Raw genomic sequence first — 143,234 nt, 5'->3', positions numbered from 1 at the left:
CCGTGATTCCTTCTGAGGATTAGCTCTGACTTCCCCACTATTGGCGGTCAAAGTGGCCCAAACTCTGGATGACAATTGATGGGGATCAGGGGATTGCCCATTCTGTGCCTGTAAGAACTGATTTGTGCCAGAGAAACTCATCAAGTATAGGCGAAGAATAAAAAGCATTTGGGGGTAAATGTATTCATTGAGAAGGGTTCTTCCAAATTGCTTCTAAGTTTTCTTAATGAAAAGTAACGCTTGCAGCAATCAACGGCTTTTTGACGGATTACAAACCTGGGTAGGACTATGGGGCTGCATTTAAAAGTGCCCTAGCCTTAGCATAAGGGCAACTTGCTCACAAAAGTGTAGGAACGAGGGTCAGGCCGCAAAATACAAAGCTGAGGTTTGATGCATGTAGGAGTAATGAAAGGTGCATTAATTTATTAACATGGTGCGCACAGGAAAAGTGAAAGAACGGCCCAGTGTAAGAAGAATCATTAACTCTCTACCCCAGGGACCCACCCAAGCCTCGTCATTTACATCAAAATGGTTATTGTATCTTTAGAGAGATAAAAAAATTCCCTCCGCGGCAACAGTCCATGGAAGAGGAAAGAGGAAAGAGGAAAGAGGAAAGAGGAAAGAGGAAAGAGGAAAGAGGAAAGAGGAAAGAGGAAAGAGGAAAGAGGAAAGAGGAAAGAGGAAAGAGGAAAGGAAAGGAAAGGAAAGGAAAGGAAAGGAAAGGAAAGGAAAGGAAAGGAAAGGAAAGGAAAGGAAAGGAAAGGAAAGGAAAGGAAAGGAAAGGAAAGGAAAGGAAAGGAAAGGAAAAGAAGAAGGAGGAGAAGGTGCAGGGGCGCAGCAGCCCAGCCCCGATCCCCCCGAGCCCCCGCTGTCTCGGGTGTCCCGGGGCGGGCGGGGCCGGTCCCGCTGGGGACTTTGGGCAGCAGCGGAGGCGCCCCGGGGCCCCGCACCCTCGGTGCCCCTCCCCCGAAGTGTGGCTTCGGGCGTTTAAACATCGATTTTGTTAATTAGTTTAACATTAGGGGTCGGGACAGCGCCTGGCGAGGGGACCGGCCTGGAGGCGGCATCTGCGAGGGGCGCTGGCTTTGTCCCGGGCCAGATGCCGCCTGTCCCGGGTCAGCGCTCACCCGGCCCGGCCCGGCCCGGGCTGCATTTCGCTTTTCGTGGGGCTTTTCTTTTTTCATTTTTTTTTCCTTTTTTTTTTTTTTTTCTGTCGTATTTTTCTTAAGCAGTGGAAGGACACAATGAGAACGGCACCGAAGTGAAAAGGGTAAGGCCGGGAAGGGGAGCCGGGAGGAGTCTTCAGTGCTTTCCCGCATTCCCTTCAAACCCGAAAGGCCGGAATATTAACTTTTTTCCCCCTGCATCTTGTCAATGCTATCATGGCTTTGATGGGAGGGTCTTCAAGGTGGCACATTTCTGAACTTAACCCCTTTTCAAACTAACTCTCTACCTCCCTTGTTAGTGCCCAGCTCTGAACTTCTGAAGAGTATTTTTGTGTGAGTCAGGGTTCATTCACTCGGGGGCTTTTGTAGGACTTTCTTCCTTTCAGCCCTCAGTGTGTTACACCAATTAAAGGACGACGTGCTGTAAATGTAATGGGCCGAGCAGTGATTGTTTTTGACAAGCAACAAAACACATAGATCCACCCCTTAGATTAGGCCGTTGAAGGGAGGTTCATGCCGGTCAGTTTACTGAATAGTTCATGAACTGTAATTCTGAGGGCTTGTGTGAAAGAAAATGTCTCTCTCCCTTTCTTTTCTTTTCTTTTTTTTTTTTTTTTTTTTTTTCTTTTCCCCTCTAAAAGAAGAAACACCAAGCATCTAGGGGGAAGGGGATGGCTTGGGAGGGTGAGGGGAGTTGGAGGAGAGCAGAGGTGGTTTGGTGGCTTTGTCTTGTCATTTAGCAAGGAAAAAAAAAGAAGCTAACAGTCAAGCCACTTTATGTCACTAAACATGTCAGCCTCCTTTGCAGAGATGGTCCTCTCCATAAATCTTTAAAGGCAACCTCAAGCTTATAACCTGCTACCTGCTACCATCCACTCAGCATTTTTATCTTGTTCAGAGCTCCCTCTAAGCTGAATCAGAGGCATTTCACAGGAGGAAGAAAATGTGGATTAGAGTTGAACCTTTGAGAAGCATAAAACACAAAAAAAAAATTTTATCACATAATGAGCTTGATCCTGTTCCTCTTCAACTCAGTGGATGGAGAGGTGGAAGAAAAGGGAAAATCCTCCATAACCTGTAGAGGACCTGAGTCAAAGTGGTTTGGAAAATGATCCTTTCTCAAATGGCTGAGGGAGTGCTTGACTTGTTTAAGTCAAAGCAACTTGGATGCTATCAGGGAAGGGGTAGACACAGTCACAGGCTGTGGAAAGAGTGGGAATAATGAGATGGATGCTTCTTCTTGAAAAGAAGAGTATTTCTTCTGCCTTTCCTCTGGAAGATTATCCTGGGTATGTCACATTCTCTTTAATCCCAGAGGCATCTGCAGTCCTGCAGCTGCACGGGTACCACGTGTGGGTTTGTGAAGGGAACCACAATCGTTCAGCTCTGGGAAGATGGGCTGGGAGCAGATAGAGCACAAAAATACCATCAGAGCCCTTTGAGAAGGAATATACCTCGGCATGTGACTCCAAAAGTCAGCCTGTGGGGCGATCCCTGAAAAGTAGTCTACCTTGGGAATTCTTGCTGAAGAAACACAACATGATCTGCTCTCCACTTTTGCCTCGACATTATTTCACCCCCAAACTGATAAATTCAATAAATAATCCTTCTTGCGTTCAGATATGTTTTTTCTCTAGGCATTTTTTAGTGACTCCCACGCTTGGCTAAATCCCTGTTAATTCCTGTGGGACCCCAGTAAACCCCAATGACATTTGTGGAAATTATGTGGGCAGCTCTTACTCCAAGGTCCAGAATTACAGCCATGCAATAACAAGATTGGAGCCATCTGAGCCTAGGTAGCAGTGCACAGCATTTTTTTCTAACCCTTCCTTCCTTCAGTTCAGTACAATGGGACCTAATTCCCGCAACACTTTTTTTGGATGCAGCAAGTTGTTTACACTGGTAATAAGCTCACTGTATGTGCTGTAAAATTTGTACTTGTTACTGCAGGAGATTAATGAATATGTGAATCACAGCTGAGGAGTTTAACTCTCATTGACTTCATTATGCAGAAGGTATCAGGAAACAAAAAGACACGTGTGCTAACTCATAAACAGAAGTACATCTCTAATTCCAGTCTGCAGGCCCCACTAGAGCAGACTTTGCATCTGCTCCCCCAAAAGAGCTGTGTGCTGCTCACACTGGCACACAGACCACAGTCATCTGAGGCCACAAATGCCACAGGAGATGGGGATGCTGTGTGGATGATGGGCACACATCAAAGGGGAGATGCCTGCTTTGGAGGTGTGAGAACTGCTCCTGAGGGAGGTGGATCAGAACAGGATGGAAGCCAGCGAGTGCCTTGGCAAAGGATGAGATCACCACCTGATCTGTGTGTTTGATTAATGACAGTGCAAAATGCTGCAAAATACATATGTGTGCTGTAGCATACACAAAAATAAGCAAAAAAAGGCTTTTCTTCTATTTCCCATCCTTCTCAACAGTAGTGGGAGAAAGCTCCACCTGATAAAATTAAGTGGAGGTATTTCTGCAGACAGAGGTTTTCCAGAGAATCTGTTCTCCTTGTTCCTTTTCAAGTAGGTTGTTTGAAAGACTTAGACTCAGAAAAGCTAAGGAAATTTTCTTTTTCAGGTTGGGACATAATATTCTATGTAGCCAAGCAAAACAAGTTATAAATTTGTAAACATTTCTGTCGTGCAAATGGCCTGTTCTGGTTGCAGTGGGGCAATTCTCATTTGGGAGAGAAAGCATAACCTGCACAGGGGTTGCCAGTTGCACGTAATGTAGCCATCCTAAGCCCGTGCCAAACAACCTTTCTGCTATGCCAAATCATCCCAGATTTTGTGTAAATTTATTACACCAAGCACACAGCAGCTGTTTAATTGCAGAGAATTTAGGACAGGAAGTGAAGAATAAATCTGCATCCAATTGAATCCACAGCATGTAATTATCTGGAGCACAAATGGGTAAATAACTAAAACTAATGTGTCTAGGAAAATAAAAGCACACATATAGACACATATTTGTGTGGGGAATGGAAGTGTGTTTCATTCAAGTAAAATGACTCACTAGCAGTGTTCCCTTGATCTGGCTCCAAGTGTTTACAGTGTGCCTCCGATTCTCTCCTGAAGAGTGCTACATGACTTCAAAGCGCGGTAACTTTTTTCCAGGTGTTACAGAGTATTCTACAGCAGCAGATCTCAGGACCTGATGGCTCAGAATAGCAAGCCGGAGGAAATCAGCCTGTAAATTCATCACGGAAATTAACGGAGATTTGTGCTGTACGAGGCTGGGAATACTCTCTTCCAAGGGAGGAAGATGAATGAGACAAAAACACCTACTTTCACCAGTGAAGAAATTATTGTGTTTGTGGCTTCCACTGAACCAGAGAAAAAGAGGACTGGGAGACATTAATTTTTATCTATCTCTTCTCAGACAGAAGTGCAATGTTTTTCAGTCCTTTTGCAATTCTGTACTTTTCCTAAGGAGAACAAAGAAGAAGGATTGTGGATGTGTTTTTTTCCTGAACAGGTTTTAATTTTTGCTGATTGTTGTGAAAATTCATAGTGGAAAATGAACCAGTAGAAAAGTACACATTCAATGAAGATGGACAGGCTGCAGTAAGCTGCCCCCTTCCCCCCCCCATCCCAAAATGTGGGGAAAGTTTTCTGTTTTGTGGAGAGATGATTGACAAGTAATGTAATCTCCTGGGGAGATGGTTTTCAGATCTCCTCCCCGAATAGATGTCGAAAGCACCATCCTGCTTATCCAAGTTAATACGTTGTGAATACAGCACTGGGTAGCTGCATGCAGCAGGACGGCTGCAGTCTGTAACCCACATTTACTCATAAATATGGTATCCAGAAAGAAAATGTGCCTACTAATCCGCTCCCTGCATTTTCCCTCTTCTCTTCTATGTAATTTTCTGTGGCTTGCATAGCCATTGGACACTCATGTTAATGCTGTATACCCATTCCTGAAGCTTTGAGCCACTTTTGCAATCTTCTTAGCTCTCAGGGCTTCTCAAACAACTCACTGAAGGGGGAAAAAATATCCACTGAACTAATCATACATATTCCTTTGGGTGGAAGAGTTTATTCAAGATTTTTAATTTTTTTTAATGGAGATATTTTTTGGAGATGAAGCAAACAGAGAGGATCAAAGCAATTTTTCATTACTGGGTGGCTGAATGATGGTTAGTGAGACTAGAGGAGATTGACTGTTTTGTAGAGAGATTAGCAGAATTCACATTGCCACTGAATGAAAGGTGGAGGAGGCAGAAACCCTAAACAAGTGAATTCAATTACATATGAAAGGAATAGGGTAAATGAGGATTCTCTCTTTGGGTTTGCTCCAGGAAATATTTCTGAAAAGTTTGTTGAAGAATACCAGTCATCCAAACCCTAATTTTGCTATTATGTAAAAACTCGCTGCTCCGTGGCAGCTTGTGATTTGGAAACGCTCCCCTTGTTTTGTGTACGCTGTTGGCACGTCACCTCTTCATTTAATTTCGTTCTCAAATTACACCACCCAGTGCAACTTGTTTGCACATGTGGCAAGGATTTCAAAAGGAATATGAACCTGACCCCAAGCCCACCAGAGTTAAAGAGCACATCCTGCTCAGCTTCCCTGGATAGCAGCCCCGGCGGAGGGAGCAGCGAGCCACCTCCAGGGGCTGTGGGTGTGGTCGCTGCTTGGGGAGGTTTGCTGTGCTTTGAGCCCTGCCGCGCCCTGGCACAGCCTGAGACAGCCCAGAGTTCATGACCTGGGAAGTTTAGAATTTCAGTTTATCTGCTATGTGGCAACACTGTAAGCAATATGGCACGGTAAGAAGTGGCGTTTGTTCCACGGGCTGTTCAAGCAAGGTCTGTTGGTCAAGAAGTAGCAAGTTCTCAGGGCAAGCCTCCATCTCTTTTGGGCCTCCCTGGAGCAGGACAGCCCTCCCAGGTATGCAACACTCTCCCCTATCCCCAGTACATTTGAGGGGTCTCACTCCCCTAGGACGTACAGGAACTCCAGATCAAGGACTAAGTGCTGAGGCAGTAAGTCCTGCAGGACTAGGTAAGGAGATTTCCCAATGGCACTACTTCCCCCATCCTGATGGACCAAAAGACATTGCTGAACAGACTCAGAGCAGAGAGACATTGATGTTCCTGAAGATGTTCCTTCCAAGCAGAGATTTCTCCTTTCCACACCAGCTGGGCCCCTGCCATCCCCAGAATTGTCTCTTACTGCTGCAAACGTGACACGACCTCATTGCCTTTCTACCTCCCACCCTGCCTCAGCCTGTACCTACCAACTTCTGTTCCCTTCCCTGTGGGTGCTCCTGCCCCTCCCAGATTTCCCCAGCTCAAGGGACACAGTTCCATATCTTTGGGCGTATCAAAACCCCCTCCATAGTTTTAGATGCCATAGAAAAGCCCCAGAGTCTCTCAGCAGACAGAGTTATTGGGCAAGGTGCTGTACAGGATGCAGGGTACAAACTGGTCTCTGCCTTTCTTTGTCTCCTATGTCATATTCTCAGTTTATCCTGTCCCCTCCCAATCTTTCCTCTCATTCATTTCCACTGCAGCAGGTGGGGTTACATTTTATTCACTCCATTCATGAGTGTAGTTTGTCTATGTGGTCTGGAAGTTTAGACAGGGACTTCGATTGATAAGAAATAGGTAACTTTTGAGGACCCATCTCTGCTTTTTTTTTCACTTGCTGGAAAAGCAAACAAAATTTTTCTCTTCCTGAGACTGATATGAAGGTCTTACACACACTGCAGAGATGGCAGGAGTCAGGAGGACAGATCCCTCTCTGAAGCAGAGTAAGAGAAAGTGAGAAAACTATCCCAACCAAATATGCTAGGTTCACCTCAGGTGCAGGAGAAGCTGGCAAAGAGTGGCTGTGTAAGGAGTTATTTTTCCAACTATTTCCAAGGTCCACCCTTGGAGGACCGCTTAGTCTTCTGCCAGTGCTCACAGCAAGAAGCAACCCTCAGAAAACAAAGTTACAGGGAAAAAACTTGCTGCCTTGATGGAGCAGAAGAGCACAGAGGAGGTGAATCTGCAGCTGGGGGAGCGGGTGCTGCTCCATGAAAGTAAATGAAGCTGAGCTTCTCTCTTCCAGCTGATGATGGGACCTACAGTCCTCAGCTGTACAATACATGCCATGTACAACATGTAATAGACTGTCTTCCTCATTGGGGATGTCCCTGTTTGCAGGAGGAGTTCAGGGGACTGAAACACTCACAGGCTCTCTTTTTGCATCCTTTCTCTAATAAATTGTTCAGCCAGCTTCTTCCTTACTCTGTATGTTTATTCCATCCCAGCATCCTAATTATTGCAAGGAGTTCATTTCTTGTGCAATTTCTTATGCCTTATACTGGTGTTTTACTGATCACAAATCCTCTAATAGTTTCCCCAAATTTTTTTTGCATTCTCCAAATGTCTGGCAGTTTAAAAATTCATGTATAACTCAGGACTGAGCTGTGAGGTATTTAGGATCATTGGCTTGTACCAGAACCATTTCTGGATAAGTTTTCCTGCCTTTTATATACTTTCCTCTTTAATGAGACAATGACAGTTTTGACGGTGACAATTCTCCAGTACCCAGGGATGACAGCATTTGCCAATAAATTTGCTAGTTCCTCAACATATTACATCCAAAGCAGAATCTTTGGGATGTATCTACATTTCTCCAGCATATCTGATCCTAGAGTAGTTTTCAGGGCACACACTGGAAAACTTTCAACCATGTTATGGAAGTCAAGAGGCTGTCTTCTCTTCTAGAGTGCCCCAATCTGGCTCAGGGAAACATTTGAAACTGACTTCCAACAGGCAGCTGGGACAAGTTGTTTGTAGAACCTTACTTATTCCAAAGACTGGGTGTGACTATATATGCTACTACTTCTCCCACTTGTTGGCAACCTGCCCCTCTGAACTCCTCTTTATTAAGGTTCTTGATTACTTAGACTATCCTTGATATTAGATCTTTAACTTTATAAATTAAATACTCCATTTTCACATTGATATAACCTATATATTCTTTTTTTCAGAGCAGCTTCCCATCTGCAGGGACCTGCTTCTGGGTCCAGATGGGCTACAAACCTCCTATGGCATTTTAAAATTGGATCTGCCAAGAAAGAGGAAACCTTAATTCTGAAGTGGTTAAATCTCTCATGCCACTGCAGTTGGTGCTTTCTTACCCAGTTTATAAAGTGAGTCTGCAATATTGGCAAACCCACAAATAAGGTCTTCATAGTAAATTCAGAGCCCCACAAAACTCTGCACATCTGTGACTGCCTGGGAAATTGCCCAGTCCTGTGTACAGCCATATTTTTCCTTTTGCTAGAGAAAACACTCTCTTGCCAGGTTGTGTGTCCATGAGAAGGAGCCCCTTTTCAGAGCAACTCTCATTTCAGGAAGCTCAAGTTCAGTGCTAGCCTTGATCTGATCCCAGGCTGGTTGTAAATGCAGCCTTTCTTACCATCAGCCTCTGAGTGTGCCCTGAGCCATCTCGGCAGAGCAGACAGGCTGAGAGGGACCCATTTTGCAGTGACTGCTTCCAAGATCCCTCGGTGTCAGCCAGAAGCCGGCACTTTCAAGTGCTGCTTACTGACGCAGTAGAAATGCTGTCTCCTGCCCTTCAGCCCTGCTCTTTGCTTCCACTGCCACTTGCCAACTCTTCTTAAAACTAAGTATGGAAAGCAGGCTGCAATATCCAAGGTGTTACTCTCTTATTCTCTCACGGCAGTGACTGCACCTACAGTGGTGTTACCTCTTTCAGCACATTCCACATTGTCCCAGGGCACACAGTGCCACCTCCCCTCACCAGAACTGTGGATGATGTCCAAGTCACTGCTGAAGGCACCTTTAGGTCTTCAGTGGTCTGTACAATGCCTTCTCCCCAGACAGTGTGGGGCAGTTTAATGGGTCATTGCCTCTAAAGATGAGCCTTGAGTCTTCATTATGAAGCAGAATGAGTGACTTCAAGACTCAGGGGAGCTATCCTTGATCCCTTACCAGAGGCAGAGCTTCACAGTTTTTTCATTAACTAGAGTCATTAAAAAGACATCTGACCCAGCACTCACACTCTCTCTGTTTGCTGCCCGTAAGTCACAACTGCACAATCACCATATGGTCTGGCTCTGTTGGTGTTAGCAAGAATTTTGGCTCTACAGAGGACTGCAACAATTATTGGGCTCCAAATCTGCACTGCCTGCAGCCTGGGGGAGTTTCCTTCATATAACACTTAGCCAGCTTCTCTCTGGCCCACTACACAAGTGTTGCTGCCCAAGTGGTGTTCTCTGACAGGAGATGATCTTGTGAGCACTTTGGAGGCTCTGTGGCAGAGCCAGCCTGCAGCGAGTGAGAATCATACAGCATTAGCCTCAAACCTGCACTTCTGCTCCTAAGCAGCCTGCCTATGCAGGCACCAGCCCTGATGCGCAGCAGCATCCACTGCCAGGGTTTCCCAGATCTCAAGGTGCATCTTGGATCCTCCTCAGCTTTCTTTTACCATCTCTGACCCTTCTGCTTCCTTGTACTTTCAGGTCAATAAGCTGCCCATTTTCCCCTTCAAAGCTGGGCAAGGGCTTTCACTGGGTACCATCAGTTCTCTGTTTTGGTCACACTCCAGTCTGTAGTTATTGTGCCATTTCTCTACCTGCTCCCTTAAAATGAGCAGTTAACCGGGCTTAGCAAACATTTTCCCCTTCGCACAAACCAACTTTATCCTTCCTTCTAATCACTCAGAAGTGCCACAAGGAGGATTCCCATCCTGTGTGCAGACTCTTGCCCATACTCCTGGTGTCTGCAGCACTGAGCTCCTCTCTCTCTGCTCCGCAGCAGTGTCCCCTTTCAGCACACAGCTGCAGCTGAGCCCCGTGACAAATTCCAGCACCTTTCAGAATGGCTCTGGCCTCCTTTTGCTGGTCTTTGCAGGCCAGGCCAAGTCCAGCTGAGTCCCTCTAAACTGGTCCATTGCCAAAGCATCTTGGCAGACTTTGCTGGAGGTGTGCCAGGAGGGAAGGTTCCCCAGGTTATTCCTAGCTTGGGTAGATTCTCCCCTTCTCTTCCCTGAGACCCCAGTGAGTCCCATTCTCCTGGGATGGTTTCTGGCTTTGGAATGTGTGCTCCAGTTTGGAAACAAAGCTTTTTTCTTTTTCTTTTTATTTTTCTTTTTCTTTTTCTTTTTCTTTTTCTTTTTCTTTTTCTTTTTCTTTTTCTTTTTCTTTTTCTTTTTCTTTTTCTTTTTCTTTTTTTTTTTCTTTTTTTTTTTTTTTTTTCTGCAGGTAATGTTTCAGACCTATTTGGTTCCTGGGAAACACTATTGCTGTCCATCTTCTCTGACACAAGGGTTCTGGGCATGCCTTCTCAGATCATTCACTGCAATTTTTAAACCAGTTTCTTATGTATTAGTACAGTTTGACTTCTTTCTTTCCTGTTTCTGCAGTAGTGACAGTGTTATAAAGCTAAGCAGCAGAAGTCCTCTGACAAACTTAATTCCACATCAGGTTTCTGACTTTTGCAACTTTTTGATTTCCTTGTGCTGTTGGTATTTTTAGCTTTTTTAATCCTCACTGCTGTCCTGCTCAGTTAGTAACCTCCAAGCTTGCCAAAGATTCCTTGGCCTCCTCTGTCCCCGGAAAAGCTGCTGGTCCTCAGCCATCTGGTTACTGGTTCCTTATTCATTTATTTTGAACTTGTTCCAGCTTCTGCTGCCCCTAAAAAATTTTACCTCCAGTCTCAGGCCATCTCCTAAGCCTTTCAGCAAAGCCTTCAGATGTTGCTTTAATCCCTTCTGCAAGGTCTCATGCTCTTTTCTTGGGTCTTTAGACCTTATTTTAGTCGCTTGTGATAGCCTCCATTTCTGCAGGTTTTGTTCATAGAATTCCACAGGAAGTCTCAGTGCATGGCAGAGCACAGCATTCCTGTTTTCCTTTCTCTACTGGAAACAGCTCATTTGATATAAACTGGAATTGCATTTGCCTACTTGGCAACCCTATAACTTTGGAGTCTCATGGTCAGAGTGTGGTGAGTTAGAGAAGGAGGTATTTTTATTCCCCTTTTTGCATTTCTATGTAATGAACTTCTGGCTTCAAGCAGAGATGCTTCCGATGCACCTTTAAAAGCATTTTGCACAATTACAAACCATCTCCATTTTATTTATAAAGGATTTATAAATATATAAAGAATTATAAATATATATAAAAGAGTTATTTATTAATCTGTTCCTGAATAGTCCTGTCCTACTCTTTATAGCTGATGCTGCTCTATTTTGCATCCACCCATTTATTAAAACTATAAACAATCTTGAAATATTCCAGGAATGAAATTCCTTCCAGCATAGCCCCAGCACAGCCAACTGTGTTCTCTTCTCTAGCCAGCTCCTTTTCCACTTCATAGCTCTGCAGTGGTCCTTCATGCCTCCCACAAGGTGTTATATTCAGGAGTTCCTTGACAAGAAAATGCTCCTGCTTTAGATGAAGCACTCAATTTCAAGAATGAGCCTAACTCAGATGAATTTTCCAGATCCTTTTTATACTCCAAGAACGGGAGTAGGCATGTTCAGGGCACAGTTTGTCTTATCCTGACATGGGAGGCTGAAATAGTCAGATTTACAAGTGGTCCCCCGCCCACTGTGAATAGAAAAAGACACTCAGGACACAAAAACAAGAGCAGATGACTATAGTTAAGTAGAATTATCTACTTTTTAGATACTCAGACATTCCCTGAAATACCTTCCATGATGCTTTTAAAGACGGCAGAGGGTGAAACTGCACAAGCAGCCAGAACCAGGCTCTAGAGAACTTCCATCAGTTTTGACTGGCCTTCTGTTGACTTGTCTCCTGTAACTGGTTCCTTCCTGTGCCATTTTAAGAAATTTGAGCAAAAAAATCCTCAAAGCCAGAGACTTCTCTGTCACTTTTAAGTGTTACTATATAGAATATAGTTTAAAAGCAATATTAGTGTGCATCTTTTACCAACCTTCTCAAAGCTGTATTAACTGAAATCACTGTAAAATTGTGTTTGCAATGATTTTTGTTTGCTTTGCTCCCAGTCACAGCTGCCAAGGGGGAAAAAAAATCACACAAAAATGCAGTTAAATTCCATACCAAGTATACAAATTTGGTTTGCAACTCCAGGACCATCAGCTGAGAAAAAAATTATCTCTAAGTCATTATAATCTCTTGGTTGGTATATTTCTTATGGCTGTAGGTACAATAAGTTTCTCTCACACCTGTGATTTGATCCTGCTCGTACACCTTCATTAGTAATGCACTGATTATCAGAGGTTTTGTACAAATGCTGTTCCATAGTGCCAGAAAATTCATTGCAGGAGTGCCCAAGTTATATGTTATATGCCCACTTATATGTGACCCACCTCAAGCCCTGCATGTTTCCCAGACATAAATATATGGCTCCAGTGCCCAGCAAAAGTTGCCGCTGATTTAAATCTTGTCTTGCAGAATAATATTCCCAAGGACGGGAACAGTTCAGGCAGATTTCTAAAGAGCAAACTCCTGTGCATCACCTTGTGAAGTGCAGGAGAAAAACTCGGATCAGTTGGTGGCATAGGAGTGTAAAGAAATTGTCCCTTTGCCTAGCACTGACATGACCTGTCCATATGGAATATGTAGTGGCATGAAAACATGTCTAAGCAACAGAGACCTATGTTGCCCTACCCTAGAATGACTTTCAAAGCCTCCCAGGGATGCCACCTTAAATTTAGGAACCTGCCTCTAGTCAGAGTCCAAAGCTCTCAAAGCCACAGGACTACTTCTAGAAGACAAAAGGAAGTAGGAAAACATAAAAATCCAATGTAACTCTTGTACAGCCTCTGCTGCTCCTTAATAAAAGAATAATGGTGTGTGGCCCTCTTACAGCACTTTATCTGGGGATCTCAGCGGTTACACAATGGGTGAGTCAGTTTGTCTCTTAGCCTAAACCAGAAAAATGTCCAAAACAGAACTCTGGGAGCACAGTGCCTCTCCAGTTCAAATCACAAGTCTCTGGGAGCCCTTCAATACATGGAGAAAGCCTTGCTCATGGAATATGTCTCATTCCATCTCCATGACATGGTTTAGCTCCAGATGGCAACCAGTACCAGGCAGCCACTCACTCACAGACACACTCACCCCAGTGGCGTGGGGAGGAGAATAGGAAAAAAAGATAAAAGCCGTCAGTTGAGATAAGAACAGTTTACTATTCTTACTGAAAATAAAATAATAATAGTAATAATTAAAACAGTAGTAGTAATGAAAAGAAAGACAACAAAAAGAGAGAGATAAACCCCAAGAGAGGCACATTATACTCAACACAATTGCTCACCATGCACTGACCAATGCCCAGCCTGTTCCCAAAGCACAATCAGCCCCTCCCAGACTACTCTCCCATCTTATACACATGGCATGGAATATCCCTTTGGCTAGTTTGGGTCAGCTGTCCTGGTTACACTCTCCCCTGGCTTCTTCTGTGCTCCTTGCTGGCAGAGCATGAGAAACTGCAGTCCTTGATTTTGGGTAAGCACTACTTAGCAACAACTAAAACATCAGGGTGATACCAACATTGCTCTCAGGCTGAAACCAAACCACAGCATTGTACAAGATACTAGGAAGAAAACTAACTAGGAAGAAAACTAACTCTGTCCCAGCTTAAACCAGGACACTCCCTCTAGGCACAGGAAGGATGCAGAAAATCTGAGGGTCACACGGAGCATACCAGAAGCAACTCAGCATTTCTTTGCTACTGTTTCTGTGCTGATACTTGTGCTGACATCTTCTGCATTCTAAAAACACAAACTTAAATTATTTTATAAAAGAGCTTGAATTATAATATACATACATTATATATATGTATAAATAATATACTGTATAGAAATTTATAGGCAATGAGGCAGATGTGTGCCCTGTATATATAAAAACTTGCTTTTTCTTGGCATTTTACATGCAAATTCTTCTTGGTAGAGAAATTCATGCTAACACGAAGAAGATTTTTACCAGAATTTGAAGTGCAAGAATAAGTGCAAGATATTTTTAATAGCACGTTGGTCTTTAATGGCCCAGAATTGTGCTTAATTTATCCTGAAAACCAATCAGTCAAAGCATTATTCTTTAACATAATTAATAATATTTAATATAATTGTTTTATTTTTAAAATCTTTCTGAGACATTATGTGCCACATGCTGCATAGGATGTAGACATGTAGATATCCAAACAGGTCTTGGTTCCTCATGTTTGAAACCCTCAAACCAATGGCTCCAGGCAATAGTTTCCAGCACATTAGAGCTAGGACAGCATTGTTTAAATGTAAACATCCCAGATTGCAGTAGCCCTTGTCTTTGCGTTCCTCCCCTGGCAAGTGATGGCTTCCCATGTCCGAACAAAACACTTCTTCAATGCTAGGTCACTTTCTTGGTCTCAGCACTCAACAGGCTGGACTTGCTGTAGCCACTGTCCTTGACACAGCTTCCTTCAATGTGTAGGAAAAGTTGTCACAACTAGACAAGTAAAAGCTCCAGCTAGCCAGTTCTCCCAGCAGGTTAAAAAATATACATGTTAAAATTCCAGGACTGTCCAACATTTCACTTGAAATTCTCCATAGCAACATCAATTTGGTACTGTAGTTGCAGAAGAGAGTATAAAAAAAAACCCCAAGATCTACAAAAAAGGCCCTTCAACTTTAAAGCGAACGTATTCTTGGAGAAGTGGAGGGTCTGTTGTGCAGATGGCTGTTTGCTCTCGTCGCTGGGAGCAGACACTCTCCAGTGGGGAGGAGAGGGGAGTCAGATAGCGTATTACCATGCAAAAGCAGCGAGCTCTGCCTATGATGACTGCAATATTAACTCCCAGGGCTTCCTGCGGCTGAGAGGCAGCGGCGGCAGCAGCAGCGAGTTTCACTTGCCCCCTGCCCCCCACCCCCAAGCTTCCAGGTTCAATAAAGATTACATCATGGAATAAGTATGCCATGTAAGCCTGAGAATCAAAGCCGTCACAATTGGCGGCTGTTTAACTGTAATGTCGCTGAAACACACACTCCCCCTATGTGCACACACTCTCCCCGCACCCCTCCCGGCCCATCCCGAGCCCTCCGCGGCTCCTACGGTTAAGGGCAGTGTTATTGGGGAGAGGAAAATCTGATCAAAACTGTCGACGGCAAACTGACAATTTTCTATGGATTCAATGAAGGCCACCTTAACGATTTCCCTAATTAATGGATGACATCTTTGGCTGGAGGAGAGGCGCGGTATTCTACTCTGCCTTAGTCTTTGTTAACCTTCTAATTAACTTTCGTAGGTCACCCAGGTCTCCCAAACCTAAAAGTGAAGAGAGCCATTGTGCTAGAAGCAGTAAACTTACTTTTTCTGCCTGGGTACTTAAAAGGGAGAACGATTATAGGCAGGGAAAAATAACTGCATTTAAACTCTTTGTGACTGAGCAGAATGCATAGGTCCCTGCCTTAGAAAATAATTGAAACACCTTTTATACCAATATTTGCATGCATAATGCACCAAATTAGCAAATATACATCTAAATTCAGCTGCAGTTCTAAATTGATTAGAGATTTGGAGGGGTTTTTTGGTTGTCTTTTTTTTTTTTTTTTTTTTTGAATGAGAACTTCAGTGGGTCAACAAAAGGAATTGGATTTCTTGAGCAAATTGCAACTGCAACAGCCACCAGCTTTTACACGGCATGATCTCCAGCAAAGAGCCTGGGCTAATAGTACACACACACACACATTCTAACACTATAATATTAGGCCAGAATAATCCCTGTGGTAAGACGATTGAAGTCAATGGAATTGTATCAGAGATGAATTTGGTTCACTGCCTTTTGTGGAATCTAATATGAATTGACCATTGAGCTGGAGGCATCAAAGATGATAAATGCAGCCCTCTTTCAAACAGTCTGATGCAACCCAAAAAAGGGCAGGCAGAAGGCATTTAGGATGGGTGGCCTTTTCTTCTGTCTACAGCTTTCTCAGGGAAATTCTGCCCTCATTCACGCCCATTGACTGAAGTCAATTAAATTATTTTAATAAATTGTAATTAAAATTCACAGTGTACAATGAAAGACTGAAACTTCATAGCATAACTTGACTAATAAACCTGAAGTTAATTGCTTCTTGAAAGTAAAGATTTGAGTGCTTCTTTGGCTTACAGAAGAGACATGAAATTAATTGTTCCTAGTTTTTTCTACTCAGCAGAGGACAACAGAGAGGAATAGAAGAGAGTAATAATTGTTCCCCAATATAAACATACATCCCTGCACAAATTTCTGACTCTACAGCCCATATTCTTGGACAGAATGAACTGAGCCTAAAATTGACATTGCAAAAAGTCTGAAACAGTATGGTTTAGAGAAATTTTTTTATTAACTGACAAAGAAGCATGTCATAGTAATTAAAACAGGCCTGAAAATCAGGCTTTCTCCTGACTTATCCTTCACTGCCATTGGTTCACAGTGGAATATGTCAACTTTGACCTTGATGCAGTTTCTCCCTCTTTAGAGAAGTTATATGTCAGTGAAGTAGCATTAAAAAACACCCAAAAGGCCTTGAACTAATCCGGTGTGAAAGCTGCAGTCATGCAAAATGCAACATGCCTGACCAAGAGTCAGAGTTCTTGAAATTCTTATTTTGATTATTTGATTCTGCCACCATGTACATATTTTCTAGTAGAAAAATTGGCAAGTACATTGACATCTACGGCTCTTTACTCTCCAGAGAGGTTGCACAAAGTATATTAATCACACTCCCAAGGGTCCCTTGATTGCCCTACAAATGTCTTGGCTGTGGATAAGCAAGACCCAAATCTCTGAAAATATTTGAATCATGGCACCTATCAAAAATATCCTCAGCTGGACATGCCTTGTATGTTTCTGCCTGCAGTGTCCTGAAGGATGTTTGGCATCATGTGTGACTGATTGATGGGGGAAAAGAATCAAGTTACAGGTATAGGATCAATATACAGAAAATAATCAATTCACTCTTCCTCCCTCCCTCTAGAAGTCTCATCTCTGGAGAGCTGGAGCACTACTGGAGGCCCAGGGCTCCACCTTGTCCCCATTGAACACCACAGCCAGGTGATGATTTTCCTGACCATTCAGAGGAGAGACAAGCGACCCCACATCAGTGGTTATGTAGTGCCCTTTATAGCTTCTGGAAACTTCCAGGGTCCCCAACATCAGGCTCTCCCTCAGAAGGAGTATTGGTACTAAAGCCAGGGGTCTTCAGAGAAGGGGATCACTGTTAAATTCTCAGGAAAACTGGGCTCATTCTCAGACACCAAGACAAACCTCCCATGAGGTGTGAACTCAGGGGGATTCATCTCACCTGACTTTTAATACCCATGTGATGTTTTCTGCACCTGAGCCTTGTGGGACTGAATGCCTTGAGAGTCAATGGAAGGTAAGACATCATAAAACTACTAACCAAGAAGTTCTTGTTTTGGATGTCTTGTACAGCAAGAATGAACTGTGCTCCAGGAGAGTTTTCCCAATATCAACTATGAAAAATCCACGTACAAAACTGGAACATTTGCAGCTAGCAATGCAATGGCTGTCTGAGGGCAGAAGAATCCCACCTTCAGTCCCTCTTTACTTTTGTTTCCCATCTGTAAGGAGATGATGATTTTCCCATTCTTCCATTTTCTGCCCTTTTTTCCCCTCTTAAACAGTAAGACCCTCAATGACCTATCTAGAATTCACCTGACAGGAAGTGGACAGTTACTTTTAGAGCATCTATTAAATTGCTATTTTTATGAAGCAAGTAATTTCATCCAAATTCAAAATCTAAAATAGATCTGAGAAGTGCATCACAGTACATTTTTTTTTTCTCAGCACAAAGGGGGTGAACATAACTAAGTCTGCAATTTGGATTTTTAAAGTCAAGTAAAATTAATCACGTCTGTTTGTTTATACAGTACCAATCACAACAGAGGGCTCTGATAAAAATAGTTTCAATTTCTTGTAATACTCATTGAACTGCTCTTTGCATCTTAAGTAATCCAATGACTAATTAATTGAGAAAATCTAGTTAATACTCAGTAGAAAAAAATGTAAAACATTTTTCTCAGTGTCACAGTTTAACCTCAGTTGACAACTGCACAGCTGCCTTCACACACACACACTTCCCACCAGTGGGGTTGGGAAGCAGAATCAGAAAGAAGTTAAACCCCATGGGTTAAGGTAAGAGCAGTTTGATGATTGAACTAAAATATAATAATAACACTGTGATAATAATTGTAAAGAAAAGGGAGACAATGAAAAGAGAGAAAAAGATAAAACCCAAGAAAAACAAGTGATGAACAATACAATTGTTTACTCCTATTAACCGAATCCAAATCCATCCTGGAACTACTACCAGCCCCTCCCAGACAATTCCTTCTGGTTTGTATACTGAGCATGACGTTCTATGACATGGAATATCCCCTTGGCTGGTTCAAGTCCCCTGTCCTGGCTGTGCTCCCTCCTGGCTTCTAGTGCATCTCCTCTTGGCAGAGCATGAGAAACTGAAAAGTCCTTGACTTTGGGTAAACACTACTTAGCAACAACTAAAACATCAGTGTGTTATCGACATTATTCTCAAACTGAATCCAAAACACAGCACTGTACCAGCTACTAGGAAGAAAATTAACTCTCCAACAGCCAAAACCAGGACATTCAGTAATGAACATAACAATTTAAAACTTGTTATTTCAAGTTAAATGAATGATCAGTGGAAATATTTCACAGCAGCTAGGACACTCATTATTTATCTTCTTGACACAACATACTGGGCTGTGTCTACCCAGAACTGGAATTACCTGCCTGACTCTGACATTAAAGTAATTATTCACAGTTTGTGAAAGATGCCTCCTTGCAGTTCATTTTCCAGAGGAAATCAATTATTTTTACCAGATAGTGTAGATCCTGGTATTATGCAGTTAAATTAAATTATGCTCAGATATCATCTAGAAATAACAATTAAAAGGATTTATGGACAGAGAATGTAAACCAGGCCACCTAAAATGCATTTAATTTTTCTTGTCACCACAGAAACATGGTCCTTTTTAGGTCAAACTTGAGTGAGTTCCATCCCAGCTCATTGAATGCACTGCCTTGGCAAGATTGGAGTTGGACCTGAGATACTGTAAATGTTCCAGCTCCAGTACTATTGCCTGAACTAGAAATTCCACCTTGCCCCCTTCTCAGCCCTGAGGGGTGTGATGAGATGGCTTCCCAGCCCAGGAGGTCTGAATGGGCTTTCTCTGTCCTCTGAACTTTTCTGTGGGTGAGAAGCCCATGGACCTAGCAGAAAGAGAGATGACAGACCTTGTCCTCTGCAACTTTAGGGTGAGCTCAACTCTCAAACGTGACCTTACACAAAGCACAGCAAGGCTGCACATTTGCTGCTTCTTGGTGGTTTTCATACCAAATATGTTTCATTTGCAGGAAAAATATAGTATTTCGTTCCCTGCTTGATACTCTGGCAGAAGCAGCCTGGGCTCTGAGAGGCAGAAGTCTTGAAAAAGGTATGAAAGATCAGCTCTACCTTGTTGCCTAACTGATACCAGCAAGCATAGTGCCCATGCACAGATCACCATTGTAAAGCTTCAATAGAGTAGGTCTGCTTCTCTTAGAAGCCCAAAACCACCTGTACAGCTCTATAGATGGAAGAAAGCACAACTCTCCTTTTTATTTCTCCACAGGCCCCTGTACAGTGTCAGAACTTTGGGCATGAGCTGCACTAGACTTACAGTCTGAGACACAAGAAGGGTGTCTGAGCTGCTCAGCATTGTCCCATAGTAGACAGAAAGAAAAGTAAATGCTTTATCCACAAAATAATGTTTTTAAGTGCCTCCCAGTTGATATAGGCACCTGTATGCTGATCTTGGGCACTGAAGAGAAAATGTGGAGTGAGAGGAAAGGACTTTGTTCAGTCCTAGTGCAAGAGCCATTGCTGAGCTCTAAACTCTCTAGATACAAAGCAAAAATGACAGGCTCAGAAGACAGATCCATCTGTCCAAGATCCAAATCCAAATACCTGACAAGTTCTGAGGGTTCCAAGGGATTTATATGGATGAAAAGGGAATCCATAGATTCTTCCCTGTATGGCATTGTTTCATTTTAAGAACATCCTTTATACTTCCCAAATATACCAACTGAATCAGGACCATGGGCTTTGGAAGCCTTTAGGGCCACACCTCAAACTGGATTAATATGTCAAAATCCCTTGTACATAATGGCACTGCTGTGTCCCCAGTTCTCCTTGCCTCACTGAGGCCTCCATTATGTCTGCCAGCTGTGGTGCCAGTCCCTTTCTCCTGTTCTTTTATCTGCTGCCTTACAGTGTGATACTGGTAACCATTCCTTTTCATCCTCGCTGTCACTGATTTAGTTTCTCCTGCTGATTTTTGCAGCTTAAGTCCCATATTTAGAACTCCAGTTTCAGCTGCTAGCCCAACAGAGAGTGACAGACCTCGCTGCATAGGTCTTTCTGCTTTTACACCTTGTGCATTGTCCAATTACTTTTTGGCTACTCTGATTGTCCTTTCTCCCCCTCCTTTTTGTCACTCCTGGCAATAGTTAGCCCCAGCTCTTCTCTTAGCTTCCATCGTTGCCCTTCCCCATGTACTAACTGCTAACTCCTCCAGCCTCTATCCTGCCTTATTTCATCCAGGCATGTGGTCTGGTGATTTTCTCTAGACCCTTGTGTTCGTCCTCTGCATCTTTGCATTTATGCTTGGAAAAAAATCCTTTCTTCACCCACTCCCTGCTAGGGTCCCTTCAGCCTCCCCCATTACTACTCATTCTTTCATTAGCACTTTCTTTCTCCAGACTCACCAGCAGACTCTTTCTATGGATCACCCTCTTCGTCTGTTTTCAAAAAAGCCTCTGAAGTCTCTGCAAAAACAACCCTTCTCTACATACCATTATGCCTTTCTCATCTCCTTCCCTCTTATCCTTTCAAATGACCAGTTTACTCCCATTCTCTTGAACTCACCTCTCTGACACTCAGCAGTCTGGTTTCCAGCCACTTCACTCTGCAGGAATTGCTCTCTCTAAAATCACTAATGATGTCCTTCTAGTCAATTCTAACCACCTCTTCTCCAGTTCCTTTCCCTTTGATTTTTCCAACACCTTTGACGTATCAGACCATTCCTTGCCTTGGAGTTCCCCACAACTCAGCTGCTGTGCTGAAAATTGCCTCCTTTCGTTCAAGAGCTTGGTAGCTGGCAGCCAGAATAGGGGCACAATGAAAACGATAATTCTTTCTATTGTCTTCTGCACACTAATGAAGCCCCTCTTAGGAAACCATGAAAATTTTAAGGGCATACCCAACAGTAGGGAAAACTCCAGCACAGGATCTCTTTGCTTCCTATAGACCTCTATGCCAGATTTAATGTATAATAAAGGAAATTTCACTTTCATATCTTTGTATTTTCCTTGATGTAGTTTTGTAAGGAGAAAGAAAAAGGAAAATGAATGAAACAAATCATTTCACCTTTCTACAGATCTGTTGATACCAATTTTTCTCTGTTCACTGATAAAATCAGAGATGAATTAATTCAGAACTATATACAGATATATAAAACAGAAAAAAAGAGGATCAGCCTGGGAAGATAGTTGAGTCTTTCCAGTGTCAGGTTAGCCAAAAGTCAAAGAACGTGCAGAGGGCAAAAGCAAATGCAGTGGCGTAGCGAAGGTCACAGTCAAAGGTTCGGGGGAGGGGGGTGTGTGGTGTGATGTTAAATCCTCCAGCTCAGTAGTGAAGCCAGAGGCTCTTTTCAAGTTAAGCTATACATGCAGAGCTATATGGATAATGTGAACAGATGTTCCTACTGTTTGGCTCTTGCTGTACCCATTTTTACAAAGATTGCTCTACTTAAAACATAAACGGAATGTAACCTGTAATCACCTTACATGGACCTTAAAACACGAAAAGTTCATGAGCAAAGTGCACAGAGATATAACACACAAGAATTATCATTGACTTCAGATAAAAATGCTGCACTCTTGTACTCTTCTGCTCTAACTTCAAGCTGTTTTCCTCTTTATAGTCTGCGGCAAAGCTGTGGATGATAAATCACACTGTGTTTTCCATTAGAGTAAGAATAAGTTGCAGAAAACAGTGTTTAAAAAATCAAGGGAATTAACTTTAACTGTTGGATGCCCTCCTCCCTCCCCTGTGTGTCAAAACAATTAGTGAGAGTTAGATCAAAGGATCCACTTTGCAGAAAAAGGAGAAATAGAATCCAGTGTGAAATATCCCCCTGCAAAGACAGAATGTATGCAAATAAATTGCAGGTAACCTGGAGATCTGATACTATACCACCTCCAGGAGGAGAGGGTCAGCAGTTACATCTGATAATAGCCTCTCTCTTTTACTGGTGATCACTATTTTCTAAAAGAAAAGCTAAATATTGATTAAGTGATACCTTAAATACCACAAGATTATCAAAGCAGTTACAGGGATTAACTCCCCAAAATGTTCCAGTATAACCTCAGCTGCAGAAACTGTGCCAACTTGGTAATGGTTATTAACATCTGTATGCACAAGAGTAATCCCCTAGTCTTCTTTCTTTTTTCCTCTGCCTTTCTCTGATTGCTCCTATATACATTGTAGTTTTTCTGAGTGCATGCAATATACCTCCTGGGAACCTCATTCTACATTTCCTTGTTTGACTTGCTTAGAGTCAGAGGAAGTCAAAGGCTATTCAAGAAGGACACAAGACTTCTATCTGTGTTGCCCACTCCCACGTGAGAAAACCTTCCCTGATGGAAAAAGGCAGGAGACACTGCTGGTCTTGAAGTACCACATGGATATGCTGACTTTGACCATGTTGTGTCCGTGTCATTCCCTGGCAGGACTATCTGCCTAAGGACTGAATGTCCCAGACACCTTTCAGAACAGCACCAGGTGGCTGAAGAAGTTTAAACTCCCAAAGAAGAGCCCTGCTTGGTTCCCAGCACAGTTGCATAGTTCAGGGTGGGTCCTTGGTAGTTTTCTATTCCCAGAGCCCACTCTCATGCTCACCTCTCCCCTTTGCTTCCATTTTCCCTCTTCACTCTTCTCTTAGTGGGAGAAGCAACTTTAAAGCATGGGAGAGACAGACAGAGAGAGCATGACGCCCTATAATCCAACAAGTCAACTTCCCGAGCTCAAACATGAACTGATTTTTTTTTCTTCCCTCGCCTTATAAAAAAGAAATTGACTTTTGTTTGGAGTTTGTGAAAAGTGGGACTCGGGGCCCAGTCAATGGGGCTCCCCGCGGCGCGGGCTGAGTGGAGCCATCTCGAACCAGTCAGCCGCGGCACCAATTAATCCGCTCTTTGTCACAGCCCCGGCCTCAGCAGCAGCGGCAGCAGTAGCAGCAACACATTTGGCCATTGTTCAGACCTTCATGCAACGGGATTTACCCTTTCAAAGAGGCAGTTTTGTCCCAAAGAGTTCGAGCGGAAGTTTCTCACTGACAATTTGCCCCAAATAGATAGATTTGTCAGCAGCAACCTTTAAAAGCAAAAAGCCATGGAGGAAAAAGGGGAGAAAAAGAAGTGTAGGGGGAAGAGCAAGTGCATCCTTGTCTGTCTGTCTGTCTGTCTGTCTGGAAGCCTGTCCTGAGCAGGTGGGGTGGGTGCCAGGCCTGAGGTACAGAAGGGTGAAATGGCATTGATGGGGGCTCTTGTTCATCTCAAGGCAGATGTAGCAAGGGAGCTAACAAGCTCCCAGGCTGTTGCATAGCAGCTCTGACTTCTGAAAGCCTTCAGGGAACTTCTTTTACATGGCATTGTCATGCCTGCTACACAGCAATGTGCTAGGCTGGCCAGGGTTTCTCAGCCTCAAATACTCCAACAGCAGCTCAACCCTGAGAGGAGCAGGCCTCATTCTCTATGGTCTTGCCACCAAAAACTGCATTTAAGCCAATGCAAGAATTCTTTTGCAAACAGGCTTGTGTACCTTTTCCTATGCACAGTGCAGTGGGGCTCATATTCCAGGCAGGAAAAGGGGGAACAAACATGTGTGTTTCCCACACTGATGCTGCTGCACTCCTCATGGGTACACCCTTTGCACTTCAAGATCTGTCTGCACAGAGTCAAACCTGCTCTGATGCAAACTGCAGCTATTCATAGGCACTGACTGCTCTTGCTCCCACCCTCAGAGCATGGCACTGCCCAATATTCCTGGCTTACACATGGAACATGCTCTTCCCCACTAATCTTCCTCCCATACTGCAAAATGAGAACAGGAAAACATGCAAAAAACTCTCTCCACACTGTGGATTCCAGCAGATCCACATCCATGTACAGACAGACTCTTGCAGCCTTGCTCTCACACTGGAGAGCAGCAACTGGGAAGTTCTCAATCTCTCTAATAGCCAAAATTTTGGAAAAAAATGGAAAAAATATGTCTACTCTCACCTGTGACTCCACCTTCTGTTACACATGCTGAGCAGATGAGGAGGTGAGGGGCTAGCACATGCCTGTGAGCTGAAATCTAGAGCCCTGCTTTTCCCTAGGAAGGGTTGGGAAAGGTTGTTCAGCCTGACACGAATTGCCTTTTGCATATGAGAAACCATCATCAAATCACCTACCCTGAAAGCATAGCCTGCTCTTCCCCAGAGGCCTTTGCATGGGAAAGGAGCCAAATTCATGGGAGATCAAGTGATTCTGCTGCAGTCTTAGTGCTTATCTGCTGCCACTCTGGCAGTTTGGCTGCCCAAACCAAGCTGAAGAAATCCAGTTTGCTCATGTAGATCTGCTGCAACCATCTGACCAAAAGGAAAGCATGAGAAGTGGATGCAAGGCAGCTACATAGCCCTAAAATTTTGAAGCAAACTCTGGAAACTCCATTGCTGGGTGACAGGCGGTCCAGCACTTCTGTTCAGAGTATTTTGTCTCACTGTATCTAAAATGGGGTTTATCTGTGTTACTCAAGGAACCTCATTGTCTGAGTATAGCCCAGCCCACTGTTGTTTATTTGATGGCCTTCCCAAGGCATTTCCTGAAAGTTAAAGATATGAAGACTGAGTTTAAAGTGACATCAAAAATGTCACCAGCCTGCTTTTTACCCACCAAGTTCCCCTAGGCCTGCTTACACCTGCTCTTGGAAAAGGAAAAAGGCACAAGTGGCTGCAACCTAGTTATAACTCAGCCTGAAGCAGGGTTTATTCACTATTAGGTTAGGTTTGTTCAAATTATTTGGTTTCCAAGAGATTTAGAATGCTTTGAGTTAAACCTGAAACTGACTTAAAAGTCTGAGTTAAAACTGAAACATTGGTCTCTACACTTCAAGATACATCTACACTAGTGGGAGTCATGTTCTAGGTTCTCACCCCAGGGAACAAAGAGCTGCAGAGCAGCAGCAGCATCCTCAGTCCCAGAAGGCACATGTAGGAGCTAAGACCTTCCCCATTTGCAGAGGAATTTTGAGACCATAAGGGCGGGTGAGTAAGGATGGACACAACTTGCCATGGCACAGTGCACTGAGATGAGCTGAAAGTCAAGCAGTGCAATGGCAAATACATGCAAACACAGCTTTCTCCATATGGCATCTCTCCAGTGGAGGCCTCACTCCTTCAACTGCGGTGGAAATGCACATGGAAACTACCATTTGCTCTTTCCTGGCATGGGAGGAACACCGATACTAGGGACAATGGTATTCCTGAGGAAGCTTAGCTGTCCTATCCTTTATTCCTTTAGCATGATTGGCCCTGGTTATCAATCAATTTGATGGGATTCCAAGACCAAAATTCTTCTTTTTTAGTAGTATTTTTGCTTATGATTTTCAATAAAATAAAAGAAAGACTACTAGATAAGACAGAAAATATTCTACTAGCTGCAGGGTGCTTACCATGTGCATAGTAAAAAGAACAGAAGAAGATCTCATTTCCACTGTTGGCCTGTCAGGTTCTGAATCACAGCAACCTCATTCCAGCAAAAGGACTGTCTGGATTTTAGCAACATCAGCCAACACTGACTGTAATGGCAGTATATAGAAAATTGAAATAAGAATCAAACAAATGCTCCTGACAGAAGAAAACTGGTTGACCAACCACACAGTAGGTTTGTAACAACTTACCATGTGTATTTGCAGCAAAACTACGGTATTTGGATCACTCTTGGGGTTTCCTAAACATCATGATCTACTATGGAGAATAATCTCTGCACTTGTAGTTGGAATAAAACAGTTGTTGAGCAATAATCTGTACATTGGATTTCTACTGATTTTGCTGAGTGATCTGCCACACAGCTTTGCTTACCAGGGTCAGCAGTGTCACAGAACAGAGTAATTATGAAAAGCAGTTAAGGCATTACTAGTTAAGATATTACTAACAGTTAAGCATTACTAGTTGTTATCAATCCACAAGCACCATTCCATGGTGGATTGGAATCCATGCCAATCCTCGGAGTTTTTGATTCAGTGCTTCAACACTTTGTGCTCTGTGTTGCAGCATGAAGAACAAAGTCACAAGGTAAAGCCCTGTCCTGGCATTCTCATAACACATTCCCCTGATTTATATTTGGTTAATAGAGCCATGATTCATAAAAAAGAAGGACACAGAGATAGTGGATCACACCTCACCACAGAAAATCATCTCCTATACACATGCACCTGCAATTCTCTGATATTTATAGTGATAAAATGTTTTTGTGACAAATGCAGCAGAACTGTATCTGGCAAAATCATGTGAGGGCATGAGTAAAAATATCTGAAGTCTCTTTTAAGACCACTTAAAGCTCAGAATCCCTGGGCTGGTAGCATCTGAGTGCCCCACACTGAAGAAAGCACTCCATGCACCGGGGTTTGAAAATCACCAAAATATATTGCAAGTTCAAGGATATGCGTTGAATTTTAATGGTGAAATCTTAGTTGAGGACTGACAGGACGCTTCCAGTCAGGCTGGAAAAACTCTGATAGGCTGCCTAAAACTTTGATTGTTCACGTCACATTTTCAGCTCTTGTGCACCCCAGCAATCCTGACAAAGTTGGTTAAAATACAACTTATTTCATATTTATGAGGGAAGACTGTAGGATCAGAATCTGCCTCAGCGGTGTGTTTTCACTGGACTTCATTTTCTGTTCAGGCAGGACAAGCGTAAATAGCTGCAGGGTTCATTCAATTTACAGAGGAACATGGCAGACCTCTGCTTTCCACTTTTCTTAGAGGTAAGAGTGCTAGATTTTGCTACACAAGCTCAGGCCACTGGTTTGCAAGCTCACCATCTTGCTCTCATCAATGTCTGAAATCTCAAAAGGCAGAAAACCCCAAACAACCTCATAATACATTTAGCTAATTGTAGAGTGATGCATATTGTGCTCTCCTCTGCTTGGACTTGCCACTAATTGCTCTACCTGCAAGGATACTTCTGTGACCTATATTTTATGAAGCAAGAGATAAACCAAGCCTGTCTATAAATTTCTTAGTCAGTCATTAAACTGTACATGTCTTCTTAAAAAATCTCTGTGCATCAACTGACTCAATAGTTTCAAGCAGCACTGAATATGATATGCTGATTCAATGCTGCATCTGGAAGTATTTATTGTTGTTGTTTTTAAATTCATTTCCCAAAATAGATACGACAGATCTGGTCTCCAGCCAAAATCAAGAGATATAGATAAATTGAAATCAATGGAGCTGAGCCATTACATTGGCAGCCAGAAATACAGCCCTTCCTAAGAGCATTCTTTGCTGCCACTAACAGTATTTTTTGCAATTGCCTCAAAGGTCCGCTTGTTAATAGGCTTCTACAGCAAACTTTGGGAGGCCAGTCTACCACAGAAATTATTACATTGAAAGGACAATGAATCAGGGTCATAGCTGCATAGAGGCAAGTCTTTCCTATGCAGATCCAAGTACTTAAGACGTAGTCAGAGCTATTTGTTTGCTATACTCATAAAATGGTTTTTAAATGTCACAGCATAGCTCCAAGATGTATTTATTCTTTGCAGTCAGAATTCTTTTGCTGAGAAATTAAAACTGTTAAAGACCAATCTTATTTTAAGTTTTCTTTTATTAGTTCTATAATATATTTATTTGCCCTCTTATTTGGACCTTTCACTTCTTTTATACAGCTGTGTCTCTGCCAGCTTCAGTATTGATACTGTCTTTTGTGTTCATGTCAGGGAAACTAAAATGAGGCCGTTTCTCTCTAAATTAGATTGCAGCTGTTGCTACATCATTGGCTTATTACGACACTTTGATTTATATCTAACTAGCAAACTAACAAATAAGTCAAGTTACTAACTAGAGCCGCTTTGTCAAGCGCTTGTCTGGCATTGTCTAGATGGGATCAGGTACCAATGTAGGCGTATAAGCCAAGCCTGACATATCCCTTTCAAAGGCATACGTGATTAATGGGGCATTTCATTGCTGCAAGTGAACTCAGGCTTGTTCCACCCCTGAATACAAGTATTGAGGAGAAGTGCCATGGCTTACAGCGATACTCTTTCCCCAGTTATCTTTCCTAGGTATAAATTTCCCTGCTATTCTGCACAATGCTGGTGTGCACTCCAGATGCACATGTGGAAATTGAGCTGTACAGTTACTGTTGCTCTCAGTCATTATCTTACTTAATCGAGCACGCACACACACAAGGGAGAAACTCACCACTTTTTCACTGGCATCTGTAGGGAACACGGGTCTTCCCCAGAGCTCTGCTGGATAAATTACCCCACTTGGAGGATGGGCTGGGATTTGTTCAAGCCCAAACCTTCCAGAGGTAACTGCTACATTCACTGTGGGACACCTCAGCATGCAGAGATGGAACATATGGTGCCACCGGCTCAGGGAAAGTCATCCCCAGCTGCAGCCAGAAGGTGGTTTTGCTTTACAGAGGGCACATGAGCACAGGGAAATCCATCTTGCACCAGGAGAGAGGGAGTGCTCACAGGACAGACTTCACCAGATCATCTTTCTGTGCCTTAGATTTTCACATTTTGGGAAAAAAGCCTTTTCTTGATTCACCTGCAGAAAACTCACAGCACCAAACTGTGATGTATTTTTATTTTGTTGTGGATTTTGTTAGTTAGCTGGGGCTCTCAGCATGCTCCTGCAGCCCTGGAAGGCACCTGGCCCCAAGGCACCCATGGTGGCTGCCAGGGCAGCTGCCACACAGCATCCTCAGCCACCAGGATCAGCTAATTTGGGTGTGTGGTGAGGCTTAGCCCCAGCTGGCATCTCAGCCCCACGCAGCCACTTGCCCACTCCCACACAGTGGAACATGAGAGGGAATGGGAAGAGTAAAACTGAGAAAATTCATGGGCTGAGATGAAGACAGTTTAATAGGTGAAGCAAAAGTCATACATGTGAGCAAAGCAAAACAAGGGATTCATTCACTGCTTCCCATGGGCAGGCAGGTGTTCAGCCATCCCCAGGAAAGCAGGGCTGCATCACACATAACAGATACTTGGGAAGGCAGATGCCATCACTCCAAACACCCTCCCCGTTCTCCTTCCTCCCCAGCTTTATATTATGCCATACGCTCTGGAATATCCCTTTAGTGTGTTGGGGTCTTGTATCCTCTCCCAGCTCCTCACATAACCTCACCCCTCTCTGGTGGGATGGGGGAGAGGCTGAAAAGGCCTTGACTTTGTGCAAACACTGCTTGGCAGTAATGAAAAGATCGCTGTGTTATCAACACTGTTTCCAGCACAAATCCAAAACATAGGTCTATGCCAGCTCCCGTGAAGAAAATCACCTACCTTGGCCAAAACCAGCACAGTGAGATAGCCCAGGAAGGACAAGAGGAGGGCCAATGCCACCACTGCTGGGTGTACAGTGCAGGGCCCTCCCAGGAACACATCTCTGGGGCAGGGGCTTTGCAAGGAAAACTCAATACCACAAAAGAGCTTGTTAAGTGCATTTTCATGCAGGGAGCAGCCCGAGCTGGGCACCTAGCAAAGCCATGTCACAGACCAGTAGTGTGGTGGGACAGCCAAGGAGCAGCATGGTCCCTTCAGCAGCTTTCACAGTGATGCTGCCCATCCATCTGCAGGCAGGGAGATACAGAGAAGGGATTTGTGGTGGTGACAGCAAACCACAGACTGTGACCTACAAAGAAGGGAAGGCACCTCAGATTTCTGCAGTAACTTGAAAGAACTAAGCCCTGAAGGTGTTTATGCTGCAAGGCTGCTGCTGTACTAAGCTCCCGCATAGGGCTGCCTAGGGCACCAAGGGGCATCTCTGCATATCACCCAGCACATGCACCAAAGGAGGGGACTGGAGATAGCTTCTCAAGTATCCCAAAGCAAGAGAAGCTCCTCCTCCCAGGAGAAAATACCTCTATCCTTTCCCTCCTTATCACCTGCCCAAGAAAACAGGTGTGTTAGATTTTCCTTATCTTACCCACCTGGTTCCTGTTGAGAGAAACAGATGAAAACTCCACTTCCATATATTCTGCTGCTATATCCACACACTTCTGGCATCTTAAATTTTTTTGCTCACCTGACCTTCTTCACTTTTTCCTTTTTTTCCTTTTATTCTCTGAAGACCTTTTGGCTCCCTATCCAAAGGCCAGAGGAGAAAAGCAAGATAAAGGCAGAAGGAGTGCTGTACTTGCAGATGGGTCACACATTGGATTATTTTGCTGCTAATACTCCAAGAAAAGAAAATATACCTGGCAAGAGACCATGGTACAGTGCTAAGAAATGTCACCATGTAACAGTAGAGTCCAGGGTCCTGGAGGAGATACACTTGGAAGGGAGCACATGCTGTTTCCTGTCACAGGATAGACAACTATTTGTATTTCCAAGGCCGTAGAAGGAGACAGTAAATTTCATTGCTGTGTTAGTATCTTCTGTATATGTAGGCTTGCTCATTAAACAAAATCTGTTTAACCCAAAAGACAGTTAAACACCATACAGCTGCTCATTTACTGCTAGCACAGTGGGGTGAGGAAGAAAATCAAAATAAAAGGTAAAACTTGTGGGCTGAGATAAAGGCAGCTTAAAGAAACAGAAAAGGAAGGGAAAGTAACATAATGATAAAAGGATATACAGTGAAAGTGATGTACAATAGCTCACCACCAACTGACTGCTGCCCAGCCAGTCCTCTTGCCATCTCCCCCCAGCTTTTTTGTTCAGCATGATGCTGTATGATATGGGATGTACCTATGGCCAGTTTGGGGCAGTTGTCCCAGCAGCATCCCCTCCCATCTTCTTGCACGCCCCAGCCTACTCTCTGGCAGGGCAGTATGAGAAGCTGAAAAATCCTTGACTTAGTATAAGCACTGCTCAGCAACAACTAAAACATCAGTGTGTTATTGACATTATTCTCACCCTAAATCCCAAACACAGCACTATGCCAGCTACTACTAAGAAAATTACTACTCCATCAAAAACCAGGACAATATGGTAAATGTTAAATGGCAATAATGGCAATAATCATTCCAAGTACAAAATGTTAACTATAATTTCTCATCTTTTGGAAGCTGAAATACTTTTTGTCCAAATGGCCCTGGAAATGGCTTTGATAGAACCAGCAGCAAAAAGCTCTTCCCTACACTCTTGGAAGTATTCTTGCCTTCATTTTTTCTGGGCTGAGATATCTCTGTCCATCACAAAAACCACTCTGAAGAGACAAAGGACAAACCTCAGCCAGTACAGGTTTACAAAAACAGTGTCAGGCACTGCCCAGGGAACAGGGAAGAGCTGATGGTTTGCTCTACAGCAACTACAGCCTCAGCCCACATGCAGAGCCAGCTTTGGGTGTCTGGGTTATGTTAGTGGAGTTTTGGGTGGAGAGGTGGGATGTTTGAGCTCTCTTTTTTCTCTTGGCAGAGCCTGTGCATGGGAGGGAAAGCCCTGTCTGCATTCAGAGCAGCCTCTCTTGGGTGCATCTGAAACCTGTGGACATGGTCTGCTCAGCCTTTGCAGTGTTTTTGAGGTGGCTTTGAGTTTACAACACAAACAACTGTGGCTGCTATAAGGCCAGAGATCTGCCTCTCCAGAGCAGGGGATGCCCGGGGCCAGATTTGGGCCCTGCTGCCATTTAATCCTCTTTCCTTTGGCCTTCAGACCTCGCTAATGCAGCATCTCATTCCCTGTTGCTTTTCACATTGCTCAAGAAGGTGAACTTTCCTACCTCCCTGGAAGCACATTTGGAGTGAATTTGTCTGCATTCCCTGATCCCTGAAAGTCTTTGCTTTCTGAGATCTCCCTGAGCAACTTCCCAGCCCTCTGGACCATGTCCCTCAGTGTCAGGCAGGACCAGGCTTGTCCTGGTTCAAGGTTTCCTTCTGTGTCGTGGAAGCACTGGTCTTGTAGGGGGAGCAAAGAGCAGAAGGTCGCTGTGATTCCAGCACTGCCCAGAGTCATGCAGCCCTGCGACACAGTTACAGTACAAGAGGAATCCCCATAACCTGAGATAGAATGACACAAGGACAAAATATGAAGTGCGGGAGGACCAAGACAGTGTGTTTGGGCTGAACACCTTATTCCCCCAGGATCACCACCAACAAGAGGGAAGTCAGTTGTGGTGCATCAACACCTCACACGAGTGGCAGGGATGGGAAAGAAGGGACCGAGGGACAGCACCTGCCGTCCCCGCTCTCTGGTGCCATTTTCCGGCCCAGCTTGCATCGGCAGCAGAGACAGCCTTCCCTTCCTCCCCAGATGCGTACCTCTCACCATCCTTCGGCTGCTCTAGCAGCGGTCACCTCTCAGTTCCCAGCAGGACTGGGAGAGCTCGGCAGCGTCTCGGTGAAACCGGAGCTGAGAAAGGGTCCCACCTCTGGCCCCTCGCCGCCCCCTGCACCGCGGCTCTGGCAGCGCTCCTGGGACGCTCGGCGGTGCCGCGCTGCTCAGGGCAGCGAGGGCGGCGGTGCCCGGGGCTCGGAGCAGCCCCACCGGGCACGGGCGGGCTCCTCGCACGGCCGCCGTGCAACAAGTCCCGGCGCCGGGCAGCGGGAGCACAGCCCGCCGTGAGCCTCAGGGAGCCGCCGGCCCTGCTCCCCCCGGACAGCCGCAGCCTCCCGGGGCACGACGGCGGTCCGGCTGCCCTGAGGGAAGGCTGGAGGCTCGGCCCGGCCCGGCCCGGCCCGGCTCACACCCCGGCCGACGCCGCCGGCTGCCAGCACAACCGCTGCCCGGTCCGGGGCAAGGGCAAGGGCAGGGGCGAACCGCAGGCGGGCTCCACCTCAGCACAGGAAAATGCGAAAGAAACGGGATCTTGATCCGTTCTTTCTGCTTTCCTTTTATCTTCTGTTGTGTTTTTTTTTTTTTTTTTTTCTGGGTTTTTGTTGGTTTTTTGGGGTTTTTTTGCGGGGGGGGGGAGGGGGGGAGTTGTCGCTTTTTATGACAGCGAGGGCACAAGGCGAGTGAGGAGGCGGAATCGTCTCGGCAGCCGCTGCATTTTGTGTGGAAGCCGCTCGGGGGTTCATTAATATCATTAGCATTTAACCCCCTCCCTGCCCCCTCCCCTTGGCAGCGCGGGGTGACGTCACGCGGCGGCAGGAGTTGGGGGGAAAGCGAGGGAAGCTCAGTGGGCAAGGGGCGTCCCTCTCCCCTCCCCGCCGCTGCCTGTCACTGCCTCTCTGCTGATATTATAGGGGCCGAAGCCTGGAGCTCAAAGCGCGAAGTCAGCCAGTGTAATGAACTTCTGGAAACCTTTCCCTTTTTATACCATTCAGTTTCTGAGAGGCAGAGACTGCCTCCTCTGACGCCTTTTCCCCCCTTCCATTATTTTTCCAGGCTCTGATCTCCCTGCTTGCTGCACCGAAGCGCTCGGCGCAGAGCCCCGCTCCCTATCCTACCTTCTCCTTCGCCTCATTGTTGTCCTGGCTGCTGTGGCTCTCGCTTGCCTTCCAGGAGCGCGGTGGCCAGCACAGCCGCACCCCCAGCACCCTCCCAGGGTCCCGAGGGCATCTACTCGGAGAGGGGCAGCCGGCGGCCGCCGACTTTGAGTCACTTCGTTGTTCTTTTTCTTTTTTCTTTTTTTTTTTTTTCATTTTGCTCCACTTTTTTTTTCCGCGCCCCCCACCCCCTTTCCGCGTCCCCGCAGCGTGTCCCCTTCCCTCGGGAGGACATCGCCGGGGGAGCGGGGCTGCGGCGAGGATGTGCCGGCCCCCGCGGCGGAGCCAGCAGTGAGCACCCGAGGGAGGCACCTGCCCCGCGGAGCCGGGGGGCCCCCGGGGGGGCCGCACCGCCTCGCCCCGGCGCCGACACTTCGCCCCGAGTTTAGCGACTCACGGGGGCTTCGAGCATGAGCAAGCCGGCGGGATCAACAAGTGGGTAATAACGCGGTGGAGGCTTCGAGCAGCCGTTCCGAGGCCGGCTGCAGCCTGGCCTGGGGGGCGGGAGGTGGAGGGGAGGGAGAGGAAGGGGAGGGGGGGTTGCGGCTTGGGTTTGCACCCCCCCACACCCCGCGCCCAATTGAAAAAGAAGTGTATATTTCCAACCGGAGTGGCAACGAATATATAGGCTCGGGGTCGCCCCGATGGAGTTTGGGCCTGGGGCTTACAAAAAGCCGTTTTCCAGCTGCGTGCCCCGGCTTTCCGGGCTGGGAACCGGGGCAGAAGCCCGTGGGCAGCGAGCACCCGGGAAGGCGACTCCGCCGACGGCGGGGAGGGGGCTGGACCCGCCGGGACGCGGCCGGCTCCGTGCGGGTCTCCGGCACAGGGGTGAAGGGGGAAGGTTTGCGTTTAAAAGGCATTTCGGCGTTTAAACGTGCTGGTTTTCTCACGGGTTTTATGCAACCTTCTGCGACATAATGATTTCTTTTTAAGAGTTTGAAACTCCGGTCACTCAATTACACGGAATCGCGTAAGCAACTCAGTCGAAGGAGGATTTAAATGCAATACTTTGCACACCATTCCTAGTTACAACAAATAATCCTGCAACGAGGAAAGCAGAAACAACTTAAAAGTCACATTTTCCTTAATCCTAAATCCATGCACCTCATAACTGGGGAATTTAAAGCATGACTAACCGCTCTTACAGAATGGCTCAATTCGTATAATCCCAATGGGACTTTCGGAGTTTGTAATATGGATGGAGTCAGTAACAAAGGGGGGAAAAATACCCAATCCAATTTAATGTCTGACAAGTGATGGATCGGACAGCTATTTCCTCTGCGCTCCGACAGGCTCCCGGGGTTGCGGAGTGGCGGCCAAGGGAGGCAAATCTCCCTCCCGCCGCGGTACCTGCCACCGGCCGCCCCCCGCCAGCCCCGCGGCCTTCTCCTCGCCTCTGCCTCCATTATTTTGACCCGAGCCCGCCCTTTGTCCGCGGGGGCCGGGGAGCCGGAGGAGGGCGGGGGGGCGGCGGCGGGGCCGGGGGCAGCGGGGCCGCGGCGCGGAGGGCGCGCGTGGAGGCGGCGGCGGCGCGGAGCCCCCGGCACTGCGGCCGAGCTGCCGCCGCTTCGGCGTCGCTGGCTTGTCCTCTTCCTCCGCGGGGCTGAGTGCGGCATCTCTTTGCCCCAGCCCCGCTAGGAAGGGAATAAAATTGTAGTCGAGGTGCTAAGGTACTGCTAACCGGGGAAGGGGACGGGGGCTAAAAAACCTGCGGCGGTCGGGGCTGCTTCGGCCGACTGCATTCCCTAGGTTGCCCGGCTCGAGCGAGGCTGCCGGAGCGGGATCGGGCCCGTGGGCAGCCGCGCCGGGACCTGCCGGGGCTCCTAGCAGGTTTCTGAGTGATGAGGAAGGGGCCGGCAGCCCCGGGGAGTCTTGTCCCCAAAGGGCGGCGGAGCTTCTGCCGGAGACATTTTGCGGAGATGAAAACCCGCCAGGCTGGATCGCTCCTCCGGCCCCACGGCGCTGAGCGACCCCCCGGCCACCGCCGCCGCTTTCACTGGTGACCCCCTGACCCCTGGGGACCTCCCGAAAGGGACCCCGAGGCCCGACTCAGTCCAACCCCACGGGCACGGGGACACGCTGGGTCTCCTCAGCGCCGGGGCCCGAGCCCTGCCGGCCTCGGCAGCGCATGCAAAAGCCCGACCGGCAGTCCCAGGGCCTGGGCGATCGTCCCGGGGGTCCTGAGGGGCTCCCGGGCGAGGGGGCTGCGTCCTGGCTTTTCTGCCCGCCGGTGGGCGCCCGGCGATGTCAACTGCGATGTCTGCCTGGGTGGTAACAAGACCCCATCCCGCCGTCGCCCGAGCCCAGACTAACTTCTTTCAACAGCCTCTGATGGTAATTACAGTAATCGGGGCTGCCATATATCCTTTAAGCAATTATGACACACAAAAAAAGCCCCCAAGGACCCCCTGTCGTGGGATGTTCAAAACGGTTTTCCTGCTGAACAGAAATCCCATTTTCTTAGCGGTAAAACTTCTGAGACGAAGCAGTACCTCGGGGAACCGGAGCGCTTTTAAACAGAGTTAATCAGTTATCGCATGACCCCGTGTCAAGCTTACATTTTTCCCTTCCCACCCCCCGCCCTGCCTCTTACCCGTCTATTTATTTCATATTTTGCCCAGCAAGAAAGTTTTCTCATAACAGCCCCCGCGGGGCAGGGCTGGGGGTTCGGAGGGGGTGGGCAGAGCGCGGCCGGGACGGGGCGGCCCCGCCAAGGCGGGATGCGGGGGGCTCCGGCCGCTCCCTCCGCCGTGGCCCCCATCCCGTCCCCGCCTCGCCGGGGCCACGGGGCTCAGCAGAGCGGCCACCGACTTGTGTGGGTTTGGTGAGGTGCTCCAGGTGCTTGTGTGGGTTTAGTGAGGTGCTCCAGGTGCTCGCCATCTACGGCAGGAATACGGGGACGTGTAAGGAGTACATGGGCCATGTGTTTATATGCATGCTGTGGATATGTACTACATTGTGCATAGGATTTTTTTTTTTTTCCCAAAGCGGCTCCCAAACTTAAAATCTGTGTGGGGAAAACTATCACAAGTTTTTCCGTCTCCACTTAAGCGCCGGCAGAGGAGCCGGCCGCCCCACTCCGCAGGCCGGCCGGGCAAGGGGGACCGTGTTGCTGCCCGGTGCCCCGGGGGGTGGCGGTCACACGGCGGGCCCGGGTGTGCGGGGCCGAGGCCGGGCCCGGAGCCGCGGGAAGGGGAGCGGCGCTGGGACGGGTGCGCGGGGGCAGCGCAGCAGTGCGGGCTCGGCACCGGGATGCACCACCGCTGCACGTACCGCTCCAGCGTGTCTGCCCCCACCCCCAGCCTGCCCCTCCTCCCTCCTCCTCCTTTGTGTGCGTGCGTGTGGATCCTCTCTCTCCCCGTGGATGCTAAGGACTGGAGAGGGAAGTCGGGCGCTTTCCCCCGTTTGCATTGTGCGATATCCGAATTCCCATGCTACACTTTTTGACGGGTCACTGGTGCCCCAATAGGCAGGTGGCAAGGAGGGCTTGTAATTACACACTCCCAGAAACCGTGCCTTGGCCTCAGCCCTCCTCACGGGCGCCTACCTGCAGCTCCAAAGCCGCGGTTTGCTCGCAGGCAATGGTGTGCGGGGGGGGCATCCTTCAGCTGCGCTCCTTATTAATTGCGCAAAAGTTTTCTATTCTTTAACCTCTCTCCCCCCGTCCCACCTTCCCTCCCTCCGCCACCCCTCCCTCTCGCAGTCCCTAACCTAATCCCCGTCCCTCTCGCCGTGTTGTGTATAGCAGCTGTCGGGTTTCATTTAGGGGAGAAGCTGGCAGCTTGTGCTCATTGGAGGCAGTCAAACGAGTTTCAATGGGGAAAATCATTAAGTTAACACTTTATCTAATGTCCCTATTGTCTGCCAGCAGGCATTGTCTTAGAACCTTAGCGCAGACATGTCTGAAAGTATCTCGGACTCCTAAATTCTCTAGGGAGCGAGAGGAGCCCCTGCGGCCTGTTTCCATTGCTCCCTCCCGCCCCCCAGCACTGCTCCGCACGCTGCCGCTTTTCCCCCTCCATCTTCACCCACTCGTAGCCCGGGCTGTCCCTGAACTACTTCCAAAAATATATAGCGGCCCGAGAGCTCTCCATTAGAGTTTGGAGACCAAGGCTTGGTGAGAGGGACTGAATTTATAATTTAAGGTCTGGTAAGAGGGAATAAGGCTGTTTGAGAGACAAGAGAAGACAAGAGAGAAGAGAAGGAGAAGGAAAAGAAAAATATTAAAGGAAAAAAGTAAACAAGGAAAAGAAAGAGAATAAGAAAAAGAAAACAAGGGAAAGGAAAATGAAATAAAAAGAAAAGAAAAATATTAAAGGAAAAAGAAAAAGAGAGCAAGGAAAAGGAAAAGAAACATGAAAATGAAAAGAAATTAAAAGAAAAAAATTAAAGGAAAAAGAAAAGAATTAAAGGAAAAAAGAAAAAATTAAAGGAAAAGAAAAAAAAAAATAAAAGAAAAAGAAACAGCAGAAGAGAGAAGAAAAAAAAAAGGAGCAAAGGCAGAAGCCGAGCGGGGTTTTGGCGGGTTTCTTAAACGGGGCTGCAATCGTCTCTGCACGAGTTTTTCCATCTCCCTGAGAGTATTTGCAGTTCTGGTGGCAGCCGGAGCGAAAGCAGCGCCCGGCGGCGGAGCGGGGGCTGCGGCGGAGCGGAGCGGGACGGGGGACACTGCCCGCCCGCCAGGCTCACAGCTCCGCTGACTCCTCCGCGCAAGAAACAGAGGCGGAAAGTTTTGCTGCAGGTTTCGGGGTGAAGAAAATGGCACGCCTTCCCTGCCGTGAAAATCAGCCCCCTTTCGCCAGGGTTGCCAGCGGGGAGAGGAGGTTGCTTGGCTTCCCAATCATTTTATTTTGTTTTGGTTTGGTTTATTCTGTGCATCGGTCTCCTGACTGCTCTCCTGCCCAGGGAAAGCGCCGTCCTGTTTGCCGAGTGCCAGAAAGCCAGAGAAACACACACCCTCCTCACCAAAACCCCCGAATTCCCTCCCCTCCCCCTCATCCTCACTTCTCGCAGGCAGGACTGCTGCTCCCGCTGCTGTAATCTTCCCTTCCAAAATAGGTCTTGGCGATTATAGAAGATCCAAATAAACGTAGCGGGGCATGAATAATGCTCATTGTAGAAAACTGACACTTGCTCAAGGAAAAGAAAGTTGGCTATAAAATCACTTCATTATTTGCTTGTACTGCGGCTCTGGGGCTAATCCCTCCGGAGGTCAGATTGCTGAGAGCTCTCTCTCTCCCTCTTTCCCTTCTCTGCTTTCAGGTCGCATTTTAGACATCCCTTGCAAAGTGTGTGGGGACCGCAGCTCCGGAAAGCACTATGGGGTTTACGCCTGCGATGGGTGCTCGGGATTTTTCAAGAGGAGCATCAGGAGGAATAGGACCTATGTTTGCAAATCAGGAAATCAGGTACCACCAGCAGCCTAGCCCCCTCACCGCCTGCACCCCCTACCCTGCATTTCCCCAGGGGCTCGCATTGCCCCTGCCCCACCAAGAGAGAGACTCCGCAGCAAGAGATGCAGCAGCCGCGCAGCCTCACCCTCCCTTGCCGGGTCCCGGGCCGAGGCCGGGCGCTGGGTGCACGTCCCCCCGCCCCAGCGCACCGGAGAGGATCGGAGAGATGTGCAGGGAGAAGGAGGGATGTGGGCAGGGGGAAGGCAGAGCCAGCGCATCGCCTGGGTACAGGAGGACAGAGAGGGGCGGCCTCCCGGTAAGCCTCAGAACAGCCAGGCGAGGGACAACCATGGGTTTACAAACTGCGTATCGTACCCGCGCCCAGGCGGAGGCAGCCCCGCTTTTCCCCTTCTGCTCCGGCCGCTCTCCTTCCCACTCCGGGAGTGTCCCCGCGGGGATGTGAGGCTGGGATCGCGGAGGGATGCGCGGTGCAGCGGGAGCCCCGAGGGGGCGGCGCCGCCGTCGCTGTCTCGGGTGCTGAAGGCGGCCCGGCCCGCCCCGCCCGGCCCGCCCTGCCCCCAGGCCGAGCACCTGGCCCGGCCCGGCACGGTGCACGCAGGGCCGGCCCCTCCGCGCCTCCCGGGGCCGGCGGGTGGGCGCTGCTGCCCCCGGCCCGACGGCTGGTTGTGTTGCAGGGAGGCTGCCCGGTGGACAAGACGCACAGGAACCAGTGCCGAGCCTGCCGGCTGAAGAAGTGCTTGGAGGTCAACATGAACAAAGATGGTACCTGCTCCCCCTCTCCCGGGGCTGGGGTGGCGGGGCACCCGGAGGGAGATCCTCTGAACTGAGTAGCGCTGAGTCACCCCGGTGTCTCCTTGGCCCGGCCGCGACTGACCATCCCATCCTGCGGCACCCTCAGACACTTCTCCCCAGGCACCCTCGGGCGGGGGGCACAGGGCTGGCCTCAGGAAATTGCAGGGAGGGAGGGAGGGAGGTAAGGCCGGTCGAGCAGTGCGGGCACCCCGCGGTGACTGCCTCGGCCCTCGTTGATGCCCACAGCGGTGCAGCACGAGCGGGGCCCCCGCACGTCGACCATCCGGAAGCAGGTGGCTCTCTACTTCCGCGGGCACAAGGAGGAGAGCGGCGGAGCCCCGCACTTCCCCGCCGCCGCCCTGCCGGCACCCGCCTTCTTCACCGCCGTCTCCCAGCTGGAGCCCCATGGCCTGGAGCTGGCCGCTGTCACCGGCACCCCGGAGAGACAGGCTCTGGTGGGCCTGGCACAGCCCACCCCGAAGGTCAGCCCCTGCCCCGGCCCCCCGCGGGCTGCAAACCTTGCTGCTGAGGTGCCTGCAACCTGTCACCTCCTTCCTGCCTCTGGGGTAGACATGGCAAAAACAGCAAGGCTTGAGGCTTTGTGGGTTGTGGTGGGGACTTTTGTTACATCTCTAAAGGCTGTGAGGAGATGAGGTGCAATCCCTCTGGAGAAGCGGTATGCAGCAGGAGCAGCTGATAACCTGCTCCATACAAACCCTGTCTCACGCATTCTTATACCTTCATGGATGCAGAAATGCTCCTCCTGCCTGGAGCCCATCCACAAGTCAGTTTTAGACCTTGTTTCACAAGGAATGCAATCCCTGTGAATGAGTTTTCTTCAGAGAAATGCCAGTCTCCATGGTGGTGTAGTTCAGAAAGTACTTTGTGTACTGACCAAAGCCTGCAGCTTGTCCCCACAGACACAAAACTCAAACTTGGCTAAGCTGGCTCTCTGCACTTCTTGGTTGTGACATTTCCTGAGCAGCCCAGTGGAAGCACTGCTGTGGCCTCGACTGCACAGGAATTAGCTAAAAGGTGATGTTTTTCATTAGCCCATTTGCAATGGCATTTTGTGTCTTCACAGCATCTAGAAAATCACAGAAGAAACTGCTTAAATAGTTCTGCATTTTCAGAGCTGGTACATAGCTTGGCAGAATCCTTCATAAACGTGGTCACAACATACAGTTTTATGTGGTAACTTTTAAAAATGCTGAATCAGAATTTATTTGGCAAGAAAATTCAGCACACCCTTGAAAACATAACTCCATTCAAACCCTACACAACCTCTAGATAGTTATGCTAGGCTCTGTGCATCTACTTACAAACTGCTGCAGTCAGGGAGCAAGATGAAGGTCTAGGCTAAATGAATATTTACTGCTTTGCTGAGCAGGGCTGGAATGCTAAATCAGCTTCTGAAGCAAGGTTACAAACTACATGTTGTTAATCAAATTTTTACTCTTCTAACTCCGCTATCAGAGGTGTTCTATTGTGTAACAGAGTAAAGCATGACACATAATTTTGGTATGCTTTTTCCCTTCTGATGCAATAATTTCATTCTCCTTTCAAGCTCCTGCTCTGAACAGTTTCTGTAGTACAGCTCATCCACATGGATAAGCAGCAAGGAGCAGTTTGGAATGAGCCCACTGCAAGCAATGCCCTCTGCTTGCAGAACAGGAGAGTGCACACTGTACTGGGCATGACCAGAGCACTGGATGTAGGGGAGAGGAAGACCAGGCTGCCTTGGTGGCACTGTATGAAATGGCTTTATTTTCTCTTTGCCATTAGTACCCACACGAAGTCAACGGCACCCCGATGTATCTGTACGAAGTGGCCACTGAATCCGTCTGCGAGTCAGCAGCCAGACTTCTGTTCATGAGCATCAAGTGGGCCAAAAGTGTCCCAGCCTTCTCCACCTTGTCCTTACAAGACCAGGTAAGGCAGTGGCAGTGGGAGTGGCAATGGCCTGGCCTGTCTGTTAAAGAAGGCTCAGACTTCACATTGGGTCCTGAGCTTGCAGTCCTAGACTTTGAAATCCGTAATGGACTTCAGCGGCTCTGAAGTTCAGTGCAGCGTTTCAGTGTGTCCCTGAAAACCAGGCAGTGATTTAGAAACTGCTTTCCTCCAACTTCTATCTTGTGAAGCAAGTGAAAAATCAAGGAAATCCAGGAAAAAGAAATCTAACATAGAACTAATATTATGGAAGAACAAATGCTAGAGGAGAAATCACCAGGCTGCAGACCAAACTTAGTATGCCCAAACTGTTTTTCTACTTGTAGGACAAGTTTTCTTTCCATAAAATGGGGAATAGCATCTTACTTTGCTATTTAGGGATGAGAAATGCTTAGTTAAGTTTATGGTTTCAGGATATGACTGAGGTTGTTTCTGAAGACCAATTCTCCTCCTCTTCCTCCTCCTCCTCCTCTACCAGTTCTTCCTTTTCCTCCTCCCCCTCCTCTCCACATCCTCCTTCTCCTCCTCTTCTTTTTCTCCTCTCCTCTCAACTGTTTATGCAGAACACATTTTTTTCCTTATTCACCTTGGCTTGCAATTATGTCAATATGGTGGAAGCAGTATTTGGCCAGCCCCCAATATTTTTACCATTAATTAAAATCTTCCCTAATATGTTTTGTTTTCCTCTATGATAATTTCCCTTTGCCTCAAGTAAATCATAGGTGAACCATACAAGATGAAACAATTTCCTAATGACTTGATTCTTGATGAGGACTCAGTATGCTTTGTATAATGCACCAATTTTTTAAAAAGTAATCAGATAATTGTGAAATGGAAGGGTGGAAATCTACACAAAGCTCCAGTCATAAAAGACGTCTATTACTTTGATATGATTGAGCTAATTTACCAAAATGGTAACTAGAAAAACTGTGCCATAGATGTTACACAGCAGTCGTCAGAGGAACTAGTTCCTCTCCCCAGAAGCACATTACAAGTTTTGCAGTTGATATGCAAATATGTATTTTGAGCTACAAGAAAAGAGCTTCCTAGAAAACCAATAATGTTTTCAATCTAAAGGTAAATAATGATAGTCACAATGTGTTATAAAGCTAAGGTGTATAAAAATGCTCATTTTCTAGCACCAAACCCACGTCTTGAAATCCTTGTTGTGAAATTAGTCAAAGAGGAACGCTGCTCAGTTCTACCTGCTGTCCTGCTATGCAGTGAGGATGAGAGGAGAGATGAGATAGGGCCTGGAAGGTCACACATGACAGTAGGAAGACAGGAATCCCAGTGTGGCATCCCGCTGCTCTCTAATCGTGTCTTCTGCTGCCACTTATCCTGTGGAGCACTGGGTCTGTCACAGTGAGCAGCCAAAGAAACAGGCTCAAGTGTCAGGGACAAGAAGAAGGTGCTCCAGCAGCAGCCCCAGCACACAGGAGCAGACTGGGTCCATTTCTGGACCAGTGATGTCCACTGGAGGCTCCATAGGCAAAGGGTTTATCTGACATAACAGGGAGGCATTTCCCACACCATCATCTCCGTTCGTGTGGAGAGGAGGAGGCAGCAGGATCTGCAAGGAGGGGAGATCTCCCTGGTGTGTGACCAAGCACAGCCTGCTTATCTACCATAGGCACCACAGTGCTCCCATTAAATAACCCACTGCCTCTTTCACTTTCATAGCAGGGACTAATCTTAGTGAGTAACATATTAAAAACTCAGCCTTTGCTTAACATCACTTTCACTTGCTGTAGCTCATTGCAAGTCAGCTTCCTCAAAACTCAGAGCTGCTCAGCTCAAAAGCTTTGATTTGGGCCTCTTCCTGCATGATTCCCCTATCACACTTAGGAGAGCTGGAGAAGAAATAATTCTGATTTTATCACCTTATTTCATGAATAATCGTACAGTTGATTTTTATAACATTGCTATTGCTTTATTTAATATGACAATGGCCCAGCTGTAAATGTCTGCATTTCTCTTTTGGTATCCCTGATTTTTGCTTTTTTTTTTTTTTTTTTTTTTTTTTTTTTTTTTTTTTTTTTTTTTTTTGTGGTCTTCTAAAAAAGCCAAGTGCACTGTAATTTCAGAACTCTGGGGCAGTTTTATCTTGAAGGCAGGGAAATAAATAGAAACCGACTTGCTGATAAAACACAAGTCTGAGCATTGCTGCATTTTTACCTCTGGTAAAGGTGTCTGGGAAGGTGTCCCTTCCCTAGATTCATACAGATTAAGTCCATTTTGAACTGGAAACCACAAAACAAAGAATGCCATGCTTCTAGTGCTGCTGGCTTGCACACCTGCCCACATTATCTGTGAGACAGGTTGGCCCAATGCAGGTCCCCAGCAAAAGGTCACAGCAAGGATGGGGTTGATTAAGAAGCAAAACCAGTTGTTCAGAAAGCCTGGTGTTTGTTATTTCTTTGAAGAAGGAGGGCTGAGTATGACTTCAGCATGAATTATTTTAATTGGTGGTTTTACAGACTTATGCATAGGCATGAAGAAAGCTTTTGCTATTGGAGTAGTCTCTTATTTCTAAAGTCTTCTGACTTTAAAGGCTTAGTGGGAAAAAAAAAAATGAAATTGATATCTTCCAGGAACCACCATTCATTGCCATTGTATCTGCATGAATGAATGACAAAAAAAGAGCAAATGAAAGCAAATGACAAAAGCAAATGAAAGGCTGGCAAATAACATTCTGTGTCATACAGACACCCGCACATCCATCAGGTGGGGTTATCCAGAGGAGAGACTGGGTTTGCAGGCTGCAGTGGTTAAGAAACTTTAGGGAAGGTTCATCTGCTCTCAGAAGAACGATGAGATGGGGACCACACTCTGGACACAGCACCCCCTCCCTGTCTCCATTTCAGGCAATAATCTGGGCAGTTTTTGGTACTGCAAAATCCAATGTAAGTGTTTCAAACAGCAGCTGTATGCAGAGACACAAGTACCTTCCTGTCACACTTCCCTTATGTTATGGAGAAGTTCTGCAGAGCACACAAAAGGGCAAAAAGGCATGAAATGGACATAACCCCACAGAGACAAGTTGAGAGCAGAGACTCTGAGAATTCAGACTGGAAGAGGATGGTTTAAAACTTGTAATCATGGAATCACAGGAGGCATCAGGTTGGAAGGGATCACACCTGATACAACCCCCCTGCCTCAAGCAGGGTCATCACAGAGCACATGGCACAGAACTGTGTCCAGGCAGTTCTTAAATATCTCTGGTGAGAGAGACTCTACAACCACTTTGGGTAACCTGTTCCAGTGCTTGCTGCACAGTAAAGAAGTTTTTCCTCATATTCAGGTAGAATTTCCTGTGCAGTTTCTGTCCATTGCCTGGTGTCCTAGTGGCTGGCAACAAGTAACACTGTTCTGAACAGCAGTATTGTTAGGAGTTTGCACATAGATGAAGGATTTGCTCTTATTGATGCTTTCTGTATCACCCACTACTTTCACATACCTGATTCCAAGGATATCATCATTCATTTGGTACAGCATCTTTTTTTACTTTGCTCTTCTTTACAGACTCTTTACATACTTCAAATACCCTCCTTCCTCTTTTCCTAAGAAGCTAAGCTGCTGGTAGTTTCAGGGACCATAGAAACATCAATGACTGCAGGTTTTGGGGTTTTGGTTTGGTGGCTTCATTTTTTTGGGCAATCTGCTTTCACTGCATGGAGTTGCTAGAAGGTATCGTCTGAGCCCACTACAGTTCTCACCTCTTCAAATCTCTCCCACCCTATTTTGTGACACAAGGTCTCAGCAACATGTACACACCACCACGTGCCTTTTGGCCATGCACTTCAGCTGAACCAGAGGTCCTCCAATCCTCTCTTAAGAGTTGGTCTGGGCTAACAATCTAACAACCCATAGATGCCCTCCAGACTAAATATGTCTGTTCTGGCTTTGCCAGTCTGCATTTCCAGAAGTCTTGTCTCCTCTTCAGATGCACCACTGCCTCTTCAGGGAAATCACAAGCATTGCCTCAGGGAAAACACAGAAAAACACATCCTCCATACAGGCATGCAATGTGCAAAAACTGCAGAGAACTAGCAATGCTGTCAGCATAGGTGCCTGGATATTCTCATCTCTGAAAGGAAACAGCTTTTACTGCCTGGAATTTCTGAGTGATTTTAAGCAAAAAAAAACAGAAAAACAAGTGACACTGATGTTTGTGTGTTCAGATGCTGTGCTTGACAGATATAGAGAGTGGCTTAGTAAGGAAGGGGTTATAAGATGGATGTGTGCTCTAAAGCACTGCTCCTTACACTGATCCAGGATGTTATCCAGGCTTTTCTTCACAAAATCCTGCCTTCTGGAGGGAAAGGAGTGTAATCTCCAGAGATCAAGAGGAAAGACCTGTCCTAGAACAGCCGTATAAGTGCTGAGGGGGAGGAGAAGAGAACCCATATCATGCTGAGAAAGCAGGTGTATTCATGTTGTGAGCAAATGCTCTGGGAAAAGAATTCTCTCTTTTTTTCTTTTCCCTTTTGGTCCACAACATGGTGCACAGTGAGCCAACCCTCAGTGTTTTTCTACAATGCATAGACTTTTTTCTAGACACCTTCTCAAAAGGCTAAGAGAAGAGCTAATGAATGCTGTGGGGGAAATACCATGACAGGCATTTAAAGTAGTTTTTAAAATAACAGAAATTTACATATTTAAATTGTTTATAAATCTATAAATTATACACTATGTTATATTGTACATCTATTGTATGACAGCTGATGCTTTTGGAAGATGCTTGGAGAGAACTGTTTGTTCTAGGAATAGCACAATGGGCCATTCCAGTTGATGCTAACACTCTACTGGCTGTATCTGGTAAGAATTGCACAATTTAATGACTTTGTTACAAAAATTACCATAAAAATACATTACTGAAAAAAGAACAACATGTAAAGAATAACAAATTCCTACTGAACAATAGAGCATACCTGTCATTTATAAATCTATATTTAAATGCAAATAATGTTGTTTTGTTGTATTCATGACTGCTTGCATTGTCATTTAAATGCAAATTACTGTGTTTGTTATCATCCAAGAGAAGATTTTATATTAACTTTCATACAATATAGTCAGTTTACATGGAACTAGATAGACAAGTGTGACAATAGAGAGGACATTGATACAGAGGATTTTGTCAGAAATCAATATGAAATAAAGCAAATGCCTTTAATATTATTTATTTCATCTGTTTCTGTTTCAGGCATGAACGGTGACAATACAGATTCTCAGAAGCTGAATAAAATTATTTCAGAAATACAGGCCTTACAGGAGGTTGTGGCTAGATTTAGACAACTTCGTCTAGATGCTACTGAATTTGCCTGTCTCAAATGCATTGTCACTTTTAAAGCTGGTAAGCAAAAAGGATCTCTCACTTGTCTGGTCTGATAACTGTGAGGCTGCTGCTTTAAAGTGATGTTTTAAACCAGGCACAGCTTTGAATCACCCAGTAGGTTTCCCCGTATTGAATTCCAATAGTCATTGCTGCATTTTGAAAGGGCTGACAGTGGAGTGCTGGGGAACTAATGGGAACGTTTAATTTCCATTGATAGCACTAGCTGAACTGTTTTGATCCACACAAGAGTCAAGCTGAACTAGTAACTGATCTGCTTTCCAGTGCCCACACACAGTGGTTCTGAACTGAGGAGTTTCCGCAATGCTGCTGCCATAGCAGCCCTTCAAGACGAAGCCCAGCTCACCCTGAACAGCTACATTCACACCAGGTCAGTGGTGGCTTCTGCCAGTGCTTCTGGCAGCTGTAGGGCTGAAATCCTGCTCTCATTGCATGCAAGTCAGTGCATTTGCACTGACTGAAATGGGGACCAGGCTGCCACGGAGAGTATACATTGGCTGCCAGCCGGCTGGGGTTTCTGAAATAGAACCATAGAAAATGTTGGAAAGGATCTTTAAAATTATTCAATTCAACCATTAACACTGCCAAGTCCACCATAAATCATGTTCCCAAGGGCCACATGTACACATTTTAACTATCTTCAGGGATGATGACTCCACCACTTCCCTGTGCAGCCTGTTCCAATGCTTGACAACCTTTTTGGGAAAGAAATTTTTCCTAATATCCAAACTAAACCTCCATTGGTGCAACTTGAGGCCATTTCCTCTTGTCCTATTGTTTGTGACTGGGAGCAGGGACCAAAACCCATGTCACTACAATTTCCTTTCAGGTAGAGAGTGATAAAGCCTCCCCTCAGCCTCCTTTACTTCAGACTAAACAACTGCAACTCCCTTAGCTGTTGCTCTAGATCCTTAACCAGGACTTGTGCTCTAGACCCTTAACCACCTTTGTTGCTCCTCTTCAAGTGTGCTCCAGCACTTGGGTGTTTTTAAACAAACAGAAAGGTGTTAAAAGGAGATCTCTTCCTCTGAGAAGTGATAATGGCTGGGCAATACTTTGCAGTTCAGAGGGCTAAATTTTCTCTATGTTATATTCAATCAAATACCACTAAAAGTGATGCTCAAAACATTGCATCTCAGTCAGTATGCGTGCCTTTCATACATGATCTCCAGTTCCCATATAACCTCCTCCATTTTGCAGACACAGAAATCAGGACACAAGGAGCTTAAGTGGCTCTTCCAAGATGTCACCCGGAGTTTGTGATCAGGTTCAAATGAAAACCCCAGAATTTGTGAATCCCATTATGGTGCTGCAGCAAAGTCCTTTAGCTGCAGTGGAAGTCCATGAGACTAAAATAGTTGAAGATGGAGCAGTGGAAGAGGAACTGTTATACATTTTTTTCCCTCTGAAACTTTGATTTGCTGTCATAGTAGCTCTGTCAGGCAGAAGCCCTATCAGTATCAGAGATTAGATGGTAGCAGTCTCTGAAGCACTTTTATTAGTCTACAGGGAATGGCCTGCACTGGGGATGGAAGTAAAAATGCAAATTCCATCCAATTATGGCTGCTTCAGAGCAGAAAGAGTAACTGCTGCATAGTGGTCTCTTCCTATTCTTAAGGAAGGCCTTTTCCATGAAGATTGCTCCCTGGAGACCTTAAGTGAGACAGGGCCTGTTGGAGAGAGAAGCCAGGGAGGAATATATAGCCACATCTTCCCTTCCAAGGAATCAACTTTTCCACGGCATTTCTGTGTTGCCGGAAGTATTTAGATACTGCGCTACCCAGTGTATGTTGTAAACAATATCCTTTTACAAGGGAAAAGTGCAGTCCGCTGACAGGACTCTCACTCAGACTCCCTTGTGAGAGGGCTTTCAGCCTGTGTGTTTCATCTTCAGGCTTGAATTTACCCTCCTGCCAATGTCACTGCAGTATCAGCCCTTTGATCCCAGTGGAGGTGCTCTCAAGAGGATGCAAGGGAGGGCAGTCTGGGGAAGCAGCATGTTTCTCCTAACAACCTACACTTCACTTTAGGGAGACCTCTGTAAGCAGAAGTTTGAGAATCACTGTTGTAAAGACAGCATAAGCACAGCTAAAAATGCACATCCTGTGCTGTGCTGGCTTCAAAAGCTGGGAGAAAGGCCAGAAAGCATCCTATACAAAAACACATTACCTGGGGAAAAGCACAGCTTCTTTAACTAAAACTCTCCTAACAAATGTCAGTTGGTATTCAATATATCTGCTAACCAAAAGGGGGTGATTACCATGACAATCCAGCTAGTTCTAAACTGTACTTCAAATGACAGGGCAGTTACTACAACTCAAGCTCTTCCCTGTATTGCATTGAGAACATTGCTGTATGAGGGACACATCAGAGCAGGTCCAGTTTTTGTATTCCTACTGCTCTAGGGGAATGAAAAAAGGAGCTAAACAAAACTCAGAAAGCTTGTCCTATGTTCTGCTGACTGCCACAGAGAGTTTTCCTTGGAGTCAACCTTGTTGCTCACACAAGTACAAAACACAGGGTTTTGGCACAGTTGTCCGGGGGTGACAATAGTATCCCACTAGATTCTGAGTCAATCTAGACCATGCAGAGTGCACTTAGGTTGAGCTTATGGTGTTTCCTCCCAAATTTGCCTCAAATTGGGACACATAGGTAGCATGACCTGTGCAATTTAGTAAATATTGGTCTTTTTCTATAAAATAAAGTCCTTCCTTTGAAAAAATACTTTAAAACTTCAGTGAAATTCTTTTTCTCTCTGTCTCTAGGTATCCCACACAACCCTGTCGTTTTGGAAAACTTCTATTGCTTTTACCAGCTTTACGTTCAATTAGTCCATCTACAATAGAAGAAGTGTTTTTCAAAAAGACCATTGGGAATGTACCAATTACAAGACTGCTTTCAGATATGTACAAATCCAGTGACATATAAATTACCTTAAAAGAAACAATCAGGATGGACAGTTTGAGAAGAACTTTTATCTATGGAGAATAAGCCTCAACTAACAAAATCTACAGGAAGCATAAGTCTGGGAATGTTTAGTCCTTAAACTCATTGACAAAAAATACCCCAGTAGATATGATTCTGCTGCTCTGAACAGAGTGATTTAGATCATGGAGAGAATGTTTTGTTCGACAGAAAAAGTGAAAGTGGTTGGAATTTGGCTGCTATTCCTGTTACTACAGGATGGAGGCAATTCAGATGCCAGTCATAGTTAACAAAGACTCTGCTATTCTCTCATTCAACTGGCAGATCTGAGACAAAATGTGAAAGAAGGTACTTTAGCTTGTTCAGTATTTGGAACCGGGTGACCAAACTTGGCTTCTGTTGTAACACAAGATGTGGTGGCCTTCAGAATTGTTTTAAAAGTAGCCTATGTTGGGAAAATGTTTTTAATAAGATAGGCAACATTTGAGACCAAGTTACCAAAACATTGTTTCTGCTATAATGCATCATGAAGTGGCCTTCAGAACTGATTAAAAGGTAGCTTATGACGGCAGCTCCATTCTTCCTACAAAGTGAACTGGTGATCTTTGACGCAGATGTCACCACAATTTGTTCGGTTAACATCTCAAACACAGAAGAGCTTTATACATTTCCTTCCCGACCTTCCCTCCTTCTTCTTCCACACACAGACACACATTCACACACACACACACACACACCTGAAAAGAGACAACACAAGAAAGGAAGACTAAAACAGCAAAACCAAATACAATGGAGATGACCGCTTCAGTGATCTGCTGGCTGTCCCGTTGGCACAGTGCTGAAACCAAAGGCAATGGTGGCCAAACTCTTTGTCAATGAGATGTGCAGAGAAATGAAATGACTATTAAAAAATCAATGGAAGGAATTTTATTTCAAAGAAATAAAGGTTGTTGACTGATACAATGCTAACAATTTCCAAAAGTCTCCAATGCCTTTTTAGAAAACTCCAGGTTCTAATTTTGAAGCCTTGTTCGCCTACACCCTCTCACACACAAAAACGTTATAAGCTGCTTATTTGATGTACGAATAATGTAGAAAGAAAAAACATTTAAAGATAGCTGCTGTACTTTTCAAAATTTGATTTGTTATTAGGAACTAGCACTGAGAAAGATCAGCACTTGAACTATCATAGAATGAGTAAAACTTTTCCTGTACAAAATGGATTAACTGATTTGTGAAGTTAAAAAGTTGTACTCATTGTATTTACAAAGAATAAAAATATATTGAATTTAAATTAATTTCCACTGTTCTTTCAACCGTTGTCCTTAATCAGCTTCTTTCACTGTCCCCTACTTACCAGGGAATAGAAGTATTCTTTAGTAAAATGGATTGCCCTAGATCCTGTGGAGTTTCCATCATCAGAGGTTTTTAATAACAGATTAGACAAACATTAAAGGAGTAGCTTAGGTGATCCTGCCTTGTGAGATCCTACATGGAGCTATTTTCTGTAATCCAAATAAATACCAGCTGCCAAATAAATACCACCTTCTTTCTCAAGGTAACAGGTAGCTTTTTCTAGGATACAACACTACGTGCATCAGAGGTCTACCACAGTATGTGCCTTCCGTTGCATGTTATTACAATTTTTAGTACCAGTGAACCGTGCAGTAACAAAAGGTGATGAGTACAAAAGCACCGCTTCAATTAAAAAGACTGAGATTTTATTAAGGTGTCTAACTGCATAATCACACCAAAAAAAGAGGGAAACAACTCCTAATCAACACAACAACTTGGCAATAGTAGGAGGGAAATGCATTGTACATATGGCAATGAGTAACTGAAGAACCATGCATGCTAAAATGACAGGTAGAAATAAACTGTGTGTATTGATAGCTCACTGGTTTGCAGTGTCAAGGAATACAGGTCACAAGTGAAATCCTAGCTCTGCTGACTTCCAAGCTCAAAAATCTCACATGTTTCAGAGGTCAAAGTTTTAACCCCAGCTCTCTTCCATTTGCAGTCTGCTGGGTCTCACATTCTATCTTTTCCAAGACAGACAGACCATAAATACACAAGATGAGTCACAGGCTATGGGACCTCAAAGTATCTTCTATACAAACTGGCTTGGAGCACTTAAAAATGCACTTACCACAAAGCAGAGCACATTCTTAACAAGAAACCAACAAACTGTTTATAATCCATTCTTCCTGCAACTGTAATAATCTCCAACTATCTTCTGCTCTCTACACTGAAAATAACCTAATAGGGTAGAAAAATCAATTGCAGTTCTCCAACTCTGTGACAATTCAGTCTATGAGCTAGAGAAATAAAACCCAGCGCTGGACAGAATCCATCACAGAACATTCATTTCAGTAAGATTCATGCTGCTGTCACAGAGCAGCAATGAGCATGAACTACATCCACCCTGCTAGACAACCAGGCAATCACACCCTGCAGTTTGCTGCAGTCCCTCCATCGCCCAGGCCAGAGGACACAACAGAGCGTACTGGCAAAGCAGGCAGGGCAATGGCACCACACCCACATCTCATCCTCTCACCTGCAAGACCTGGCCCAGCTGCAGAGCAGACTCACAAGCTGGGACAAGGCCCAGATCCCTATGGTTTAGGCACAGCTAATCTCAGACTGTGTTTTGCTCACACTGCTGCACATTGCACTGAAGCACAATCAGTTCCACTCCACTAGGATTAGGGTCTCTAGCTAGCCTTGAAGGACTTAAGGCTAGGTGAGATCCCAGAGTGCTATGCAAATGCCCTGTCATTCTAAGAGACTAATGCTCCAAAGTCCTCACTTTGGAAATAGGAATACTTTGACATCAAGCATGCAACTTTTCCCTCTTCAGCTTAAATATTTTAGTTTTTCTTTCATGGCCAATGATAGAGATTGTGTCATCATCTTTCAAGTTTAAGATGTGGCATTTATTTTCTTAGAGAAGCTTCTTCCAGAAATCAAAGTAACATTTGAGAGAAGAAAAATAACTTACTCTGTATCTAAACCTACATAATGAAACTTCAATATATTTAAACCTTACTTCCCCCTTTTCAAGAATAACTCAACTTTTAGGGGTGATTCAACAAGGAGAGGGAAATTCGGAAATTATTTACATTATCAAAAACATCTTGAAAAGCGACAGCCCTGGGCTGCAAATGGACTGTCAGTTTTGGTCCTTGGTTTCATGAATAGAACAGTTAGAATCAGCATAGTCTCAGTTAAGTATGAGGTTTCCACCTAAATTTAAATTATGCAGAGCAATTATTCAAACATCTATCTATTCAGTGCAGCTAATCAATAGCACTACGTGTAATTCAGCCAGCCACCACTGCCCTGTCACTTCAGTCTTTTACATTCAGATTTCCATAAATGAGGTTAATGGTCTTAGTTAAAAGAAGCTGCTAATTTTGCCAGAAAGTTTTAGGATGCTCTTTACAGAGATTGTCATAAGAAGGAAAAAAGCAGACCTGAGTCTAAGCCAATACATAGCTACCAAATAGCATGAAACTCTAGAGCCGATTGCTACTAGAATATCCTGGAATCTGCTGTCAAGAGCATCTGGACAGGCAACTTCCATGCCATATTTTGAAGACTAAGGAAGCTTCTCTAGCTCACTTCCGTCCTATATAAAAGACAACTTCAGCAGTGCTGCCTGTGAACTGCAGTTCAGCCATCCAGCACCTGCATTGCACCAGTGGTCAAACCAGCACAATGCTGGTCTATGTGGTCTATGATCACATCTTACACCAGACTTGTAGGACTTTATGTTCCTAATTCCATTTGTAGAGCAGAGCTATTTTAAACTAGGCATGATGGCATAATATAAATTATGAAAACATTCATTTTTCTATAGGATGGCATAGTTTTCACTACCTAGTTGAAGCTGGATTGATGCTTCTCATGCCAGGCAAAAAGGTACCCTTTTCCCGAAGTTATTAAAGACACAGATCTGTTGATTGCCTCTCATGAGTGGTATTCCAGCTTTGGTTCCACAACACAGGAACAGCCTATTATACCTTTATGTGTTCTTGAACGCTTCCAGAGCAGGTGCCAGCATCTAAGAGTATTTAGTGCTGGCTGTTAGTGATACACAACTACAATGTGGAAGAGCATCACAGTGAAGCTGTAACACCAGTTCACTTGGCATAGTCAACCCTTCCTCCTCAGAAAGCAAGAGATACTGCACACTCAAGGTCAAGAGTGACAAAACATTTGAAGTGCATTTTCACTTTTATTTCAAAACTTTAGACAAGTTACTTTAGTATATAAATTCTTTTTTTTTTCCTCTTACAGAATATAAAGATAATTCCCTCATTACTTCAGTATAAAGTGTTTTACAAGCTTGAAGACAATTGCATAAGTGTTTCTCATACAGGATATCAGAAATAAAGCAGTCTTTCTACAGACATTCAGACAGGTGACTACCTCAGAAACAGCATAGCAATTTAGTCAAATACAAGTGAACACATGACACTACAGTTGTGAAAGTTCAAGTAAGGCCAAGTCAGTAAACATTGTTAAGTCATTGCAAATAATAGTGGAAAGGTTTGTGAGACATTGCAAGGGGTGGATGGTTTCATGGTATAATACTCTTAAATCAAGGATTCAGAGGGATTTAGCTAGAAGACAAGTGAGTTCTTAAATGCTATAAAGTATATGCAAAGACCAAGCAGTGTATTGGTGTTAGTGGAGACTTCGTGCCTGTTCATCCTCAGCATGCTAAGACAAACTACAACCTCTTAAAACCAAGCATAAGAACCACTAATATTTGAGAAGATGCTTTTAAAATTCAAGTATGCCTTATTTTGGATGGTGTGTAGTTTTTATCTATTACTTCATCTTGTAAGAACATGTGAAGACAACGCTCGTTCTGTGCCAGTGGGTGGCCTGCAACCCTGGAGAGAAAAAAAACCAAGCATTAGTGTGACCCAACTGAGCCTACTTGCAGCTATCCTGCAGATCAAGGTTTGCACCAATAACCTCTTGTTCTGCACTTGGGCACAGATCCCACTTTCACTTCACTGTTGGCAACTAGAATGCTGTCTAGTAGCAAGATTTATCATGCTTCCCAAGATGAAGTTAGTCCATAGGAACCCTGAGCTACCTCTGATCCCTTGGAAGCATGTTACATCATCTGTCACCTGCAATTGATGGGACTATCCAAGTAAGTGCTTATTCTAGCATTAGGAAATCTAGAGCTAAGAAAGGCAAGAGGATTTTTTTTAAAAAAAGGTCTTAACACCTTTGCCATGGGACACCCTTTAAAAGGCCACTTATCCCCTCCATTTTCAGCGTCACTGAGCAGCAGCTCGTCGCAGTAGAGCTGAAGCCTGGCTCCAGCAGGGGGTGTGGAGGTTTTCCAAAGGCTCAGGCACTGCTCCAGACAGAGACTGGACCCTAACCAACGTCCTGGCCTGGATGGGCAGCACTGCACACAGCCAGCGGCTACTGGCCTTCTGCAGACACAGGAGACAGAGCTTGCCTGTTCTAGGGGACACCAGCATCTCTACTGTAAATTTAATTTAAGCTGAAAAACCATGCTTTTAACTGTAAAGGAGCTAAAACTGAATTACGAGACACTCACAAACTTGGAAGAAAATCACAAGGTACTGAACTTGAACCCTTAAAATACCATTTTTTACCACGCAGGTAAAAATCCAAAAGAATCAGATAGCTGAAAGTTCATCATTTATGGACACGAATATTATATTCATGTACAATATTTTTTCAAACAGTTTGGTTTGAAAAAAACTACATCCAGTTGGTCAATCAAGACACACTTGTTCTTAGGAGAGAAAAGTCCACCACAGTCCCAAGGGCAGCTTCTGTAAGCCTTGTGGCCTCCACATCTATCAGAACATTTATACTCATCTGGCTGAACACATGCAAAACACATTCAGCTCCAGTGGCTCAGCACCACTTCCAAGCACTTCTGTGCATCTTCTCCAAATGTATCTATTAGTGTTTATTTCATCACAGAACATACTCACTTGTCACTACTCACTTGTCATTAAGGGCAACCTGTAATGAGGAAGCTGAGCCCTCCTATTCAGTATTGATGGATTATTTCAAGAGCAGTTATAAAAACGTATCCATCTTGCCAGGTTCTAGAAAAAGGCCAGCAGTCTCAAGCACTAGTTCATAAGGATGACAGTCTAGAGTAACTAGTTTGAGTTTCTTACCCCATCAGATGTCAAACTTCAAGGAAAAGATATATAGGAGAGGATGAGGCAGCAGTAAATTCCTTCTTCCTTTCAGGAAGGGTTGAAAAATTGGTGGCTGAATTGCAAGACTGGATTTGATCTCTGATTCAGCTCTTGGTTTCACAGGAATACCTTACTCTGCATTAGGTCAGTATTTTTCACCAAGGTGACCTTTACATATAGCAGCTGCTACTTGAAGAATTTTCATCTATTTCAAAGTCAGGTTGAGGCAGATAAGTATTGAGGCATAACCACCCTTGTGAATGTCACTGTATGTAGTATTGATAGTGGTGCCAGCAAACTGGCCCAAGAGAACTGACTCAAGCTGCACTCTTGTGATTCAGATTTTACATTTAGAGGGACAAAGCTTCTCCATAACATCCATCTCACAGTCCTGAATATTAAGAAGTAGCATTGGTGCACCAAGATTTTTTTTGTTCCAGTGGCATCAGTTATCTGAGGGACTCTAATTCCAGAAGCAAAGAACAATTTTGATTATGCAATAATGTGAATGTACTATGCAAAGGACCTTCAGGTATAAGTTCACTAGTGCCCAGAGTACTTGGCAGAAGCCTCAAAGCTTCTACATGGTTCAAAACTTTAGTAACAATTTCCTAATGAGTTGGTCATGCCATTAGAATACACTGATGAGTTAAATGGCTATGATTTGTGCCTGGAAAGCTTTATTCCAGATGTACTCAACTCCACCACTACATCAATATCTACATTAATCTCAGTTTATGTTTCAAAGGAGGAAAAATTAACCAAGAAGTTTTACACTTCCACAAAATCAATTTATTACTTGCAGGAGGACTGAAAAACGGATACTGATAAACTGGTCATTCCATTTCTGTCAGCTATACAGAGTTTTTCAGAGAGACAGGGTAAGATGACTGTTTCACATCAGCTGCTTCAGAACACCAATAGTTCTCATCCATGCATATTGCTAGACTCAGCATACAAAACTTTCAGTAAATGCACTTTTGCTCCATTTAAGATAGAGTTCCAAGTCTGCATGGATAAAGGCTTACTTTACAGCCATGACTGCCTTGATTTTACAGCAAACTCAAACATAGTCCATCTTACTACTGGATGCCTTGGAAGTTCATTCCACTTGTCTTTGAACAGCAAAAAGAGCAGTCTGAAGCATTTTACCCGTTCAGAACCATTCTAAAATGAGTTAAGAAGCAACTATGTGAAGAAAAATTTCATATGGTCACACTTACTTGTACAGGACAGACAGTTCTAGTGAATTAGTCACTTGCACCTCCAAGACACATGCCTGAACTAGCAGTAACTGACAAGTACATTTTTGTAAGTTCTGGCATAACTCACAGGCATCCTCTGTTCCTGTTAAACAGCATCACTATTTGAACAAGATTAGAATGCCAGGGGAACTGACAGGCTTCAACTCCCTGAGGGAGCAGTCCCAAATCCAGTTGGTCTGAACAGCATTAACCAGAAGAGCTGGTTAATTGACAACACTCCTTACCTACTGTTTGGATCTGCACTGTTAAAGAGATTAAACCAGCTATTCAGGTCAGTGTACAGACAGTGGTTAGTAGTGTCAGATGGTGGAAAAAGAATCATAAGACTTTGTTACTATAATTTCTGCTCACCCTTTGAAAGGCAGGGACAAAATCCAGTGACTATTTCAAACTACGTGTGCACGCCTCGAGTAGTGCTTTTACTTGAGAATCTTCAGAAAGATTCTCAAGATGATCAGAGAAAACATGCATCATCACACAAACTGATAATACCTCACATTTGCAATCAAAGTAAACTGCTGTAAGTCCACTGTAAGCTCTATTGTTCACCCAGTTGGAAGATATCTTTCCAGAAATTATAAAGTAGAATTATTTTGAACACTATAATTTCAGTAGCAATTTGCATAAATTAACAACAACACTAACAGTCATTTCAGCTGTTCAGGTAAGCACTAAGATACCCAAACTAAGCATGGGATAAGTAATGTTAGTACATCCTACTGCAAGATTATGTGAAAGTTAATATTCTGAGCCTAGTGCAGTTACCATCCTTAGGAGGATTAGTAGCTTCAATTCAGTTTTCCAGGGCTGAGCTCCAGGTTTTTCTCTAAATAACTAGATCCGACACTTACTTGTTTATGAATTGTTCAAGGGCCTGCTTCCTCTCCTCTATAAAGGAATCATCAAATATACCATCATCTCCTCGGAAGGGGAGCTGGCGGAGAAGAGCTTTTCCTGGTAGAGGTGGTACCACAACCTGAAAGATTTACACAAGTGTCCTTATGTGCAGCCTGTAAGCAAGTTCATCCACCTCTTCCTCCTAGAAGACCCAACTCACCACATTTTTAGTGAAGTAATAAAACGTGAGCAGAGAAGAACAGTACTTGCCCACATGGGTAAGCTGAAATCAAGTAGTTTATCTCTGAATTAACTCAAAATTATTAAAACAAAAAGCCTCTGGCAGTGCAGCACTGAGGCTTGATAAAAGGACTGACACACTGGTTTATTTCTGGGCATTTTCAACCCCAGTACCTGCTTTATATGATACATGCTTTCTAACACAATGAAAACATTTCAACATCATGACTCTTTGCATATCTATGCAGACTTCTATTTACTTTTCACTTTACTCACCTTGCTTTCTCTTTCTAGTTCATTCCTTAGCCATTCAAAATCACTATATCTTCTTCTGACTGTAGATTCTTTCAGTTTGAAGATAGGTAGATTTGTCTGAAAACAAGAACACAAGCTATTGATTAGACAGATTAGAAGTTCTGATAAGCAGAGACAAGAACCAAGCTGTTGTTACACAGTAGTTCCATTTAAGCAACAGCAGTAGTACTGAGAAACATTCAAGATACAGAAATAGAGATAAGGCTCTAAGCTACATGAGTAAGCTGTGCCTTGAACTCCACAGTCATGAGCCTCATTTAATGGTATCCCAATTACTGATATTCTGTCATCATATCACCAAGCAGAATATCTGATCTGCTGGCCACTTGAGATGTTTCTAAGGTTGCAGAAGCATCTGCTATTCTTATTGTCTCAGCAGCTGGATTCCCAATATATACAAAAGTGGAGGTGGGAAGGGGGAAGAAATTCTTATTCCACACAAGTTTCTCTTACTGCATTCAAGGGAATGTTTCAGATATCAGCACAGGACATTAACCAAACTTCCTGTACTTTTCTACTCCCTGATACAACATGGCTTCCAGCACCTTCAAAATCAAAACCTGTCAGTCTTACAGTGAATCCATTCAGGACTGACGATGATTTGATAGCACAAGCTGCCAAGTTTGGGTCGCTACAGAGAAGGCAACAAGGCTGAGATGCATTACAACATTCAGTGCTGAGAAGATCAAACTATTTGACTACAGAGTTAAACCAAACAGAGCATGACTAGGGAGAGCTTTGCTGAACGAGGCTAGGAGGCAGCACTCAAACCTAACACCCTTGAAAGGGATATCACATGGGAGCAAGGTTATAATTCTGCACAAGATCCTGCTACAAGTCCTTATATTAACTTGTGTGAGAGCCTGCATTACCTCTGCTCATTCTTGTGGTGCAGGGTTATCCCACTTTTGCAATCCAATTGCACATTATTTTAAAAGTACACACTGAGAGAATCCTCTCCTAATGAAACCCTGGCTAGAACACTACAAAATTGTTTATAGGAGTTATGACCTCCTGAAAGTAAGAGCATGAGCCTGTAATTACCATACACAACCAGAAGTCACAGAATAATGCCTACTGTTGTTAGACTACAAATTCAATAACAGTCTTTGTATACTTTTAAAGAAGCCTCTTGAGAAGCACTCTAGGAAACTGACGTTCACTTGGGGCTACACTTACCTCCAGCTGTCCTGATGGCAGATGCACAGCAGCCATTCTCAGCTACTGCCTTTTACTTCTTGTTTTTTGGTTTTTATCTTGTAGGCCACCTAACTCAGGATCTGCTCATTGTTTGAGCAGATATCCCTGTGCAATATCATTTGTAGCAGGTTATGCTTAAGCTATCACTAGGGAATACTTTTGGCTGCTCAAAACAGGTTTAATTGCAGATATATTTTCCTGCACTGGGCAGGTCCATGACTTGGGTCATTGTACTGCTGCCAGCCAGTCACACAATAGTACTTGATAAGTTAGTTGTGTACTTTCACATTATGCAAGTTAGTTCATTAATTTACAGGTGATAAAATTTAGAACAATATTTTGTTATCTTATTGCTAAATGCTTGAAAGTATTCCAGCTCTCTTTCCCAGGTAAAATATTGTTGACTGTACTTGCGACTAATAATAAAATTGTGTTTAAGACTAACGTCAGACATCAGGCTTTATAAATAAACACTCTTGTCTTGATGGTAAGAATATTCTACTCAAGAGTGAATACAGCTAGGTTCCCCAGAATGCATGAAGGAGATTCCCAGAAGTTAAGTACTGGATTATTCTCCTCTGATTTCAACTATTGTTTTTTTTAACCAAGTTCACCATTACATAGTACAACATCAACTCTTTGTCAGTGTCTCTGGTAGAAACTCCTTTAAAATATTTAACATATAGGTTCTCACTTGCAGAAAATATTAATTTCTCACTCAAGTTACTAAAAAAGGGATTAGAACTGGATGAAAGCAGCTAAAAAACTTAAGTTCCCATGTCTTCAGGAACTCTTTTCATGCTTTGAGGCATGTAGTCTATAAAGTTAATCTCTGAACAACATATCAGGCTTACAAGTACAATGTGGGGGTAGAAGTGCCAATTGAGCTCACTTTACCTTCTACATTCCCTTTTCAACTTTTGACATGCTAGCTCAGCTAGCAAGTAGGAGAAAAAGAGTTTTTGTTTCTAAAAAGCAAGAGTTCTTTGCTTTCCCTGTCAATTGAAAAATTGTCTCCAATTTTCATCATAAGTACCATAAATACTCAGATTGTGAAGTATGTCAAAAAGCATAGACTAAATTAAGTGTCTTGCAAGTCACAACTTGACAACTATATTCCAAAACAAAGTACATGTTCACCTGGTCTGGATACATACTAGAGCTATCTACTGAGATCAATTTCTAAACCTTATGTTCTTTAAACCCAGAAATTGCAGTAATTCTCCTTCCTCTAGAAATAAGTACTGACAGAGCAGTGTTCCTAAGGTAAGCAGCTGTTAGGAAGGATCTATTTAAAAATGCAATTTGAGGGTCCGGTTTTATACTGCTTAACCTATTTACATCTTAGGTCCCTATTTTTAATTCAGGCTATATTCACATCTGAAGTTGCTGTATGGGCCTTTATCACTAAGGATTATTGCCCTGTTTGAGCAGAGCACCCTTTGCTTCAGCAGGCTGGACTTCTGCACGCCCTACTGCCTCCATCTCCCATGGATAGACAATTTTCATTAAGCAAGCCAGACACCTCCTGAAGCATGGGCTTTCACTGGACAAGAATTTGGTAGGAGACAATCCTGAAGAGCCAACAGAAACTTTCATTTTCTATTAAACTGTCATTTCAAGACCATGCAGACTATCAAAAATGTATTATTCTCTGCTTGACATTTTACGTCGAGTTATCCTTGTTCAGTCACTGAGGTGCCACCAGCTATTCTGAGCGCTTCCCATGCTTTGGTTGTCTGCTAGAATAGAGATCAGAGTAAGGCACAAAACTTGAAGTCAGGCTAGTTTCATTTTTATGAGTATTTCTGCCCATGCTTATTCAGCATTATAATGTCAACTTTCTGGCCTGCTGAGCTGCTAAGTCTACTATCACAGAACTCATGACAGCATGAAACATGGAACAGCCCCTGGAGCACAGCTCATTCCTGTAATAATTTCAGCACAATTTATGCAGCAATTCTTTCTTCAGCTGTGTAATAATTACAAAATTTATTGAAAAAAAATTCAACAGCTTCTTAGTCCAAAATCATGCTGCTTAGCAGTTTGAATGCAACCTGAAAGGATTAGGCATCACCCAAGATGTTAGACAATTGTAAATCACTAGTCAGAATTGCAGATAAGGCATTGTTGCAGAAAGACAAACAAATCAGTTCTGCAGAAGTTACACACAGCCCAAAATCCAAAGAAAGTCCAGATGGATTTTGTGTAGCACTGTCCCTTTATTAGACTGTATGTAGACACCATGAGGCTTTCTGTGACAACTGTCAAACAGCCTGTATTCTGCTGGGGCAGTTAATGGCCAGCCAGTACACCAGAATAAATATTGTCAAAATTGGTGCCAACTTACATTACATAATTAAACAACAGGTGACAAACTCAGATCCTTAAGTCACTCCTGCATTTCTCCACTCAGATGTCAAACAAATTTTCTACAGTCATTTGGCTAGTGCTTGACAAACCAGAAATGGGAAGCAGTGGTTCCGCACTAACAGACTTCAGGGCAAAGTCCACGTTCCCTGTAAGCATGTTTCATCAGCTTCATTTATGTTACCATAACATATTCCACTTTGAGCCTGACTCTAAATTCAGGAGATTCCCAGTTCACCTCAGAAGCAAAAGACAGTTCACCTCAGAAGCAAAAGACAATCCTAAGACAGTGGCTCAGATAACCAGATAACAGGCTTCCAGCTCTTAATACAGTCACTCCCCAAGCTAGGCCCAGTCAGAAGCTGAAAAATTGTTTCTGTATGGAAGTGAAGAGAATTTCACAAGCAGAATGCAAGTAGTTTGAGTACTAGTCATTACTGTCCATTCAGCATCAGATACAGTCACCAATGCAGGCATTCTGGTAAACAAATTACCTTAAATGCAGGAGGAAAACTACACTACTTTATTTGTTTATAGTTAGTTTCAATTAATAAAATAATTCTAAGTATTTTTAAGTCTTAGTTTTTAGACTAGTTTATCCACTGAGTGGAAAAGTCTTGCAAATAGTCAGACTTGCTCCTAAAAATTGGTTTCCAGCCATAAATCAAATGCAAATGGCATCTGGGTTCCTTCGAAGAGCATGCTGACACTCCACAAGACTGTGTGACACTGCAGCCCAGTCCATCCCCACAATAGCAAATTCCCCAGATGTTGTTGCTCAGCATAGTCTGAGGTAAATTTGGCTAATTTCCTCATCTGCCACCATACCACTCAGCAGCAGCACTGCATTGTCAGCGTCTCCCACTCCTAACAGACTGAGAATAAAGCTGCACTGTTGCCACAGCACCTACTTTGATGTCATCTTTTCAAGTAGGTTATGGTAGCCTTGAGAGAACTCTATTTCCATTAAAATAGAGCGAAAGAAAGCACACAGCTCACTTTTGATAAAAGTTTGTGGCTTTGACTCTCAGAAGCTAAATTCAAGCATCCTGACTGTCTCATGCAAGCTGTAATCTTTGTCAAGAGCCTACACTCTTTGACTACATTTACAGTCAAAGAGAGCTCTGGGGCAGTAAATAGCATTCAGAGTGGATAAAAAAAAGCATTATGATTTTCTTAACATAAGAGCCTGCTGCCCTTTAGTACAAGAAACTGGCTCCAGCAGTCCACTGTTATTGCAGAAACTTTGCCAGAGGTTTGTTTCCTTCCCAATTCAACATAAGCAGCTACCACTCAATTTCCTACAATTATGAAAAGCAAGAAAGAAGGAAAACATGCTTTAAACTTCAGTTTCTAGAAGTTTAGATTTTTGGTGGGTATATTACTGAAGGAAAGCTCTTTCCCCACTGCAAAATGTCGGACTAGAGACTGCTATTTTTCTAAGTTTCAGTCCTTCTCATCAAAACAGAGTGCTATCTCCCCTTTCTCCATTTGGTGTCCAGATCTACTGAAGGTATGTCATAATAAAATTATGAGAACACAAAGATCTGACCATGCAAGTTTTAAACAATGCTGACTTAAACTATACCATGAACTTTTGAGCTTCCCACTCTGCAGCACTGAAGCTATGGGGCCAAGGTGGTTTCTACCTTGAACAGTAATAGCAACATAATGAAATCCTAATAGCAACATAATGACAGAGACTATCATAACCTTTGTCAAATCCAGTGCTTTGAGTCCAGAGTTGCTCTCTGAAAAATGAGCATAGGGATGCCCATATTTTTGCCCAAAAGCATCTATCATCACCTGAACAAGTTCAACAACATCATGAACAGCTGAATTATGGTATGCCACAGTTAAAAGACTCTGAATAGGGTAAGCTAAGAAAAAGAGATTGCTTAGTGATTCTTAATTCTTCAGGCTCCATGCTCAGAAGCCAAAAATAAAAACTGGAGCCTGCTTTGAGGACACATTTGGACAAAGACTTTTACAACACCCAGATAGAACTAGTAACTAGATTTGGGTTAGCAAGTCAAAGCCTCCTATGAAATGCCAAATATTGATTTGAAAGAGAAGGGATTGCTACTTTTACACAATTCAAGGTGCAACAGCCAGATGGCTCAGATTTGACTTACTTTAATGTTCTTACTCATTCCTCATCAGGAATGACTGAAAAGGGATCACATTAAGTTGATGCTTTAGCATCATTGCTGACATCTATCAGCTAAAGTCAAATGGGGATAAAAAAATTTCAGTGAATTGCTGAAGTTGCTAATTTTTTATCAAAAACTAAACTTTTAATATGCTTTGTGGGCTAGAGACTGTCTAGCATCCCTATACTTCAAATATACAAGAAAAAAAAGCAGTAAGTTAACTACCTTAAAAGTGAGTGTACAAAGTAGTAAAAAATTCTCTTCATATTTCCAGTTTTACTGGAACAGTAACACAACACTCCTAAGTAGCCACTAAAAGCTATAGAAAGGCTTCCAACTCCTATTCATTAATCTGCAGCATATCTTAACACTTAGAGGGTGCTACAGCTTAGGCCTATAGAAATAATCTCTAAGCTTTATTTCCAGGTCTAGAGGTGGCTCTAAACCACTTAATATATAGCTTCATTTTCTTCTGGATTTTAGAGTAAAGTTGCTATACACTAGCTTATAGTTATACTTTCAAATAGGTTTTGTGGCCAACACAAACTATACTGTCATATTGGAGAATCTTCTGGGGTATAACACAGATTTTGAATTCGATTCTAGAGACATAACCAAACCATGGACCTATATTCAGTTGGTAGAACAATTGTTTTTACACCTTGACTAGAAGTTTAGGGCTTCTCCTTCTTTTTTATGTTAGAAGTTAGAGCAACAATAGCAACTTCAGGCCCTTTACTCAGTGTTACAGCTCCACAGGGTATTTGGATTATGCACTTGTTAAAACAGTCTCCAGTAGTGCAACTCGCATTGCTTTACCAAGTGAAAAAACTTTAAATAAAATACTTTCCTTACTGTTAGAAGACATAAACCTCTGCTGCATCATTTTTCCCCAGATGAAAAGCAGCAGAGACCAGACTGCTCTAAAGTTCAAGCTGACACTTTTTCAGCAAGCCATCTAAAAATAAACACGTATCAAAACTCTCTGGCATCACATGCTTACCTGGACTACAGCCATCCGTCCTATAAAGATTAGTCATTGTTCCATTTGATGTGGTCTGTTCTGCACTGTACTAGAGTGCAATCCTAAAACATGACTGCTCTGTATGCTCTAAAATAAAAGGAGTGCAAGTCACCAGTTAAACTAATATATTAATAAGAAGCACTATTCAGAAACTTGGTTATTTTACTTACACAGTAACAGATATCAATGCCAAACTAGTTCAAACCTTTGGACCAGCCTCTTGAACCTAGTTTAATTACAAACCTCTACAGAAAAAAAAACAGCTGCTCAAGAGTAAATCCACTTTCCGTGCTTTGGAAGTTTCTTAAATCCAAGCCATTCTACTTCTCTGTCTCCTTTATCAGTGTCCTTGGAAATTCTTAGCCTTCCAGTTATCTTTATCTGAATTACTGCTTGAAGGAATAGTTAATGTTTGTGAGGATGCAGTACCCAGGCTGTAGAACAGAAAAACACTCACCTGAATCACTGCATTTTTATTCTCTGTAGAGGAGTTTGAGAATACGTAACTGGTAGCAGTGTCTAGAACGGGTTTTAAAAGCACAATTTACTATAGTTAGGGCAGACTTGCAGTGTTATGCAAGATTTGTAGTAGTAGAGAAATAGAGAATTACTGCTGATTATGCATCTGTAAACACATCCCCACTGAGTCAGTGTTTAGTCATGACTCCACCACAGGCTTCAACTACTAAACTCTACAATGCTGAAGTCAACTACAGCAATGGCTGATTTGATTATTTTTGTGGTGGGGGAAGAATTTGCAGCTTCAAACATGAAGGTCAGGACATTTGGAACTGTTCAAGGACAAAACATTGCAAAATACATTCAAGAGCACTACTTTGCAAAACATGGCACAAGATAAGTGCTTTCTGAGCAAGTTTGACTTTCAGTTCATTTTCTGTCTTACTCTGACTTGATCACAGCTGTCAGACTACAATCAGTTAATCACAAGTCACACCACTATAAACATGCTGAAATGTCAATATTGTATCCAAACTAGGTCTTGAAAAAATTGGTTAAGGAGAGAACAGGACTTTCACAAGCAATGCAAGTTCAGCAGAACTCAGATAAACTTCCCCAATCCCTGGAAACCAACACTACTCATAATACTGCAGGCACTTCACAGCCTGTGTATTCATTTCCTTCCCCACAGCGGACCTACACAGTCGAGCACCTCTGCAGGTCTGCAGAACATTCAGGAAACCTGACTGCTGCCCTAAAGAGCACTGGAACCACCCAACTATTGCATTTCACAATGCAAGCACAGCAAGACATTCCCTTTCTATACCACAAAACAAGCAACTGCACTATGGAATATCAAAAAGCTAAGGTAAGCCTTAGGGCCAAATTTAGTAATACTGATTAGAGGCAAGGGGTTATTGAACATTAAAGAACAGAGCTAAGATGACAAAGGCTTTTAGTTTGGCTTTGGTTTGACAAAAAAGAATTATTTAACTATTTGGACTAACAGTTCCTGTAACAGGTATTTTATTATACTTCTAACTATCAGTTTGAATATCAATGACTTCTCTGCAAGTTCTCACTAACCATGAACAGATGATTAAACCCTTCAGTCTAGGTAACAAACCCAAGCAAAATGGGCAGCACAGAAGTAACTTTTACTTCTACAGAAACAAAACCAGATGGAATAGTGTTAACAGTTTATTTCCAGAACACTGAATATTGTGAGTTTGAAGGGATCCACAAAAATCATGAAGTCCAACTCTTAAGAGAAGAGCCCATACAGGGATTGAATCCACAAGCCTGGTGTTATTTAGCACCAAGCTCTAACTAAATGAGCTATTCTCAGGGTTGCCAAAGGGATACTTCCCAAAATGTAGCAAGTTCCTGGATACCCTTTGTTGACAGTATTCTAAACAAAGTGCTTATCTCCCGTGGCACTGTCTTTACAATGGGTGTACAGCTGTGACGTGTGACACCAGCCACTGGATCAGTCAGCTTGTAAAGATTAAGTCTTGTCTCCTTAAAGGATTTAACAACTGAAGTTATTGCACAGAATCTGCTTGAGTAACAGACCTTCCTTTTGACCCACTTATCAAGAAAAGTAGAAGACAAATGATACCTAGAACTGGACTGAGGACTAAATACATGTAGGATGCTAATATGATAATTGTAATTTGTTCTGTTTGCTTCCTGGAATTCAGAGAGAGAACTGGTTTTTAGTCCATAAATAGTAAAGGTATTCCCATGCCCTCATTCATGAATGTTGACTTGAACAAGCCCACCCTGAAAAGGTTTAATAATAAAGATAGAAGAGCTAATAAAGACTTATGAAAACAGCATGTAGGGGTATTTACACTGAGAACCCGACTTTTGGTTCACATTTTTCCTCAAGAGGAAAGAGTAATTAAGTAGTTTACTGTATTCCTTTAGCAGGCAGTCTCGTTGATTATGTTAGTTTTAAATGCTGCACAATCACCATATTGTGATCATCTAGACAGATACCTTCAGATGAGGTAAGTACTTGATAAAGTTTTATTTTGCTAGACAAAGCACTTAGAACTTTATACCCTGCTACATTATTCCCAGTCTAGCTCACCCTGAGCCTTCACACACAAGGGACACCTCAGAATGGTAGAAATGCTCTGTGTGATGCTGCTGATGGAAAGAAAATTCTCAAGTACCCTGTCAAAAACATGACCCATGCAAATTTGCTATTTTAGCACAGCAGGATGGCATTTTCTATCACTTACTTCCAAACAAGATGTTTGATTTTCATTGCTAGGCTGCACTGTAGTGGCACATTGCCACACTGTGCGCCTTATAGTGGTTGCTACAGTGGAAAGCTTTCTGTCATCACCTTGTCCAGCTTGCCAAGAACAGACTGTTATTTAATGCACAGACTCAGGCTCAGAAAGTCAATACTTTGGCCAACTGTCCATCTGTGAAGTAAGCTGCCTGGCTAGAAGTGCTGCATAGGGTGTACCTGCAGCACTCCTCTCATTTAAGACTCCTTAAATGCTTGTCAAAGCACCACTCAACTACCCCAGCACACAGCCACCCTGCACAGAGACACTCACAAACCTTCCTAAGCTCCAAACCACTACTGCCTTGCTTATGCAGTAATGTACTGCTGAGCAGTCTACCCAAAACTTCAGCTTCCCCATCAAGCTTTCTGACTTCCACCAGAACTTGATGAGTACAGCATTACAAGAACTAAAGCATGAAGTTGTTCCACTTGCTGCTTTCCAGACAACAGATATGCTTCAACTGCAGTACCAGCAGAAAGCTTGCCAATAAAAGTTTTGGGGAAACTCTGCAGTATTTCACATACAAGTTTTGCAAGACACTTTTCATCAGATATCACTTCAAGAGGCAGCTAGCAAGCTCAGTCTTTCCAAAAAACCCCAAAAGTGAAGCTTTGAGATTCAGACAAAGATAGAATTACAGAGTCTGTAAACACCATGGTACAAGTGTAACTGTCTCAACACAAACTTGAATTTCAGCGTCCTCTCTGACAATGTTTCTAGCTTAGAATGCTCTCCAGCTGTAACATGAGGCTGCAGTCCTTTAGCTTTCACCAGCATTTGGCAGCAGTTAAGCCATCCATTTCTGCACACTTAATGTTTTACTGCCGGTGTTACCTGAAGACACAGCTCTCCAGATATGATACAGGTAACTCACACCATCTTCTCAGGTTTGCTCCCCTGCTGCTCCCAGCACTGTTGAAGGAAACTGCATATCAGCTGCTACTTTCTTACTTTCTGTGACCACAGGCACTTGTCAAACCACAGAAGCCACACTCCAATGAGCAGGCTATGGTACTAGGCCTATCTTTCACAAATACAATACCACAGCAATCCATGCTTGAATTCTCCCTCTGTGCTGAAATTTGTATATTAGCAATATGGTCCATGTTCTGCTGAGAAGCAGTTAATTGATGCAAGTTTAGACAGTGAACATAACTCTGCATGTCTTGTATTACCTGCTCTGTAGCCTTCCAGCATAAGAGACATAAAACTCAAATTTACAGTTCATGGTAGCTATGAACTATGTGTATGGCAGTGCACAGCTGGAAAGGGAATGATCAGGAGACAGTCCTGTACACCAGCATGTACAGATGTGAGCAAGGAGGGTGGAGGATGCAATGTTTACACAGCAGTCAGTCTGGGAGGAAGAACAGAGGAAGGTCACAGTGTACTTTTGTTCAAATCATTCTTGGGCTTCATTACAACAGGAATCCAGAATTTTCTACCCCAAACACCAGGTGGGCTAAGACTAACTTGTCTCAAAACCTGTTTTTCTGCTTCCCTTTCTGATGAAGAACTTCAGCTGAGTATTTAAAAAAATTGCTATTTTTTTAAACACAGGAAATTTGACATAATTCTCAAGGCCATATCATGGCCAAGTTCCTTTTGGATCATCTTCCTTGGATCCAACCATTCCAAATACTCAATCTCATGGAAAGAAACGTCATCAGGAACTTAAGGTGCAAATACTTTCCAGCAAGATAGAATTACATCTTTCTTCTAAGTGGATTGCGAGGGTTCTGGTAAGGGCAGTGCAATGCAAAACAAATCTGCAAGTTCTAGTTTGACTTCACACAGAGGCCAAACATAGGCTACAAGCATTTTAGTTTATTCTTCCTGCCCCATAGACACATCCTGAAACACAGAAATAGCTACTGAACATGACAATTTATAAGCATCAGAAATAAAGTATCCTCCCTAGCAGCTTTACACTTCAGGTGATTTTTCTTTTTCAAGTAAGGTTACACCAAGCTGGGGACTTAGACCTTTAAAACCAGAAAATTCACACAAGGTTAAGTCTTGTCTGGTGAATTTCGGTGACCAAGGCAGCAGCCCTTAGCTGTATCCTTCCCTGCTGTGAAGAACGCATATTGCAGAGAATGTCTGCAGGAAATCAATGAAGCTTCACCTTTTATTACTGACTGCAACAACTGACCAGGTTCAATCATATATAACATAGAAAAATTATAACAGAGCAAAGCTAAACAAGGTAGAAGACTCAACTACGAACTATAAAAAACCTATCTGTAAGTATCCAACTTCCTCAACCCAGCTTATTTCTAGCCCTGTACACCAAAAAGGGTTCCCTCCTCAAGACCCTACCAGACACAGGCAAGGACTGTGCTGCAGACACTGCATTTTTTCACCATTCCTCTGGGCCCTGTTTATGAAACCCTAAAGACCAGGGAACACAGTAATGACTTCACATAGCTTTTCTCAAGCTTAAGACTACTAGCCTTTGGGGCAAGCCACTGAACACAGCCCTTCCAGCTAGGAAGGATTCTAGTGTTACTAAGAAGAAGCATTTGACAGCAGCACATCGTGAGAAACAGCCCTATTTATTAGGCACTACAATTTTATTTCAGGTACAAGAAAAACCAGGAAGCCCTCCTCCATACACACACCCCTTATCACTTCAGCTGGCTCTGATCTAAGCGCGTGTGCCAACTACACTTATTTACACCTTCTCTATGTACTTTTTGAAGCCGCTGGAATCCTGAACTTGACCTCTCCTTCAGCGCAGATCTACCCATATCACCCCATCTCAGAGAGTGGAGAGTTTGCTCTCCTCTATTTACCTGGAGACAGACAAGCAATGGCTCAGAGTACAGCGGTATTTCAAGTCTGAGGACAAGCTGTACACAGCGGAGCCGAAAGAGCACTTGTCCTTTGGTTATCTGAAACGAGCTGCACCGCCGTAGCTACCAGGAGCCCGTCACAGAGTTATCAACCCCAGGCCGAGGATGGAGAGTCCACTGCGGCTCTGCCACCGCCCCCCAGCGCCCCGCACCGCAGCAGCCGTGACACCGGTCCTGAAGGACACGGCGGCGGGAGCCCGTCACCGCCACCCCGGCCAGCGCCGGGCGACACGAGAGCCCGATACCGCCACGAGAGCCCGATACCGCCACCTCGCTCCCGGGCCGGCTCACCTTGACGCGGATCTCGTAGGTGGTGAAGCGGCCGCGGCCCACCCCCACCGTCTGCGGGTTGCCCACGTCGATCTCCAGGAAGTTGCTGGGCGGCCCGTAGGCGTCGTTGAGGTTCTGCGGCTTGCTGATCAGCCGCCGGGTGTCTGCGATCGTCTCGGCCATGGCGGAGCGGGCGCCTTCTCGCCTGAGCCAGCGACCAAGCCCCCAGCACCGCCACCGCTACCGCCCGCGTCGCCCGACCGCCCGCCCTGCACCCAGTTGACCGACCGGCAACGCGCACCCGCCTCCTGCCCGCGCCCACAAGGCACGCTGGGTAATGTAGTTCTTGAGGGCGGCCCCGCTTGCTCATGCCTGGCGCGGCCTCCCGCCTTCTGAACTACACGTCCCAGCAGGCGCTGGGAGCGCGCCGCGCTGGCCGAGAGCGCTGATTTGTCAGGCCCGCCCACCCCGTCGGCCGGGTGCGGGTGGCGGAGGCGGGGAGTTGTGGAGGGTGGGTCTGCTCTGCCCGCACATCCTCATTCTTCGGGGATTGAAAAGACTGGGTGGGAAATGCTGTATGTGCAAGGTGTTATGCAAAAGGAGTCAGCCCACTGCCAACGTAGGCTGGTGGAGATCCCCACCAAAAGCTTTGTATTGAGAGCAAAGTCTTAAGTCACTGACTCAAGCTGCAATCGATGTGACGCCGTTGTTTGTAGTAGCCTTAAACCTTTTATTTTAACAAATTATACACATTTAATAACATTACCAACGGGGTCAGATTTTATGTTCTCATGGCTTGCAAAGCTAGAGTTCTTAAAGGATAGGAAAGGAAAATAATGTTTACAGAGTAAGTTATTAAAATGACTTGAGAGAGTAAGAAAGAGTGAGAGAAAGGGAGCACAGCTGACAGAATTGTCCCCTTCCAAAACATAAGGTCTTTATTTCTCATTATCTGATTAAGTAAGCGGTATGTCACGATAAAAGAAGTATTTCTGAAAGTAGTGCAATGTTTACCTAGAACGTCAGTGAATTGAATTTATATCAATCCGCTATTACTTCTAAATTTTTCTATCATCTTGGAAGACTTCAGACTTTTTAAATACCTGTTAAAATAATAAAATGCATATATCACTTTCCTTCTGTCTTTATTCTTATTAAAGAGTTCTAGTAATGTTCCTTTACTATCCAGGTGGAATGAGACTGTGTGAAAACTAGTAATATTTTTTCCAAAAATCTGTGTAGGCAATAGGTAAAATGGCAGGCTGCCCACAAATCACATCAAAGTTAACATCTGGCAAGTTTAGTTAGGTGTTGTCTGTGTTAATAAAAAGGTAATCAAAAAGCAGAAATGATTCCAAAGTTCAAAAATAGTTCATCCCCATAACCAGTATACCATGGGTTATTTGCTTGGTAACTTTTCTGTGAATTTCCTTGTCATCAGTCCTTCAGTGTTATTTCTCCCACATACTAGAGCACCTTCCTTACTTCCACTACTAGCTGCCAACTATTCACTTTATAATTATAAACAGAAATGAGGCTGACACGAGTTTTACAAAGCAGGAATGAAGGGCAGATTTACCTGAGTTATACTAGTTATTAAACTGGTTGTGCTGCAAGGCAAGAAAAAACTCATTAATCCTACTGAGATGACAGATGCATCTGGAAAAGCTTTTGTTTGTTACACAACCTATGCTGCCACATCTGACTGCAAATGTGAAAAAGAAACAGAGCACTGGTGTTGTCTTAACTATAATACGGTGTCTTTCTCCTGGCCAAACCTGGTTTTGTTACCTGTTCAAAGCAACAAAAAAGTGTTCACTGCTGCACATTTGGGAAGTTGCTGTGTCTGTGATGAATAAAGAATTTGTTCTCATGCTGGGTAGCTAGTAAGAGTGAGGCTTAAGCTGAATTCTTTTCTCACAGCACACCTTCTCAGTGCCACTATTCTCTCTGCTTTTCCTGTCAGGGATGACTGGTGGTGGAGAGCCTTGTGGAGGCTACAGGGAGTGACTGTTTTAGTCCCCACTTGTCAACAGTATGGGTATATAAAGGGGTTGCAGTGATTTGATGAGGTGTCTCATCTCTGTTTTTCCCACTGAAGTCAAATACAACTCCTCTAACCTGGGAGATGAAGAGGAAGATGCCCAGCTTCATGACTCGAGCCCCCCTTACATCATCAGAAAGCATAAATGCCACACTGGCTAATGGGGCAAGGAGAAGGAATGAAGGTAGGGGAAAAGCAGAGTCCTTCGAGCCTTTGTTTCCTTCCAGTCCTCAGAAAATGCAGTTGTTTACTTTGAATCATATTCCAGGGATTTTTTTTTTGATCATGAGACTAGAGTTATGTTAAATGTAGTTGTTTCTTCATGCTAGAAAGGTTCATTTCTAAGCATGAAGGTGAGCAAAAACTCAGAAAGTTTTAATTCTGTTTCTGACATGCACTTTGGGCCAAATTTCAAATCTGCAGGGAGAGAGGTCAGCTGTGTTTGTAGGTTCAAAGATTAGGTCAAGCATTTAGAATTGGACTCAATCCTTCTGGGTCCCTTCCAAGTCAGTATATTCTGTCATATCAGTGAAAATCCTAGCGAACCTAAATTCTTTAACAATCAGGTATTCAATGATTTGTTATTACACCTTGTTTATTAAACCATGACACAAAAATTTTCTGGCATAACTTCAAGTGGCAAAATGGATACCAGAGTCTCACAGCACAAACTGATATAAGCAATATTAATGGATGATTACTCCTGGGATTTTGGGCAGTAATACTTCTCCACTAGTTTTTTTTTTTTTGTTTCTTTCTTTGTTTTTTGAAAGAAAGAGTCACATTTAACAGGAAAGTGAACCAATCTCTCCATTATCCAGTTAAGACTCTCCAGCCTTTCTGACAAGTGTCCAGGTTAGCACATTTTAGACAGCATAGGCATATTTTGTTAGAACTTGTGGGGAATGCTGACTCAGGATAAGGCAAAACCCACAAGGCATTGAACTAATTGTGAAATGCCTTGTGTGGAAAAATGACTTCCTGATCCCTGCAGTAGCTGCCAGTGCTTTGAAACATGATGTTTGAATGTCTGCATTGTGCCCCTGCCTGCAAGACAGTAATATTAAGCTTCTAATCATAATTTGTAATATCTACATTTATATATACATCCATTTACTGTGAACTCCTATTCTGAAAGATAGTGTAGCTGAAACACTGCAGTGAATTTCTAACACATTGAGCTATTTGAGCTGACTGAGATGCAAACAGTAAACAGATAGTGACAAGGGCTGTAAGTCCATAATTTTGGGAACGTTTGTTAACCTGAGGCTTTATCAGCAATGTAGGCTTTTAACAGTGTATTTGACTGTCTCAAAATAGATGAGGTTAATATCAAGTCTACCCCCAAGTGTCTTGACATAATCCCAGGAAAATTACTTTAATGGAACTGTGTTGATGAAAACGACCCACAAAATCCATTTTTGCAGAGTGGGCTGAATGGTCAGTTCTATATCAAAAGTGTCTTTTTGTTTGGGAACCAAAGATATTTCCCATGGTGGGAATATCTTGCAGCCTTGCAGTCAGGTAAACCCAGCCCTCCAGAAACTCGGAATGGTTCTTGAAGAGACCCAAAGACTTTTGGACCCATCCCCATAGGCTTCAGCACATCCAAATTTCTAAAAGCAGTGCATTTATACCACCAAAGGCCAGAGAAGACACTTTGAGTGGTTTGATTTTACCCCTCATTTTTATTCCTGTTTTATTCATGCTGCAGGCCACTTTTGGCTAGCTGGCAGAGTAATAATGCAGCAGAGTTGAACAAGTGCCAATTTAATTTCTACACAGTTTCAGTGTCACATTTTTGAAGGTGGGCAAAGGCATAGATACAGGAAATGAAGGGTACAAATGTACCACAGGATGGATCTGTACCTGTTACAGGACATAAACCATGGTAATCTACAGAAATGTACTTGAACGTCCTGTTTGTTTAGGTTAACACCAAAACTTGCTTTTGCCAAGTGCTTACAGCCAAAGGACAGTGAGTTCCTGGGATGTGCAGTGCAGTGCATGGTGGCATTTCAGTTGGCCAGTGTATAGAAGGTTCATAGCATTGCAGAGGCTTTATTCATTTAAGTAGAAGATGTCCGAAAAGATCCAAATGAGTTTTTCTATGCTGCCTTGCATAGCAAGGTTAAGAAAAAAACAGTGACAATTTAAATAAATCAGATGTTTTTGCTGAAGATTATACTGTCATTTTCTCCAATTATTCTTGACATTTCACCCATTCATATTGTGATCTGAGTTAATAATGGAAGAAAACCCAGCTCTTGTTGCCTTGTTTATTCTTTGTTCTCAAGGAGATAAGCTGTTTATAAAGATAACTTATTTGTTATTTAAATCACTTTTACAGAATTTGTTTGTTTCCTTGTTTGAGTTTCTAAATATATTGCAACAATTGTGATGCATCTTTGAGATGCCTATTCAATTCACTATGATTTGTACTGGAATTCATTCCTAAATGGGCACAGGTGTTGATAGCTATAATATGCTGGAATGAGTCAAAACCAATAAATGCCCAATAGAGGAAAGATGAAAGAAAATGCACTGAAAACAGCTCTTTTAGGATGTGATAAATAGGCACTTTAATTCACTACCTAATTAGGTATATAGCGCTGAAGATGTGTCTGGAGCAACCATGTATTTTAAACAGCTGAACATGTTAGAGTGCAACTTCAATGACTGCTAATATTTTCAAGATCATAAACATTATTTTTAGAATTAACAATACTATTCAGGATATAATCAACTTTTGTTTGCAAGCTGTTCTATAGTTCCCTAAAGCAACATTTTTCAATACTTTTGTTAAAAAAAAGTTCGTTGATATTCTATGAAAACTATTTGCTCACTTTCTCATGTTGCTCAGAAATTAAATGCTAGAATGACATTTAGGAATTCTGATGTTACAAAACCAAAAGTCAGTTTAAGCACTTCCTTTGTGTTTTACCAGGAACAGACACTTTGTAAACTATTTCTTGCACAATTCACTCTGCACACATCTCCTGAAGCCCCATCCTGGCCTTTGGGTGCATTTCTATCAGGAATTACAGGCTGGCCAATGTTATGATTAGTGATTCCTGAGTGCCAGTGCCCTTCCCTCAGAGTGCAGGCTTTTTTCATTGTGCCTTTCTGTCAAAAGAACTTTGTAGTTGCAGTGGAGGTGCTTGGATAAGGCAGTCAGGTACCTACCAAAGGAGGAAGGTGGTCAGCAATCTCCTGAGGAGTTCTCAGAAATCCCACGTGGGTATTTGAGCTGATGCCAAAGACAGGGTTTACTGTATACTAAGCAGACACTGAGACTAAATCAGCCTCTAGGGTTTGAATTATCTCCGGAGAAATCTGCTTTTATGTTAACATATCTTCTTGTTGCATTCTAAATATACATTCATAGGCATAAAAATTATACTGATAGATGTAAAACTGATACTGCTGATGTGCAGATTGGTTGGTTGTAACTCTGGCCAAGGATATTTGTCCTTAATATTTTACAAATATCTATCCTTAGTATTTCATGGTCCATGTTTTTAGAGATAAAAGCAAATAGCACAAGACAGAAATTATCCACAAATGCAAATTCAGTTGCCAAAACTCCCTGATGACAGCTGTGGCACCCAATGCAGTATGATACAAAAATTACAGACTCACAGAATAGTTAGGGTTGGAAAGGGCCTCTGGAGATCATCTCGACCATGGCACCTAGAGCAGGTGACACAGAGACGTGTCCAGGTGGGTTTAAATGTCTGCAGAGAGGAAGAGCCCATGACCTTGCTGGGGAGCCTGTTCCAGTGCTCTGCCAGCTCTGCTTTACCCTCATTGTAAAGAAGCTCTTCCTTGTGTTGAGGTGGATGAGGAAGTTCAGTTTGGAAACTGGAGTGCATGGGTAGGGCAGTAGGGTGTTGTGTGGGGCTCCAAGTGGGTTTGCAAAGTGGATTTGTACCAACTGGCTGTGTAAAGAGTCAGCCAGGCAGGGGCAGCCAGGCAGGTGGGCTCCTTGGGGGCTCCCACATTGCCTACAGCACAGTTTGGGGGAAAAGGAGGGGGAAGGAGCCAGGGACCAGCAAAGGACTGGGGGTGCTGGTTGACAGTGGCTCAACATGAGCCAGTGTGTGCCCAGGTGGCCAAGAAGGACACTGGCATGCTGTGTGTACCTGGCCAGCAGCACCAGGGTAGGGATTGTCTCCCTGTACTCATCGCTGGCAATGCTGTGCCTCAGATCCTGTGTTTGGTTCTGTACTTCTCACCACAGGAAGGACATTGAGGGGCTGGAGTGAGTCCAGAGAAGGGCAATGAAGCTGGTGAAGGCTCTGGAGCATCAGTCCTGTGAGGAGCAGCTGAGGGAGCTGGGGGTGTTTAGCCTGGAGAAAAGGAGGCTCAGGACTGACCTTAATGCTCTCTATGACTCCCTGAAAGGAGGTGGTAGCCAGGTGAGGGTTGGCCTCTACTCACAGGCAACCAGTGACAGGGTGAGAAGACATAGCCTCAAGCTGTGCCACGAGAGGTTTAGGTTGGACATGATGAAGAATTTCTCCACAGAAATGGTGATTAGATATTGAAATGTGCTGCCCGGGGAAGTTGGTGGAGTCACCGTCCCTGGAGGTTTTTGAGAAAGACTGGACGTGGCACTTAGTGCCATGGTCTAGTCGACATTGTGGTGTTAGGTCATAGGTTCGACTCAATGATCTCAGAGGGTTTTTCCAATCGAATCGACCCCTGTGATTCCGTGACCCAACGGGAGCGGTTCGCCCAGCACCGGCCGCGCACGGGCTCGCCCACAGCCCCGCGGGACTCCATTTCCCAGCGCGCCCCGCGCCCTGGCCGCCGCCGCCGCGCCGGGAAGATGGCGGCCCTTGTGTCGCCCTTGGCTACTGCGCGCTGCCTGCTGCGGGCTCTGGGCTGCCGCAGCCGCCTGCTCCCGCCGCACAGAGGTCAGTGCCGCCGCCGCGGCTCTCCGGGGCTCGCCAGGCCCGGGCGGGCGGCAAGCTGCCGGGGCACCGCGCAGGAAGGGCACCGAGGAGCGGTCGCAGGAGCCGGTGCGTGCCTTCCCTCCCCGTCGTGCCGCGGGTCTGTCCCCGGCGGAGGGAAGGGGGCTGGCGGTGCCGGGCAGGCCACACGGCAACCGCCGGGACACGCACGGGCCTCGCCGCTCTGCCATGACCTGCCGGTGTCCTCGCATTCCCGGCCGGGGCTTGTCCGCCACACCGCCCCGGAGGGAACCTGCCTGCCAGGGTGGCACCGGGAGTCGGCCCCGGGCACCGGGTGACCCGCGAAGGGGGCCCGTGGCTTCCCGAGCTGGTGATGCCGCCTTTCCCCTGGCAAACAGGGCCTCGGTGCGCTGCCCGGTGAAAGCCTTGCGGCTGCACCCGGGCTCGGCGAGTGCGCCCTGGCTGCCAGCGCTTCGGCCGGGCCTTGGGAGTCTCGGGGGCTGTTCTCCCTCAAGGACCCTCCGGGGTGTAACGAACGACTGCTGTGCCTTCACAGCCTTGCTCTGAAAGCCTCTTCAGTACAAAACTTTATGGAGTTCTGTTAACTTGAGGCTTAGGTTAGGAGCAGAGATCTTTTTTCCTCCGTGAGAGCTCTTCGTCCTCTGCCAGTCTGGCCAAGGTGTGAGAATTCAGCTGGTGACTGGTGGGTCCCAGGATTGATAAAAGTCCACATCCACACATTATGTTGTGATTGTAAAATATTTATGCATCCTAAGAAAAATAGACAAGCACTGCAGCTAGTACTGTTCTGTAGGTGCGAGTGTTTTATTTTATATTGGTTAGAAAAAGTTACCTGAGCAAAATTAGAGGTTTCAGTTAGCTTCCGTGTCAAAGAAAAGGTAGCCCTTGCATATGTTGTTTGAGGACATCAGACTGCAGGGATGGGCTGCCCTCATGGAATTGATTTATAATCTTGGTTTATGATCTGGTTTATAGTCTTTTCTTTGTTTTTGTGATTTGCTTTCCGCAGTTGTGTACCTTTTCCTTAATTAAGTAAAGACATGACAAGTATTATTTGTAAAGTCCCAGTTTCACTGGTATGCTTCTCTTGTGTCTCCCTACTTTCATCTGTCAGTCAGGTTGTGAAATGAAGTGTGCATGGAAAAAATACAAGTAATCTAGCAGAATAATGTATCAGGCACGTATGCAAAAACTAGAATTCTAGTTCCAGCTCATGTTTCTCTGGAAGATTAAATATGCTGCCTGAATGAATGGCCTTCAGTGATTCATCTGAGGTCATATAATGGGACAAAAATGCCAATCCTTGTCCTTGTGTCTTAGTTGCAAGCTGCCTCTTCTGGTTTGAACCACTAATTTCAGCATGTGGGGGGCTTTTATGAATTTTACATGATATTGGCCTAACATCTTCAATTCATGCAGATAATTTAGTGTTTATGCCCTACCCCCCACCCTCCCCCATATGGTTGGTTGGATTTTGATTTTTTAAGCTTTCTGTTAAGCACTGGAAAGTAAATAATTTTTTCAGACCACCTCCTCTTGCATTCTTGTCATTAATCATAGTGCAATATTTTGAAAGGAGCATTTGTATATTATAGGACTATAAATGCATTTTTAGCTTTATACCTAGCACATGATCTCTTTCCCAAGAAGCTTACATGATAAGTCTTTGTTCTTCTACAGGTTTATTCATGAGCTTAACTTTAACACACATTTAATTTATCCAAATCCTTGTACATCATGGGGCAATTTACCTGTTTGAGACTGATTCTGCCAAACTTGCATATATATTTAATAAAAGATGAGACAAGAGAACATTATTATTGGTTACAGATACTAACATGACAAAAAATTCTTTCTGATATTTTGCTACCTTTGCTCCTATTTTCAGAGAGGAAAATAACCTTTGGAGCTGCAAGACTACCATTGCCCTTCCTCATCACTGTGGTGTCATCTAAGAAGGAAACATTTTACGGCACTTCTATTACTGGCTTAATCTTGAGTTTAGGTCTCTGATACCACCATCAGCCTGTTGATGAAAGTGCCCTCTGACTCCCAAGTCCTCTTTTTCTGTTGTGGCAGTTGTGTTTCATAGGCAGTTTTAACAGCTTTACACTAAGAGCTTCAAGGTTTGAAGCAGTTTGGCTTCATTGTGACCCAAACTGATATTCTGAACTTCAGCTTGGGTTATTGAATGCATGACAGCTTTTAAAAGTTGGTTTCTATGACTTTTTTTCCTCTCCACACAAATTCCAGGGTTTGTGAAAAGCTCTCGAGGCAGATTGTGCTGGCAGAGCAGTAATGAAGCAGATGTGATCCTTGTACCTTGCATTAACACTGATTTAGTAGAAGCTATTCCAGCTTCTTGATCGTGACTGTCAGCAAAGGTGGCGCTCGGGTGATTTTGGGGTACTGAATTTTGGTGCAGTTGTAACCTACATGGGTTTGGTTTAGATGCAGTTCTCACAACTCTTTGCAGTTCTGCATTTCTTTGCAGTTGGAAATGTTCTCTATGTTTAAGACAAACAGTAATTAACAGCAAAGAAGGAAGGGGTTAATGTTAATTCTCTGCCTTATAGCTTGGTTACCCTTCTGTGCTCTCAACCTCTTGGCTGCTGTCAGGATCAGTTTTGGTATGCCACAACTCAACTTCCATTTCAGTTTGTCTTCTTGCATAAATAAATAACTCTAGTGCCTGCCTCAGAAGTGACTGTTGCTTTCATAAGATGTGTCATTGAAACTCACATCCCTTTTTCTGTGTCATCTCAGACATCAGTTCTAAGTAGCAGTGGAAAAACTCAACAACACACTGATCAGTTTTCCAATTTGCTGCTTTTTTCCTGGTCAGCAAGTCCCTGGAGTTAAGAACACTTTTTATAATTTCATGTAGGCATTAATTATCTTTGCAGTGGTAAATTAATGTCAGTTTACCAAATATGTCTTAAGTCCCCTACTTGAAAGAAATTTTCTTGTAATTCCAGATTGGCATTTTAAAAAACAAGTTTTTTTTGCCTTGGTGAGATTTTCCCTTCCAATTTCTTTCTTTTTTGGGTGTGTCATGGTAGGTTTTCACTGCAGCTGTGTCTGTGATCCTTGTATGAGCAAGCAGAAAGGCACATGCAAAGACCTAATTACATGGTATGAAATAAAGTGAGATTATACTGACATATGTATGTTTTGGGAACAGGAATTTAGGAAAAAAGTTGCAGCTTGGTGTCAAATCTAAAGAAGCAGGTGACATCAGTTTAAATGTGGTAACATCCTACACTGTCCTGCACCCTGAAGGTGGGAAAGGTAGGTTATGGGTAACCATGTCTAATTTCACACTGTTCTGTGTAAAACTGTGTGAACAGTGAATTGATGTTGTGCTTTTCTATAGTTGTATCCAGAACACTGCATAGGTGTGGAGGACGCTTTTCCTGTGTGTGACACTTGAAGAAGGGAAAATAATAAATAATTGAGTTGAAGTTTCTGTAATACAAAGACTAGATAATGAAACAGTAAGGAATAAATGAAAATCCCTATTTTGCAGTGTGGAGAAAAGGGCTGTAGGACTGTAGTTAGTACACTGAATCGTAGGTGATTCCTATAATTGAGTGATAGATTTTACAATCTGTTCCACAAAATGCAGGTTAGAATGGAAGGTGCACATTTTTTTCTGTCTCTTAGAATATTGTATCACTTGTACCTTCTGTTGACTTATTTCTTATGTCTAAAACCCCACATGCTCCTCAGTAGCATCGGCCTTTTTTTTGCAGCTACAGGTGTAAGTTTATCACTTAACCAGTTACTGGGTGTCTCCTGATGGTGTGCTATAGTGTATTCCCGTGATCTTTAAATCCCAGTGTTCAATATTATATTAGGAGAACAGTGAGAACAGCCAGGACACCCTCTATGGCCATTTGGGCATAGTCTCCACCTCTGTCACATGTTAATGACAGAGTACTTTCTCCCACTCCCAGGATGGTTAGCTGTGAGAACATGTAATCTGAGACAAACCCCATGCTTCTGAGCACTCCTGCTGTTGATGTGCTTTGTCCATGGCCAGGAAGGTCATGAGCCACAAACCCTTTCTTACCCCTAAATCAGCTTATTATTTATTTTCCTTTGATTTTGTGGTAAGCATTAAGAACTTCGGAATATATAGATATAAGGGGGCATGCTGGAGCTCTTAGGGCCATCAACTTCTGTGTATTGCAAGGGCACAGATAGTTCAGAGGTATGGATCACGGGACTTTTTTTGGTGCACTTTTTTTGGGAGTGGAATAGTAGAAAACATGATGAAAAACTTTTGAGAGTTCATCTGAGCAACCTGTTCTGGTGGAAGGTGTCCCTGCCCATGGCTAGGGTGTTGGATCTGGATGATACTTCAGCTCCCTTCCAACCCAAGCCATTCTATAATTGTGTGATCTTTCCTTTTCCCTTTCCCTTCAGAGGCAGGTCGGGTTTTGCTGACCTGTTCCTGACAGATTTTCCTCAAACTTATTTTTAAAATTCACCCCAAATCTTTGGAAGTTTTACAGCTTCTAGACTATTAATTACAGTTATTAAGTTATCTGTGTAAATACCATATCCTTCCATTTTCTCAGTACACTGTACGTATTTGGAGACAGCTGTATGTTTTCCTTCTCTACAGGTTTTACTCATACTTTTGCAATAACAAACTTTGAACTCACCTTTCTTTATGTGATCTCTTTGGATAGAGATGAGCTAATTACTCTTAATTCAAAGCAACAACTCAGTTCCTCCAGGAACAAGAGAATTTGGTGCAGTTATTGGCTGCAGATATAAACAGTGGCTTTTTAGGAGAAATTGTTATTTGCAATAAGTAATCATAATTTGATCTGCTAGTTCAGTTTCATTGTTTTCTAATATTCTATCTTCCTTGTAGCTGTGTAAAACTCTTTTCATGCCTTTTATGGCATCTTTGTGGGTTCTGACTCATATTTTAAAAAACAAACCAAAAAAAATCCATTTACTGTCATTTGGTTCATACTTCTTGTAACATATTATGTGAAAATTGAAAAGTGTCTTCCATGGCAGACTGTACCAGCATTGAATAGAACAGGGTGTTTTTTTTCTCTGTGTGTATCTATATTTGAGGCCTTGTGTTTATTTTATTTTAGTTTATTTTTTCCTCTGGTAGTGTTATGATATTGTCTCACTGGCATTTTGTGATCCAGTGTAGCTGTTGGATCCTTTTTTACAGGTCTTGTCTCTTTAGCTGGTAATTCCCCATCTCCTGAGTTAGTTATTTCCTCTAAATAACATGCTTTGTCCCTGCTGAATTACATCCTAGTTTATTAGGTTATTTGTCCAGTTTGTCAGAATTTACTTGCCTTGCAGAGTGTCTTCACCCCTCTCCTGATTTCTGTTGTGTTCCCAGTCTGTCTACCTTATTTTTCCATATATGGCATGAATGGGAATCTGGGGTTGCACCAAGATGAGATCCTGAGCCCTCTATGAAACTCTACTGCAGATATACACGTGGTTTAAGTGTAGTAATTATTTATTACATATCCTTTTTCCAGCTGTTTTGTACCTGCTTAAAAGTACTTTCACTTGCAACTTTCTTTCCTGCTTTATAGATGGTAATGCTGTGGGACAAAAGTGTTACTGCAATTAACATGCTATTCCTTTACCCATTAAGAAGTAATATTTTTCTTTATTATATTTAACCTGTTAAATGACACTGGAAGCAAAGAAGATATTTAACAACTTCCCAGTGCATGCCATTGTTTCTGATATTAATGACTTGGCAAGCCTTCTTTGTAATCTTATGCATTGTTTCTTTCCCTAGTTAAGTCTTGTTTTATGTCTAGCAATCCTGACTTTTTTTTTAACATCTTGTTTCTGACAGTATTCCTATCTGGGCTTGTCCCTGTCTCTTCTAGGCAGAAGATGATGGGAGCAGATCAAGCTGTGGCATTTCAGGGCTTCACAGCTGCTGCCTTGCTTAGTGTGGTGTTTGACAGGTTGTTTCAAATTCCTTACAGAACTCCTGCTTTGGTCTCTTGTTTGCTGACTTTTAAGTATTTTCTGAAGTTTTACCAAAAAGATTATCTATTTAGAGAAATGCACTTTGGAAATGTAAATGGTTTTACCCCAATTTGGAAAAAAAAAAGGGTCAAAACTTCCCTTGCAACAGCTCAGCCAAATCTTACCAACTCTGTAGCTGGACTTCTTAGAATGTGTGCTTGTTAATAAAGTAAAGGAATTGTAAACATACATTAAAGTTAGAAATTGAGTTAATGAAAAATGAAGGGGTAACCAGTGGTTATATAGGTAAGTCATTGTCATGTATATATGTCTTTGTGTAAACTGTTAGGAATATGTGTTGTTTATAAGGAGATTCTTTTAAGAACTTCTCTATTAATTGGCTACTTTTACTTTAACAGCCTACACAGCTCAGGCAGATGAGAAGACAGGCCCTGCTTCTCCTACAGATGTTCATGCCAGAGCCTTACAGGTTTGCAATGGACCTTTAGAACATTATGACTTTTTGATTAAGCATCAAGAGCTGAAGAATGATGAGCAACAAAGAAGAGTTGTGGAGCGCCTGCAGAAATTGCATGAGAGCCTTAAAGGCTACAGCATTGATTCGAAAAATGTTTTTTCTCAGGTGAGGTTTATAATGATAAAAATATTTTTTGCATTTATATTTCCTCCTAAGAATGTGCTTAAAATGCATAAATTTCTGTCAAGAGCACAAATCTTATTTTTGCAAATACATCTTTCCAGATAGATGATTCTTCATGTTTCAATATGTCTTCTTTCTTTTTTGGTTTGTAAAATCCAGTGGCACTCTAGAAGTAGCCAAATTAGATATATTGAAATAATTCTGTAAGAAAATCTAATATGGTTTTAGTTATGTCCGCTGCCTACTTTTCCAAAAACATCATTTGGCTCTAGGAGAGAGGGGCCTAAACCAGGTTTTAATTCTCAAGCACTGGTATTATACTTGTGTGTTTGGATTAGATAAACTGAACACTGATGGTTTGTGTTCTAACAGATATTCCACAAATAATTCCACATTATAATATGTATCAGACATGACTTTTAAAAACAATTCTTCTCCATGTCGCTAGTTTCCAGGTGAGGTAAGGAAAGAAGGCTTTGGTACAATCTGCACCCTTGTGTTTTTGGGGGCATCGCAGTTTCTTTTCAAAGGATTTACAAAAGTTTAAACGCATCCCTGTTGCACATTGCCTTAACAATTACAGTGCTGTTAGCCAGCTGTTGCATCTCTGTAACTTTTCCCTGAAGCTCTCGACACAATGTTTTCTAGACTCTCTTTCACAGTATTTTCCACATCTCTTGTTGTCATGCTATTATTCTTAGATTGCTGCTCTGGTGGCCTTGCACCTGCAAGTATTGATAGCACTGCTATGGCACGTTCTCATGGGAAGCAACTAGAACTGATGTGGGAATTCCCTCTTCAGCTTTCCTTGCCTCTTGTTTTGTAGACCTGAGTTTATATCCCAGAAAACTAAATGTAGCACCCAGAAAAGCAGATAAGACATTTAATTCGTTGCTAAATATTGGGCATAGATGTGCACAAAGGTTGAATGCCCAGTGAATGTGCTTTATTTGCACCTGATTAACATATTTCAGTCAGCACAGTTGTAAGCTGTGGTAGGAGGAAACAACAAGAGTGGGGTGTTTGAGTGAGTCTGATGATAAAAGTATGGTGCTGGGGAAAAAGCATGGCAAAATATACATTGCTGTCTCACCTGCACTTTCCCAGCCTGGAGAGACCTCCTTGTCCCTGGGAGGAGGGAATCAGCATTTTCCCCAGCTAGACTCTGAGTTTTTCTTTTGATTTCACTCTTTTCTTGCATCACTTAAGGGTTTGCTTTTTTTTTTCATCAGAAGTAACTTTAACATTTATGGTCAATAAATGTCTTAATAATAAACATTATGGTCAAAAATGTCTTTTGCAGTCCTTGCTAACAAATCTCCTTGTCAGCCTTTTTAAGCATTCATTGCACCACACTCCTCATCTCATGAGCATAAATTTAAATATGCTACTCTAAACTTGTTACCTAACCATACCAAATTGTTCTCTTACCTGGCACAAATACTGTCATGTTTGCAGATTGCAGGGCAAGACTAAGTGATGTAGCACGAGATAAGGGGAGCCAAAGCCTGAGAAAAAAATGTTATGATGAAGGCTTTGCCTTTACTGCCAAACCTGAGGGATCAGTAGGCTAGAATATTTTGATCTTTTCTGGCAAGAAGTTGTGGACATTTGGATATAAAGTTCTAAAAGCACTGCCCTGGAGAATAATTTTGAGAGCTGAGTTGTGTTAACTGGAGTGCCCCAAATCATTGTTAGTTGTTAGAGCAGGTGTCATGGCTTTGTAGATCAAGCATTCTGTGGGTTTGTTATTTACTGATTCTTTGACTGGGAAGTGTGAATAGCAAAGAAAGCCTGTATTGCAGAGAACAAATTATCAGCCTTTCTCTGTTTAGGAAATATGATGCTGCTATGTCCCTATGTAACAGAGCTAATTGCAGTAAAGCCAGACTGACACTTTCTTACTTGAATGCCATTTTTTACTTGAGAATATGTTTTTCACCAATTTCTTTAAAGCATTCCACTTCTGCATTTAACATTGCTTTAATTTTAAACCAACTTTTGAAAATTGTTATATGGCTCACTGATGAACTAATGAGTCAGTGAGAAGCAGCTGAAGAACTACTTGCTACAGGGATAAGTATTACTGCAATTTGAGGTTTTTTTTCTGGAGTTTGATATTTGTATAGAAATCTTAAGATTGGTAACAGGTTGAGCACTATAGTGCCATGCCATACGTCAAAACCCCAGAAAAGGAGAGCAGTGACTTCTGCATCAATCTGTCAATGTCTGCTAGCTTGTGTAGTTAAACTGAAATCATGATTCAGAGAGAAGTCAGCACAACAGCTTTGTTCCTCTTCTGCTGTATTTGAGAAAGCAATTTGCCAGTTCAAACAGAGCTCCTTATGAGATAAAATGAAGCCAAACAGACGATAGTTTAAATTCTAGTGCAGGCCAGTTTTTGCTTCAGCAAAGTTGTAATCAACATCTTAATGAAGGTTTCCCCAGATAAGTCACAAATGTGACTAGGTAGTTGTAAAATCATATGCTTATCATATGCTTGTATCTCTTGAGGGGTTTCCTAAGTAAGCAATATACTTGGTTTTTTGCTATGGACTTTCAGCGTAGTGATGCTGCTGCAGACTTCGTTCAGTTAGAGCTAAGGCTTTTCATGCCAAGAAGAGCTGGTGCTGAGTACTGCTGTCTGGAGTTGGCCTGCTTGAATAGGATTTGTGTAGGTTTATGGGTGGAATTCATTCTGACCAGTTGAAGGCTTCTCCAGGAAATACTAATGATACAGGTAAATCCTGTATTTGTGACTGGCTTGTTGGCAGTCTCCTGTCATGGAGGCCAGGTGCTTTGTAACTTTGAATACTGTCATGTTTGTGTAATAAAACCATTGGTTTTCCTTTCTGTTTTGTACTTGGTGAGTTTTAATAGATGTAAATGAAACAAATGGATGTATTTTAAACTAATTAAGGATATGTTTTGAAAAAATGAAATAATTTATCAGTTATACTTAGTATTTTGTAAGTTCACTTCTTGCTTTTTCAAGAGGCTTCTAGAAACTTGAATAGCCCACTTTTAGTACGAAACCTCCTGTTCTGAGAAGAAATTAATCTACTGGCAGCTTTTTTTTAAAAAATAGTGGTGCTTGGCATTTCAAGTGTGCTCATTTTTCTGGCTCTGTTATTGAAGGGAATGTGGTTGAGAGGTTGTGGTGAAGAAAAAGGGGTGGTGGAAGAGAAACCTCTCTCTAGCAGCCTATTCTATAGTCTGATATTCCTTATTTTATTGCTTGATTTCTTCTGTGATAGAATTGCAGAAGCTTCTTCCAAAACAGCAGAAACTATTCCAGAAATAGAAACTTCTTGCACTTCTGAACTGTTACAAGAGTGGTCTGCTTTGGTTTTAGCTTGGTTCTTCTTTTGTCACTTTTTCTCTAAATAGTTTATTCACTAAACTGTGGTAAAAGTAGGATTAGGGAGCGAATATTTATATCAGATACAATAGAGGCCTTTCAGGTTTTTTTTTTACCCAGAACACTTGTGTTACCTCACAGGCCAAATCTTTTTGAAATGAGTAGTCTGGGGCACACAGACACACCAGGCGCCATTTTCTTCATGTTAATAAACTCTATTTTGTTATGATGTAGGTTTTTTTTTTTGGGACATCAGCTTAGAATGAATCTCGGGGGAAAAAAACAATTAGTCTTGCTGCCAACCAAATAGGCTTCTGTTTTTTAAAATTACTCCTCAAATTTGAACACAGACTTTGATCTTCAACTTGGTGAAAGCATGGCCTTGTGTGTTGAGATATTTTGAGATCCTCTGAATTGAAGTTCAAGGCTGTTAGAGTTGGCATAGACATTTCAGATCTCCAGCTTTTCAAAATAATACCAATTGGGACATCTTAAGAGTTGTTGAGTTGCTGTACTAATGACTTGAAATAAGCTCAATTATAAGTGAGGTCATGTTTTGAAAAGAGGTATGAACAATAGTAAACACCATTCAAGACCTTGAAAATGTCTTCAGCTACAACAACAGCCAAAAAGGAGTTTTGAAAGAGTGGGAGAAAGAGGCAGTTTTGTTAGGATTTAAATAAAAATCTGCTGTTGGGAAACTTGTCTTGAATTTTGCATATTTTAATTAACCATCTTAGTATTGACATGCATTTGCACTTACAAGTTTTTCCAGGGTGTAAATACTGCCAGGAAATGAGTTGCTTTCTTCTGGTGTCTGAGCAGGGGAGAATGTGGGAAGACATTGCGTGTTACTAAAGATGTTGTCCCCTTCAAACTCAAATTTTGTGTATCACTTAATATCTTTTAAGTATGTATTAGCATACTTAAATCTTACCTCTGTTGTCAAAGAAAACATATTGTCAACAAATTTAATGTTGTTATGCTGAGACTCCAAATGTACCTCAGGATAATATGGAGATGAGCAAGGAGAAGTCATTAATTTAGTTTGTCTTCCTACATTTCCTACTTTTCTCCCTTTCCTGCCTGAAATAAAGTGTCCTTATTTTAGGGTGACTGGAGGATTTTCTGCCTTAGATCTCCTCCCTCCTTCTTGCAGAATGTATGTTTGCATAGAACCAAGATCAGTGTTCTGCTTTCTTTGCCACCACATACTATTGACTGGCTGCTTGCTGTGATTTAAATTGTATCAAATGTTGATGATTGAACCTCCTAGTGGAGGTTTCCCTTTTTCTTAGACAGCTTCCAGGCTTCAGAAGATGCATTAGAATAACTAAAACAAAAAGAAAAAAAATCCATTTTATGGTCATGCAAAATAGCTTGAGACTGGTAGGGATATCTGAGTTGTCAGTATTAAAAAAAAATCTACTGATAAAGTTTTACTTTTTTGAAATCAAATGTATGTTAAGAAAATAGGACCAACCAGAACAACCAAAGAATATAAAAATAAATTATTAGAGTTATATAATATCTGACTGGAATGAGGAAGTCATTATCCTAAAGCTGTCAATAGTGCGATGTTTAGAATTATATGTAAAATATTTTCTACAAACTTCTTTAATTGCTGAAACAGGAAAAACAGTTTTCTGACATTTGATTTGTTTTTAGAGATGATCAGCAAATATACTTGGCTCTGCCACAGTATCCATGCTTTTTGGCAGATAGCAGATATCGTTCAAAAATTGCTGCCTTCAAAGGGAAACAATTTTAAATTTTTAAACCAACTTTTATGGAGGCCAAGCCATTATTTTTGTTTCCTTTAGTCAAAACAAAAGTTCCTTTTTCTGTAACATGTTATCTGGAAATAAGTATGCCTAAAAAGACAAATATTTAAGTAGCTAAATTAAATTAATAAAAGCTTTACAATGAAAATATTGGTATAAAAATGTAGGCATTTTTATTTGTTCTGTTTATATAACCTTTGCAAAAACAGGTGAAGCTGTACTCTACACATTGATTTGTTTTTCTGGCTTTATGCTGCTTCTTGTGAAACTGCAAATCACAGTAATACAGCCTTTCTGTATAATAATTTGAATATTATAGTCCATTGATTGTTGGTAATCTAAAACTAAATCCAAAGAAATTATTTTGAAAATGTCTCATTTGGATTTTTGTCTGTTTCTTTTCTCCTGTAACTTTGAGCATCAGTAGTTTTATTGAGCACAAGCTCTTTAAAAAGTACACACTGAAAAATATTCAACAATTAAATTGTCTTACAATGCTTTCAAAGTACTAGCAAATAGCTGCAGCCTTGTCAATTAATGGAATAATTTCCAAACATCTGAAACCCTTTCCAGCCACAGATTGATGATACAAATTTTTGATTACCCTATTAATAGAGATCCATATTAAATCTAAAAGGGACTCTTGTGTAAGAGCCATGCTTGCATATTTTCTGAGTGAGCTGGTACTATAAACCCGAGATATTACCCTTCTACTTTTTGGTCATGCATTTTCTTTTATATTTAATTAGTGTTTTGTACTGACTCCTCTATTTCTTTACCACAGCACTGTATTTTCAAAAAGTGCTTTAGATTCAAGTTGTTTAGCAATTACCCAGCTCCAAATGAGACCACAGAGTTGCAATTTTAATTTTCTTCTGTGTTGGCTCAGCCCATAGAGCTCTGAAAGTGGAGCACTTTAAAATAAGCAAATACTCTTCTGCATTGTGTTTTGTGGATGTCAATTCAGTTTCATGGATTTGATTGAATTTTGGTAAGATTTCCAGTGTTTTAGAAACTGTTTCTTTTTTGAATTGTACTTGGAAGTGGCTGTGCATAGTACTGGGGGAAAGGGAAAGAGGACTATTCCAAATTGAAAGTCTTAGCATTTCTGGAAGTTTTTGCATAAAAATATATACTTGAGTAAAATAGATATCAAGTGTCATAACATATGTCCTGAATAATATTAAGAGATTTAAAATTTTTAAGCAATATTCATTCCAGATGAAAGTAACTCACTTGAAAAAAAGGTTAATAAAAGGCATACTTTGAAAGTATATTTTTATGTTTATATATTTATACATATAAGGACACATGCATATGCATATAGATACATATTTTTACTGTGACTGTATTGATTTTAATCACGCTTAAACCAGAGATAATTTTGGGTTTAATATTCAAAACTGAGAGAATAGGATGTACAATGTTCATGGGCTTTGCAGCACTGATTTTCTGAGTCCTAATACTTTATCTCTTAAGCAGATCTGCTCTAATAGCTATTTAGTGCATATATCTATGCATAGTACCATACTACTTAACTTTATATCCTGTTTTCCTAAGAATATATGCTCAAATGGCTTAATGAGGCAAAGGATTTGTTTTGATCATGGTGGATTTGGAAACATTGAATCATTTTGTGTTCTGATAAAAAGGCACATGTGCTAGGGCTGGGAATGGGGATATTTTTGCAGTGATCTAAGAAAACCCCAAATCCCAAACCTTACATGTATGTTTTGCTTCTTATGTAGAATTTGCACAATGAGAACATTACTTAAGAATTCTGAGCTAATGATTTAGTCAAGGTTACACTTTGTTGCCTAGTGCTACTGTTGTGGTTAAGTGTAGCTTCTTTCTTACTTTATCACAGACATGTGCTTGCTTTTATTTTAACCTATATCTATATTTACTCTTTTTCTCTTGACTTGCAGCTCTTTGCTAAAACCAACCCCCCAAAAGGTCTTTATGTCTATGGAGATGTTGGTAAGTATCATTTGCATCCAATAGAATTTTTTCTAAGTTCATGTCTATTTGAATTCTGAAGTGTCTGAAAGCTGTATGTTTATGTAGCTTTATTGGTTTAATGGATCTTACTGGATGTAACATTATGATGTTATTTAATATAATTACACTCTGAATGCTGGAAGCTGTTTGATTGGACCACATTACTGTGTGTAGTTGTTTTCAGCATTACCCATTCTCTTATATTTAAGAACACAATTTAAGAATTTGGGAACTAATTGTGGGAGAGAGATCATAAATTCTAATTGTAACAGTGCAGCATGAAAACATACTTGCTTTCTAAATGAAATACTAACAGGTTTTATGGGTGTATGGGGAGTAATTTGTGCAACCTTTGGGCCATGTCTCTATTTTAAAACAGAAAAAAAAATGTAGTTCTTCCAAGTTTTTGAACAGAAAACATAACTGCTCCTCACAGCAGTCTGGTCTTGTACTTAGCCTGTAGAAAATTAGAGTTTCATTAGGGCCAAGCTGACAAACTGTCATTACTGTAATCAGTACATACTGCTCTTAAATTAACTACCTCTTGAGTGATTTTTATTGTTCTTACTTGAAGGCACAGGAAAGACAATGGTGATGGACATGTTCTATTCTCACTTAGAAGTAGAAAAGAAAAGGAGAGTCCATTTTCATGGCTTCATGTTGGATGTACACCAGAGTAAGTGCAGACACAGGTATTGACAAGAATTTTATAAAATACAGTATCTATTAAAAAGTCTGTCTCATATTCATATTAATCACTGTAATTTTATTTAAATATTTAAGCCGAAAGAAAAGTAAAAAAAAAAAAAAGAAAAGTTAATGCATGCTAGCATTGTTTATCATACCAGCATAGATATTAATTGCATATTATTTTTCAAGTATCTTTTCTGAAAGAAAAATATACATACCTAGTTGTATCTATAACTTGAGTATATTGCTTAGAATGAAATACTTAACTAAATGTTTTCCAGGTGCCAATTAGCTTACCTGAAATCTGAAGAAGGCAATTGCTAAAACTGAAAATGGAAAGGTTTTGAATAAGCAATAACTAAATCAGATATAAATGCCAAGGAGACTGGGACCTATTCTGGTTGAGTAACTTAGTAATAACTGTCAGTAATTCAGAGGAAAAAAGCAATAGAAAGAAGCACATTCCAAGTTTCAGAAAATTTTCTGATCAGCTGAATAAGGCACTTAGTTTTGACAGGGGTGCTGTTCTAAAGATTTTAAAACTTGCTTCTGTTTCTAAATTCTGTGACCTTAAAATACTGTCAAATTGTTAACTATTACTTTATTTTACAAGTGTTGTGACAGCTGCATTTTTCTTGGGAAGGTTTCACTGGTGTAAATAACTCAAGCCACTTTTTAGTGCCCACTTTTCAATCGTTGCTGGGTCACTTGAGATATTCTGTTTCCATTTCTTGTCGTTTGTGCTTAATCTTCCTTCTGCAGGATCCTTTTTTTCCTGAATCTTTGTTTATAGTCAGGTGCAATACAATCCACGAGACAGTAAAGTATGGATTTAATTATCTTACCGTACGCCATTATCATCATCTTCACGTGTTGAAGTATAACTGCATTGCTACATCTGCCTTCTTTTAGCTACATGCATTCTAAGAATACCTTCAGAGCAAGATAAAACTCCAAATTGTATCAGTTTATAGAAGATAGAGTGCATAGCATTCAAGATGTTTTTGACATTTGTTTTACAGCCTTCTAAACAAAATAAGAATCACAAAATCTGTGAGCTTTTAACTGTTGTGTGGATGTGGTTGTAAAGTGTTTTAGCCTCTTGAAACTGGATTAAGTTTGAAGCTTTCTTATTTTTACTGGACCAGTTTACTTTTTATTTGTTAGCTAAGTAATTTGTTCTTCCTGTCTTAGAAAAAGAAATAAGAAATATTTGTTCTTTTCCCTTTTATCATCTAAGGAATACATCGCCTTAAGCAGAACTTACCAGAGAGAAAAGCTGGATTTATGGCCAAATCATATGACCCAATTGCACCTGTGGCAGAGGAAATAAGCAGAGAGGCTGCTCTCCTGTGTTTTGACGAGTTTCAGGTAAGTCATAGATAACTCTTTCATTTCAAGGGAAACTTCATAAAATTACTTTTGATCTTAAAATAGGATACCTGTTACTGCTAATGCAGTATTTGAATCACTGGCCAGTAGTGACTGGTAAAAGTTAAAGACTAGAAGTCACTTTACAGGTTTGAAGATGGTAGGGTTTGGGGTTTTTTTCCACAACAGACAAGATGCAGGTTAGCAGTGTAAGTCCCCTTGCAGTGTTTTTGTTTACCAGTCTGGTCGTTGATCATACAAGGAGGTATTAGAGTTTGTCTAGAGGCTCATGAATTCTTCAGGACAGGGACCATCATCCACCTGATGCTTGCTTGCCACTGATCGTTGCTTTTGTAGTTCATATAATGCAACAAACACTCACAATGTGATTAAGGATTTTAAGAAACTTCTATTGAATTAAATGTGAAAATTAAAAATAAGTTTATAAAATGATCTTTGCCCAAGCTAACTTGATTATTTCATTTGTTTTACACAGTTTGTGAATGTTAATGTCACAAACTTAAATGTAAAATTCTTTATAAAAATGTTTAATAAAAAAACTAGAGGTATTTGGCAGCTTTAACCAGCTGAGATATTTTTTTTAATTCAGAGAGAAAATGCAGAGCAAGATATGAACAGATCTGTGTTAGTTCTCGAATCACCAATAGTAAAATAATCTATTAAGTGAAATTGTCTGTTATAGTGTTAAATTAATACATTTCTAAAATGGATGGAGCAGTTTATGTCTCCTAGCTATTACTTTGCAAACCTCCACACTTGAGGAAATAACTGTCTATGGTTGGCTCCCATGAAGGGACTTTTGGTCAAGTAACAGTTGTTCTTGTTTTAAATTTCTCTTGCATTTTTCAAGCAGAGGTGGTTTCAGAATGTGTGGGGTCATTGCAATTGCTGATGTTCAGTCATTTAATTTGTGCTCTGTCCAGTGAATATGGTTATGCTGGGCTTCCAAAACCTGAGTGTAAAATCTAAATACAGAGACAATTGTACTTACACAATGAAGAAATGAGAAGGTTTGGAAAGGGAATTGTTAGTTGTCCCAGCATTAAATGCTCGAATGGTAGAAAATGGCTTTACCATGTATTAGTATAAATACCTGCTTTTCTGTATGAATGCTCACTGCTTTCATGTGGCAGTACTGTGCTGATTACAGACTGTCTGTCATATTTCCACATTTTAAAGGGAGAGACTGTGGTATATTTTGTGCCCAAGTTGATTGCCTGCTCCCCCTGCTGACTTGCTTGAGGTACACCAATGACTTCAGTTGTAAAAATCATCTGTTCTGTTGAACTGTTGCAGTTGGGAAATTAATACAAGAACTATAAATTTTAAATGTGTTTCCAAGACTTTGCATTGATAAGAGAATTTTAAAAATCTGCTTGGTTTGGATATACTAATATTCTACATTCACAGGTTTCTGAATGGCTGGATTTCTTGCCTGATTTTCTGTAACATGGAACTCTACACAGATTCTGCCTGATAAGCAGAGTTCCAGCTTTCTGAATTTTTTCAGAAGGCAATGAATTTGGGATAAGAAACCCTCTGCTTAAATAGTCATAAAGTAGTGCAGTGACTGGAGAGAAGCTCACGTGGTGAGACAGTTAACATTAATAATAAGGAGCCATATTTAATTTGGGATGTTTGCAGCTCATTTCTGCAGTGGAGATCATGGCTTTATTTCCCTGCAGTCTGATTTACTAGTATTTAAAGAATTGCTAGAATAAAATGAAACTGGAAAGAGCTGCAGGCTTAGAACATACACTGCTCTGACTTGTGGACAAAGCAAATCTCTGTTTTGACAGATGAAAAGTGAGGTTGTTTTGGCAAAATAATAGTGTGTGGAAACAACATCAGAAAACTATTGAGATTTGCTTTAAACACTTCAAGTTGCTTTCAGATGCCTGCTGAACAAAAAAAAAGGAGAATAACTTGGAATTAATTATTCATTTATCTTAAGAACAGAAACATAGATGAGTGGTATTTTAAACAGGGACAGCAGAACATACTGTTAATGCTCATTTTGCAGAGGAAACCAAATGCAGAACTTCAGAAGACAAAAGCATTGTTGAGGTTGCATTTTCCTCATTGACTATGGGCTAAAGCAGAACAGAAGTATTCTGAAGTGAATCTTTCTGCAAAACCCAGAGAACTATTAAGCAAATGGAGAATTGACTAATTGATCTAGAAAAATATTTCAGTACTTATTTTAAAAGTAATTTTCTGTGTTTCAGTGTATTGTTGTGTTAAAATTTATGTTTTGATGTTTCTTTGTGCAAATACTGTGTGATGGCCAGGACCTCAGTGACAGCACTATGCTTCTGTGTTTGTCCATTTTGAAGCAGGGTTTTGTCAGCAGTTGCCTGAGCCCCAGGCTATCAAGTTCTTAAAGGATTTCTGTGTCTTACTGATCTTTGTCATACAGTTTACTGGAAATATTAAAGTCTTATTTTCATCACAGAACACTTAAGCTATTCTGAAAATATCTTCATTTTGAAGAAAAACCCTAAAATTAAGCCATTTCTAATGATGAGATTTCAGAGCACAGGGGTGGCTAGCAGTAGCCAAATAACTATACACAAGTAGTTAGAAGCTCTAATTTTGGCACAGGACTGTAACTTATGTTAATATTGATAATAAAACCAGAGTCTCCCCTTCTTGGGAAGCTGAGAGATGATGCAGTGTTAACCTTAAGGTACCAATGGTACCATCTGGACTACAAAAGTGAATGAACAATTTAGGGAGTTTTTACTAACCTACATTCTATTAAAAGCCTCTAATAAAAATTAGGCTCTTATTTTTGTGCTAATACTAATTGCTGATAATACATGCTTATGTTTGTCATTCATTACGTGGAACTGTACCAATCAGTGGCTGACTGAGTCTCAGGCACTTAAACATGTAAATTAACTATTAGTCTAGTGTCTTCGCTTTTTTTTTTCTTTTTTCTCTTAAATGCTAATGAAATTTCTCCATTCTCTCCTCTAGCAGGCTCTCCTTATTGGTAATTTGTAGTCTTTGCTTTTGTTATCAGTTGCAGTAAATGCTGGATACAGTAAAAAACACAAGAACTTACGGTCCTTTAGTTACTGTCTTCTACCTGCTTTACCTTGTAGAAATTGTTTATCTTTCCTAAAGTGTATTAGATAAAAAGAGCTCACATTTGCATCCTGGTCCTCAAAATGGCTCTTGCTTTTTGACAGAACTTTCAAGAGGTTTGTTTGGTTTGGGGTTTTTTTTGTTGTTGTTTGTTTGGTGGTTTGTTTTGTTTTGGCTTTTTTTCTTTTCCTTTTTTTGTAATGGGGCTCAGAATTCTGCATCAAAAACCATTCCCATTAATAGGAGAATGCTACTGGGTTTTTTTATGTGAGCATTATTACCCTTTCATTCCCCGCTTGCTAGAGGCAGCATGCTTTGTAGTACTATTAAACAAAAAGGTTTGTAACAAAATTATTTCTATAATAGAATTTTAAAATTCTTTTAGGTGTGCTTTGTGGTACAAGAAATTCAGCTACCCCTAAGATGCACATCTGTAGTGATTCCTTATGTGTCTTGTGTTCTTAGGAATGGGAGAAATTACTAAATTTTAGTATCCGGTAGAAATAAATTATTGCTAAGTGAAACATAAGCAAGTGTGTAAAACTTACAGTATGATAGTGAATTACTATTTTTTTTTTATTATCAGCTCTTAGGGAGCAGAGAGATGCAAATCTGAGGTGTGTGTAATTATGTAAAAGTTTGTTTTTTATAAAAGAAAAAAATCCATATTAAGGCATTAATAGAGTAAAATAGAAAAAATCTTTGGAAGAAGGAAGCTAGTGTTTATATATCGTTCATTAAGAATGTTACCACTTCAAAACTAGCTGCCAGAAATGAAACCTAAGTCTTTTACCTAAGTTTCTAGTGTAGTATTACCTTTCTTTTTTTTCTGCACTGAAAAGTAATTTAGAAATTACTTTTGGAAGAATTATGGGGGGTGGAGGGGTGTGGAGTAGAAGAAAACATTATGCTGGGTAAACTTTCTGTGATGGCACATGTGTTGATATCACAGCATACTCATATAAGGTGCTGAAAGCTCAATATTCTGTCAATCTCTTGTGTAATGGGAATAACTCCCAGCATGCCACCACTGGTTTATTTCCTCAGAACTGCGGTCTGTTTTGGCTAGCCAAAATGCAACAAGTGTCTTTATAATAAGCACAGGGTCTGCAGGAAAATGAAGTGTAATTATCATAAAGGTGGATTATGTATTAAGGTGGTGAACTCCTGTAAAATATGAATTGCTGGTTTTTCAGAAAAACTCGATGCATTTCTTTACAGCATTGTTCCTGTATCCTTTTATTTCGTGGTACTATAAAGCAAATTTGTTAAGCTAAAATTAAGATGCTTAAAGAAATTTTACTTAATGGCTTATCTTGTAGTCATTTTTTCTTCCTTACCCCTCCCCAGTATCTCTTGTTCTACCCATTTTTATTTTTCATTCGTGTTTTGTGCCTGAAGGTTAGAAGAGGCTGACTGTGCTGGAAGTGACTGCCTGCCTTTTGATTATTCATGGACAGTAATAGAAGGCACTTAAAAAGAACAATGAAATTGCTTATTTTTGTGATGGGCCATCTGTTGAATTGTTTTTTGCAACAATCACACAATAGTATCTATGTCATATCATTCTATTTTCAACAGCAGCTGATTATGTATAGTTGGCTACTTGTCTTTATTTTCTGAAGTCCCATGACCATTTTAAATTCACCTCTGCAAACCTTTGCCTCAAAGGTAATAGAAATGTAAAACAGCCGGTGTGTATCTCTTTTTATCTTCTGTTTTTTTTCATGTTGTTCCTAATTAAGTAGGCTCTTAAATGTTTAGGTCTGTTTTCTGTGTCTCCCACCTGTAGTTTCATAATAGAAGTTAACATGGAATCATTTAGCAATTGGTAAAGAAATGGTGGAGTTCTGCAATAAAGAGTGGGCAAGTTTTGAAAGACTGTGGTACATTCACTGCTTATTAATTATCCCTTTTATATTTTTCTCACCAAGCAATAATTAGAATCTTTTTCCATGGCTTTCACTAACAAGCATTTTCCTAGCTACAAAGCCACTTGCAGATCTATTGCAGCAGAAGCTGAAAGCAAGATATAACAAATGTGTTGTCTTCTTAGGTCACTGACATTGCTGATGCCATGATTCTGAAGCAGCTTTTTGAAAATCTCTTCCAAAATGGGGTTGTCGTTGTGGCAACATCCAACAGGCCACCAGAAGGTAAAAACAAACATTCTACCAGTGTTAACCAAATCCAGTGAATCTCAGTATCTTACAAAACAGTTATATTTATATCATACAGTGTTTAGTTCTAAGGAACTCTATAGACTGCAAGAATCATTGATACTCCAGCTTGTCTCCCCTAGTTTTTCTTGTTCTTAAAGAAGGAAAAGTTTTTCACTTAATCTTACCCTTCCTGTATCTTGAACTCTGTGTTCTTTCCTCCATCACTCTCAAAACCTCCTGTGTTTTCTGATCTCCTCCACTCTATCCAAACCAGTGAGAGGGTGTTTGGGCACAGGGCAGTTGAAGAGGGGTAAAATATTGCCTGTTCTGAATGTGTTTAAGGATAGGAAAAGATCAGATCCTGCCAAAGAAGGGAAATGATATCACATTGCTTCCCAATTTCTATCTCAGAAACTTGCAGATGTGGTCCACCAGCTTGAAGGAGAGGCACTTACCAAGATGCCATTTTTACTTTCTTACAAGCTGGTCTGAGAGAGTTAAGTGGAGAGCTCTTTCCATTTCTACCTCTTTTTTGCAGTGACTAGTTCTTTCTAGTGATTAGCTGAGTAGATCCTTCTACAAAGTTCCCAAATCTGTATGGGTTTTAACCGTTCAGTAACTGTAATTTTTTGTGAAGGAGAAAAATGTTTGTGTTGTAGAGCATTAGCAGTTAGCATAATGCATAAACTTTTATAACATTTCAGATTGATCTATTTCAAATACTGAAGAGTTACCTTAATTGTTAACTGTAACAACCATTAATTTTCCCACCCAAATTAATTGAGTAAAAGACAATCACTAACGATGGGCAATTCTACAATGAACTTTATCTTGGCAAAAAACAACAAAAACAACACCCCAAAACAACAAAAACACCCCACCCAAATGTTTTTATTAGGGAAGAAAATTATTTCCCATTGGCTTATTTTCCTTTTCTGCACAAAAAAGATGGAATTGTAACTGCTGTAGTTGTGTTGATTACAGATAGACTGAATGCTGGTGCTTTACTCACTTGAGAGCCATCCTTGGGTTATTTTTAAGGACTACTCTTTAAAGTTCAGGAGAATTTTTACCATAACGTGAGGATTGTAGCCAGTGCTTTAAATCAAGATGTAATTTTGTGACCTTTATGGTTGTATGGGTGTTTTTCATATACATTAAGTCACTGTATCAACCTGAAATACATCCGCCTATATTAAGTACCCCAGAGAATGACAAGAACAGCATTTCCAAAATTACTGTTTATTTTTCTGATCTCATGAAACAGAGACATAACACACAGCTCACAGTCCTATCAGCTAGAAGAACTAATGGGGGTAGGTGTCTTACATTACTGTTACATATTCACTAATTTTTGCAAGTAAATATGCAGTTGATTGCTATATATTTTAACAAATGTATGACTATCCTGATTTGCTGAGTTGGGAATGAGCACGATACATGATTTCCTAGAACTTTTTTAGTAATTAGGGTAATGGAATTATCTTTACTGCTAATTTTTCTCAATGTTTCCACGTACATATCCAATTTTGTGAAATCCATTCTGTAGGTGGCGTGTTGCTGTCTCATGGATGCAGCATCTTCTGTCCACTGTGAGGTGTTGGTAAAGCATAAAAGCTTTAGTGTAGCTGTGGCCTTCAGGCCTTATGAGGAATATAAAGGTTAATCATAACCTGGCATGTGCTTTATGTGGAATTTTGGTGATATCTCTGCCAGCTGTCTGTATTCTCTTTATTCATTCCTTTTGTCAGCTACAGGTGCTAAGCTGCCTTTTTATAAGGCTTCTGAACATTAATGAAACAGAGCAGATCATCATACTGTTGTAAATTATTGTGTTTTCAGAGAAGTCATTCTGTTGTGAACTTGTTGGGCAGTTGGTTAATTTCCAGGGAAGAAAAGTTTATAAATACATAGAGATAAGATGAAAACTGCTGCTTTGCCGTTTTTGTTAATTTGTATTTTGTTTGATGATGCAGGTCTGCATTTTGTTACATAATATACTATTTTTTTCTTTCTTCAGTTGTATTTTTAGCAACTTTGCCTAAGTTTACATCTTAATTTAATGTTCAGGTTTTTGGCCTTAGGGGTGATCCTTTTTCTTGCTTTTGAGGAGGAAGTGTACCTGGCAGAATTGCTAGAAGATAAAGCATATTACAGAACATCAAATAAGAATGATGCTAACTTAGTAAAGACAAATTGTATATTTTTAGTTTGTGTGGGGTTTTTGCCCTCTGCCAAATACTTGGGTTTAGCAGTTGCATAGTTTGGCCTTACAATCGATACCAATGTATACCCAGCATTACAAATATTTTTTAAACCCTTACTTTAAAACAGATGCTGCTCTAATTTCTTCTGCTATAATTGGTTTTATGTCATTAGAGATCTAAGTAATTTTTTGCTTCCTGCTGTTTTCACATTTCTAGGGATGTTCCGTTCTACCTTAAGGGTGTTTTGAATTTTTGTATAGTAAAATAAGATAAATGAATTTTAGCTCTCCTTTTCTGCCTTTTGTTCCTCCTCCTGTCTCCAGCAACACTGAGTTTTATTTGCTAGACTAGAAGACAAGCTGATGTTATTAAGACTAAGTAGCAAAATGGTACTGATTTCCTTTCTTTCAGATCTCTATAAAAATGGTCTTCAGAGGGCTAATTTTGTACCATTCATTGCTGTGCTGAAGGTAAGGAGAGCCACTTGTTTAATGCTTTTCAGTTCTGCCTGCTTTATTAATTAATTTGTAGAAGATTTGTAGAGGATTGCTTTAGTGCAAGTTTCCACATTATATATATCTGCTTTAGCTATTTTGAACAAAACTAATTGAAGGTAAGGCAAGAAGGGACTTTTTCCTTCTGGAATTAACATGTTTTTAAAGCTGGACTTTTTTAACATGACAAAAAATTATCTTTTTGACTAAGGCAGCAGAAAGTGTTTGTTTGGATAAGATTTTCCTGCTGGTGCAGGTATGCTGTGTAACATAGTGTCTCTCTAATATTTATACTGTGTTGTACTTGTGGGTATCTTACATTTATAATGTAGCAGCTTGCAGTTACTTTGATGTAAGGAAAGTCGGGTTTGTTCTGTACTTCTCAATTACCTTGTTTCTGGGTCTCTCTCCTCTGTAAGTAGTTTTTTTTCAATGGCTGTTTGTGAGGCTTCACATAATGTTCAAGAAGCAGTGGCTCTGCAGCAAGCTTTCTTCAGTCTGCATGTTGTATTGTGGGAGGTCAAAAACTATAATTGCTTCATTTAAATTTAAAAATGGAGGATCCTTCCTCTGTGAATAACACAATTGGTGCTTATTTTGCTGTTAAAAAGAATACAAGCTGAAATGACACTTAGAAGTTGTGGACAAGTTGCAGATATTTTTTATTCCCAAGCTACAATTGTATTGTTATGTTATTGGGGGCTAACATACAGGTCTCTTATCCTGCTCTGGATTGACATGACATGTAAAATGGAAATATCAGCATTTCCCTACTTCACAGAAGTATTGCTAGAATAAACACATAAATAATGTTAAATAATATTGGTATCTAGGATAAAAGAGCTGTAAGGTTGAATTTAGGTAGGTTTGGCTTTTTGATAGGAGATTTGGAATTGCTGAATTGATGCATTGACTGGATGTTTCTGTTCAGATGGTCAGCAGTAAAGCAGCTAACAATGCCTAGCAGTTTCAGTGGGCCCTCTCAGAATTATAAGATTGCTTAATTGCCTAAGAACCTTTGAAAATCCCATCTAATGTTGACATTTTTACAATTATCAGGTTTAAAAGTTAATACGCCATTCACATGATTATGGCACTCGGGTGCATCTCAGAATGGCTGTGTATGAAGTCAGGGATGTTACCAGTGAGAGTGGTTCTTAACTGGATGGCTTTAGAGAAGTAAGGAACATAAAAACAAATTAACAACCACTTCCATTTCAAATTGTTGAAAAGGGTTTATTTTGTAGCTGTCTGCATAGGATGAGAACTCCCAATCATAGAGTATTTTCAAGCATAGAAGTAGTTTCATATGCATTTGCTTTTTGAAATGCAGCAACCATGGCAGATCATTCTTTTCTATATGCCTTTCTTTGTTGACTCCTAGTTTTCTCCCTGATAAACATAAGACTTTTTCATTTCAGTGATCATCAGGCTTTAAGAATATCTATCATGTATGCTTATTTATAGTTTCCTTTTTTGTCTTTTTAGCTAGCTGAATTAAAAAAATGTGAAATGTAGTTTATGCATCAGAGCACCTTATCAGGACTGGGAAGGTAATAAAAATTTTTTAGTAGGAAATAGATGGAATGCTGAGAGAAGCAGTAAAGGTGGCTTAGTCTAAAGAATGGAGTACTGCAAAAAGAAACAAGTAGCACAACCCAGACAAGGGGCAGATGAATATTATCATCATAATGAATGAAGGGAGAAGCAAATGTTAACGTAATTCACAAGAGCAAATACTGGATTTCCTGTCCTTGTTCTTTTTCCCAGCACCTTTGTGTTTTTACACTGCTCTAAATATATGTGCCTTCAATGTCACTTTAATAAATATTACCAGTGTAACAATATTCTTTCCCAAAGACATAATGACCAAAAGCTGGATCAGAGAAAGTGTATTCACAAAATGCTTTTCTGACCCTGGTTGGGAAGTGGAAGGATAAGGGCATGACATTAAAATTATTAATAAAAAAATATTGAAATCTACATTTTTAATTCAATATAGCAGAAGTCAGCATTTAAAAACCACACTGGAATGTATTCTAGAGTACAGTTTTAACCATTGACCTTTACATTACAAAGGTGTGGATAGAACATTGATACTCTGGCTTTGGTGGTTTGAGAAATGCAGATTTAGGCCTCCCCAATGTGTAGAATCTGTGTGATGATATTGGTGTGAGTGGATAAAGTAGCTTCTGCGTCAGATGTGCGTAATTCTGTGACTAGGAAATGTAAATGTGATTTTTTCTGGGATTTTTGTGAAAATATGAAGGAAAACACTGCATTAGTTGCTGGCAAATATTTGATTTACTGTCTTCTCAACCTTTCCCTCAATCCAAGCCATGTGTGTCTGTCAGTCTCATCTGACCTGTCCCCTGGTACTGGCTTTGACAGCTGGGACTAACTCCTGGCTTAGTTTTCCCTGGGCTCAGAGCCTCCCAGAGGGCTTTTGTTTGGGGTTTAGTGGGAGTGAATAGGTTGGGTTGGTTTTGTTTGTTCTTTTCAGTAATTAACTTTTATGATCATAAATCTTAAAATAAGACTTGAGCACTAAAAGTAGTTCAAGTTCAGCACAGGAGTTTCAAATTTCTTCAAAGTTTCTTGGGAAGGTGGAATGAATGGAAACTAATGGCAGTATATTTCTGTGAAGAAATGCTTCACTTGAAATATATTTCAGGCTCTTTTCATTTTTGTCAGTGGAATACATACTTTCTAGATACCTGGGTAACTGTTACACAAATATCTTTTCTTGTCTTCAAATGATCAAAAGTAATGGTTTCTTCCCCAGATCTAGAGTTACCTGTGTTCATCTTGAATTTTGTTTTTATTTTCTACAGTCTATGTAATTCCAATATCTGTGTTTGAGTTCTGTTTTTTACAAAGATAACTGTAAAGCTGTTTCTATGGAATAAGCAAAAGAGTGAAATAGCACTCTAAAGAAGATACAGTTATCTTCCAGAGTTTGTCCATATTGTCTTTCTAGGTGGTAAATTGCTGGGACAAGTGATTGTTGTGTGAGGTTGCAACTGAAAAGTTCCAATTTTTAGAGCCACTTGAAAACTTCATGTCCTACAGCTGGTAGCCGCATAAAAGCCCCAGGTCTGTGTCATTGGGCAGGTCAGTAACAGCACTGGCAGCTTTTTTTGCCCTGTGTATGCTTCCAGTTCAATTCTGATCTTATCCCAGTGTTCTCTTCTTTTGAAATATTAAATAGTTTGAGATGTATTTTTTCGGTGATTTTTTAATCCTCTAACTCAAAGCTTTATAAACAGGGGAAAACTCTGAATTCATCAGTTCATAGTTGTGGCTATGATTCTTTGGGACTCTGTATTCCTTATGAAAGAGTTTAGTTTCTGCAACAGATAAGAGTGCGTCTTCAATCCATGAAATTTTACAAAGATAGAGCTTTACAGACAAAAGAAGTATTAGGAAGAAAAATCTTTTAATTCTATAATTGTTATTCGATTCAGTCTGTTCCGATTGAGCTTTTAATCTCACAGGATCTCTTGCTGAGCATTTTAAAGTGTGTGGAATTCCTCTGTGAATTGTTTTTAAAGACAGTTCTTGAGAAAACCATTGATTGCTCACAGTTACTTTGTTCAAATGCAGAGACCAGAAATACTCTAAAAATTGATACTCTCTACCTAAAAGAAATATACAAAGTTTCTAAATGTTTTAAAGCTGATTTACAAATAAAGCTGTGTGTCTTGGAATCACAGAATTGTTAAGATTGGAAAAGACCTTGAAGACTATTGAGTCCAACTGTTAACCCATCACTGCCAAGTCCATCACTAAACCATGTCCCCAGGTGCCACATCTGCATGTCTTTCCTCCAGGGATGGTGTCTTGCTTCCTTGGGCAGTCTGTTCCGATGCTTGACAAACCCTTTTGGTGAAGAAATGTTAATCCCAGGTCCTTTTTTGCTATGGAGCTTCCCAGCCATTCTGTCCCCAGCCTGTGGAGCTTCCTGGGGTTGTTGGGAGCCAAGGGCAGGACCCAGCACTTGGCCTTGTTGGAGCTCACACCACTGGCCTTGGCCCATGGATTCAGCCTGGCCAGATCCCTCTGCAGAGCCTTCCTGCTCCCAAGCAGATCAACATTGTGCTGGTCTTTAACAACTTGGTGTAAGATACTATGTGAGGATCTTGGGGGAAAAAAAAAAAAAAGGGAAAAAAAGCATGCTTTTTTAATTTACTGTTTTGGCAGTAATTTTGGCAACATTTTAATTTTGGCAGACATTTAATGAAGACATTTACATCAACCCTTAACTGTTCTGAAGTCTAACTCTAATTCAGTGGCTAGTTCAATGTTTCATTCTCTGAAAGTCAGGAAGGAAAGCCCCTCAAATAATTTGTTGTGTAGAGTCAGTAACTCGAGTGAGCAATTCTTGCATTTCCAAAGGTTTCCTGGAAGTGTAGCATGAGGCTTCAAAATGTCAAGCTGTGCTGAAGTACCGAGTATGTAACTTCTGTGTTTTGTCAGGTTTTCTTCATGCAATAGACTTGCACTACACTAAATTTTAACTAACAGTCAAAAAGTTTTAGGGCCCTTCATAGTCTGAGTATAACTTTAAAAAGCCAAATTTTAGAAAAAAAACCTTTGGCTTTGGCTACCTGCATTTTGCTTTGAGTAAAGGGGAGGAATCAGCTAGAAATCTATTGTCAGTAGGACATGAATTTACTTTCAGCATCTTTTTTTCTCTTCTTTTTTTCCTTCTGCTATTAGCGACCAAATAATTATTTATTTTAAATAATGTTTGGTTAAAATGACTTTTAACCGTAAGTAAGCATTGTACACTTCTGTCAAACAGAAAGCAATGCATTATTTATACGCTGTATTTCCCTGTCTTTCTTCAAATCAGTTAATGATTATTTATTTAGAATGTTGCTGGCTGTGGTTTTAATTAAAGTGCACCCTTTCCTACAAAGCAAGAAACTGAGGAATTGAAAAGCATTTTCAGTTTTCAATAGCTTAGTATGGGAACGTGAAAAATACTTGTTTTAAAAACATTTAGAGCTGCCTCTAAGGAAATTGTGGGAGTTAGTTTTGTACAAAGGCATTTGGTAGATATAAAATGTCTTTGATGATGCAGTCAGCTTTTGTCCAACCACCTGTGTGAGAAATGCAGGGATTTGTTGAGTGGCGGATCTGCCTCTCTCCTCCCCCCTCTCCCAAAAAAGTCATCTCCTTGATGAAATTGATTTGTCAGTTTGTTCCAGTCTAATGGTGTGATAGCCCAGCAGCTTTCAGTATGTTGAATAGTTAAAACCTGCTTTTGAGGTCAGTGTCAGCCACTCTGACCCCTGTGAACTGTCACCTGAGTCAGAATTGCAGGGATTAGGCCTTTGATATTGTGATGGCTTCGCCTATCAATTGACTTTTTCATTACTGAAGATGTTGGGCCTTTTGTTTCCCTTCTTAGTATGTAACCAAGCAAACTCCTAAGTAGAAGGAGCATTTGTTCTTGTTCTCTCTCTGTGCAAGTAATAGAAGTGCTCATCTTTTGTGAAGTGTACCTAATTAAACATAGAAAAAATAAAAATAGGAAATACAGCATGATTGCAAGTATTTTGTGCTGCAAGTATTTTTGAGCCTCAGTATAATTTCTGGGAAATCTTAGTTTGATAAATTTGTGAGACTATCAAGTAATAAAATGTTGTATATAGAAAGCAAGGTGTCAGATTAGAAGCTACCAATCCCTTCTGCATTCAGCCTTCTAAGCCTCTGTGTGTGTGTTAAATTTAAACAGCAGGGTTATTTGAAATTCTGTAGTTCAGAGCATGTAACTGTTACAATATTATATAATGTATCTATTTCTTTACTGTGTTCTCAAGAGATGAAGAGTTCAATTTGTTTACCTTTTATATCTGTCTTAGGCACTTCCTCCTAGACAGTTTATTTAGGTGCAGATCAAAACTTTATTTTAGGATTAAATAGTTGCTACTGTAACTCTGTGCCGGGCTTCCTACCTTCTCCCTTTCTTAAATTGTTAGGATTTCCTGAGCTTTTGCTTGGTTTGTTTGCTCCTTGATTAAAATGAGTAAATGAAAGCATATCATAGATATGGAATAGTTGATTCCTGCTGTATCAGGGTAAATTAGTCTAATTACACGTGGCAGTTCTGTTTGCTTGTGATGTAATGTGAAATGAGGTCCTGCCTCCCCCTGAAAAGCCCGAGCCAATTAATAAAGCTTTTAAGCTCTTTGTCACAGGCGACCGTGGAGGTCTGCAGAGAAGAACTTTAATCCAATAAACATTTCATTTAGATCATGAAAAGAAAGCATGAGGAGAAGCTCCTACAAGAGAGGGTGTTACCAGCAATTCTAGTTGTGAAGAGATGTGAGGAATTTGCCAAATTAACCAAGAGGCCTTCATATTTAACACATAAATGTGTCAAAACTAATAATAGAATAATTTAATTTGAGTTCAACCTTATATTGTTAAAATTCTAAGAAGCCACAACTGTTTTCTTCAAAGACTTTGCTGTTGAGTTGGATGGACAGGGCAAGGGGAGGTTGTGAGAAACCCAGATAGCAAATAACACTGGCCGAAGCTGGTGGAAAGGGGGAAAAAAAAGGAATAGATAATTAGGTGTAATTAGCGTGTATGAATTGTTGTCTCCCTGCCCTTGCCTTGAATAAATTTCAGAGGAAAAAAAAAACCCTGGTGGCAAAAACCCTTTGATGTAAGAAGAGTCATTGTGGTTTGGCAGCATAAAGGCAGTGTTTTATACTTCTTACATAATGGTTGTGATACAGAAAGAGTGAATGGACCCTGCACCCCCCAGCCTGCTTTACAGCAAGGACTTTTGGATTCCCTTGAAACAAAATGCATCAGAAGTTTTCAGTTGTGGGTAATGAGGTAGTGGACCTCATCAGAGCTAAGCGTAAGCCATCTTTAGCCTTTGTTTAGATCTTAATCACTTTTTTTTTATTATTATTATGGGAAATTCAGTTTCGTAAATCATGACTACTTTTTTTTTTCCTTCCCTTTTTTTTTTCCTGCCTGCCAACAGTTCTGGCAGGAGCAAAGGCTAATACTGGGGAAAAGAAATACAAATCAAATGTTAAAAAGAAAAACAACAGCATAAAAGAAATCTAGACAAATAACTTTGTCCAGGGTATAATTCCAGTGAAGTACATGTATTGGGATGAATTTGACCCTTAGCTTACAAAACATCATGTTATAAATTCAGCGTGAACTCTTGGTGTTTGTTTCTCACAGAAGGCACAGCTTGCTTATTAGGAGATTGAAAGTTACAGTCATTACTGGTCCTTTAGCAAAACTGGGTGTTATGCAGTGATTTGTGGTTTGCAGGTGTTTTTTTTTCCTTTTGTATTTATTCTTATTCTGCAAGGAAGATTTTTTTCAGAAGTGATGGGAAATGGGGAGCACTGTTCAGTGTAATTCTTAGTGCATGGAAGTTTACTCTGCCATTCTTCTGTTCCCTGACTGGAAAAAGGAGAGGCTACTTGTCTCCGAGCCAGCACAGCCACATCTGTACCTCCTGAATTCTTTCACTTTTGTCTGAATATCTGAAATACTATTCACAGAACAGTACATTTTAAGAGTCTCTCTTTTTATTCATGCACCATTATTTTACAAGTTAATTGTCTATTTTTCCTCCTCTTAGGGGGTAGCTGATTTGTAGCTAGACATTAAAATAAGTTATTGAAAAGTTGTACAATAGATCGTATGTTCCTTGTGGTTGCAAGAATGGTGGGGTTTCTTAGTTGTTAAAGTTTTGAAGGCTGTAATGTAAACTTGTGCAACTTCCACTGAATGAATTTTGCCTCTCAATTTATCTCTGCTAAACTCTTCAGTTCAAAGTTTTAATGTTCTTGTCGCAAGAAAATGATTGATTGCAAAAGTTATATTTGGCAATATTTATTTTCTCAGATATTTTTGCTCTAAGTCCACTGAAAAATAATTTGCAAGCAAAATGTTTGTTATCCCAAATCAACTTGAGAGTGATTGCTTTCCCTGATATTGTACAGGATTCTTGGATGACATTTAGAAAGTTTTCCTCAAAATTTGTTCATGTGGTTCTTTGGGGTTTTTTGTTTAGTTTTGTTACAGTGTTTGCAATTGGATAAACATGAAGTATCTGAGGCTATTGCAATAGTTTCCCATATTTAATTATTGCTGAAGAATATAGGGGAAAAGACTGTAAAAAAATCTTTAGTTAACCTCGTAAAGCATTGCACTATTTTGTAGAGCAAATAGCCTTTTCTGCTTGAAGTTAATTTGGCCTGTGAAAGGCAGTACCTGAATACCATGCCAGATAAGTAATTATTCCTGATTGTAATGTTGGGGGTTTTTTTCAGGTATAGGTCACAAGAAATTCAGTTAGGGTAGAGTATGTACAAAGCTAAGAAATAGGCAGATTTTTTGTTGTAAGATTGTGTAAAAATTATTTACAGTTAATACTTGCACAAAGGTTAGAAAGGTTGATGAAGTGATACTTAGTTTTGCTTTACTATTCACTGCATGTCAGAATGTAATTATGACTGATTCATGAAACTGTCTTAGCAATGAACCATCTTTATTAAAATGCTGATCAAGAAAAGAGCTGACAGTAATAAAGAATAGAACACTTTAGTCTTGTTGCTTTTGAATGATTGCTAATTACCCCAGAGGTCATGTATAGTGCTTATGAGGATTCATTGACATTTTCTTTAAAATCTACTGTTTCAACAACACCTGAACAAGGAGACAAAAACTATATGTGCATCCAACAATGCTTGTACCAAGTTTTTCTTCACCACCAAGTACCTGGTGTTTCCCTTTCTTCTTCCTCCTCTCCCCGAGTACATCTCAATCCCAAGGATTAGTGGAGCAGAAAGTTAGAAGTGCTACAAACTTGATTAATTTCCTTTTTTTTTTTTTTTTTGTTCTTTTTTTGTTTTCAAGTAAGGCAAAAGGAAAAAAGAAGCAACCCTTTGAAGGTGCCTCACCTGTACCATGCATGCTCCTGTCTAACAGTCTGGTTGATCTCCTTGTAGAGCTGCACCAGAGAGGAAACTGCACTTAGCCTTGTACACTTCTCTCAGCAGGTTGTGGACAGACCAGCTCCAGATACACATTCTGGTGACTTTGAAAGTACACTGAATTAAAAACCTGTGGGTATGCTTTGTATATCAGTAATATTTTTATTCGTTACATACCATGTTTTTGCTGAAGATGATTGTTGTTCTGCCATAGTTATAGAAAATGTAGTTGTAATGGTATCCTCTGGATGGAGAAGCCTTTTCTTTAAATTGCTTAAGGAAGAATATTAAGAAAGAAGAAATAATACTCTAGTTGATAATTTAGCACTACATGGAGTCAAATATTGAAAAATAAAGGTTAAGTCTAGTGAGCTTTGTTTACCTGAGGAACTCTTTCTCTGTTAGCTAGTGACTCTCATCATATCTACATGTTGTGTGATGTGGAAGAACACCTTAGGCTGAATGTAAATGTATGAAAAGAATGATTGCAAATGAACAATCAAATTATTTTCTGATTTGCTGGAGAAAAGGAGTATTAGTGATCCTGTAACCAAATCAGAGGATGCATTTGAAAAGGAGGGTGAGATCTATGTGAAAATTGTGATTCCTTTTCCTCAGAAAGAGTGGCTGGAAGTTGCACTTCTTAGATAGGCATGGTTACTAATATGGGTGTTCTGATGGGCTTGTTCAGAGACCAAGAGTATGAATTGTGCAGCTTTGCCTGCTTGGAGATAGAACTATACTCTTCCTTGCTCATATGGAAAATGAGCATTTGATACTGCAGTGCTGCCACTGCATTTTCCAGGTGTCTGGTTTGACCCAGGCATGAAAGGCTGTGGAAACTCAGCACGTGTGGGAATTAAGGTGACAATCCTCCTAAACTGAAGCACTCTTGTATCTCTGTTCCCCTACACCTTCTCTGGAGGTCTCAGATGGACACAGCTAAGTGCTAATCTAAACACTCCTCTTAATTCTTTGGCTGCTGATTAGAACTGTGGGGTGATTAGTTTGTCTATTCTTGTGGTCTGATAGGATGATTTATATGTTGGTTTTTTTGGATTTTTGTTTTAATACCATTAAAATTCAGAGCAGAGAATAATAATTGGGTTAACTTAGGGTGATCTTCAAGGTTAAGAAGTGTCTACTCACCTGCATTATCAAGTGCTACAAGCTGATCACAATAAGTGAGCTCAGAGGGCACGTGGTACTTAGTGTGGTGTTCGTTGTGGACTGCAAGGCCATCTGTGGCATTTCAGGGCTTTTTGTGACACAGGGGAGACATGTGTGACACAAGTGTAAGAAAAAGATTGATTGCAAAAATTATATTTAGCAATATTTACTGCCAAAACTTAAAACTTGAGAACTTGCAGGTTATTCAGCTAACGTAGATTACCTTTTGAAATTTTCTGAAGTTTCTTTCCTCATAATAATCTATCCCGTCATGTGCTTTAATTTCTTGAGAGTTAAACATTTTAATAGCTACCATTCTTGATTGCAGCAATAAAGGAATATCAGAGATGCTTACTGGAAAAAAAGTATTTGTTAGTCTGTATTTAATAACTTTCTAGAATAGATCTTTTGACAGTCTAATTTTATCTATTCTGTCTAAAGGTGGTTGTTTTAAGTGTCTTGAGTTGAGCCATGAGGTTTTACCTTTATTTTCTCTTCTGAAATAAAAAGTTTTTGAGCCACTCAGTGGCTCAAAATGAGTCCATGCTTACACTGCATTTTTAACTTACTAATTGCATTTTCAATTCTGTAATTGCATTTACTCTTTGTATACATAAATACATAATAACTAATTAATTTTATGCATTTGAATTGCATAGGGTAAGTCAGACTTTAAATATCTCAATAGAATAGAAAATTTGTTGGAAACTGAGGATGGTTCCACTAGGCTGACTGTAGCTTCAGTATTAAGCATGTATTTCAAAAGGAGTTCAGCCCAAAATGAAATTTGAAAATTTAAAACTCCATCTTAAGAAATGGAAACCAATTGTTATAGTTATGGGTTTGACAACTAAGTGCTAACAACCTGAGCACTCCAGTTAGTTCTTTGTCTGTTGATTAGGATTCCATGGTGATTAATGAGTGTGAGAATGCAATCACATCCATAGCTTTAATCAGTCCCATGCTGGATGAGGAAGTCCAAAGATGCAGAAAGAAAGAACTTCTATATGTAATCTTAGTAGGGGTTTTCCCCATGCTGTAAGAAGCTGAAAGGTAAAAAGTAAAGAAGCCTATCCTTTCACCCCTCTCCAAACTTCCAGGATCTTTAAATTATAGTAGTGATTTTTTAGTACCATGATGCAGGAGAATAATGTTGCTGGTACCTGTGAAGGGTAGACAAGATGCATGGTGATACTCACATAGGCACTCTCTTTGATGTTCAGTATTTCATTTTTACACTTGTGAGCAGGATTTGTTTTTACATACCATGGTACCATGCATCTGGTTTTCTTTTTTCCAGATCTAGTATTTTAAATGTTTAGCTTGGACATTTACAATTTTTCTGTGTGCTTTATTTTATTTTGTTGTGTACTCTGATGATTTAAAGCATGTATCCTAAAAAAGATATAAATATGCATATTTTTCCTTCTGCCTTCCTGTGAAACAGATAAGTGAATGCTTATGTGTGCAGAAATAAAGAACCAGGGTGGGTATCCTTGTTGACAAAGGAGACCCCAAAAAGTAGAGACCTTTGGATCTCTACTCAGCACATAACTTCTCTGTGACCTTTCTGAGTGAGCAAAGATCACCACGTGCTGCATCTCCCTTTAGGGCTATCTCCAAGGGTACATTCGTAGCTGAGAGAAGAGATGGTGGTGTTATTGTCTGGCAGTGTGAGCAATCCTTCTACTACTGCCCTTGGGTTCACTGCTGCTGCTGCTGTCCCACCTTTTCTCTCCTCTACTATGCTGAGCTCAGTTTGTGTAAATAACATTTTCCACTTCTGTTTGGTGGTTTGGGGTTTTTTTGTTATGTTATTTTCCATTAGCACCTATGGATCTGTACTTGTGATGTATTCACATAAGGAAAGGTTGTTCCTACCCTGCAAAGGTAGCTTATACTCTAACTGCAGGGATCATGTCCTGAAGGGCTGTTTTCTGAGAGTGTGTTGTGATTCAGATGATGATGTTTGAGTTTTGAAATGAATGGCAGGAGCCATTCATTTTATGTATATTCATAGAGTGTCTTAACACAATAGGCGTGGGTGAGCTTTGAAGTGTCTCAGTGAAAATAATTAGCAATGAGTATGGATAGACACCTGAACGTGTAGAAGGATTAGGGAGTTCCTGTGGCTCTTATTTGTATTCAGAATATGATCTCTAAATGGCCAGAGTACTTTCCTGAACTGACCGTCAGTCTGGAGAGACCAAACATGTCAATTAAACAGGAACTTCCCAGGAGTAAAATGCCAGATATTTCCAAAAGGACTAAGTATTTCTTGGCTCCTGTTAGCTGTCCTCTGCTTTTATGCTTACACTGTGCATTACAGAAAACTGCTGTACATCAGAATTCTGGTTTTTCTTTTTGTTTACATTTGGTTCAGTTGACTTTTGCCTCCTAAGGAAGCAAAAAATCACTTGGACTATATTAATTATATTTTATAGATCTCTGAACTGAATTCTGCTATTGCATTTTTGGCTGAAAGGTCTTACATCTAACAGGGTTTTTTGAAATAAATTACATCATGTTGTATCATATTAGAATCAAAAATAGTACATCATTACAGACATAACAAATAAAGCTTGTAGGGAAGGAAATATCTCTGTTAGGCAATGTTTGTATCTTAAAAGAGGTCCAAAAACATAAATAATTTTTTGAACACACAAGTTCTTTTTAACTAGAGTCACTAATTATAGTGTTTTTTCCTGAAGAGTGATAATACTAATTACTTCAAAGACAGAGAAAAGAGAAGAAAGAAAAAAAAAGGCATCTTCTCTTCAGCTGTATTGGTGGTATTTGCATCTTCAGTTTCATGGTTCTTACCTCTGAAACTCATTCAGTGTTATGTCATGGAGCCATAAAAGCTGTCAGTGCATGGAAGGAGTGACAAATTTGTAAGTGGAACACAAGTGGACTAAAACAGTGTAGCACTGGGCACCCATTTCTGTTTCATGAAGCTGCACAGACCTGCATTACATAGCCCAGTACAAGTCTGTATCTGAGTGCACAGGACACCTGCTTGTCATTGGCAGCTGGGCCTCCAGCACCACTGTAAATATCAGGGAGCAAATTTACACCAGCTACAGTGTTCAGGTGTGCTTTTGTTTTTTCAGCTCTACCATAACCATGGAATACTCTCAAGTATATGTGAGTCTGTGTTCACTTTTCACTATGTGCAACACAACACCCTGAGGGAGCAGTAGAGTTTATAAATCTGACTTGAAGGCCAAATAGATGAGGCTGAATTCATGTAAAAGTCCCATCTCTTGTTTCCAGGAAAAAACAAGCCATATTGATTAATAGCATTACTAAACTTGCAAGTATCTAAAGTTAACCTAAGTAATTTCATCATCCTCAAATCTGTAGTAGTAATCTGTGGGGTTTCTCCCCATCTAACATAAAGAAAATAGTACTTAAGTTATTCTACTACTTTGGAAAAATAAACCATTAGGTGGAAAGATGCTGGCAAAGAAAAACTAAGTGAACTAACTTTGCTGTGAAATTTCAGTAATCTTCCTTCTGGCCTTGGCTGCCAGACTGATGCTGAGGAAAAGCTTAAACATCCTCCCTCCCCTGTGCATATTACTTATTACATGCCTCTGGAACTTTTTTCTTCTGCTCTGTTATTCTCTTTCTTTGTGAGCTCTCACGAGAAGAAAGGGAATAGATTATAATAATATTGTAGCACCAGTGCTATTGTGTTTGCAGTAGCCTTAGTCCAAGATAATGATTTGATTAGCATGGCTTTTTCACTTACTGGAATTAAAGATACATGGATTTTCTTGGGATTCTGTGCTTTCAGGATGGTTTTTGTTTTACCTTCTTTCTTCAGCTGTATCTCTTTGCAGAGAAGCTGGAGGTTAAAAGTAGGTACAGAGCTTTCACTAATAGCCAAGGGCAAAAAATTAGTGCAATGAGTCATCACAGTAATTCCTGCAGATATTTGTGATCTGTGTCCTATGCAATGCATTTGTTCAAAAGGGCCATTGTTCCTTAAATCACTGATGGTAGTTCTTCTAAATATTTTTCCTGCAATGTAGTTGCTGTGACTGAGGTTTGACATTTCCAATTTTGTTATTTGATTGGCCTCAAGGAGGCCTTGAAAAATTCAAACATGCAGAATATGAAATGCTTAACAAGAATATTAAAGATAAACCAGTAGTTCACGGTGCAGTGAAGAAGCAGACTAATTTAGTGGATTCTAGCAAATGGAAGAATTTTACTGGTGTTGAACTACATTTAAAAAAAATGTTTTATTGCTTAAATTAAATTATTGATACTGCTATGTTTTCTAAAATACGAATACTTTCCTCTCTTTCTTCTATGGCTTCTTTTGCTTCTTGCTCTATATAACACCCAGAAGTTCTGTGTGTTGGAAATAGTCAAAACAGATAAGCAGAGCTATTCCCTTTGTTGGGGTGAGGAGGGGGGTAAAATCTTGGTCCTGCTGATAGTAGTGAAAATCTTGCTCTCAGCCTCAGGCCTTGAATCAAAAAAAGCACCCTAAAGCTGGGTTTAAGTTTTTTAACAGAAGCAATTATTGTAACTACTCAGGGGCATCTTGTATCACACTTAGAATCCTACAGGTTGTTTAAAGGAGAGCAGAAAGGATCCTTTTCTGAGTAAATTCATACATTGCAAAAATGAAATAAAATCTTTTAGATACAGAGTTTTGTTTATTCCCCCCTCATCCATTTTACAGCAAAACTTGTGGTTCATAGATTTGATCTTTGTATCAAGATCCAAAATCTTTACTGCTCTTAGTAAAAGGAAAAGATAAAATTATTTTTAGTTTATAAAATAGAAGTAATTTCACTTGTTGCTAGAACTTGTGTTCCATTAAACTTCTAGTGCTTCTAATTTTGTATTTCAAAAGGTATATATTTTAATGTGAAAATAATTTTTGCAACAAAGTGGTACCTAGAGAGAATGAGTAATATCCACCCTAATTTCATCCCATGTGCTTCTAATCTATATTAATTTTTTAGCTGATGGACTTGTGATAGGCCTTTTTGTTTCGCATATGTGAGTGATTTTCACCTTATTTCTTTGCTTCAATAATTGCAAATGAGACTTCAGCTTTTAGATCTTGAATTTCAGTTTTGCAGATGATATTCATGCTGATGGTTTATTACAGCAGTGTGTCTTCTGTGTATCACAGACAATAGTAAATACAGCTTTGGCTCGAGGAAAGCTATTCTTTTTTTTTTTTTTTTCCTCCGTAGAAATACTGCAGCACAGTCCAGCTTGATTCTGGAATAGACTACAGGAAACGAGTGCTTCCAGCTGCTGGAAAACTTTACTACCTGTAAGTTTATCTATGATATTGTATTAGCTTCCTTCTTCCTTCTTATTAGCCAATAATTTCCTATTCAGTGGGAAAAGAAAAATGTATAGTAGAATTAGCAGGGTGTGACTTTTCCTTTCTTTGCTTTCTGGTCCATTTTGTTCAGCAAACCGCCTTCCATTATGCCTTGATATTAACTTCATTAAACTACATTTTTGGTAACCACACTAGCATCATTTATAATGTGTGACTGAATAAAAACTAATTAGATTTTTTTGGGAGGTGTGGTATTTGGAGAACTGAAGTGACAGATGGTTAGAAAGTGATGAATATCCTCTTGTAAGAGACTGCACAATTCTCTTATAATAGAATAACATCCTTATTGTATTTAAGTAATTAAGTATTTATAGAAATCCAATGAGAAGGATTTATTTAATTTTTGGTGTTTCCAATGCTGTGGATTAAAAAAACCCAACTCCCTTATGTTTTCACAGATTGTTTCTGTTAATCATGACAAAATTTCTTTAGCACTTTATATTTGCAAATAAATGTATTTTAAAATATATTCGCAGATGTGTTTCTGCTTGCAGCATAAATCTGCCTAATAGGAACATCCTCTTTAATACTTTGAAACCTTTGCAATGTAAACATTTTTCTGTCTTGTATTTTCTCTTGTAATATTATTTACTCAGTGACTACCTGAACAAAGCAGACTACAATCACTTAATATTAGATTTATAATAGTTGTATCTTTAAAATACTGATTTAAAAATCATGTTTCCAGAAAGGTGGGGTATTTTTATCACTGTGATGGGTGTTTGAAATCATGTATGTCCATGCTACTTTTTAATGAAGTTAGATGTTGTAGCTGTTTGTCTGGAAGGAGGAATACTGCTTGGTAGAACTTTTCCCGCTTTTGAAAGGAAGTGACAGAATTTCAAATATGGAAAACAGGTCCAGTGCAAGTTCTGTATCCTTAAACTGTGGCTCTACGAACTTGAGAAAATTAGCTCTTGTGCTGTGTTTTTGCCTGGCTGCACTGGCTCAGTGCTTTGTCACACCTGCTCAGCAGAACTTTCTGAAGCCACCACTGATACCTTTGCTCATCATGGCCCTCCTGAGTGCTGCTGTCCCTGCCTGTGGTGCTGCTCCCTGGGCCTGCTGCACTCTGTGACCTTCTGGTGGGCACTGTGGAGAGCACCTGCCACATTGTTTTCCATACTCTGGAGAAAGGAAAGGATGTTTGTGGTTTCTAGCAGGTTATAGGCCAAACATGGTGCCTGTGGCATCAGCTCTCAGAGGAGAAGCAATATAAGCAAATTCCAGGAGTAGTACCCGGCCAAAATATCTCATTGTGTTCTGTGGTAAAACTTCTGATCAAGTGAATGGCAGAGATGGGCAATAATTCTGTCTTATGTTCTCTTACTGGATAGATGTTGGTTGCCTTCAGAACCTGATGTGTAAATCATTAGGAAGCAGTGGGGTGAAAAATTATTAAAAAACCCCCATAGCTGCCAATGGAATTAGGTACTTATTTCTTTATCCTTTCTTCTTCTGAGGGAATCTTATTCATTCTTCTATTCAAACTGGTTCATTGGAGCTAGCTTAGTATGTGGGGATTCCTTTTGTTTGGTTTGTTTTAAAACTAGGTACTGCATACAGTATTTTGCTACAGATTCTAAAATTTAATTAGCAGTCTTGTCTCCCAAAGAAAATGTTCTTGTTCAACATGTATATGTTCTTCAATTAATGGCTGTAGTATCATTGTCAGATTTTTTAAAAGAATCCTCTTAATGCTTCATATGTTGTGTAGTCCTGTCTTCATTTAAAACATGTAACTGAGGGTTACTTAAAACTGTTTCATACTCCTCTGAGAGCAGTCAGTGTAACACCATTACAAGATGCCTGATCAAAGCAACTTCATCGATCTCAGTCTCAGGTGTCTATTTTCAAAACAAACTTTCTTGGCAATTAGGTACAAATATTCACCTGTTTCTTCTGGTAGCCTTTCAGTTGAAATTTCTGTTACTCATATGTATGCCCATGCACATACTCTCTGAGATAGATACAGATATATAAATATATTTATACACACGTGCACACACTCTTTACCCCCTTTTATGGCCTTTTTTTTTTCTGGTGTTGTCTGTTCCTTATTGTTTTGTCAGAGGAATGCATCACACCAATATCAATATTGAGAGAAGCTTCTAGAATTTTATGTAACCTCCTAGTCAGAAAAGGTTTTTCATGTCTTCAAAATGGCACTTGTATAAGTTCGTGGGTTTTTAATTTTTTTCCCAAATTCTTTGTATCTACAAGGTTTGTCATCACTAAGCTTTAGCTAAAAAGAAGTTACTTCAGTTCTGATCTTAACATTTTTAAGGTGCTTAAGGCCTAATGAGCAGGAGAGTATGTGTTTAACAAACTGATATCATTTGTCAGTTAAGAGGATGTCTAGAATTGTGTAAAGCAGTGTGACTTCAGTGCATCAAGATCTATAAGATTTCACACCAAAAGTTTACACCAACTTCAGTGAAGCATTATATATCCTAGTTCTAGTTTGTTATCTACTGTAATAGTAATTTACTATTCTCAGGTAGAAATCTTATCTATCTCTCTATCTATCTATCAATTCATCTTTAAGAATAAAACATGGAAAGTTTGGCTCTCTACCCTATTCAGTGATTAAAAAAAAAGTTTTCTGATTGGACTGATTTTTTAATTCTTGTGGCCCAGAAGATGAATGCAAACTTTACTTCAGCTATCAGCACAGATATTTTGCATTTTACCATCTGTGGTTGATCTTTTACCAAGCAGTATTAGGAACAGAGGTTGGGAAACTGCTAAAACTGCTAATAAACAGATGATAGTGGTATTTTTAATTTCACAGCTTAATTTTGCAAATTGTTTGGTCAATATAATCGGTTGACTTGACGCAGCACCCTCCCCCCCCCCCCCCAAAAAAAGAAAAATCTGTTTCAACATTTAATTTCACAAAGTCCCCTCTCAGAAATTTCAAAGGATACTTCTTTAGGTGCTTGACTGCCTTGCCTTGCCTTGTCTATTTGCTCTTATTTTGCATGCAAGATAGAGCCAGAAGCCTTTTTACTCATTGTGTACACATAGTGTTAATGGGTCTGCTCTGCCTGCATTGCCTCATTACTGGAAACAGCTCAAAACACAGAAGTCTTTCAGTGTATGCAAATAAGGCAGAATCATCTACCTGAGAGTTAATATTCTCTACTTTTAAGTGTATTCTAAATGTAATGTTTGTATTTAGAGCATAACATCCTGTTCTCTTTTTTTATGGGCAAAAAGCTAAGCAGGCTCAGGCAGCTGTTTGATGTTGGCTTCAAGTGTTATTAATTTCATATTCTATTATTCTTTTCACTGTAGCACAAGTGAAGCTGATGTGGAGGCTGTCATGGATAAGTTGTTTGATGAGCTGGCTCAGAAACAAAATGATTGTACGTAAGTTAATTTCTCTTGAAAGAGAATACATTTAGAACACAATGCCCAATCTCCACTGACCAATTAATAAGTTCCATTGCTGTATATGGGTTGATGCCACACTCAAGTGGCAGTCATTGTATCAGCATTTTGTCTAATTTATGTGTTGAATCATGTGCTATTATTCATGAAGCTATGCATTTCCTATCTGTAAGAGATGAATTTTATAGTAATTATCCAGAGAAGATTGAGTCTTTGTTCATGTTCCCATAGTAACTAGACCAAGGATTCTAAAAGTGCAAGGCAGAGAGCTGGGGCTGAATAAAGCATGTGGAACCATTGCAGACTTCACGTTTGAAGAGCTGTGCGACAGAGTGAGTACCCAGTCCAATCTAGATCGGTTAATGCTCAGGCTTTTCACAGTTAAAAAAAATTTCAAACCACACAAACTTGCTATTTTCCCAAGATGCACTGAATTAAAAAGGCTTTTAAAAAACTTGATTAACAGAAATATTTTTAATTTAACAGGAAAAACCCCTTTCTTCAAAAGAACCATACTAATTTTCTTTTTAATGATATAGTAATTTCAGTCTTAGGTGTATCACAGATTATCTTCAAAAATCCTACTGCAGTATATGCCTGGCCTAACGTCACTGCTGGTATATGAGTGCTGGTAACATCTCAATATGTAAATAGCAATCAAATGGTGTTTTTATAATCTGGGGTTTCAGTTTGATACTCAAGCAAAGGAGCAGTGATCCTGGCACCACTAGAGTAACACACTGTTCCATGCTTTGGTTTCAGCTGCGAGTACAAGGAATGTTTAATCCCAGGCCTTCTCAAAATATTCCAGATTTTGCTAAATACTGGCACATTCTCAGCCTAAACATGTGAGATGTGAATCTTGAAAAGTTCTCCTTGTATTTGACCTCCAGTGGGTTGGAAGACAATTCCCCAGGAGTTGCACTGCACTTCAGTGATCTCTTTACTGATGTCTACATTTGCTGTTAAATGATCACAACACTAAACTGGCCAATAGCACTTTTGATTCAGGATGGTGACCAGTCTTTTGGTGATAACATTTTGCTTTCACTTCCTTGCAGCTATGGAGTCGATAACTATTTGGATAGAAATTTCACTGGTTGCGTTTCAGACCGCAGGTTTTAGACCTGGAGTTGGTTTTTTGTTTCAGACAAAACAAGTAAGCCATTTGTAAGAGTGGAAGTGTGTCATGAGTAGAATAGCTTGCTTTTCACTTAAGGTTTTGAGACTTTTTCTGCTTTGTGCCCCTTAAAGCATGGGGAAGCTATGCTGTCAGTGAATACTAGTACAATTTTTAGTCCAGGAAATGCCTTATGTACTTAAATGGGATAATAAGTTGCTTCTAGGTAGAAGTGCTTTGATTAGCTCACATGTCAGTGGTCTGAAGGTTCTCATCCTGTTCAAGAATTATTTGAGGTTCAGATCATTCTTACATGGATTGCCCAGGACTTAGGAAATCTTGCTGTCTCAAATCAGATGCCTTCTGCAGATGTGTTATGGTAGTCTCTTATGGCAAAATCACATACTTAAAACTAAAGCAACATGGCTGATAGTAAATGGTTTTCTTTTGACAACTTCCTCAGTTATCACTGATTTTTCTCTTCAGATCACTGATGCATCTTCATAAATATTACATCAATATGTTGGTAAGGGGTATGAGTGTGCTGCCTTCATAGGCAAAAAAATATTGTCATTGAACTTCAGAATTGTCTATTAAATTTAGATGAATGGTCAGAGTTGCCTCCACTGTGATTTTTTTTTTCCATTACTGTAAACTTTTGCAATGACTTATAGCAATGGTAGAAAATTTCACTCAGTATATGCTGCGTTTAAGACCTTGCCTGCCCCATTGCTCTGTTTGCCTGACCTGCTGCCATTAAAATCTGCTAAAAAGAAAACTTCAAAAAAGGAAAAATGCAGCTGTCAACCCTTGAAACCCTCTTCTTTTTTTTTTTCATGAATTCTTTTAAATTTTGATGGAAAAACTTAAAACATGCAGTATCTTTTTTAAACAGTCAGAGAGGGAAATTGCTCCCACTCATGTCACAGAAGACACAGGGAAGATCCAAAAGAGTGCACTGGTGGTTTATAGCAAAAAATTACCCCAAATTAGGAGACATTCAACATGACAGGAAGTATAAAGTTTTTTATATATATATTCCAGTAAGATTGCTAATAGGAGTGATTTGTGGAGGGATAAAGCAGAAATCTTTAAGGGACATAGCAACAAGATATTTGCTACTTCTTGTGAAGCCAAATGGTAGACAAGTTGACAGGCATCATAAGTGCTGCTATTAAAAGAAGGAAAGTAGAAAGTGAAAAAGATGTAATGAAAAGCAAGATTGAAAAAAGAAAATACTGGAAGGGAATTTTTTGGATTTGCATGGAGCAGATCTGCAGATTTCTTATTGCAGGACATGGGGACAAAATCCCATGAGAAAGCAGATTGTACAAAGGGACATGGGGCAGGAAATCTTTCTTGCTGGAGCCTGTTGAAGCCAGGGTGAAGCTTAATTGACAGCTTAAGCAAAACCTGCAGGTAGATAAATGAAATCTAAAGTTGGTGTTGTAGGAGCTCATTAAACTTGTACCAGAATTGAAAACAAGATTTGCAGTTGGTTTTGTAACAGTTTTAAGATGTGGTGACAAGCATGATAAATGGGAAATTCTCATTAATGGGGGAAAATGAGAGATAATTGCTATTATTGAAACCTTGTGGGACAATTCATAAAATAATAATACAAATGGGTGCTTACAGCCTGCTTAAAGACAGAGTGGCTGACAGAGGTGGAGAACAGTGTGCAACATTGAAGGTACTGGTGCCTGCCTTAAAGTTAATTAATACAAGGTTCTTGAGTACATATCAGTCTGCTAATTACCAAACCTGGAACTTGTAGGGATCTCTTGCATATGGAACATGAGGTGGATTGCTCCTTGAGCTATAAGAAGCATATAAAGAAAATACACCATTGTATGTTACACTATAGATGAAACACAGGAAAAGGTGAAATGTAATTAGCCAGAAAGCAGCAAATGATAATTTTCTAGCCTAAAATGTGCTACATCCAGTACAAGGTCATTTGGCTGGTGCTTACAGTGATGAATTAATCTAGAAATTTGTGTTGTGTAGGAATAATCTTAATTTTCTAATGTTTAATGAAACCGAGAGATATTCCAAACAGTGAAGTTGCATATTTGAGTGTTCAGGAAGAGTAATTTTCAAAAGCAGAAGGGAAGTGTGACTAACTGGAAAGTGAAGTGTAAACAACAGTAACAACAAAAAAGAGCAACACAAACCCAAGAAGGACTCTGAGGAGGAAGATAGTAAAAGTATCTCCTGTGTCACTGTTGAGACAGAATCAAATAATACAGAATGAATGGCAACTAGTTATGAAGTGCAGGAAAATTATAAAATAAAGGTCATGGGCAAATATGTCTAGTCAGATAAAAGATTTAAGTAAAATTGGAGTTTTGATGTTTTATATTATCTGAATGGTACTGGCTTATTCTTAGCTGGATGAACTTTTAATAATGATGTGGAAAAAGGAAAAGGTTTGGCAAAGAGTAAGTGTTCTAGGTGAAGTAGAGTGAAATATTAATTTTATTAAAGGATAGTGAAATAATTTTCAGTCTCTAAATAGTTAATATATGTTAAAAAGAGCCTGCAAATACATTTTGTATCATTGGAGTCCTGTAAAACTAGGCTGAGATCTCTGACTAGCTTTTTATTTTTATAAATGTTAAAGTGCAAGAGAAATTCCATGTCACTAGAAGAATGCTCTATGTGTCAGTATTAAAAACAAACAAGTAAAATGCTTATGATGATGGGTGGAACTGCAGGCTGTTGGTGAGATTTTAGTCCAGGAAGGGTAATGGAGAAGCTGATTCTGGATGCATACAATGGATGACTAAAGAATGGAAATAAGATTTAATTCTCCAGTCTCCCTGACTTTATAGCAAGTGTTGAGTTTTGAAGATGCTGTTCTTATTAGGAAAGTGACATTATGCAGTCTTAAGAAAGTATTTGTTAAATGGGTTCCTAAGATAGTTAACTAACCTATAAAAAGAAATATTGCTGAAGGTTTTTTGTTTGTAGCATTTGTAATGACCACATTTTTATACTAAGCCTGATGTACCAGGTTTTTTCCTCCAGGAGTTTTGAATATAACATAAATGCTAATACAAACTTGCTGTAAATACAGAGTACTATGTGTATGGGGAAGGAGCAATGAAGACAAGAATGCTTTGTGCAGTTTATCAGAACTGGTATTTTGAGGAAATGGTTGGGGTTGTTTACTTTTTTTAGAGAGAGAGTTTGTTTCATTTTGGTTTTTTTTACATCTAAGAGTAGACACAGCCTCCTTCTACTGTGTATTGGGTCAAAACTGGATGTCATTTTAGGAGGAGGCTTTTGTGTTTGAGCTAATTATTAGTTTTTAGGCTTAGCCATCTCTAAAATACAGGAACTTGAAGTACCCCATGATCTTTTCTGGTTTTAAATTGCTGAAAGTAGGGATGTGAGGGAGTCAGGGTTCCTGCTGCCTGTTGGCAGCTCTCACTGCTCCTGCACATGCAGTGAACAAGTTCAGCAGCCAGCAGGGGAATGTGCCCAGTCCACCTTGAGGGAATAACCAGCTCTTATCCCCCTCATACTTCTAGGAGTGGGCAATGCTTCTTAGTCTACAGTCAGTCTGTGCAGTCAGTTCAGACTGAGTTTATCCAAGGCTTATAACTTCCTTGGCTTTGAGGGGGTTTCACAGGAAGTGTAAGGGGCATTTCCCTCATACCACGCAACCTTTCTTCCAAATTTGACATTTCTGGTCTGCATCATGGAAGCACTTACAAGTTACAGCATTATCTTAGAGTTGCAGGAGTATTTTTTGAAATTGTTTTCTGAAACTGTTGTATACCACTGCTCATGTGGGTGTTGGTAATCATTTGAGCATGAGTGGACAACACTGTACTCAAAACTTGGTTAATTGATTCCTTTGGCTGTCCATTACCCTTAAGGGTTCCAGAAAAAAGAGTAAGTTTTGCAAGACTCAACAGGTGAAACGATAGATGCTTTTTGTTGGCAAAATAGCTTATCACTCAAGTGACTCTGCTTTCACTTCCTTGCTGTAATCTGTCTTCTAGTCTGGTCTTGGGTACTTGTTACAGTGCATTCCAAGGGATAAATATCCAGACCTAAAAATCTGCATTTGCTGGTGTAGGATTAAGGAGATGTGTTTGAAATTTACATTTTTAGTAAAACAATATTTCATATGAACAGCCTTTATTTTTACTGCAGTTTCCTTTAAAATAAAATCAAAATTATGTTTTAAGGGGAAATATGAAACATTTTGCACTTTGATATCACACGATTTCATGAGATGTTAGCTAATAGATGAAAATAGCAAATCAACAGTTGGTAACTTGATACTATTTTTAACATCTCCTAGCTTAAGTAGAATTTTCATTAATAGCTTCTTATTAATTAATACCTGGAGACCTTGGGAATTAAGATTTGATACCTTTCTGGTATTACAATATTTTATTCTTGTTTCATATATTAGCATCAAACTTTTTCATGTCAAGGTATAAAGAGTTACTTCTATCTAAAATAATGCATCAGATACTGGTAATTACTTCTTGTCCATTAATGTTCATAAAAATAAAATACAGAGATTATATATATTGTATGCAGTGCTGATATGACATGCAGTTGAGTTGCTAAGCTCTTGTGTGCATCAATTTGTAAATCCTGGTTTCCCAGATGAGGACAATCCCAAGTTTTAGGTAACTTAGTTAATATCAAATTCATACACTTTGCCTTTTTTTTTTTACTAGCTATGTGAACATGTGGAAAACCAACAAAAAACTGGATGAGAGGATACTGATCTATTTTGGTTGCTTTAAAGCAAAGGAGAAACAGATTTTCAGACTGACACACCAGGGTTTGTGTGGCAGAGTGGCACGTGTTGGTCTTCGTCATGGGCATGAAGTAGTTACCCAGTAGTAGAATGGAGCCCTGTGAATGTGCTTCTCCAGTGTAATCAGAGAGGAGCACTGTCTGATTTTCATCAAAATAAAACATAACCACAGGAGGCTGGGACAGCCACCAGGCAGAATAGAGACATACAGTTCCCAAATTTTAATGCTGATGTTGACTTCTCCCATTTTTTGGGGGGCCTTTAATTCATTTCTTCCAGTTTCTCCATCTATACAGTGAGGGAAACACTACCAGTGGTGTTATATTCTTGCAAAACATTATTAGTTAATTGAGTTAAATGTGTGAATGAAAGATCACCAGATGCCTTTAAAAATAAAATGGATATATTAACTTGAATTTAAAATCCCTATATATACATACATATATATGTGTGTGTGTATATACGCAATTGTGCAAATGTAAGTCTTGCCCATTTTAGTGTTCACTCATGAAGAACAGTGTTCATTACACCTTAGAAAAAATCACTCTCTATCTTCACTTCCCTTTTAAATTTTTCCTTTAGAAATTGTTAGTAGTGGCAGTTAGATGTGCTGTAAATAAGGCAGCGGGCAGCGGTGTGTAATCCCGGTGGAGCTGCGGGATCGGGAGGTGCCGAGCTGCTCTCGCTGCTCCCGGTGCTCCCGGCTTGGCGCAGCAGCTGCTGCCCTCTGCCGGGATTGCCGGCTGCGGCCGCCCGGGCCTGCAGCCCGCTCCTCCCGAGCCCAGCTGCTTTGCTGCATGGGTCCTCTAGGCTGGCCGCTACGGAATCCAGTAGATCCCTGCATCCCGCTCCCAGTACCAATGAATGTAGCGTCTTAACATGATGCTAACCATTGACTAACATACATACGTTAAAAATCTGCAAATAAATTTAATATCAGTATTTACGTTGTAAAAGGTTATCAGACTGAATTTTTTTCCTAGTAGTTATTCAATGTTTCTGAAAGCGGCAAAATAGAATTTTCATGTAGATTAACACAACAAATTAGTGGTGAACAGTTTCTATTAGGTTGTTGTTCCATTGCAATAGGCACATTGTATAAACCAGGAGGAAGATGTAGTCCTTAACTTGAATAGCTTGCACTTCAAAGGAAAAGATGTAACTAACCTTTTAAAAAAGAAAAGAAAATAAAAAACTCACAATTTTCAAATGCATCAAGTGATTAGAAATGCAAGTGTCTGTTTTTGAGTCAGCTGAGCACCTGCCCTACATGACAACATAACTCAGCTGCATTTGGGGTTTAATGATTCTGAGCAATTTTGAGGGAACTGTTTTATCTTCATTAAAAGCTGCTGAATGTATCCACAGTATAATTTGGTGTCATCTTTAGGATTGTAGGATTGTCAGGTATAGGTGTAAATAAATGTACCATAGATAGGCACTATTTCCAATAACCTTAGAATCATAGTCTTCCTTAGTTTGTGATCTTAGTTTTATTCCTAAGAGATTAGCTTTTGCAGCTTAAGCTCTAGATTGAGAGCTTATTTTATTATTTATTATCTGTATTTTATTAGCTACATTTGCTTTAAGGATTTAATCAGGCTCTCTATCCCCCAAAAATTTGGCTTATTTTATTCACGTGCATTTTTATAAAAAAACTCAAGAAACTTATTTCAGCTGGAAATATTGCAATACAGTTACATTGTTAGTCAAACCACCTTTCTGTTTTATATTTGATGTGTATCAGAGCTTAATTTTTAGAGAGCACTCCTTTCAGTGAAAGCTGCATAAAACTTGAGGGTTTAGATCCTATACTTTGTAGACCAGGTAATACAAGCTTTTTGAAGCTCATTCGAGTTTTAAGGGTTTGCCTTTTTAATTTAATTTTTCTGTTTCTTAAAGTCTTGAATGTACTTCTCTCTCTTTTTCAAAGTTTTTTTGATCATGGTTTTGAAATCTTAACAGTAAGTGTAAACACTTAAATAGCCCTATAATTTTTTTAAGCCTTAACTATTTTTGGAGCCCATTTCATTGATAATGCTATACTTTGGAGTTGGAACTGGAAATTTAGCAGTGAGAGCTTTTACAGCAGAAACATGCCTTTTCTATGCTTCCAGTATTCAACCAGCTTTGAGTGTATTGTTTTAAAAAATACATAAATAAATAAAAGAATGGGAAATTACAAGCATCTTCTTAAGCAGAAAAGCAAGGATCTGAAACAACTTTCCACTATGAAAACTGTGACTATAAAACTTTTGTTGTAAGAACAAGGAAAATTGCTTCTTAGCAGGATTCTGTGGTGAGATAACCTGAGATAGCAAGGGGCTGTGCTTGGTACAGAAAATGGCTTTCACTCCAGGGTTTACAGATCTTATATTCCTGCTGTCCTGGTTGGAACTAGATGATGTTTAAGGGATCTTGCAACCCAGACTGTTCTATGGTTCTGTGATTTTAACTGCAATCAGTAGCTTAAATTTTTAAACCAAGTTAGCCATGCCCTACCTCTTCCCATATTTATTTAAAATTTAGCATGCTGTGGCATCATATATCATGCCTTGGGTTTTTCTGTTCCTTTCTTGGAATTATGATCTTAACACATTATCTCAGTGCTCTGTTTTATGAGCCTCACTAATGATAGTGTGTTGTTCATTTGGAAACAACAGAGCTTTTGTTTGTTTATACTTAATCATTAAGTTGTAAATATTATCTGGTCTTAAACTGAGTGTTGTCAATGAGAAGTTTTGGAGAGTTAGGAGTGTCTGCACAAAATTATAGTTACTGTCAGTCATGCATCATCAAGATTGGCTGGAACTGGTACTGGAATATCTTGCAGCATCAACAAAAAATACATATTGAGATGACATATCCTCTTCTATCATATGTAAAACATTCTGTATTCTTCAGACAATCTCTTAAAGGTGATATACTGGGCCACTGATGAGTCAACAAAGAAAAAAGATGCTTTATACTATAATTAAATGAACTCTATAATAGAAACAGGAGACGACTAACTCCAAAACAGCACACAGAGAGCTCCAAATAATAAACATCCTACTTGAACTGAGATGATGATAGCTGAAAATGCATTAAGTAGACAGAGAAACAAAAATAAATAAAGGTGAGAACTCAGTCAAGCAGGTTGAAGTGGAGTAAACACATTGTCAGGAGTGTAGACCATGTTAGGGCTAATGTGTTTTGCATTAGTATGATGCTTGTAAAATACTGACTCTTGGCATCAGAGCTAATGACAAAAACTCACAACAATTTTACAATATATACCCATGCAAAAACAATAATACCATAAGAAAGATTCTTACCTATTAGTGTTTTGAGTTTTTAAAATAATATAGCATATGAAGGAACTGGTAACAAATGGTAAGTGACAGTCATTACATAAATGTCTTATTGTTCTGCTATTGAGTTTTGATCAATAATTGATGAAACAAAAGAGATCAGACAGTAACAGAAACACACACCAAATGAAGTTATTTTTACAATTTTATTCAGAGGATGAGATTAATCAGGCTAAACTTTTAGTAAGAGGATTACATATATATGTATCAGTATTAGGAGGATTTGTGGCTTCATTAGCAACTTCAGAGGAAGAAATACCTTCATGTATGCTACTAACTAAAATGAAATACTTTCTGTGATTGGTTGAGATTCACAAAATAAATTTCAGACCTGGAAAGTTATACAGAGGACAGTGCTATGTGTCTAAAATCACATGCTTCTAGTCCTGTAACCTAGTCTGAGCTGGTGTTGCTGCCAGTTGGGACCCAGAGAGTGCTTGCTGCAAGGTGAGGGAAGAAGGGCCTGAAGGCAGTAAGGCAGTGCTGTGAAGGTAGGGGAGGGCTCTGGGCTGCTGGAACAGCAGGAATTTGCTCCTTGGTGGGGCTTCTGTATATGGACTGCACAGCCAGAGCTCTGGCAGTGGCACAATCTGGCCTTGAACCCATTTCCCTGTCTGTTCCTGTGTGGCAGAGGGGGTACGTGGGTGCTTGTGCCAGCCTCATGCCTGGTTTGGGGGGCACCAGGCCAGTGAGAATGTGAGTTGAGAATCTGTCAGGGTGCCCCTGGTCTTTTGCATTTGGAACATTTTGAGTTAGCTGGTGGGTTAGACCAGCTTTGAAGCAATTACAGGGAGCGTGGAAACTGGGCCTATAGCAAGGACAGGGGGATACATAAAAGTGCTCTAACCTGTCACCAGAGCATTTGCAAACTTGCTGGTGGTTCCTTCTTTTTACACTGAGTAAGAGGGAAATTAGAGGACTTCCCAAGACAAGAGTAAGTCATGTTAGGAACAAGATGAAAAGCTTTGTCTTTCATCTCCAGGACTGTCTCTAAACTCCAAAAGCAGGGAGTTTTGAGAACTCCTCTGTGTAAGGGACTTCAGCTGGTATCAGCTGAGCCATATGTAACAGCAGAATGGCTGATTTGGCATTTCAGTTGTGTCTCACTAGACTTGAGTCTTGTCAGGGAGGTACCAAATTTACTTTAGTAAAGTACTCGGGCTGCTAGAGTCAGATCTTTCTGAGTGTAAGATTTAGGAGTCTCCAAAGGCACATTTCTGCCAATATTCACAGAATATTGTCACTTAGTGTTGTAGATGTTTCAGAAGTTCTTGTTAAAGGCTGAAATGTTCTGCTTTTTATGCCCTTAATTAGAGGAATTCTTGAATTGCTTGCTTTTTGCACTGCTGAAGTAGATTGAATTCCTGTTTGACTGATAAAGATGCATATTGTAACCTTCTATGAACCATGATTTTATGTCTGTATGAAAAGCAGTATAAGTATTACATCTTCCATTCTTCCCATTTGAAATGCATTAGCCTTATTTTTGTCTTCCACCTATTTCTTCCCTCTGACTACCCAGGTTTTTTAATCTCCTGTTTGAATATCCTCCAAACAAGATACCCACCAAGTTCTTAGCTGTATAGCTCATTAGTTGGGCACTTCAGTTTGCCCATTTTGCAAAAGTTTGTACACTTCAATTTTTAGTTATATATGTATTTGTTTTAGGAATCACCTTTTAATAGCTGGTACTTTGAGATAGGGAGGGTGTACTGGTATGGTTTGTTTGAGAAAGTGTGTCACATTGGGTGAGGACAGAATAATTCCTCAGGGTTTTGGGTTTTGGCAGAAGACTACTTGGGCTCTTCATGTGATAAAAGAATGAATCAGCACAGCAGTGATTTCTCTAATTTCTTACCTAGGGGGAGACATGAGAAATTCTTACCTTTCTCATGTACAATGAGATCACTGGTGTTCTCCCTCACAGGTACTCATCACACAGGCATACTTACTCTCCTCTGTGTTTAACAGTGCTTCAGTCCCAAGTATGGAATCAAATTACCAGTACCGAAACTATTTGCTTCTCACTAATCTTAATTAATTAATCTTAATCCTGTTTGTGTTGCTTTTAGTGCTTCCATTGTTTTTCTTTTGCACTTGATACTCTGGGTGTCCATCAGATGTATCACTTGTATCTGGTGGCAAGGTGTCCAGTGAGTTTGCTCTGTGTTGTTTCCATCCATCAGTTCCTTCTGCTTTCTTGAACCTTTTCCTGCTTTATTTCATCAGAACATATTGAGTTCAGTTACTCTGGTTTATCCAGATAGGATTTTGGTTTTTTCAGAGGTGTTGCATGAAGCTTTGCTGGTGACCCTTATGATGATGAGGTTTTGGTTTCCGATGACCAAGTCCGTAGTAGTAACTAGGGGACTTAAATGGAGGGAGAAAATAAGCATTAAATATAATTCTAAGGGGAGAATACAGCATATATTACTCTTAAACACTGCTCAAAAGAATGGAAAAGTTTTGTAATAATTCTTTTCCATAGATGCTACAGGGAAGTTGAGTGCTTGGAATGGGAAAGCAGGGTGATTCCTGCGACTGCAAGTGGGAGAACTGGTGGAGAGTGACAGGCTTTAGAACCTGCCTGGAAGTATAGCTTAGTCCCATTAATTTTCAGAAGAATTTTTGGAGTGCCATCAGGGCTTCTCTCTGCTGTGCTTGTGTAGAGACCATTTCTACAAGTTTTTTTTATTCTATATCTAAACAAAACCCAAAGTCCTGTTCATGAGCAGCTATCGATAATTGCTTAAAGTAACTTCTTGCAGAAATGTTCTAGTTAAGAAGTTATGTTTGGCCTACAACAAATTAGTCTCATAATTTCAGTTAAAGCAAATATTTTATATTTACTTGTTTTAAGGTATTAGCAGTATTGTAGTGCTTTATAACAGTATTATACTTGGTACAGCACATAGTGCAGGTGATTACCTGGGAAGGGAGTTGTGACCATCCAAAATGCTGCTGAACTTGTTCTCTGCAGTAGCTGCAGACAAGATTCTGAAGTATTTGTACAAGTAAAACTGGAACAAGTTCAGGAGTACAGATTTTAATAGCTCATTATAAAGTACTGCCTGTGGTACTGATAGGACAGATCTTGCAGAAAAAAATACCTTCCATGTAATGAAAAAGTAATTTTAGAGGAATGTACTTGAATGAACTACTACTATTTGTGCATATTTTCTGTTGATGGTTTAGATACAGAAAGAGAAACTAATGAGTTCTTCTTGAAGATTTTTATTTCATCATTACAGGAGAAACCATGAACAAAGGAACTGCTGCAAAATTGTATTTCTGTCTGTTTCCTCTTGTTTTCCGTACTTAAAAAATAAGATACTTATTCAGTCTGGGTTAGTCCTGGGTGAACTAAATGCAGGTCTGCTTAGGATTTAGTAACTAGCCTATACATTTGCATTTAAAAATCTTTAAAGATCTAGAAAGCATCCTAAGAGCTATTCAAATTATTTATGCTTTAGGTTGAAATCACATGTCTTCTATGGATTATGGTTTATAGTGATTATATTTTTTTGAGGTTGTCAGAGAGAGATCATAATGTTGTCTGAGTGCAGAAGAGCCACATTTTTCACTCTCAGTGTTCGTGTAAAGCCAGGAGTATGAACACCCCCAGGTACCTATGTCCATAAGGGCAATCGAGCATTCCTCAAGCAAGATACAAAGGAATAAAAATAAGATTATGACCAGGACTTTAAGGCTCTCTTCTGTTTCTGTAGTATGTGAAGATATAGAGTTTATGTGTCATTCTGTCATGGGTTTCCATTGCTTATGGTTTGTTTTGTTTCAGCCTCTTGGAGCCAGCGACTATTTGGAAATATCAAAGCATTTTGACACAGTGTTTGTTCGTGACATACCACTCCTTTCAGTAGCAAAAAGGACACAAGCTCGTCGTTTCATTACTCTTATTGATACCTTTTATGAGCATAAGGTGAGAACCAAGCCTTTCCTATATGCAGAGGAATAATATTGGGACTCCTAAAACTGACTCTTACTATTGGTTTGAAATAAGGCTTTCTATAGTAATGGTTTGGAAAACATAAGCAGAATGAAGTAGCACTGCAAAGAAACATCATTCCAGCTTCACAAAAAAAAAAAAAAAAAGGGTCCTATCTCAATAAAGGCAAATAAACAGATTTTTTTTTGTTTCTGTGAGTATTAAGCATGAGCATAAATATAAGCCTGAGCTCATTTGCCTTTTTTGAATGGGGATGTTCTTTCCTAACCGAAGAAAACAACAGAAGCCATGTCATTATTTTAATAATGAAAGATTGTGCTGCCAAATGTGCTGGAATGAAACTGAGTTTTTTAGATTTTAATCTGTATGGGTAGTTGGTCAGGAATCAGTGCCTTTTTGATCAAGAAAGAGGAGTTAATAGCACAATTACATCATAAGGTTTAAAGGAAACAGTCACTGCACGCTTTACATTAGATTGCAGAATTGATCATGGAATAATAATGATAAATGCAGCACTTCATGTGGATTTACAGAGATTTCAATCATGGAAGCAAAATCAGCATAACTAAAACAAAGGGAAGTTCCTGTTTAAGGTGATTTTTTTTAAAGTGATGGAAGGTTTGAAACACTATCTTGTATGTGATTATATTTGAACACACTTAAACATTTATGCAGTTGGGAAGTGTCACTTGAGGTTGGTTCTTATCAAGGATGTTCTGGCATGGGTCGTTGATCAGAAAGGCTCAGCAAGGTGTTGAACTAACTCAGTGCATGAATAGTCTCATTCAAATCAGCCAGATTCAAATCAGTGTCATTGAAATTAGCCAGATTCTTTATTCTTTAGGTTGGGAAGTGGATATTTGCTAAGGCAATATGCTAATATTAAACTAATGGGTTAGAAAAGGGGGATGGTCTGCTCTGTGTTTGGGCTGTCAGTAAGAATTGCAAGCAGTCACTTTCTATTACTTCCTCCATAGGAAAAATACAAGGTTAAACTCCCATCAAAAGTAGTTGGGAAAAATACCTGAGTATATCTGTGGGTGCCTGTCCACAGCACAAACATCTTACCTGCATACTCTCAACAAGAGTCTCCTTCTACAGTATTATTTCAGTCTGTCTTCATTGCAGCCCCCATCTCACACTGCATGTTGTATCTCTTCCCAGCAGACATGAAAACAGCATCATTCATTTTACTAGCAAATAACTTACTGGAGTAGCACAGATGGAGGCAGGAAAGGCTTCACTCAGTCTTCTGAAACTTAGAATTTTGGAATTGGAAATATGGAAATTGGAAATTTGGAATTTAAGTATTCTTTTAAATAGTGCAGTGTATCTACCCACTGAGAGGAGTCTCACTATGGATGAAAAGTAAGCATTGCTTACTGTACAGCTGTTATTTTAGAAAGTAAAGTTTGTGGTGAACTCATTGCCTGTGTAGCAGATATTCTGGGTATTTGCTAGCACAGTTCTTCTGTTCTCTGAGTAAAAGTTCCATCAGTTGTTATTGAGAAAAAGATCCTGGAAGGTTAATAGTTCATCTAAGTCAGGTAAATCTGTAACAGCAGCACTAATAAGAGAAAGGAAAATCATTGGGGAAAAACCACTGCCAATTTAATGTGAAGTTTGCAGTGCATAGATGGTGTGTTTTACCCCATTCCTGTAAAGCCCAAGGGATGACACCGTTGTTGCCTCTCTCCTCTCAGGTGCGCATTATCTGTTCTGCAGCAGCTCCTCTCCAAAGCTTGTTCCAGGTGAAACAGGACAGTGCTGAACTGCAGGAGAACAGAGTGTTGATGGATGATTTGGACTTGAGCCAGGTACATGATTTTAACATTGTCTCCCTTTTGTAACAAAATTGGGTTTGGTCTCATAATTGCACAGCATTTTAAGAGGGGCAATAAGGAAACATTTAACTATTGGTATGCTGCTTTTTTTGCAGTGTCTGTCACTCTGATAATTACACGTTGTGCTACTTATTCATAGTCAAAGAAAACATCACTATATGTAGAACCATTTTGTTTAAGTTTTAGGGTTATTTTGAATACTAACCATATATTTCAGTCATATATGAAAATGCTTATTTAAGTATAGCACCAACATTTAAAATACAGAAATAAAAGATAGTTTGTTCTACCTGTTCCTAGACCACAGAACAGCCTCATGAATCCTCACAAACACTACTGCTTTGCATGTTGCTTATTCTGTTTTTCCCTGTAGCTCAGCTATTGCTAATGACTTTTAAAATATTTTAATTGGTGTACAATTAGTCAAATAAAAGGAAAAATAGACAGTTAACCTGTTATTGTGTTGGTTTAAAACCAAATTATTCTTTTTGCTGTATTCCTTCAGGGGATTTCCTAGCTGAAAGAGGTGCTTTTCTTTAATTTTTGGACATCAGTTTTAATATTTTGGTGCCATGCTGCTGTCTTGTTTTGTCAAAGCCTGTAAAGCACTGAGCCTAAGGAGTTAGGCAGGAAGCATTTCAGTACAGCCATGAGTCTCATAGGTGTGTGGTGCTGTTTTGGTGTAGGATTCTGCCAAAGGACTCTCCGTGTTTACAGGAGAAGAGGAAATCTTTGCCTTTCAGCGTACTCTCTCACGGCTCACAGAAATGCAAACTGAACAGTACTGGAATGATGGGGACAGAAGCAAAAAAACATAATTAAAAGTTGAATGAAATCACCAAGAAGTAAAACTACAGCATGAAATCACCAAGAAGAAAAATTGAAAAAACTTCAGAAAAGCACTGGAAAGCTTTTTAGCACAACTTGAATAATAATTGCACTTTATCATCTGGACCATGTTTTCTTTCATCAATAGTTTTTTGAGTTTAAGACATGAGGTCTCAATTATTTGTCTGTACCACCAGTGTGTGGACATGTGAAATTCTGCCTTCATTTATTCTTCTTCAAACCTGTCTGGATGTCTGGCTCCATGCAGTGGTGGTGAATGGAATTACCTCCAGCTGGTGGCTGCTCACCAGAGGTGTTCCCCAGGGCTCAGTATAGGGGCCAACCCTCTTCAGTATCTTTATGCATGGTATGGACAAGGGGATCAAAGTGCACCCTCAGTAAGTTCACAGATGATGCCAGGTTGGGTGGGAGTGTTGACCTGCAGGAGGGCAGGAAAGCTCTGCAGAAGGATCTGGACAGGCTGGATCAATGGGCTGAGGCCAGTTGTATGAGGTTCTACACAGGCCAAGTGCCAGGTCCTGCCCTTGGGTCACAACAGCCCTGGGAGCACCACAGGCTGGGCAGAGGGGCTGGAAAGTTGCCCAGGGGAAAAGGACCTGGGGTTGCTGGTCAACAGAACACGAACCAGCTGTGCCCAGGTGGCCAAGAATGCCAATGGAATCTCAGCCTGTATCAGCAGCAGTGTGGCCAGCAGTACCAGGGCAGGGATTGTCCCCCTGTACTTAGCACTGGTGAGGCCTCACCTTGAGCGCTGTGTCCAGGCTGGGCCCCTCACTATACAAAGGACATTGAGGGGCTGGAGTGAGTCCAGAGAAGGGCAGTGAAGCTGGTGAAGGCTCTGGAGCATCAGTCCTGTGGGGAGCAGCAGGGAGGCCTTACTGCTCTCTACAGCCACCTGAAAGGAGGGTGTAATGAGGTGAGGGTTGGACTCTTCTCCCAGGCAATCAGTGACAGGATGAGAGGACAGAGCCTCAAGCTGCTGCAGGGGAGATTCAGGTTGGACATGATGAAGAATTTCTTCACTGAAAGTGTTGTCTAGTATTGGAACAGGCTGCCCAGGGAGGTGGTGGAGTCACCATCCTTGGAAGTGTTTAAGTAATTGCTGGACATGGCACTTAGTGCTGTGGTTTATTTGATAGGGTGAGGTTTGGACAGAAGTTGGACTCAATGATCATGGAGTGTTTTCCCAACCTTAATGTTTCTCTAAAATATACCTTTGATGTTCAGGAAGTTTGATGGGATTAGAATTTTTCTGAAGAATTGGTCTACAGACAAAGTTAATGGGCTATGCAGAGTCATTTTATGATGTCACATGAAGTGGGCACTTTGAATGATTATGCACTGCTTCTGTCGTGTATAATGCTGCTTCACAAAAGAAAAATCAAATGCTTCTTTAAGAAACTCCTGATAGTGTTCATGCTAGAATCCTGGAACTCCTCTGTAGTGTGTTTTCGTTTGGGGTTTTTTTCTGTTCTCTGAGTCTAGCTATGTGTTGACATTCACGCTTCAGGAGTTTGTTTTTGTTTTTTTTTAATCAGACTGTTGCTCAGTCTGGCTCATTGAAAGCTAATGGTTTTAACCAAGAGAGAATCCTGAGGAGGAGCTTTAAGGTACTTGAAGCTGCACAGGATTAAGATCTAAGTAATGGATGAGAAAAGAGACCTTGATAAGACAGGGTATGCTGTAACAATAAGTGCAAGTTCATATTGTTCCTAAATGCTGTGGTTCTTGCAAGCCTGGATATGCTGCCTCTACACCAGTGACATCTCTACCCTGAATTTCCTTGTGCTTCTTCTACACCAAACCTTCCACTGCTGCTGACACACCTGCCCTGGTCTGGGAGGAGCAGTACTCACTACTACTGAGGCAATTCATCATGTTACCATAGGAAAGTGTTTCATGGAAAAGATAGGATAGGAACTGATACCTCAAGACACATCACCCATCCTCATGTTTCTGGTTGTAAACTCTATTTTAGTTGAAGATGCAGTGGTGTCATTCTTGATTTTAATCTAACTGAAACAAAACATGATATTGTGTGTATTGGCTTATTGTGTATTTTTATAAAGTAATCTTAAGAGCATATTTAGAAACTTTGAGTAGAAAAAAGCATGTAGATGGACTGAAAAGACTGCACTCATGTCCTAGGGAGGAGATACATAACACACTGTCCCCAGCTTTAGGAGGTTTTCTTGGATTTTGCAGCATGACCTTTTTCTGTCTGTTACCAAGTTGTCTCCCATCACAATTACAAAAAGCATCCTAAAGGGCCTTCTGGGCAGCAGAGAGGGCTGGAGAGGTCCTGTGCACTTACTTGTGTTAGGGAGCCACATCTTCAATTCTAGTTTTCTGTTCTGGTCCCTTCTGCTTGTCCTGGAAGTTACTTATTCTGGCTATACCTGCTCTTCAAATAATTTTTAAAGCCTATATTTATAGTTTGCAACTAATGGAACTTTATTATTATTCCCACAATGGTGTCTACCATGGAGAATTTTAATGCATATTTATGAAAACTCCAATCAGAATACATTGTTTATACTTAAGACTATCCAAATAATTGTTGTGTGCTTTCAGAGATTTGGATTAGGTTTCTCAGCCGAGGGACTATTGACATGCATGTGTGTCTGTATATACAAATACATATGTATATTTAATTTATACATGTACATATAAATCTAGATAAAACTAATATATATAATTTAAATGTGTGTGTTTCTGTATTTATATGTGGCACTCTATACTTATCAGCCTGGGACTGATAACTCTCTTGAAGCTTCAGCCTTGACTTTTTTTGAGTAGCATTCAAATGCTTCCTGCCTTGAACTAAAACGTGTTGTAGAAAAATGGGAGATGCTGGTAGATAACCTAAGGCACTTTGCATCTGGATATTTATTTACATTGGCTTTAAAACTGTGTTTTGCCTGTATGCCCTCCTCTGTCAGGTGGTATAGGGGAAATGTGCAATCTTGCAGAACACAAGACATGTCTGGGACACATGGGAGAGGAGGTCCTGGCAGGTTCTTCATTCCCACAGAGACTGCCTCAGGCCAGGGAAGTGAGGTGTTTCTCCACTGCCTGTGTGGGTGATGACAAAGCTCCTTTACCCACAGGATCCCTGTTTGTGTTCAAACTGCTGCTACTTTGCCCATTGGTATTTGAGGCTTTTCTGCAGTCTGAATGCACACCCCAAACTCAGATGCCCCAGGTTTTTGAAAGCTCCTAACTGCAGTGGGACTGATGTACCACTGAAAGCCTCTAAGGATATAGGTGAGCTCTGTGAAAACACAGGAGGGAAGTCCCCCAAAAGCTTCCAGAGCCAGCACTACTTTTGGGACCTATTGCTAAATAACACCATAGTGCAGTCTTTCCTTGGCCAGCAAGGAATTTGTCTGTTGGGAGTCCCTGGTAGGTACTAGCAATAATCAAGGAAAAGAAATGGGGAAGATTCCAGAGTGTTTTAAGGCTGAAAACAAGAAAAGTTGCCTAAATCACTGTGCTGTATTTGTGATTGTGCTGCAGAGGGAGGTTTGCCACTTTTGGGTCAGGTCCACAAGGAAAAATTTATTGGACTTGTTTCTCAGCCAGCCCAGATGTGCCCAGGGCAGAGGGTGCCCCTGTAACCACAGAAGCAGCACATTTATGCCCATATACCTCCCTGAAGAAAGTGAGGCCCAATTTGCTTATTTGATGATGCTGTAGCATGTATAAAGCCTTTTTCCAGTGCTGAGTTGGGCGTGTGCTTCTGGGGTCAGACACCTCCCAGGCAACTGGTGCTGGCCAGAATCCTACTGGACACCATGGACAAGAGTGGTTTGTTGTGCCCCAGGGTGCTGGGCCACCTGTGCTCCCAGCTGTCCTGTCCCCTGCTGCCTGGCCTGCTCCTGCTGCTGTGAGACAGCAACAGTCCATGACTTTATTCCACGTGAAGATGTTGTATTACCCAAAATGTAAACAGGGAGATGCCTGTGACTAAATTATGCATGCTCCATAATCGCCTTAAAAATTGCTGGATTTGTGCTGAATGCTTCTATCCAGAGTTTAAGTCCTGGCTTTTTAAGTTTTCCTTGTGAAATTATGTCATCTCAGATCTGAAACAAGTTTTTATTTCCTTTAGACGTTCAGTAAACATTTTTGACAAGTTATTTTTAAAGGTTGTTTCAAGTGACCTTTATTGATGTGGTATAATATTTTGCTGTCATAGGAAGTAAAATCCTGGGGATTATGGACCATGTGAAACACTTCATGTTTTTTAAAGGTCACATCCTGGCTGAGAATCTCCCAACTAACTTCTTCCAAATACTTGATTGACCAAAGAATGTTCACAATGCCCAAAAATTTAACTGCTTTTTAAACAAAATAATAAATAGCGCAATTCTGTCTTTCAGAATTGCTGGTTCTCAGTATTTGTTACTGTGCAGATTGAGGGAACAATTGGAGTATTTTGGGTAGAACAAGACAGTCTTCCAAAGGCTTTGGAGAGAGTGAAGAGGCACTTTTTGCTGGTGCTGGGTTTTGATCTGAAAAGGAAAACCATTAATGGCTTTTCTTTTAGTAAAGGTGTTTGTGATGACAACACAGCTGGATAGATGTCACCTATTTTGCAGCAATCTAAACATGAAAAAAAGCAACTGAGCAGGTTTCAAACAGTGCCCAGCAGGGTCACCAGCCACATAGCAAGGAGGAAGAACAGTCTCTCCATCATGACATGGATAACAGAATTAAGGTTCAGGATTTTTCTTTCTGCAGTTTCCTGGGTCTGAATACACCCGGTGCCTCAGTTTCCCTGTTGATAAAATGGGAATGATGTTACTTTCTCACTTGCTAACTCTGGCGTGCTGCCAGGCTTCCCTCATTAATATTCTAAGATCCTTGCTGAGGCTCTGGGATGAAAATACTTCAGTAAAGTATGTAAATAGTGCAAAAAAATAATTTAGCTACTCAGAGTGGATTAGTCTCCTTGTTTGGGTTACAGAATTAATGTCATCCACTAAACACCACATGCCTCTTTGTAGTGATTTTGTTTTAATTAATGCATCTATTTTAAGAATCTATTTAAAGAAAAAAATGATTTTTGTGATTAAAACTGTAAACCATTTGTGTAGTTTTTCTTTTACTTGTAATAACGAATTTCCTATAAGATTTATAAAAACCTCAGATCCTATACATTTGAAATACAGTGGCTTTGTAAATTCTGTTGGGATTTTCCTTGTATAGAGAATATTTTTTTAAATATGTCATTTTGAATCTAGTATATTACAAACTGAACACTGTCAAATCCATCTGCTATTTGAGAAGAATTTATCTTGTAATAAAAATTAATAAAACCAGATGTTATAAACTTGTCACTTACTCATGCTAATTTTAGATATGTGTTCTGGATAGACAGACCCACTGTTAATTAGAATAACAGAATATTAAGGAGTTGGAATGGACCTTCACGATGATCTAATCCCAACCTCCCCTGCCATGGGCAGGAACACCTCCCACTAGACCAGGTTGCTCAAGGCCTTATCCAACCTGTCTCGGAACACTGCCAGGGATGGAGCATCCACAGCTGCTCTGGGAAACCTGTTCCAGTGCCTCACCACCCTCACAGTAAAGAATTTATTCCTGATAGCCACTCTAAGCCCTTCCTCTTTCAGTTTAAAGCCAGTCCTGTCACTACACACCCCTTGTAAAAAGTCCCTCTCCAGGTCTTTGCAGTGTCCTTTAGGTACTGGAAGGTGC

The 143,234-nt window shown here is 41.1% G+C and overlaps 3 protein-coding genes across 4 annotated transcripts; 2 read left to right on the top strand and 1 right to left on the bottom strand.

Annotated features, from left to right (window-relative positions):
• Nucleotides 1-36,609: 36,609 nt before the first annotated feature.
• NR2E1 (nuclear receptor subfamily 2 group E member 1) lies at nt 36,610-51,590 on the top strand. Its single transcript, XM_058801497.1, has 10 exons — nt 36,610-36,708; nt 36,941-37,301; nt 39,152-39,297; nt 39,978-40,065; nt 40,342-40,577; nt 41,881-42,027; nt 46,770-46,866; nt 47,252-47,401; nt 47,666-47,771; nt 50,167-51,590. The coding sequence occupies exons 1-10, from the start codon at nt 36,610-36,612 to the stop codon at nt 50,327-50,329; spliced, it is 1,593 nt and encodes a 530-aa protein (XP_058657480.1). The 3' UTR covers nt 50,330-51,590.
• A 3,015-nt stretch (nt 51,591-54,605) lies between these two features.
• On the bottom strand, nt 54,606-72,115 carry SNX3 (sorting nexin 3). 2 transcript variants are annotated; one of them, XM_058801262.1, is made up of 4 exons: nt 71,863-72,115; nt 59,160-59,255; nt 58,658-58,782; nt 54,606-55,230 (listed from the first exon to the last, which is right to left on the bottom strand). In XM_058801262.1, the coding sequence occupies exons 1-4, from the start codon at nt 72,022-72,024 to the stop codon at nt 55,125-55,127; spliced, it is 489 nt and encodes a 162-aa protein (XP_058657245.1). In that variant the 5' UTR covers nt 72,025-72,115; the 3' UTR covers nt 54,606-55,124. The 2 variants fall into 2 exon arrangements, with proteins under 2 accessions (XP_058657245.1, XP_058657246.1); XM_058801263.1 differs by lacking the exon at nt 58,658-58,782.
• Nucleotides 72,116-78,719: 6,604 nt separating this feature from the next.
• Nucleotides 78,720-142,824, top strand: AFG1L (AFG1 like ATPase). The gene is made up of 13 exons (XM_058801802.1): nt 78,720-78,807; nt 85,221-85,444; nt 92,536-92,587; nt 93,183-93,284; nt 94,539-94,669; nt 99,840-99,939; nt 102,564-102,622; nt 118,029-118,111; nt 121,487-121,557; nt 121,814-121,914; nt 134,647-134,787; nt 136,518-136,631; nt 137,345-142,824. Exons 1-13 carry the CDS (start codon nt 78,720-78,722, stop codon nt 137,474-137,476), a joined length of 1,398 nt encoding a protein of 465 aa, XP_058657785.1. The 3' UTR covers nt 137,477-142,824.
• Nucleotides 142,825-143,234: the final 410 nt, after the last annotated feature.

This window comes from Ammospiza caudacuta, chromosome 3, assembly GCF_027887145.1.
Source record: "Ammospiza caudacuta isolate bAmmCau1 chromosome 3, bAmmCau1.pri, whole genome shotgun sequence".
Classification (NCBI taxonomy): Eukaryota; Metazoa; Chordata; class Aves; order Passeriformes; family Passerellidae; genus Ammospiza; species Ammospiza caudacuta.
This window is presented reverse-complemented; position numbering and strand designations above follow the sequence as displayed.

Excerpts from the sequence above, each read along its gene's own strand:
- SNX3 (XM_058801262.1), bottom strand. The coding sequence starts at position 72,024 with ATGGCCGAGACGATCGCAGACACCCGGCGGCTGATCAGCAAGCCGCAG. Across the intron at positions 59,256-71,862 it reads CCTACGAGATCCGCGTCAAG|ACAAATCTACCTATCTTCAA; the intron begins GTGAGCCGGCCC and ends TCTTGTTTTCAG. Across the intron at positions 55,231-58,657 it reads CTTGAACAATTCATAAACAA|GGTTGCAGGCCACCCACTGG; the intron begins GTAAGTGTCGGA and ends TTTTCTCTCCAG.
- AFG1L (XM_058801802.1), top strand. The coding sequence starts at position 78,720 with ATGGCGGCCCTTGTGTCGCCCTTGGCTACTGCGCGCTGCCTGCTGCGG. Across the intron at positions 99,940-102,563 it reads ATCCAACAGGCCACCAGAAG|ATCTCTATAAAAATGGTCTT; the intron begins GTAAAAACAAAC and ends CCTTTCTTTCAG. Across the intron at positions 136,632-137,344 it reads ATGATTTGGACTTGAGCCAG|GATTCTGCCAAAGGACTCTC; the intron begins GTACATGATTTT and ends GTTTTGGTGTAG.
- NR2E1 (XM_058801497.1), top strand. The coding sequence starts at position 36,610 with ATGCGGGGGGCTCCGGCCGCTCCCTCCGCCGTGGCCCCCATCCCGTCC. Across the intron at positions 36,709-36,940 it reads GCGGCCACCGACTTGTGTGG|CGCCGGCAGAGGAGCCGGCC; the intron begins GTTTGGTGAGGT and ends TCTCCACTTAAG. Across the intron at positions 39,298-39,977 it reads TTTGCAAATCAGGAAATCAG|GGAGGCTGCCCGGTGGACAA; the intron begins GTACCACCAGCA and ends GTTGTGTTGCAG.